At 46.1% G+C, this 109978-nt stretch overlaps 1 protein-coding gene across 1 annotated transcript; it reads right to left on the bottom strand.

Annotated features, from left to right (window-relative positions):
- Window positions 1-8245: 8245 nt before the first annotated feature.
- On the bottom strand, window positions 8246-92628 carry strc1 (stereocilin 1). Its single transcript, XM_059952455.1, has 25 exons — window positions 91024-92628; window positions 83724-83783; window positions 82191-82301; window positions 78630-78784; window positions 77288-77474; window positions 73201-73316; window positions 70581-70713; window positions 67696-67878; window positions 62628-62666; window positions 62353-62520; window positions 59128-59265; window positions 56321-56385; window positions 52942-53065; window positions 47915-48003; window positions 45656-45791; window positions 42943-43139; window positions 41785-41875; window positions 37946-38138; window positions 35318-35487; window positions 32881-33036; window positions 27748-27890; window positions 24540-24688; window positions 14256-14353; window positions 11307-11457; window positions 8246-8556 (listed from the first exon to the last, which is right to left on the bottom strand). The coding sequence occupies exons 1-25, from the start codon at window positions 92626-92628 to the stop codon at window positions 8462-8464; spliced, it is 4752 nt and encodes a 1583-aa protein (XP_059808438.1). The 3' UTR covers window positions 8246-8461.
- Between the last annotated feature and the right edge of the window lie 17350 nt (window positions 92629-109978).

Here is a 109978-nt window from a genome sequence, read left to right on the forward strand (position 1 = left end):
GTAAATGAATATGAATCGGACATGAAATGCGAGTCACTCCAGCATTTGTGTGGGTGTTGCTTTGAATTTCCAACATCTGCAGACTTTCTCGTGTTGTTTTGCTTCTGCAGTATAATACAAGGCATAAATTATATTACTATTAATTGCAAAATTAAATAATCAATGTACACGGAAAGGAATAGTGAGGTGTTTATAGGTTCCCTGACTGTTCAGGATCGAAATGGTTGTAGACTGCCGGCCCCACAACCTTCCCCATCATGGAGGGCCATCTTCCAGAGGAAATGCCTCAGGAAGGAGGCATTCTTCATGAAGGACCCCCACCACCCGGGCCAGGCCCCCTTCTCATTCCTACCATCAGGGAGGAGGTACAGAGGCCTGAAGATTCACATTCAATGATTCAGAAACAAATTCTTCCACTCCCCCACCCCGCCATCAGATCTCTGAAGGGTCCGTGAACACTCTGACTATTCAACTTTTGCACAGTTTACTGCGTAGTTTATGGAAATGTTATGTATGTACTGCTGCTGCAAAACAACAAACGTCATCACATATACAGCAGGCACAACAAATCTGATGGTGGAGGGGAAGAGGCTGTGTCCACTCCTCAGGCTCCTGTGCCTTTTCCCAATGGCGGCAGTGTGAGGGGGGCATGTCCCGGCTGGAGAGAGTGCTTAATGATGGACACTGCCAGCTCCAAGCGCCGCCTCTGGAAGATGTCCTTGTTGATGGGGAGGCCTGTTCCCCTGATGCAGCTGGTTGAGTCAGGGGCCTTCTGCAGTTCTTACCATTCTGTGCTACAGGACTATAAGGTATCGATCCAGAATTAGTCCATCCAGTCTGATCTGCCTTTCAATTATGCATGATTTTTAACCCCATTTTCCCGCCTTTTCTTTGTAACCCTTAAAGTTCAAAATAAATCTATTATCAAAGTACCACTATATACAACCCTGAGATTCATTTTATGGGCTTACTCAATAAATCCATAATAGAATTATCAAAACTGCGCCAATCTGAATGTTCAACCAGTGTGCAAAAGACAACAAACTGTGCAAATACAAAACAAATAATAATAATAAATATCATGAGATAAAGAGTTCTTGAAAGTGAGTCCATAGGTTGTGGGAACATTTCAATGACGGGGCGAGTGAAGTTATCCCCTTTGGTTCAAGAGCCTGATGGTTGAGGGGTGGCTGTTTCTGAGCCGGGCAGTGTGTGAATTCCAAGGCTCCTGTATCTTCTTCCTGATGGCAGCAGCAAGAAGCAAGCATGTCATGGATGGTGGGGGTCCCTGATGGTAGATGCTGCTTTCCTGTGCTCAGTGGTGGGGAGGGCTTTACCCGGGATGGACTGGGCTGTGTCCATTTCTTTTTGTAGGATTTTCCATTCAAGGGCATCGGTGTTTCCACACCAGGCTGTGACGCAGCCAATCGATACACTCTCCACTACACAGCTACAGAGTTTTAGGTGTCATGCCAAACCTACACAAACTCCTAAGGAAGTTGATTCACTGCTGTGCTTTCTTCATAATTACACTTGTGTGCTGGGCCCAGGGCAGGTCTTCTGAAATAGTAACAGCAATGAATTTAAAGTTGTTGACCCTCTCCCTCTCTAAAACCCCACTGAGGACTGGCTCATGGACACTGGTGTCCTCCTCCTGAAGTCTATAATAAACTCCCTGACTAGATAATGAGGTTATCAATCAAGTACCTATCAATTTCTGCCTTAAATACACCCAGTGACTTGGCCTTGACAACCTTCTGTGGCAATGAATTCCACAGATTCATCACTCCCTGCCTGAAGAAATTCCTCACCTCAGTTTCAAAGGGATTTAAAATTTTTCCTGCGGCAATGCCCACAGTACGGTACGGTAGCCTCACGTAGCCACGGTAGCATCACGGTCAGTGTGATGCAATTACAGCTCGTGGGATTCCAGAGTTTGGAGTTCAATTCCGTCACCACGTGTAAGGAGTCTGTACATTCTCCCCATGACCGCGTGGTGATCCGCTTCCCCCCCACAGTCCAAAGTCATACCAGTAGAAAGTCATACAGTAAAATATTTACTAATTCTGTTTATTGAGGTATAGTGCAGAATCGGCCCCTCAAGCCACACTGCACAGCAACCTCTGATTTAACCCTAGCCTAATCACGGGACTATTTACAATGACCAATTAACCTCCCAGCCAGTGTGTCTTTGGAGTGTGGGAGGTAACTGGAGCACCTGTGGGAAACCCATGCGGTCACAAGGAGAACGTACAAACTCCTTACAGGCAGCGACAGGAATAAATATTGAGTGTTTTATGATACATTTGCTGGCTCCTGAAGCCACCTAGAGCAGAGCTCTCCACATTCTGTCTCCTGTGTGGATGCCGTTCCTTTCTCCGAGATTCCCATCTCCACTGCGTCTGCTGTCAAGGTGAAGCTTTCTAGTCCAGGACATCGGAAGTGTCCTTCCTCAGGAAGCCTGGCTTCCCTTCTGCTCAAGTTGATGGAGCCTGTTTCTCGTACTTCTGCTGTCACCCCACCTCCTTCCAGACACAACATATTTGAGCTCTGGTTCCAGCCTCCTGATCAGAACTCAGTTGGGGGGGGTCCCAACATTTTTTATGCCATGGACCCCGACCATTAACTGAGGGGTCAGTGGACCCCAGGTTGGGAACCCCTGAACTAGAAGATGCCCTTCCACTTCTAAGGGTCTAACTTCTTAAAAACTCCCTTGACATCTCTCATCTTCCATTCTTGCTTCACCTGACCTATCGTCATTTAATAATCACTCCCATAAATCTCCTTGGGACAAGTTGTTACACTGAAGACTTTATATAAATCAAAGCTGTAAACGTTGTCATGTTCTCAGTATTATGCTTACTTGCACATTTTGTCTTCTTGCACACTGCACATCAGTGTTTGTCAGTCTTTGTGTCTTCTTGTGCAGTCTCCAACAGAATCCATTGTTTCTTTTTTTCCATGTAAATACCTGCAAGAAAATGAATTCCAACGTGGCATTTATGTACTTTGATAATAGGGCTGAAACGGTTGCCACAAGAGGACACGGGTTTAAGGTGCTGGGGAGTAGGTACAGAGGAGATGTCAAGTGTAGGTTTTTTACTCAGAGAGTGGTGAGTGCATGGAATGGGCTGCCGGCAACGGTGGTGGAGGTGGATACGATAGGGTCTTTTAAGAGACTTTTGGATAGGTACATGGAGCTTAGAAAAATAGAGGGCTATGGGGAAGTCTAGTAATTTCCAAGGTATGGGCATGTTTGGTACAACTTTGTGGGCCAAAGGGCCTGTATTGTGCTGTAGGTTTTCTATGTTTCTATAAATTTACTTTGAACTTTGATGTGATGCAGCAGTAATAGTTATTGTGGGTATGCTATGGTGGTACAGAATGTGTGGTGACACTTGCAGGATGCCCCAGCGCCTTAGCTTGTTAACACAAAAGATGCATTTCACTGTAGATTTCCTGCATGCCCCAGTGTCAGCTGTTGCAGCCGCCCAGGGAAGGAGCCGGTGTGGGAGAGAGCTGAACTCTGCACTGCGTTGAAAGCTGGTCCCTCCCATTGGTGCTGCCCTCCAGAGTGCTGTGGTACTGTGTTTTGCACCTTGGCCCTGCAGGAACACTTGTTTCATTTGGCTGTATTCATGTACATGGCTGAATGACAATTAAACTTAAACTGTACTTGCTGTAGATGTTTGAATTTTGAATCTTGACTAGTCACAGTAGCCAGTCAACAACAGATGGTGTTTTAGGCAATTAAATTCCTCAGTGAGAAAACCATTGATCTATTCATCTTTCCTGTAAAGCATGTGACATTTCAATTCTCTTTTATATATTTATTTACTCAACTTGTCAATGTGGAACAGCCCCTTCTGGCCCGATGAGCCATGCCACCAGCAACTCACCTATTCAACCCTAACCTAATTACAGGACAATTAACTATGACCAATTAATCCACTAACCAGTACAACTTTGGAATGTGGGAGGAAACCCGAACACCCGGCGGAGAGAACATACAAATCCCTTACAGGCAGCAACAGAATTGAACTTTCAACTCCACCACTCCAAGCTTTAATAGCATCGCACTAACTGCTATGCTACCCTGGCATCCGCAATGTGGTTCATGAACTGTTATTTTCTGAAAGAAATCTAATCTCAGTTTGATTTAGTCAACTGCCTGCCCTCTAAAGACTCCGTTCCATCTATGAAATACTATTTCCACAGGTTAGATTTTAATTTACCTTTATTTAGTTTAGGAATCAATTGTGAATTCTATGTCAAAGTGAAGTATCTTGTCAGAGTACTGTACTACAGCACAGAAACAGGCCCTTCAGCCCATCTAGTCCATGTCAAATTGTTATTGTCGAATCCCATTGACCGTGCCCCACCCATCCATTTACTTATTCAAGCTTTTCTTAAAAGTTGAAATCAAACCCACATCCACCATTTCCGCTAGCAACTCTCACCACCACCCCCTGAGCAAAGAGATTCTGCCTCAAATTCCCTTCAACCGTCTCACTTTTCACTCTTAATCCATGCCCTCTAAGTCTAGTCTCACCCAACCACAGTAGAAAAAGCCTACTTGCATTTACTCTATTTATACCCCTCACAACCTTGTATGCCTCTATCAAATCTCCCCACATTCTCCTACACTCCAGGAAATGAAGTCCTTGCCTATTCAATCTTTCCCGGAAACTCAGGTTCTCAAGTCCCAACAACATCCTTGTAGATTTTCACTGCACTCTTTAAATCTTATTGAATCTTTCCTGTGGGTAGGTGACCAGAACTGCAACATCTTGGACTTCAACATAACTGAAATGCCCTTTAGCAGTGTTCTGACTATGTGGTATGTGAGACCACTTGTAGTTTGGACCTCTCAGGCATTCAGCCTGGCTTTGTTCAAATGAACATCAGAACATCAGGGAAAAAAAAACAGAAGGCCATTCGGCTCCTCAAACCTGTACCAATTGTGCCCCAAATCCATTTCCTCACCCAATCAGATTTAGGCCCCGAGCTCCTGACTCGCTGATGACAGAAACCTGAACACTGGGCCTTGGACTCTGGCCTCACCGATTCGCACCCCTAGAGGATCACTGTCACTTGTGCTTCCTGCCCACATAGAACTCTGACCCCACAACTTACCAATGACTCATTGTATGCGACATCCGATTTATCACACCTATCCATGTCGCTAGCACAGAACAGAGGCCTGGACTCTGACCTGCCTTCTAACTCCCCCACATCCCTGTCTCTAAATCCTAACTCCCTGCTCTGTCCACAAAACCATCCCTAGAAATTAATGAACAATCAAAGAGCAACCAAGCCTGAGCCATGACAATGACTACAGCTCGGTGCAGTCTTGACTAGTAGACAATCCACACATCCTTTAAAAACATCATCTTTGAGCTGATGACAACTACAGACTGAGTATCCACAGTCCTCTGAAAGGTGAAAGTTCTTCACATCTCAGTTTTAAATGGTGTTCCCTTATCCTTAAACCCTGCCATTACTAACCACCTCCATTTATTTATCTTTAGGAGTGCATTAAATGGGTCAATATTTAATATAATTTTCATGTATTCAGGAGGCTCTCCATACTGCTCAGTAAAGTAGCCAGCACCCACCCCCCAGACATTCTCTGTTCCCCACACCCCCATTGGACAGAAGATACGAAAGCCTGAAAGCATGTAGCACCGGTCTCGAGGACAGCTTCGACCCTGCTGTTGTCAAACTCTTGAACAGATAAGATGGACTCTTCTCCCTTCAATTTACCTTGTTGTGATCTGGCACTTTAATATTTATCTGCACTCCACTTTTTCAGCAGCTTTCATTCTCCATTATTATTGTCTTACCTTATTCAAAGTACAAAGTTCCACATTCAAAATGAAATTTATTATCAAACTACATATATGTGACCCTGAAATTCATTTTCCTGTGGGCATTCAAAAACTGTGCAAAAATCTTAAGCAGATATATATAGCTCGGGTGCCAAAGACTTTTGCACAGCCCTGTAGTAATTTTATGTATTACACTGTACTGCTACCACCAAAAAAATTCATGACGCATGTGAGTGATGATAAACCTGATTCTGATGTGGGTCTCTATTGTGAACTGAGAGTGGGAAGGGGACAGGGCGAGGGGAATCATGGATGGGAAAAGGGGAAGGGAGAGGGGAGGGAGTGGGAAGAACCAGAGAGATATTCTGTAATGATCAATAAACCAATTGTTTGGAATCAAATAACCTTGCCTAGTGTTTCAGGGCTGGTTGTGTCTGCACCCGCTCACCACCTCCCCACTCTTCTCTGCCACCTGTCCCACACCCCTCCTACAGCACTCCACCCTCACCATTCCCAACATCCTTTGCTCCCGCCAGACTTACAAACTCACTCTCCACTCACGTTGACAAATACAGTACCGTGCAAAAGTCTTAGGCACCCTGGCTATATCTAAGTGCCTAAGACTTTTTCAGTACTGTACTCGATGAATCCAATAACCATAATAAAACCAATGCACTGTGTAATGATCTGATGTGTACGAACAGTATGCAAGTCAAGCTTTTCACTGTATCTTTGGGTATTTAACAATAATAAATGAATACCAGTATCAAATCTCCAGGCCAGCGCAGGAACAAAAGCAAACAGGACAAAAGTGTTGCCAAGCCTGCTGTAGGTGGAGGGATGTCCAAACATTTCCATGGATGGCTTCCGACTGCATGGAAACTTCCCACTGCAGCTGTGCCGTTGTTTAAGAGCTGCTGTACTGTGGGGAAAGCACTGACAGGAGACACATGGAGCTGGTGATGCACGAAAGCGAATTGTTCGATCAGAGGGAACACAAGCACCAATTGAAATCTACACTTAGTGGTACCTTCTTTAACTAATAAAGTGGCCATTGAGTGTATTCATGGCCATCTGCTGCTGTAGCCCGTCCACTTCAGGGTTCGATGTGTTGTGCATTCAGAGATGCTCTTCTGCACACCACTGTTCTAACACATTATTTGAGTTACTGTGGCCTTCCTGTCAGCTTGAACCAGTCTGGCCATCCTCCTCTCACCCCTCTCATTAACACCACTCACTGGATTTTTTTTGTTAACTTTCACACCATTCTCTGTGAACTCTAGATGTTGTTGTGTATGAAAATCCCAGTTTCTGAGACACTCAAACCACCCCACCTGGCACCAACAATTATTCCATGGTCAAAGTCTCTTAAATCACATTTCATCCCTATTCTGATTTTTGGTCTGAACAAACTTGACCGTGCCTGCATGCTTTTATGCATTGACTTCCTGCACATGATTGGCTGATTATGCATTTGCATTAATGAGCAAGTGTAAAAATGTCACTAATAGTGACAACTTACTGTACCCGTGGCACAAAATCCAACAAAGCTGTGCCTTAAATTCCAGCGGGCCGAAAGTGAGTGAGAGACACCACTTTCACCCAGAGGCTGATTGCCATTCGGAGCGACTGGTCGAGGCTGGTATGTTAACAACATCTAAAAAGCACTTGGACAGGTACAGGGATAGGAAAGGTTTAGAGGGATACAGGCCAAATGCAGGCAAGTGGGTCTAACATAGATGGAATCTTGTTCAGGCATGGGCCATCGATGTGTTTTACTGTATCTGTCAATGTAAACATGATAAATAAACTTAAATCATGAATCTTTGGTTTGAAGGGCCTGTTTCCATGCTGTATAACTCTATCCAGGGTCAGCGTTCATACCGAGCCTTGATGTCCACCTTTACTGTTCCTCCAGCAGACCTTCATGCTCCACCATGGGCACTAGCCTCTCCAGCATCCAGTACATCTCAAAAAGGCGTTGTCCATCATTAAATACCCCCATCACCCAGGACATACCCTCCTCTCATTGCTACCATCTATATACATATTGCACTGTACTGCTGCTGCAAAATTAACAAATTTCACAACATATGCTGGTGATATTAAATGGATTTGGGTTCCTACCAATCCCTTCACTTAGAGTGAAGGTGGAGGGGTGGGAAAGAGAGATTCTGGAAAGAGATTCCAGAGCTCGTGACAGAAAGATTAAAATCAGGAATGCTGAGAGCTAGAGCTAAGATCTCAAATACACGATTCAAGGCAATCAATCGGCTGTTTGAAAATTGAAATAAGACCAGAAAGTGTTAGAAACACTCAGCAGGTCAGGTAGCATCTATGGAGGCAGAAGTAGAGTTAATGTTTTAGATCCAAGACCCTTCAACAGAAAATCAATAGATTGTTAGATGTCGAGTTTAATCAAAGCAAAAAAAAATTCTTTATTCAACCACACAATTTCAAAAACAAAACAGAGTCAATCCCAACAAACTAAAATGCAAAGTCTGCAACTCACAGGTCCAAAATCTCCTCAACGTATGTAAATTCCACTTAGAACCACTACTCAGGTAGATAAAGGTAGCAAGCTCTCAAACAAATAGGTGACAACACAAGGTTAAAGTACGTTTTGTTAGTTACAGGTGAGCTTCTCTTGTGTGTAAAAGGTTACAAAAGAGACACAACAATATTCCATTCAAGCTCGCAAAAAGATTTCTTCCAGACGATCTCCCTGAAAACAGAGCAGAGTTCATTAATAACTACCCACATTAAATAGGAGATGACTTCATTATCAATTGTTCGCAAGGGAGGAGCGAGTTATCGTGAGTGGGTTTTGAGGGACCTATTAAATAAGGAGAGATGAGGTTAGATATGTGGGGCTTTAGAGAGCAGGGGCTCCCAATCTTTATATGCCATGAACCCCCATCATTAACCAAGGGGTCTGTGAACCCCAGGATGGGAACCCCTGGTTTAGATGATATTACAAGTCCATAAGACCACAAGATTAGGAGCAGAATTTGGCTATTCAGACCATCAGGTCTGCTACGCTATCCCATCGTATCTGATTTATTATCCCTCTCAACCCCATTCTTCAGCCTTCTCCCTGTAAGCTTTGACACCCTTACTAATCAAGAACCTATCAACTGCTTTAAATATACCCAATGACCTCGCCTCCACAGCTGTCTGTGTCAATGATTTCTACAGACTCCCCACCCTCTGGCTAAAGAAGTTCCTCCTCATCTTTGTTTAAAGGGATGTCCTTCTGTTCTGAGGCTGTGCTCTCTGGTCCTAGACTCCCCCACTATGGGAAACATCCTCACTAGGCCTTTTAACATGTGATAGGTTTCGATGAGACCGCCCCCCCCCCATCCCCCCATTCTTCTAAACTCCAGTGAATACAGTCCCAGGGCAATCAAATGCTTCTCATGTGTTAACCCTTTCTTTTCCAGAATCGGTCTCATGAACCATCTTTGAATCCTTGCTAATGACAGCACAACACATGTACAAACAATTTTTATATGAATAAATTGTTCATTATGCTTAAATTTTTTTTAATTGATACACCACAGAAAACATCCCATCTGGATCTATCATATCTTGGTACAGCAACAGTTTAAAAAAATCAACTCAAACTAGTTGTATTCCACTCAACTACACACATTTCAACTGTGGAAATCCTTTGCCAGGGGACGTGTTCATTGGGATTTGCAGATGATGATACAACCACACTCAGGAATCTCATTTTGGCTGTACTACCACCCTGGTGTTACAACTCCCCACATTTCAGAAAAAAACCCCTAGCATTAACTATGTGTCATTAGACACCATCAAATTACACAGAGTCCCAGTCTCTATCAGTTTTTACCGATGCATCACAGAATGCATTCGTCTGGATGCATTATAGCTTGGTACGGCAACAGCCCTGCACGTTGTGGACACAGCTCAGCACAAACTAGGCTGAGTCTATGAACTCTGTCTACACCTCACTGTCTCAGTAAAGCAGCCGGCATAATCATAGACCCCATTGCCCTGGACAGTCTCCCTTCTCCTCTCTCCCATCAGGCAGAAGATACAAAATCCAGAAGCAGGTTCAAGGACAGCTTCTACCCATTGTTATCAGACAATTGAATTGTTCCCTGATACAATAAAATGGACTCTTGACCTCATAATCTAACATTTGTGATCTGGCACCTCAGTGTCTACCCTCCCTGCACTTTCACATTACTTTGCACTGTGTTATTGATTTACCTTGTTCTACCTCTATTCACTGTCTAATGATCTGATCCGTATAAACAGTTTGCATGACAAGCTTTTCACTCGATCTCAGTACATGTTACAATAATAAATCAATTCCAATTCCAAAAAAGGCCACAAGGTTTGTTGGATGCTGCAGGGTTGGACAGATAAGATATGGGAGGTGCAAACAGGTCCTTGTGGAGGTGTGCGGACATGTGAGTGTCAGAGGAACGGAGCAGGCCGGGCAGCATCTACGGAGGGGAAATGGACACTCAATGTTACGGGTCAAGACCCTTCATCAGGACTCAACGTGTTCGCAACTCAGAACCTGTGGGTGACTGTTTTCAATGACGCTGTTGATGTGTACCAGCAAGTGTTTCATCTGTTTGTTGGCACAGTTTTCATTAATCATGGGCAGCCCATCAGATACTGGCTGCATGATTGGTGGTCTGACAATACCCTTCAATATTCTACTGCAGGCTAACTGTAAACAGTCTCTCTCTCCCAGCCAGCTTTATCCAAAGGTTCTTTATCAGTGACAGCTGATCAGGACACATCATTCAACTTTACCCACAGGGTAACTAGCCAGTGGTAGAATGGCAGGTAAGAGGAACAGCATGAAAGTCAGAAACACAAGAGATACTGAAGATGCTGGAGTAACACCTCCAACCCAAGAACATCACCCACGAACCCATGACATGAACACCAATTTCGCCAACTTCTGGTAATTTCTTCCCATTCTTCCTTCTTTCCTTTTTCCATTCCTCATTCTGGTTCCCCTTCCACCCTTCCTCCTGGACTTCAACTCACTCTAGTTCCCTCTTCCTTCATTTTCTCCCATGGCCCACTGTCTTCTCCTATCAGATTTCTTCTTCTTCAGCTTTTACCACTTCCACCTATCACCATTAAGCTTCTTGCTTCATCTCACCTTCCCCCTCACCTGGTCTCCCCTATCACCTGCCAGCTTGCCCTCTTCCCCCCACCCCCACCACCTTCTTATTCTGTCTCTTCCCCCTTCCTTTCCAATCCTGAAACACCAATTGTTTATTCCTCTCCATAGATGCTGAATTCCTTCAGCATTTTGTGTGCATTGCTCTGGATTTCCAGCATCTGCAGAACCTCCCATCTTTGTGTTGCTGCAAATAACTTCTTTATTGCCCCTGTGTGTATGTGCACTTGTGCAAATAACGTCGACTTTGGATCTTTAACGGCCTGTTTCTGCATTGTAAATTCTATATGATTTACCTCTTGTGTCGATGGCCATTTTGTGCCACGAAGTGAGGACCATATCCAGAGCCTTCTTCTGTACATCACCCAGTTCCTTCAGCTGGGCAGGTGTCACTGCCACCGCCTGCTGGTAATTAAACATGCGAATCTGGGCCGGACTAAATACCACCTGCCACACGAAGGAATGAGGGAGATCAGCAAAATACATCTGAACTTGCATAACTTATTCCAGCCTGTACTAGCTGGAGTTTAGAAGAATGAGGGGGAATTGGAGGCAGCACAGTGGTTAATGTAACCCTATTACAGCGCCAGTGACCCGGGTTCAATTCTCATCACCGTCTGTGGGGAGTTTGTACTGTACGTTCTCCCCGTGATCGTGTGGGTTTCCTCCAGGTGCTCCGGTTTCCTCCCACTGTCCAAGGATGTACAGGCCAGTAGGCTAATTGGTCATGTGGGGGTAATTAGGTAGCATGGGCTCATTGGGCCGGAAGGGCCTGTGACCGTGCAGGATCTCTAAATAAAATAAAAATAAAAATAATTGGGAGCATTCATTGGATGAGATTGTCTGGAAGCAGCTGAGGAAATGTTGCACTCTTGGAGATGAAGACCAGAAGACCATACGTAAGACATGGGAGCAGATTTAGCCCATTTGCCCTATCAAGTCTTTACAATTTGATTTTAAGAGTGTTATTAATGTGAATGTTAAAAGTGTCTGAATGATACTGACTTACAGACAATAAAAATCAGCAGTGGGAATTCACCTGGGTCACCCGTACTGTAAAGCATCGTGTTAACCACTATGCTATCATGCTGTCCCAATAACCAATTAACCTGCCCGGTCTGACTTTAGACTGTGGGAGGAAACCAGGGGATTGGGAGAAAGCCCATGAGTTCCTCAGAGATTCCTTACAGAGGATGCCAGGATTGAACTTCGAATTCTGGAACACCCTGAGCAGTAAGAGAATCACGCTGACAGCTATGCTACCAGAACAAAGGTCAGAGAGTGGAAATGGAAATCTCTCTCTGTAATATTACTTCAACAAAAGCTCCAGGAACAGCACTCGGGAGCTACAAGCCTATGACGATGGTGTCGGGAATGGGTTAAGAAATATTGGAATATTCCATCAATTGGAATAGCAGATACAAGAACACTTTAAAAAAAGAAAATTGTGATTTTTTTTAACAAGCTCTCACTAAGTTATATTTGAGTTGCAAGTGTTGTAATGTGGGAAACATGACTACAGGTGTCCTACTAACAGCAGAAACCAGATGAATGGTACTGTTTAAGGAACAAATACTAATTAACCCTTGCATTTCAAAATAGAGTCACATGCTCTCATTTACATGCAGAGTAAAGAGAAGCTTCAGCTCGATGTCTCACATCAAGGATTAACTGTATTCACCATATGCATTTACATGTGTTAGGAATTCGCTGTGATCTGTTGGCAAGGGTGTGACATGCAACAAAAAACAACATTCAGCAATTATAAGGAATGAACAACTATTTTAAAAAATAAAGTTAGAGGTTAAGGTATGGATATGGAATAAAATGTGCATAAATACCTACATGTAAACAGCATTATAAATAGTTTACAGTGCTTACAGTGCAGTGCAGTGCAACAACAGGGGCATTATATAGAGGAGTGTGAGGTGGGGCTTACACAAAAATCCCACATCCAGTTATGGAGCTCTCCCTCAGTCCTGCACTGAAGTGATAAGCCAGAAGTTTTGTGCACAGGGCCCGAGAATGGGATTTCAACTCAGAAGCATCTGACTCAGAGGGAGAGCTTGCTCCAAACCACTGGTGAAATGACAGAAAATAAAGATGCCGTATTGGAAACTTCCAAGAACCCTGGAGATAGGCAAAGTAAGATAGGCTGAATGGTCTCTGTCATCCAGATATATTTCTTATTATAACTTATGATAAGTTCTTTATATATTACACTGTGCTGCTACCGCAAAACAACAAATTTCACAACATACGATCAACTTAAACCTGATCCTGATTCTTATTATTTTTTTTTGCCCACAATTAATACCTTCAAAACCGAATGGGAGGGATACATTCAGCAACCCCCGATTTAACCCCAGCCAAATCACAGGACATTTTACAATGACCAATTAACCTGCTAATCTGTCCACCTTCGGACTGTGGAGGAAAGCTGAGCACCCAGTGGAAACCCACGCAGTCATGGGGAGGACGTACAAACTCCTTACAGGCAGAGGCGGGAAATGGACCTGGGTCACTGTTACTGCAATGTGTTGCGCTAACCACAATAAATGGGAGGAAGAAAAATGATACTATCTTTGAGAAACACACGAGGTGCTGGAGGAGCTCAGCAGGCAAGGCAGCATCTGTGGAGGGAAATGAACAGTCAATGTTTTGGGTTAAGACATTTCATCTGGACTGGGAAGAAAGGAGGCTGAAGAATAAAAAGCCAGAATAAAGAGGTGGAGGGAAAGAATGGAGCAAGAGCGGGAAGGTGATAGGTGGATTGAGGCAAGGGGCGGGGTGAGGGATGGCGCAGAGTGAGAACGATGTAAGAAGCTGGGAGCTGATAGGTGGATGTGACAAAGGGTTGAAGAAGGTGGGATCTGATAGGAGAGAGCACGGGACCACGGAATAAAGGGGAGGTGGGGAGAGGAACCAGAGGGATGAATATATGGGTGTGGGCAGATGGAGAGGGTGGGCAAGGGGAAAGGGATGGGTGATGGGGACAGAGGTGAGTGGCTACCTGTAGGTAGGTCAATCAATGTCCATGCCATCAAATCAGAATACAATCTAATCTGTGTTTACCCTTAATCTGGCAGTCGAGGAGGCCGAGGACAGACATTACAATGTGGGATCGAGAAGTGGGTTTAAAATGGCTGGATGCTAGACTAACGTCTGAGCTCTTCTTTGAAAGGGTTGAGCTGCTAAGCGGGACACATCTGGCAGGAAGTGCTGTGATCACGTTGTACACTTACTGAGAGTTTCTTTGGCGGCAGAGCTGCAATGGCGTTCGGCGTGAGGCCTTCAACCTGCTCTTTAACCAGCGAGGAGAGAACCATGTCTGGAAGACCAGCTATTCAGATTACAAAGAAAGAATGAAAACTAAATACTAAGTAAACTTCTATATGTACATTAGTTATAAAACAATAAAATATACATCGTCCCCTTCAATAGCTCCTACCTGGTTCTGAACTCTCTTAAACTCTGGCAAAGTCAAAGTAATTTATTATAAAAGTAAACATACAGCACTGTGCAAAAGTTTTATATAGATATGAGAGAGAGACAACCTAAGACTTTTGCACTACTGTAGTAATTCTGCTTATTGCACTGTACTGCTACCTATAAAAAAATCCAATACATATGTGAGTGACGACAAACCTGATTCTGATTTGGGTCTCTATTGTGGACTGAGAGTGGTAACGGTGCAGGGAGAGGGGAATCATTGTTGGGAAAAGGGGAAGGGAGAGGGGAGGGAGCAGGGAGACATTCTGAAATAAGACCATAAGATATAGGGGCAGAGTTAAAGCTCATCAGGTCTGCTCTACCATTTCATCATGGCTGATCCATTTTTTCTCTCAGCCCCAATCTCCTGTTTTCTCCCTGTATCTCTTCATGCCCTGACTAATCAAAAATCTATTAACCTCTGCTTTAAATATACATTAAAAACTTGGCCCCCAAAGCTGCCTGTGGGAACGAATTCCACAGATTCACCACCCTCTGGCTAAAGAAATTCCTCCTCATTTCCATTCTAAAAGGACACCCCTCTATTCTGAGGCTGTGCCCACCACAGGAAATCCTCTCCACATCCACTCTATCAAGGTCTTTCACCATTTGATAGGTTTCAATGAGGTCACCTCTCATTCTTCTGAATTCTAGTGAATGCAGACCCAGAGCCATCAAATGCTCTCCAAATGGCAAGTCAATCAATCCTGGAATAATTTTCGTGAACCACCTTTGAACCCTCTCCCCCAGTTTCAGCACATCCTTTCTAAGATAAGGGGCCCAAAACTGCTCACAATACTCCAAGTGAGGCCTCATCAGTGCTTTATAAATTCTCAACATCACATCCTTGCTTTTATATTCTGGTCCTCTTGAAATGAATGCTAACATTGCATTTGCCTTTCTCACCACTGACTCAACCTTTAGGGAATCCTGCAAGAGGACTCCCAAGTCCTTTTGCACCTCAGTTTTTTGTATTTTCTCTCCATTTAGAAAATTCTTTCTTTTACTTCTGCCAAAGTGCATGACCATACACTTCCCAACACTGTATCCCACCTGCCATTTCTTTGCCCATATTCAGAATCTGTCTAAGCCCTTCTGTAGCCTCTCTACTCCCTCAAAACTACCTGCCCCTCCATCTATTTTCATATCGTCTACACAGTTTGCAACAAAGCTATCAATTCCATCGTCCAAATCATTGACATATGACGTAAAAAGATTTGGTCCCAACACAGAACTCCACTAGTCACCGGCATCTAACCAGAAAAGGCTCCCTGTAGAAAAATTTGCCAAGAACAATCATGGTGATCATGATCGCCCATACATTACATGACACGGCATATATGTACTGCCACTGAGAAACAACTAACTTCCTGACATAAGGCAGCAGCAAATAAACCTGACTTTGATTCTTGATCAACTGACACGCTTGAGGTTTATGTTGTAATTGTGTCAGAGTGAGATGGACAAACCCAGTAACGGAATTAAATTGCAGATCAGCCTAGATCAAGTGAACTTGCAGAATAGATACAACTAATGGATTGAGGTAAGCTGCAGCCAGGAGGGTACACACCCTATAATGGAGAGAACTTGTAGTGATATCACCTTTCACCATCTCATTTACTCATGTGATCTTCCCATGATTAACAGCCAAGTTTCACGCAACACGGTGCCAGGCAGAGAGCAACAGGAAACCAACCCATAATCTGGAGGTCAAAGTTCAGGGATTGCTGAGTCTGGACATTGAAGTCCAAAGATCAAAGGCTGAGGTCTGAAGGACAAAGCCCTGGTTCAGTGTGTCCAAAGGTCGGAGGTCGTGAGACTGCAAGTCCAGGCCAGGGACTGGAGGATGAAGGCCTGGTCTGTGAGTCTGAGAGTCTGGGGATCCAGAGGCAGTCTACCCTGGGGTTTGAGACCTGTCTCTGAGTGGGTGGGAAAGGGGCTCACTTTGCTATTATTGTTGCTGTTGCTTGTGTTGTTCTGCTGAACTCTGCAGGCACACTACACTGGCACCACAACACCTGCGGGCTGGCCCCAGGACATCCTTAGGCTGTGTTGGTTGTTAACATAAACAAAGCATTTCATTGTATTGTGGCGACCCACTTTCTGCGCAGGCTCACAAATAGCTGGGAGAAACTTTGGTAATGCACCTCTGACATCACTTCTGCCCGGAGAGGGTGGGCGCTAGGGATTAAATGCCAGCACCGCAAAGTTTAAATAAACTAGTCTCGAAATGACTTACCGACTGCGTGTCATTGTCTCTAGCTCTGTATGTAGTACATCGCTATATTGGTGACCCTGACGGTCCAAACGGGATTTGGACCAAAGATGACCAATTCTTCATCTGTTCACGCAGTTTTGCTAAAACTGCCGACTTTCTGGACGCTGCGACCACGCGTGTGGTTTAGCCAAGCAGAAGCCCAGTTCCAGATTCGGCAGATATCCTCTGATTCCACACGTTACTACCACGTGGTGAGCGCCCTTGACCAGGAGACGGCCGCCCAGGTTGCAGATTTCATATAGTCGCCCCCAGAAGAAGGCAAATATGAAGCATTCAAAGTGCTGCTCATTAGGACCTTTGGCCTCTCACGGCGTGAACGGGGTGTCCGCCTGCTTCACCTGGACGGTTTGGGAGACAGATTGTTGTCAGCACTGATGAATGAGATGCTGTCCCTGGCTGACGGACACAAGCCCTGCCTCACATTCGAGCAAGCGTTCCTAGAGCAACTGTCCAAGGATATACATCTGCTGCTGGCCAACGCAGATTTCAGCAACCCCCGGAAGGTGGCGGCCCAGGCAGACGTGCTGTGGAAAGCCAAGAAGGAGGGCGTGGCGTCCGTCGGTCAGATTACCAGGCCACGCGCCCAACAGCAGACCAGTCCCAGCAGGGGGGCGCACACAACACAGAGGCAGGAGTGAGGAGGACAGTGAACAGTGGTGTTTCTACCACCAGTGGTGGGGCACAGAAGCCCGCTGTTGTCGCCCGCCCTGCAAGGGCCAGGGCCAGCTGCCACTAATGACTATGGCGGCTGGCCACCAGGACAGCCTCTTGTACATCTGGGACAAATAATCGGGACGCCACTTCTTGGTCGACACCGGAGCGGAAATCAGCATCTTGCCGCGGATGGGGTACAACACCAGGAAGGCCGGAAGGCACGTATCACCAGGCTCAAGGACACCTTCTACCCCACTTTTATAAGACTATGGAATGGTCCCTGGTTTGATAAGATGGTCCCTTGGCCTCAAAACGACCTCACCTACGCTGCACTTTCTCTGTAGCTGTTACACACTACTCTGCATTCTGTTACTGCTTTCCTTTGTACGGGGTGGCATGGCAGCGTAGGAGTTAGCGCCCTCGCTTTACAGCTGTAAGATCGGGGTTTGATTTCCACCACTGTCTGTAAAGAGTGTATGTTCCCCCGGTGACTGCTTCCTTTGGGCACTCATGTTTCCTCATACATTCCAAAAGGTGTACGGCAATGGTTAGGCTCCAAGGTTCATAGAAACATAGAAAATAGGTGCAGGAGTAGGCCATTCAGCCCTTCGAGCCTGCACCACCATTCAGTATGATCATGGCTGATCATCCAACTCAGAACCCTGTACCTGCTTTCTCTCCGTACCCCCTGATCCCTTTAGCCACAAGGGCCATATCTAACTTCCTCTTAAATATAGCCAATGAACTGGCCTCCACTGTCTCCTGTGGCAGAGAATTCCACAGATTCACCACTCTCTGTGTGAAGAAGTTTTTCCTCATCTCGGTCCTAAAAGGCTTCCTCTTTATCCTTAAACTGTGACCCCTCGTTCTGGACTTCCCCAACATTGGAAACAATCTTCCTGCATCTAGTCTGTCCATTCCCTTCAGAATTTTATACGTTTCAATAAGATCCCCCCTCAATCTTCTAAATTCCAGTGAGTATAAGCCTAGTTGATTCAGTCTTTCTTCATATGAAAGTCCTGCCATCTCAGGAATCAATCTGGTGAACCTTCTCTGTACTCCCTCTATGGCAAGAATGTCTTTCCTCAGATTAGGGGACCAAAACTGCACACAATATTCTAGGTGCGGTCTCACCAAGGCCTTGTACAACTGCAGTAGAACCTCCCTGCTCCTGTACTCAAATCCTTTTGCTATGAATGCCAACAAACCATTTGCCTTTTTCACCACCTGCTGTACCTGCATGCCCACCTTCAATGACTGGTGTACAATGACACCCAGGTCTCATTGCATCTCCCCTTTTCCTAATCGGCCACCGTTCAGATAATAATCTGTTTTCCTGTTCTTGCAACCAAAGTGGATAACTTCACATTTATCCACATTAAATTGCCATCTGCCAGCTTCGTGTCATCCACAAACTTGGAGATGCTACATTTAATTCCCTCATCTAAATCATTAATATATATTGTAAACAACTGGGGTCCCAGCACTGAGCCTTGCGGTACCCCACTAGTCACTGCCTGCCATTCTGAAAAGGTCCCGTTTACTTCCACTCTTTGCTTCCTGTCTGCCAACCAATTCTCTATCCACATCAATACCATACCCCCAATACCGTGTGCTTTAAGTTTGCACACTAATCTCCTGTGTGGGACCTTGTCAAAAGCCTTTTGAAAATCTAAATATACCATATCCACTGGCTCTCCCCTATCCACTCTACTAGTTACATCTTCAAAAAATTCTATAAGATTCATCAGGCATGATTTCCCTTTCACAAATCCATGCTGACTTTGTCCAATGATTTCACCTCTTTCCAAATGTGCTGTTATCACATCTTTGATAACCAACTCTAGCATTTTCCCCACCACCGATGTCAGACTAACTGGTTTATAGTTCCCTGGTTTCTCTCTCCCTCCTTTTTTAAAAAGTGGGGTTACATTAGCCACCCTCCAATCCTGAGGAACTAATCCAGAATCTAAGGAGTTTTGAAAAATTATCACTAATGCATCCACTATTTCTTGGGCTACTTCCTTAAGCACTCTGGGATGCAGACCATCTGGCCCTGGGGATTTATCTGCCTTTAATCCCTTCAATTTACCTATCACCACTTCCCTACTAACATGTATCTCCCTCAGTTCCTCCATCTCACTAGACCCTCGGTCCCTTACTATTTCTGGAAGATTATTTATGTCCTCCCTAGTGAAGACAGAACCAAAGTAGTTATTCAATTGGTCTGCCATGTCTTTGTTCCCTATGATCAATTCACCTGTTTCTGACTGTAAAGGACCTACGTTTGTCTTGACCAATCTTTTTCTTTTCATGTATCTATAAAAGCTTTTACAGTCAGTTTTTATGTTCCCTGCCAGCTTTCTCTCATAATCTTTTTTCCCTTTCCTAATTAAGCCCTTTGTCCTCCTCTCCTGGTCTCTGAATTTCTCTCAGTCCTCAGGTGTGCCGCTTTTTGCTGCTAATTTATATGTTTCTTCTTTGGACTTGATACTATCTCTAATTTCCCTTGTCATCCACAGGTGCACTACCTTCCCTGGTTTATTCTTTTGCCAAACTGGGATGAACAATCGTTGTAGTTCATCCATGCGAGCTTTAAATGCTTACCATTGCATATCCACCATCAACCCTTTAAGTATCATTTGCAGGTCTATCTTAGCTAATTCACATCTCATACCTTCAAAGTTACCCTTCTTTAAGTTCAGAACCTTTGTTTCTGAATTAACTATGTCACTCTCCATCTTAATGAAGAATTCCACCATATTATGGTCACTCTTACCCAAGGGGCCTCGCACGACAAGCTTGCTAACTAACCCTTCCTCATTGCTCAATACCCAATCTAGAATGGCCTGCTCTCTAGTTGGTTCAGAAAAACATCCCGCATACATTCCAAGAAATCCTCTTCCTCAGCACCCTTACCAATTTGGTTCACCCAATCTATATGTAGATTGAAGTCACCCATTATAACTACTGTTCCTTTATTGCATGCATTTCTAATTTCCTGTTTACTGCCATCCCCAACCTCACTACTACTGTTAGGTGGCCTGTACACAACTCCCATCAGCGTTTTCTGCCCCTTAGTGTTACGCAGCTCTACCCATATCAATTCCACATCCTCCAGGCTAATGTCCTTCCTCTCTATTGCGTTAATCTCCTCTCTAACCAGCAATGCTACCCCACCTCCTTTTCTTTCCTGTCTATCCCTCCTGAATATTGAATATCCCTGGATGTTGAGCTCCCATCCTTGGTCACCCTGGAGCCATGTCTCTGTGATCCCAATTATATCATATTCATTAATAACTATCTGCACATTCAATTCATCCACCTTGTTATGAATGCTCCTTGCATTGACACACAAAGCCTTCAGGCTTGTTTTTTCAACACTCTTAGCCCTTACACAATTATGTTGAAAAGTGGCTCTTTTTGCTTTTTTTGCCCTGGATTTGCCTGCCTGCCACTTTTACTTTTCACCTTACTACTTTTTGCTTCTACCCTCATTTTACACTCCTCTGTCTCTCTGCACTTGTTCCCATCCCCCTGCCACATTAGTTTAAAGCCTCCTGAACAGCAGTAGCAAATTCTTCCCCTAGGACATTGGTTCCAGTCCAGCCCAGGTGCAGACCGTCCTGTTTATACCGGTCCCACCTCCCCCAGAACTGGTTCCAATGCCACAGAAATTAGAATCCCTCCCCTTTGCACCATTTTTCAAGCCACGTATTCATCTGAAATATCCTCCTATTTCTACTCTGACTAGCACGTGGCACTGGTAGTAATCCAGAGATTATTACCTTTATGGTCCTACTTCTTAGTTTATCTCCTAACTCCCTAAATTCACCTTGTAGGACCTCATCCCGTTTTTTACCTATATCGTTGGTACCTATGTGAACCATGACCACTGGTTGTTCACCTTCCCATTCCAGAATGTCCTGCAGCCGCTCAGAGACATCCTTGACTTACCTCACTTGGAGTGAAGCTCGTCCTCAGCCTCTTCTCATCGAAGCCTCTCGAGTCAAAGCTCCAAATCTCCACTCCTTCGCTGGCCCGCAACAAGAAGCCAGGACCCACCCTGAGGGCCGCAAACAGCAGCACGATACGGACCTACGGCACCCGCACAGTGCAGCTGCAGTTTGGCGCCAGCCGGTTCACGTGGGACTTCACACTGGCCGCGATGGCCCAACCACTCCTGGGGGCGGACTTCTTGCGAGCTCACAGCCTAGTGGTCGACTTGCTAGGGAAAAAACTGGTACATGCCGAGATTTTCCAGACATTCTCCCTGTGTGTGAAGCCAAGTTGCCAGCCCCACACCTGGACACCATCACGCTGTCGGACAACGATTTCACCAGAATCCTGGTGGACTTTCCATCGATTCTGGCACCACAGTTCACGGTAGCCATGCCCAGACATGGAGTACAGCACCACATTCCGACCCAGGGACCACCCCTCCACGCCCGCACACGAAGGCTCCCCCCGGAAAAGCTCCGCCTGGCAAAGGAGGAGTTCAAGAGGATGGAGGAATTGAGGATTGTACGGAGGTCCGTCAGCCCATGGGCCTCCCCCCCGCACATGGTGCCCAAAGCAGCCGGGGGTTGGAGACCATGCAGCGACTACCGCAGACTGAACGAGGCTACAACTCCAGACCGCTACCCCGTGCCGCACATACAGGACTTTGCAGCATACCTGCACGGGGCAAGAATATTTTCCAAAGTAGATCTTGTCCGGGGATACCATCAAATCCCGGTGCACCCTGAAGACATCCCCAAAACAGCACTCATCACTCCGTTTGGCCTGTTCGAGTTCCTCTGCATGCCGTTCGACCTGAAGAATGCCGCACAGACGTTTCAGCGGCTAATGGATGCAGTGGGACGCGACCTGGACTTTGTGTTCATCTATTTTGATGACATCCTTATAGCCAACAGTAGTCGTCAGGAGCATCTGTCCCACTTCCGCCAGCTCTACTCCCGCCTGAGTGATTTTAGCCTCACGATCAACCCGGCCAAATGCCAGTTCGGTCTCGATACCATCGACTTCCTGGGCCACAGGATTACCAAAGATGAGGCAACACCTCTGCCCGCCAAGGTAGACGCAATCCGCCACTTTGCCTGGCGCAACACGGTCAAAGGCCTACAGGAGTTCGTTGGTATGGTGAACTTCTACCACTGTTTCCTCCCCTCAGCAGCCTGTATCATGCACCCTTTGTACACCCTGATGCTGTATCTGGCAATCCAACATTTCAGTTACTTCTTAGAAGGCTGGCCGTTCACCGCGTTCACGGACCACAAACCGTTGACCTTCGCGTTCACGAAGGTGTCCGATCCCTGGTTGGCTCGCCAGCAGCGACATCTGTCCTACATCTCCGAGTACACGACGGACATCCAGCATGTCTCGGGAAAGGACAACGTCATGGCGGATGCACTCTCCAGACCAGCTGTCCAGGCCCTGTTCCTGGGGGTGGACTATGCAGCACTGGCGGAGGCGCAGCAGGTAGACGATGAGATGCCCAGCTACAGGACCACAGTCTCGGGTTTGCAGCTGCAAGACTTTCTCGTAGGCCCAGGTGATAGGACCCTCCTGTGCGACGTGGCTACTGGCCAACCTCGCCCCATCGTCCCAGCAACCTGGAGGCGGTGAGTTTTCGACTCCATACACGGTTTAGCGCACCCATCTATCAGGACAACCGTCCGGCTGGTCTCCAGCAAGTTCGCGTGGCACAAACTTCGCAAGGTCAGTGAATGGGCTAGAACGTGCGCGCAGTGCCAAACAGCCAAGGTGCAGCGGCACACTAAAGCCCTGCCTTAGCAGTTCGAACCCACCCACTGGAGGTTCGACCACATTCATGTGGATATCGTGGGCCCCCTACCAGTATCCCGAGGAGCGCGGTACCTCCTAACTATGGTAGACTGGTTCACGAGGTGGCCAGAGGCGGTCCCGCTCACTGACACATCTGTCAATTCCTGCACCCAAGCACTGATTACAACCTGGGTAGCACACTTCGGGGTACCTGCCCACATTACCTCCGACAGAGGCGCCCAGTTCACCTCCTGCCTGTGGTCAGCTGTGGCCAGCCTGTTGGGAACGCAGCTACACCACACAACTGCCTACCACCCACAGTCGAACGGACTAGTGGAACGCTTCCACCGCCACTTGAAGTCGGCTCTCATGACCCGCCTGAGGACCTAACTGGGTGGACGAGCTTCCCTGGGCCCTGCTTGGAATTCGACGAGGATCTGCACGCCTCATCGGCTGAGTTGGTGTACGGCGCACCCCTGGCTGTCCCAGGAGAGTTCATACCAGCCCCAAGGGAGCAAGAGGAAGAACCCGCAGCAGTCCTGGACAAACTACGCAAAAGGCTCGGCAATGTGGCCCCCGTACCAACTTCAAAGCACGGACGGACCCCGACTCATGTACCCAAAGACCTGCAGAACTGTAAGTTTGTGTTTGAACGGAGGGGCGGTCACCGGGCACCGCTACAGTGGCCATACGAGGGGCTGTTCAAGGTGATCAACAACAACGGGTCCACGTATGTTCTGCACATTGGGGGGAAAGAGGAGGTTTTCACGGCGGACTGACTCAAACCAGCCCATGTAGACTTGGCGCAGCCGGTCGAGGTTCAGGCACCGCGGCGCAGAGGCAGACCTCCCAAACAGAGGCTGATCCACTGTGGACATTGGGGGGTGTATCGCTGGTTCTGGGGGGGGGGGGTTATGTGGCAATCCACTTTCTGCGCAGGTGAACCAGCTCACAAATAGCCAGTGCGCAGGGGGAGACTTTGGTAATGCACCTCTGACGTCATTTCCTCCTGGAGAGGGCGGGCAATAGGGATTAAATGCCAGCGCCGTGAAGTTTGAATAAACTAGTCTCGAAACGACTTACCCACTGCGTGTCGTCGTCTCCAGCTCTGTATGTAGTACATCGCTACAGTATGTCCACGTGGTAACTGAAGGAATAATTCTGAATCTGAAAATGGCCATCTCACAGACCCCACTCGATACAGAATTCCTCTAGCAGTTTGCTTCTTTTTTCACAAGATAGTCTGTTCCCCAAGTAGAATAAAAACCCCTCAAATGACAACGAGCCACTCTTACACACTGATGTGGAAGCTGCTTACCTGCGATGGAACCGACTTCAATGAATTCTTCAGCTCGCCACAGGCTGACGTCTCCGAGTGTCTGCGGGTGAGTAACGAGGCCGGCTAGGCTGTGTAACTGGGACTCATCGCACAACAGACTCAGACTCCCGATCCACAGAACGGCCATGCTGAGATTTTACAGTGCACCACATGAAAGGACAGCCAAAAACCATATTCAAGAAGATAAAAAGCAACAAATTAAACTGTGGAACAGGGAGGATATATAATTCCAGATACACACGAGTATAATGTCTCATTACCAATGCTCAACAGCGGTTATACAGAAGATACTGACTATTCAGCTGGTGTTCCCACGTGAGCTGCATCTCACCATATCAACGTTTACGGCAATGGTGTTCAGGTCCAGGGACTGAAAACTTCAACATCATCTGTCTGGCTGTTTCACTGTGTGGTACGCAAGCTGCAAGGCACTGGACCACAAGACCCTACAGCGGACCCCCCGTTTGTGACAGTGTAGTGGATGAAGGGCCCGATGCATTATTGAGGATCCCTAACACCCAGCCCGCAATCTCTTTGACCCACTACCATCAGAGAGGAGGTGCAGAGGCGCCAGAACTCGGACTGTCAGACTGGCTGTGAGACTAATGAATACCCTGCCACCACCGAGGTTTCCTCACTGGGACAGCGAGCGCACTATATGCACTCTAAGTTATATTTTATTGACTTAATTGTAGAAATACTTTGGTTTATGTACCGTGTGAGACATACGTTTTGTGATTGCACCTTGGCCTGGAGGAATGTTGTTGCATTTGATTGTATTTATAGTAAATGTTCTGCCTCTGATCGCAAGAAACTGCAGAGAGTTATGGACACAGCTCAGCACATCGCAGAAACCAGCCTCCCCTCCACGGCCTCGGCCAGTGCCACCCCTCCACGGCCTCGGCCAGTGCCACCCCTCCACGGCCTCGGCCAGTGCCTCCCCTCCACGCCTCGGCCAGTGCCTCCCCTCCACGGCCTCGGCCAGTGCCTCCCCTCCACGGCCTCGGCCAGTGCCTCCCCTCCACGGCCTCGGCCAGTGCCTCCCCTCCACGGCCTCGGCCAGTGCCTCCCCTCCACGCCTCGGCCAGTGCCTCCCCTCCACGGCCTCAGCCAGTGCCTCCCCTCCACGCCTCGGCCAGTGCCACCCCTCCACGGCCTCGGCCTCATGGACTCAATAAAAGAAGCCAACGCAGTCGAACACCATCCACCCCAGTCATTCTCACTTCTCCTCCATCGACTCTGAAGAAGATACAAAAGTCTGAAAGCACGTAAACCAGACTCAGTAAACAGCTCTGTCCTGCTGTTTTAAGACTATCAAATGATTCCGTGGGACGATAAAATGGGCTATTGTGCTCAGTCTACTTCATTCTGGCCTTACACCTTACTCCCTACCTGCACTGCACTTCCCCTGTTACGCTTTATCCTGCATCCTACCGTTGTTTTTCCTTCTACCATCTGAACGCACCATTGTAATGAAATGATCTGCTTGCCTCAAGAGGATGGCATCATCACCCGGGTCAGACCCTCTTCTCACTGCTACTGTCAGGAAGGGCCCCCACCCCCCGGGTCAGACCCTCTTCTCACTGTCAGGAAGGGCCCCCACCCCCCAGGTCAGACCCTCTTCTCACTGTCAGGGAGGGCCCCCACCCCCCGGGTCAGACCCTCTTCTCACTGCTACCGTCAGGAAGGGCCCCCACCACCCGGGTCAGACCCTCTTCTCACTGCTACCGTCAGGAAGGGCCCCCACCCCCCGGGTCAGACCCTCTTCTCACTGCTACCGTCAGGAAGGGCCCCCACCCCCCAGGTCAGACCCTCTTCTCACTGTCAGGGAGGGCCCCCACCCCCCGGGTCACACCCTCTTCTCACTGCTACCGTCATGAAGGGCCCCTACCACCCGGGTCACACCCTCTTCTCACTGCTACCATCAGGGAGGGCCCCCACCACCCGGGTCACACCCCCTTCTCACTGCCACCAATGAGGTACAGGAGCCTGAAGACACACACTCAGTGTTTTAGGAACAGCTTCTTCCCCCCTGCTATCAGATTTCTGAACAGACCATTAACACTAACTCACAACTTTTGCTTTCTTTTTTGTCCTACTTATTTAACTTAAAAGTATATATATATTTATTATTTGTAATTTATAGTATTTTTACATATTGCACTGCACTACTGCCAGAAAACAACAAATTCCACGATACACATCGGTAACAAGAAACCTGACGCTGATCTCTCTGGTCCATTTCAGATCAGCAATTGAGATTATTTTATAAGATACAGTGCAAGAAAAGTTTTTCATTGTACATGTGACAATACTAAACCCAGTCTGTTTAATCATTGTGCATACAAATGTGACTGTACATCATGTGGTGCGTCAGTGTGATGTGTTAGCTGAGGAGTTTCTGCTCAGATCAGACACTCTCCACCCCTGAATTCTGTCCATCCACCATAACATAAGCTTTCAAGAACTTTAAAACCACTTTAAAAGAACCACAAAAGTTTAGTTTCATTTTTTTAGCCCTGCTTCAACTGATCTATCCCATAAGATTATAAAGCATTGGATAGGATGAGGCTATTTGGCCCATCGAGTCTGCTCCGTCATGCAATCAAGACTTAGTTATTATCACTCTCAATCCCATTCTCCTGCCTTCTACCCATAACCTTTGACACCCTGACTAATCAAAAATTAACCTTTGCTTTAGAGATACCCAATGACTTGACATCCACAGCCATTTGTGGCAATGAATTCCTGGCTAAAGAAGTTCCTCCTCACCTCTGTTCAAAAGGGATGTCCTTCTGTCCTGAAGCTGTGCCCTCCAGTCCTTGACTCCCCCCGTTATAAGAAACATCCTCTACACATCCAGTCTATCTAGTCTTTCCAATATTCGGTAGGTTTCAATGAGAGCTCTCCTCTTTCTTCTAAATTCTGGAGAGTACAGGCCCAGAACCATCAAAAGCCCCTCATATGTTAACCCTTTCAATCCTAGAATCATTGTCGTGAACCTTCTCTGAACCCTCTCCAATGCCAACACATCCTTTCTTAGAAAATGGGCACAAAACTGCTCACAACACTATTCAAGAGATTCCCTCAAATGAACTCATGCCATTCATAGACCAGGACAATCCTGGACCTCTTAGCTAAAAGACTGGCCTTTTATGACAATCCAGGTAAGTCTGACATTGCCTACCTGAACTGCATTGGGTTTATCGCAGACATGTCAGCTGGTTTGATGCCACAAATGATGTGTCCCAGAGCAACCAGACTGGCCGAATCCAGCTCATCCACTCTGAGCCTGTTCACATGCAGGAACGTTGTAAACAACACAGTGAGCTGGAACAAAGATTAAACTGTCCTTTAGTGCAAACTCAAGATTAAATAATGCAGAAGGGCAAAACTCTCCCCATTTGCTACGATGACAAATTCAAGGTTTGCAGTTGTTTTTCTACCCATACTCTTTCTGTGATTTAAACCTCATCCTGAAGAAGTTAAAAGCAAATAAGTACGACAATTGTTATTTCAGAGATACAGCACGGTAACATGCTTTTTTGGCCCAATGAGCCTGCAGCGCCCAATTCCACCCTTGTGGGTGTAATGCTGAGATAGATTCCTCTACAGTGCTGTCCTATAATGCTGATATACAATGCAAATATGTCCTAGTATACAAAATACTGTGCTAATATATCCTAATATGCTAATATACAGTGCTAATGTCATAATATATCCTAATATGCAAATATACAGGGCTAATGTCCTAGTATATCCTAAAACCCTCTTATACAGTGCTATTATGTCTTAATATAGTGTAATATGTCCTAATATGTACTAATAAACAGTCATGTCCTAATGTGATGATATAAGTTCCTAATATACAACACTATCCTAATAACCTCATCTGCCTCATGATGCTGAAAATCTCACCATAACTTTATCCAACTTTCTTTTAAAAACCTCCTTTAAGGTACTGCATTCCAGAACAAAGAGTATTTTAATCAAGGAGGGTGGAATGAGGGTTGTGGAGGCATATCAAGATCCAGATATTAATTCTGGATGTAGCTCTTCAGCTTGGCAAGGATCTTTCATGATTTCAACGAACATCCAAGTCCAGGGTCACCGTCAATTCTCCACCGATTCTGATTCAGTTCAGTAACTCATTGATATAACCTGGTGTGGGATTATACTGTATAATCATCATTATCCTTGTAGCTTAACTTTAATGCCTGTTTGTATTTTATCTAACTACATACATACATGTAACTGTTTAGTATGTTTCCTAGTGGTCACAGAATGTATATGCAGTTGTTCAGCGTGTCCCTAGAGGTTACAGTTTTGTATGATTCTGGAAAGTTCCTTGGTATCACATTATATGAATAGGGGCTGTCTGATTGGTTAACTCTTATCTACAAATTTGAATGGAACATCTCTCACCTATTGGGTATGAGGAGGACAAAACACATTGCCACAACACCTTTAGTCTGTATTCCTGTTCTTCGTTTTTAGCTACTAGGCTTTTGCAACTCTGCCTTTCCAATTCTCTTTGATTTTTCAAATGCTTAATGAAATGATCATGAAGCGACAGGTTTTATGCCTCTTTCCTGGCTTACGAAAGAACCTTTGATCGAAAACATCAGATTCCAACACAGGTAAGGTACCAAGTAAATTGTGGTTGAAGCGAAGGAGCCTGATCCAGCCCAGACGTGCACACACATCTTGATCCAGCACAGACGTGCACACACATCCTGATCCAGCCCAGACCTGCAGACATCCTGATCCAGCCCAGACGTGCACACAGATCCTGATCCAGCCCAGACGTGCACACAGATCCTGATCCAGCTCAGACATGCACACACATCTTGATCCAGCCCAGACGTGCACACACATCCTGATCCAGCCCAGACGTGCACACTTCCTGATCCAGCCCAGACGTGCACACACGTCCTGATCCAGCCCAGACGTGCAGACACGTCCAGATCCAGCCCAGATGTGCAGACACGTCCTGATCCAGCCCAGATGAGCACACACGTCCTGATCCAGTCCAGATGTGCACACCCATCCTGATCCAGCCCAGACGTGCACACACATCCTGATCCAGCCCAGACGTGCACACCCATCCTGATCCAGCCCAGACGTGCACACACGTCCTGATCCAGCCCAGATGTGCAGACACGTCCTGATCCAGCCCAGATGTGCAGACACGTCCTGATCCAGCCCAGACGTGCACACCCGTCCTGATCCAGCCCAGACGTGCACACCCGTCCTGATCCAGCCCAGACGTGCACACACGTCCTGATCCAGCCCAGACGTGCAGACACGTCCTGATCCAGCCCAGACGTGCACACACGTCTTGATCCAGCCCAGATGTGCACACATCCTGATCCAGCCCAGACGTGCACACACGTCCTGATCCAGCCCAGACGTGCACACACGTCCTGATCCAGCCCAGACGTGCAGACATCCTGATTCAGACCAGACGTGCAGACATCCTGATTCAGACCAGACGTGCAGACATCCTGATCCAGCCCAGACGTGCACACACATCCTGATCCAGCCCAGACGTGCACACACATCCTGATCCAGCCCAGACGTGCACACACATCCTGATCCAGCCCAGACGTGCAGACACATCTTGATCCAGCCCAGACGTGCACACATGTCCTGATCCAGCCCAGACGTGCACACACGTCCTGATCCAGCCCAGACGTGCACACACGTCCTGATCCAGCCCAGACGTGCAGACATCCTGATTCAGACCAGACGTGCAGACATCCTGATCCAGCCCAGACGTGCACACACATCCTGATCCAGCCCAGACGTGCACACACATCCTGATCCAGCCCAGACGTGCAGACACATCTTGATCCAGCCCAGACGTGCACACACGTCCTGATCCAGCCCAGACGTGCACACACGTCCTGATCCAGCCCAGACGTGCACACACGTCCTGATCCAGCCCAGACGTGCACACACGTCCTGATCCAGCCCAGACGTGCACACACGTCCTGATCCAGCCCAGACGTGCACACACGTCCTGATCCAGCCCAGACGTGCACACACGTCCTGATCCAGCCCAGACGTGCACACACGTCCTGATCCAGCCCAGACGTGCACACACGTCCTGATCCAGCCCAGACGTGCACACACATCGTGATCCAGCCCAGACGTGCACACACGTCCTGATCCAGCCCAGACGTGCACACACGTCCTGATCCAGCCCAGACGTGCACACACGTCCTGATCCAGCCCAGACGTGCACACTCGTCCTGATCCAGCCCAGACGTGCAGACACATCTTGATCCAGCCCAGACGTGCACACACGTCCTGATCCAGCCCAGACGTGCACACACGTCCTGATCCAGCCCAGACGTGCACACACGTCCTGATCCAGCCCAGACGTGCACACACATACTGATCCAGCCCAGACGTGCACACACATCTTGATCCAGCCCAGACGTGCACACACGTCCTGATCCATCCCAGACGTGCACACACGTCCTGATCCATCCCAGACGTGCAGACACGTCCTGATCCAGCCCAGACGTGCACACACGTCCTGATCCAGCCCAGACGTGCACACACGTCCTGATCCAGCCCAGACGTGCACACACGTCCTGATCCAGCCCAGACGTGCACACACGTCCTGATCCATCCCAGACTTGCACACACGTCCTGATCCATCCCAGACGTGCACACACTTCCTGATCCAGCCCAGACTTGCACACACGTCCTGATCCAGCCCAGACGTGCAGACACGTCCTGATCCAGCCCAGACGTGCAGACACGTCCTGATCCAGCCCAGACGTGCAGACACGTCCTGATCCAGCCCAGACGTGCACACATCCTGATCCAGCCCAGACGTGCAGACATTCTGATCCAGACCAGACGTGCACACACATCCTGATCCAGCCTAGACGTGCACACACATCTTGATCCAGCCCAGACGTGCACACACATCTTGATCAGCCCAGACGTGCACACACGTCCTGATCCAGCCCAGATGTGCACACACGTCCTGATCCAGACCAGACGTGCAGACATCCTGATCCAGCCCAGACGTGCAGACATCCTGATCCAGCCCAGACGTGCAGACATCCTGATCCAGCCCAGACGTGCAGACATCCTGATCCAGCCCAGACGTGCACACACATCTTGATCCAGCCCAGACGTGCACACACATCCTGATCCAGCCCAGACGTGCAGACATCCTGATCCAGCCCAGACGTGCAGACATCCTGATCCAGCCCAGACGTGCACACACTTCCTGATCCATCCCAGACGTGCACACACGTCCTGATCCAGCCCAGACGTGCACACACGTCCTGATCCAGCCCAGACGTGCACACACGTCCTGATCCAGCCCAGACGTGCAGACACATCTTGATCCAGCCCAGACGTGCAGACACATCTTGATCCAGCCCAGACGTGCACACACGTCCTGATCCAGCCCAGACGTGCACACACGTCCTGATCCAGCCCAGACGTGCACACACGTCCTGATCCAGCCCAGACGTGCACACACGTCCTGATCCAGCCCAGACGTGCACACACGTCCTGATCCAGCCCAGACGTGCACACACGTCCTGATCCAGCCCAGACGTGCACACACGTCCTGATCCAGCCCAGACGTGCACACACGTCCTGATCCAGCCCAGACGTGCACACACGTCCTGATCCAGTCCAGACATGCAGACACGTCCTGATCCAGCCCAGACTTGCACACACGTCTTGATCCAGCCCAGACGTGCACACACGTCCTGATCCAGCCCAGACGTGCAGACATCCTGATCCAGCCCAGACGTGCAGACACATCTTGATCCAGCCCAGACGTGCACACACTTCCTGATCCAGCCCAGACGTGCACACACGTCCTGATCCAGCCCAGACGTGCACACACATCTTGATCCAGCCCAGACGTGCAAACACATCTTGATCCAGACCAGACGTGCACACGTCCTGATCCAGCCCAGACGTGCACACACTTCCTGATCCAGCCCAGACGTGCACAGACATCCTGATCCAGCCCAGATGTGCACAGACATCCTGATCCAGCCCAGACGTGCACACTCCTCCTGATCCAGCCCAGACGTGCACACTCGTCCTGATCCAGCCCAGACGTGCACACACGTCCTGATCCAGCCCAGACGTGCACACACGTCCTGATCCAGCCCAGACGTGCACACACATTGTGATTCAGCCCAGACGTGCAGACATCCTGATCCAGCCCAGACGTGCACACGCATCCTAATCTATTCCAACACATGCAAATGCACACTTAGCTTCCCACTATAGAGACTCACGGTGGTATCAATCAGTCTGAGAAAGGCACCTTTTTGTTGGTCCACTCTGCAGTTTTACCCAGGGCTGCCACAGCACCCAGATCAGACAGGTCCAGCCTCATCAAATCCTTCTCTGGGAACTGGGTGGCTATCCGTCCTAGCTGTTCGATCACCTGAGGCGGCATCGCTGATACAGGTCTGTAGATCTGACAGAGCAGATTTATCGTGTGATGGTTGTGTAAAAAAAGCTGCAGGCTACAAAGAACGTACACTTCACCAGGGATGTATTCAAGAGCTACAAGCTCCACTTTCTTATCAGATTCCTTCTTCATCAGCCTTGTATCTCTTCCACCTATCACCTCCCAGCTTCTTACTTCAATCCCTGCCCCCACCCAGCCACCTCCTCCCTCAACTGGTCTCACCTATCACCTTCTAGCTTGTACTCCTTCCCTCTTCCCCCACCTCGTATTCTGGCTTCTTCCTCTTTCCTTTCCAATGCCGATGAAGGTCTTGGCCCAAAATATCGACTAGTCATTCCCCTTCATAGACGCTGCCTGACCAGCTGAGTTCCTCCAGCATTTTGTGTGTGTTGCTTGGATTTCCAGCAACTACAGAATCTCTTGTGTACATGTTACCAAGTTTGTATTCAAGGACCAACACTTAAGATTCCTGTTTGACTGCTGCCATTGAGAACTCTACCCGTTTAGCAACATTGAATTAAACAGGAAGGATACAGGCCCTGTGGCCCAACCAGTCCATACTAACCAGATTCCCATCTAAGCTGGTCCCATTTGCCTGTGTTTTGCCCTTATACTTTAAACTATTCCTGTCCAGTTACCTGTCTTTTAAATATTTATATATATATATGTACCTCAAACATTTCTTACAATAGCTCATTCCATATACTGACCTCCAGGTGAAAAAGTTGCCCCTCCTCAAGTTCCTATAAATTTCTCCCCCCCCCCAACCTAAACCATTGCCTGCTAGTTCTTGGTTCCCCCAACCCTGAGAAAAATCACAATATCGATGTCCTTGTGGTTTAATACACTCCTATAAAATCACACCTCTTCCTTCTGCACTCCAATGAATAAAGTCCTAGCCTGCTCAAACTCTGTAACTCAGTCCCTCAAGTCCTGGCAACTTCTTCCTAGTTCTTTTCCACAATATATTTTCATTTGATTCCTTCAATATGTATAAACAATCAGTAAGACACAATGAAACAGATTATATACAGTTATGTAGGTTACGGTCAATTGGGGCAGCCACTTAGTCAGTATAACTCTTCAAGAACAAAAACTGATTAATAAAATTGGGGGATTCCCTTTATTTATTTCAGACACCTTGCCACTTAATTGGGACAGGAGACTAAGTTTCTAACTAGTGTCAGCTGTGAGCACCTGTGCCACTGTTAGACATCACACTGGACTTTGACTGAACTGTTTTTGAATAGCATCAGTTGCATGTGTTTGTGTTTAACAAGCAGTGATTTTTGTCACTGATAGGTGGTGACAAATAAATAGTAAAACAATTCAGAACCGTTTTGCTCACTGTGGTTTCAAGCTTGGAGATACCAGAAACAGCCGGGAATGAAAATGAAATGATTTCACTACCTCAATAAGTTAGGAATATGATGAATTTAAAGGTATCAACAATCATCTTAAATGTTACAATGAAAATGAAGATTTGGAGGATGCAATCATCGACAGCATTGTATGAATGCAGTCTATTATCTGCACTAGGTGTCTGAGCTGATTTTCATTGTGTACACTGGGTGAACTCCTCTGTCAACTAGTAGAAATTAATGCACAGTTTTCTAGTACTGTAATATTATTGGAAATGTTCTAATTTGGTCTACATTTCATTTAAATATATAATTTGTTACTTAATCTGTCTTTTTAAAAAAAATACCTTTTTAACTATTTCCATGAAACTTTGGCGAATTGGGGCAGCCGCTTAATTGAGCCAACGTGTACTGGTTCCGTGTACTGTGTCCCAATTAACTGGAATCCGTATATAAGAGTGAGAAGCATTCAGTACGTATCAGCTCAGTAAAATGGGCTGAGTTCCTCTCATTAAGGATTTATCATTGTAACTTATTTGAGGAGGCCATTCTACCATTGTATCCATGCTTGGCTAAATGCAGAGCCACTTGGGTTACCCTACTCCCCAGTTCTGGCTCACAATGGAAGAAATGGGACACAGGATAAGCAGGACAGAAACAGGTTATTCAGCCCATCTATTTCATGCTGGCATTCATGTTGCACACTCATCTCATCCCACCCAATCTCACCTCATTCAGCTATTCCAGGGGTTCACAAATTGGGGTCTATGGACCCCTTGTTTAATGGGATTGGTCCATGGCACAGAAAGGGTTGGGAGTCTCAGGTATATTTGCTTCTCCCTCACACACTTGTCAAGCATCCTTGTAGATGCAACAACTCGTACTCCCCATGGCCCTACCTTCTCAGGGCTGTGAAACATCGGTACCTGTTTAACTCTCTCCAGCAGCCAAAGAAGTTCGAATGGCTGAAAATGAGGGTCTTGGCCAATCATCTCCAAGCAGTTGATGAAGTCGTCGTCGGCCATGCCAATCAACAAATCGACAGGCCACGCGGAGGGGAGGGTAGTGCGGATGATGTTGCAGGTCAGGATGGGACCTAACACAAAACAAGTGGAATCAGTATGTTCCTTCTGTCAGGTGCCTTTACCTGAACGTCTCTGTGTTTCTGTCACTCAAGAAAGATCTCCAGGTCAAGAAGCTCAGCTTCCATTCCCTTACCCTGCATTCAGACAGACAGACAGACATACTTTATTGATCCCGAGGGGAAATTGGGTTTCATTATAGCTGCACCAACCTCATTATAGCTGCACCAACCAAGAATAGAGAAGAAATATAGCAATATAAAACTATAAATAATTAAATAATAATAAGTTAATCATGCCAAGTGGAAGTAAGTCCAGGACCAGACTATTGGCTCAGGATGTCTGAAACTCTGAGGGACGAGTTGTAAAATTTGATGGCCACAGGCAGGAATGACTTCCTGCGACGCTCAGTGTTGCATCTTGGTGGAATGAGTCTCTGGCTGAATGTACTCCTGTGCCTAACCAGTACATTATGGAATGGATGGGAGACATTGTCCAAGATGGCACGCAACTTGGACAGCATCCTCTTTTCAGACACCACCGTCAGAGAGTCCAGTTCCACACCCACAACATCACTGGCCTTACGAATGAGTTTGTTGATTCTGTTGGTGTCTGCTACCCTCAACCTACTGCCCCAGCACACAACAGCAAACATGATAGCACTGGCCACCACAGACTTGTAGAACATCCTCAGCATCTTCCAGCAGATGTTAAAGGACCTCAGTCTCCTCAGGAAATAGAGACGGCTCTGACCCTTCTTGTAGACAGCCTCAGTGTTCTTTGACCAGTCCAGTCTATCGCCAATTCGTATCCCCGGGTATTTGTAATCCTCCACCATGTCCACACTGACCCCTTGGATGGAAACAGGGGTCACCGGTGCCTTAGCCCTCCTCAGGTCCACCACCAGCTCCTTAGTCTTTTTCACATTAAGCTGCAGATAATTCTGCTCACATCATGTGACAAAGTTTCCCACTGTAGCCCTGTACTCCACCTCGTTTCCCTTGCTGATGCATCCAACTATGGCTGAGTCATCAGAAAACTTCTGAAGATGGCAAGACTCTGTGCAGTAGTTGAAGTCCGAGGTGTAGATGGTGAAGAGAAAGGGAGACAGGACAGTCCCCTGTGGAGCCCCAGTGCTGCTGACCACTCTGTCTGACACACAGTGTTGCAAGCGCACGTACTGTGGTCTGCCAGTCAGGTAATCAATAATCCACGGCACCTAGGAGCAGGCCTAGGAGCAGACCCTGTAATGGGTAAGTGTGAACTGGTAGTGTAGTGGCTAGCATAGCACTTTACAGCAGGTTCAATTCCCAACGATTATCCCCATGACCTCGTGTGTGAGTTTGTTCCCAATGCTCCGGCTTCTCCTCACGGGCTGGTTGTTTCGATGTACATGTGACAAATAAAGCTAATCTCTAATCTCTTTAAACATCGTCCAGCAGACAGAACACAGGTAAACACTGTGCATTAGGGTTAAATCCCAATACAAACATATAACAGACATGTTAACACAGTATAAAGGCTTTCCATACAATGTATCTCCAGTAAAATGCACACAAAGCCACAAAAAAAGGAAGATTAGGCTGTGATCAAACCAGAGATACCAGAGCAACAAACAAAAAATGCTGGAGGAACTCAGCAGGTCAGTTAGCACCTATGGAGAGGAATAAAAAGTCAGTGTTTCAGGCCAAAGCCCTTCTTCGGGACCGGAAAGGAAGGAAGAAGAAAGATGGCAGAATAAAGAGGTGAGGAGCAGAAGGAAGTTAGAAGGTGATAGGTGAAGCCAGGAGGGTGGGAAAGGTAAAAGGCAGGAGAGGAAGGAATCTGATAGGAGAGGAGAGTGGACCATAGGAAGAAAGGAAGGAGGGGGGACACCAGGGAGAGGTGGTAGGAAGGTGAGAAGAGGTAAGAGGCCATTGTGGGGAAATAGAAGAAGAGGGGAGGCAAAGGAAATTTTTTTTAATCAGAAGGAAAAATAAGTATTCATTCCATCAGGTTTGGGGCTACCCAGATGGAATACAAGGTGTTACTTTTCCAGCCAGAGAGTGGCTTCATCTTGGCACAAGATGGGGCCATGGACTGACATATCGGAAGAGGAAGAGGAATTGGAATTAAAATGTTTGGCCACCAGGAAGTTTTTGTTTTGTGCTAGATGACGCGGTCCCCCAATTTACGATGGCTCTCACCGATGTAGAGGAGGAGATTCACAGATGAAGGGTTGCCTCACCTGGAAGGACTGTTTGGGGTTTTGAATGGAGGTGAGGGAGGAGGTGAATGGGCAGGTGTAGCACTTGGGCTACTTGAAGGGACAGGTGCCAGGAGGGACAACTGTGCAGAGAGAAGTGCCAGGAGGTATTAAAGGCGGCTTTTAAGGAAGTAGGAGTGGAAGAGATTTTACAGACCCGGCTGCAGAGTCTCTGCATCCTTTGGCTGAAGGTGCAAGTGGCCTGTGGCACAGTCACCTGTCCTCACCGTTTGTCGTCTGCCGCTGCTGCCGAGTATTGAGCAGTCCAACTGCAGTCTGTAACAATATTTGCTGTTTTCTAAAAAGGTCCTCGTGGTCAGAAGGTTCCATTGCTTGCTGGCAGGTCGAACCGAAAGCACTTCCCTCCCACTGCTTCTGGCTGTGAAACAACATCTCAATCCTCTCCAAGACCAAAACATCCTGAAAGAACAGACAGATTGGGATTTTTGTAATTTTTCATCAGTTTGATTGGGAATGTTTGCTGGGATCAATTAATCTTTGCTCTGGATACTTCAAAGTTCTAAATAAATTTATTATCAAAGTACGTATCTGTCACCGTATATACAGCTCTGAGATCGATTTCCTTGTGGGCATTCACAGTAACTACAAAGAAACACAATAAAATCAATGCAAGGCCATAGCCAACAGGATGGACAAACAACCAATGTGCCAAAGACAGCACACCCTGCCAATACAAAGAAAAAAATAGAAATAATAATAAATAAATAATCAATGAGTATCAAGAACTTGAGATGAAGAGTCCTTGAAAGTGAATCCATAGGTTGTGGGAACAGTTCAGTGTTGGGTTGAGTGAAGTTATCCCCTCTGGTTCAAGCACCTGATGGTTGAGGGGTAATACCTTCTGGACTACATATATTCCTCACATTTCCCAAGGATTGTCCCCTCGGAACATCTCTGAGTTCTTCAGCTCCACATGGAACACAGAGCAGTACAGCATAGGACCAGGCCCTTCAGCCATCCACTATGTCAAACCCATCTACCTGCACGTGTTTGATACCACTCCGTTCTCTGCCTCTTTTCTCTTCTTTTGCCTGTTACACCTCTGCTGTTTCGGGCAGCAACGAAGGTCCTCCATTTCTGGTGGTGCTCAAGGTTTCCTTCATCATGTCAGTAGCTTCCTCTTGGTTTTCACTACTAACGGTCATGCATGTCCCGGAACACCGTCACACTCAGATGTGGAAGGATTCTTCATTGCTGTTCCCGTAACAATTTTGTTTTAACGTTCAGGGTTTGTTGGCCCTGAGCTGAACCCCTGAACCTGGAGGACCGGTGGACCATTCTTAGTCTGGCCTCTACCCTTTGACCTGTCTGACATGGGTGACCCTACCAAGAGCCAAAGCATAAAGCCCTGACTCCAGCCAGCATGGCTCTCCGGGTCATTGAGACACACAAGCCTCCAAACCCTATGACAAGGTTGTGGTCCTCCTGGAGGATTAGCTGCCTAAAAGTCTCTTAAGCCACTATTGCACCACCTCCGGAAGCCCGTTCCAGACATCTGCCCCTCGCTGTGTAAAAATACTCACTGCACACATCTCCTTCAAATGTTCCCCCTCTCTTTAAAGATATGTCTTCTAGTATCTGATGTTTCTCCCATGAGAAAAAGACTCTGATTGCTTACTCCATCTATCCCTCTTTATAAACATCTATCAGGTCTCCCCTCGGCCTCTGGTGCTCCAGAGAAAAACCACGTTTGTCCAAACTCTCCTTACAGCTAATACTCTCCAATCCATCCACACTACATCCAGCTGATGAACATGAGCGATTCTGCAGAACCTGGAAATCGGGTAGCAACTACGAAGGAGTTCTATAGTTGTACCGTGGAGAGCATTCTGACAGGCTGCATCGCTCTGTGGTATGGAGGGGCTACTGCACAGGACCGATAGAAGCTGCAGAAGGTTGTAAACCTAGTCAGCTCCATCTTGGGTACTAGCCTACAAAGTACCTGGGACATCCTCAGGGAGCGGTGTCTCAGAAAGGCAGCGTCCATTATTAAGGACCTCCAGCACCCTTTTCTCACTGTTACCATCAGGGAGGAGGTTCAGAAGCCTGAAGGCACACACTGAGTGATTCAGGAACAGTTTCTTCCCCTCTGCCATCCAATTTCTAAATGGACATTGAATCTTTGGACACTACCTCATGTAAAAAAAATACAGTATTTCTGTTTTTGCACATGTAAAGGGGGTTTCTTTTTTTTCTTTGTTACTGTTGGGAAAGGGTTTCTTTGTTTTGTTAACTAGCAGGAATGCTAATTTACTGATAACGAGAATGGTATTCCTTTGTAAACCAAATGGGGACTAATGTTCTTTCTTCTGAGTCTGTAAGCTTTTGTTGACGGGCTTTTGGGCAGATCGGCGCGAGGGGGTCGAGAGAGAGGACGCAATGCTCTAAGCTGGGCGAGGATCGGACCCCAAAGGGGGGTCCGAGGCCGGGAGGTACTCCGAGGAGGGGGGGGGGGATGAAGCTAGATGTGCTTGGTTGACCACTCGGAGGGTCCTGAGCTGTTTGGAGAGTCGAGGAGTTCGGAGGGTCCTGAGCTGCGAGTCGAGGAGTTCGGAGGGGATCGAATGGTGGCCAGAAGACTTCAGTAATTGAGCTCCAACGGTTGTGCACAAAGTGGTTTGGACTTTGATAAGTTTGGCGCCTTTTCTTTAATGTTCTCTTCATATATACTGTATCGTTATTAATCACTTAGTTATAGTAACCTTTATAAATTGTACTCATTTAATCGCATATGGTGTACTGTCTGTTTTTGGGCGAGGCGGGGACATCACACAGCATCCACACCAGCTGATTACCCAGTTTGGCGGGGCCGAAGGCTGCTCCCCCTAGACGAAACGAGCTGAGCCAGCCTGAGGCGACCCAGGGGGTTACACACATTTTAAAAAATCTATTCAATATACGTAATCGATTTATTTGTTTATTTATTATTTACTTATTTTTCTCTCTGCTAGATTATATATTGCATAGAACTGCTGCTGCTACGATAACAAATTTCACGTCACCTGATTCAGAGAAAAATCAGCATTTCAGTCCAAGCCCTGATGAAGGATCTCAGCCTGAAACATCAACTGTTTATTCCCCTCCATAGGCGCTGAGTGACTTGCGGAATTCCTCCAGTATTTAGTGTGTGTAATACCCACCTCAGCACCCTCTCCGGACCATCATATACACCTGAATTAATTCTCCAAGCTCAGTGAAGGACAAGTCCCATCTGTGCACCAGTCTTCATTGCACAACACTCCAAGCCTATACCATCCTCAGAACCCCTTTTTGAAAATGCCAGCCAGCACAATCAAAGACCCCACCCACCCCAGACATTCTCTCTCCTCCCCTCTCCCATCAGGCAGAAGACGCAAAAGCCTGAAAGCACGGACCACTGAAAGAGTGGCACGCTAGCACAGTGGTTAGCATAATGCTTTACAGTGCCAGCGACTGGAAGATGGGGGTTCAAATCCTGCCGCTGTCTGTAAGGAGTTGGTATGCTCTTCCCGTGACTGCCTGGGTTTCCTCCCACATTCCAAAGCCGTGGAATGAGAGAGTGAGTAAAGCGAGGGCGTGTGATGCTGGTGCTGGAAGCATGGTGACACTTGACATCCTCAGACTCTGCTGGCCATTGACGCAAACATCACATCTCACTGCAGGTTTCAAAGTACGTGTGACAAATAAGGCTAAACTCAATCTCACCAGGCTCAAGCACAGCTTTTATCTCCCTGTTATAAAACTATAGCATGTTTCTTTCAGATCAATAGTCTCTTGACCTTACAATCTATCCCAGCACCGCTTTGCACCTTACTCTCTCTGTAACTGTGACACTTCACTCTGCACCCTGTCGTTGTTCTACTGTGCACCATCTCAATGCACTACTGTAATGAACTGACCCGCATGCAAGACAAGATTTTCATCACACCTCCATACCTGTGACAACAATGAACCAGTTTACCAATCCAGGTCTTTATCTCCCTCCTGAGATTTGGGGCCCAAAGCCCACAGATGTGGCCTGGCACAGACTTTACACCAGGGGTTGACAGTAATTAGGGAAGAGTACCTTTGGAAGTTTTTGTATATCCTCAATGGACAGAAAGAGAAGGAGCCGATCGACCTTTTCCAAGGTCAGCGAGGTCCAGTTGGTGGGGTCACTATGGAAAAAGAAAGAACTGTTTCAATTGATATAACTGGAGAGTAGGAAATAACTCCAAATTTAAAGCAATTCTCTCATTTGCATGAAGGTCAAATTAAACCATGATTTCTGCAAAGGTGTTTGTTGTCTCCTAAACTGCTGTGTGACAATCAGAGGATGCAAATGATATTGGAATTGAGTTATTAGTGTCACATGTACCGGGATACAGTGAAAAGCTGGTCTTGCATCCTGTTCACACAGATCAGATCATTACACAGTGCATTGTGGTAAACAAGGGAAAACAATAACAATGCAGAATAAAGCGCAACAGCTACAGAGAAAGTGCAGGAAGACAGTAAGATGAAAGGTCATAACAAGAGCCCATCTTATCGTACTAGGGAATTATTCAATGGTCCGATAACAGTGGGACAGAATCTGAACTTGAGCCTGGTGGAACGTGCTTTCAGACTTCTGTATCTTCTGCCCGATGAGAGAGGGGAGAAGAGAGAACGCCTGCACTGCAGTTCCTCTATAACAGTTTATTCTGCATTTCTATCACCCTGTTCTACCACGGTGATGTGATACTGATGTGATGAAATTATCTCTGGTTTGTTTATCTGCATGGATGACATGCAAAACCGAGTGTTTCATTGTACCTCTGAATCTGAGATAATCAAAAACCAATTTACCACCAGCAGCAGCCTACTGGGACAAGACTGTCTGGCACGCAAAGTCAGACCCAGCAGACTGGGGGCATGAGATCTCCTGTGAGACCCAACAGCCAGGAAGACGGTTCAGCAACGCTCCATGGAGAGTGAAGGACATGACAAGTGAGGTCATGGTCATCCACTGTAACCAAGGAAGACCCCAGTTAGAGACACTTGTTCGTAGCACTGGACCTGGACTACTGAGTGGAACTGCCCCAGTGATATGGCAATTCCACTTTAAAACTCTCCCACAAGAAGTTTCCTGTCACCATTGGGCACGATGGACAATTACCTTTTACTCCGGCAAATGAAAATCCAATTAACAGACTAAACCTAGCTCAGTGAGACAGATTTCTCCGTGGACAGTGCTGTAACTTACCCGAACATGGTCTCTTTTGTTAATATGTCTCCCAGAAGCAACTTCTTTTGTCTGTCAAAACAGTAATCTTTCAATTTAAACAAGTTTGCTTTCACCAATTCCCTAGGGATCTCCATGAATATTTCATCGGCAATAAAAGCCACTGCAAATCCCAGCAAGTCAAACTCTGCTTTGGAAAATCTTCTGCCATGTAAATTCTGAAAAAAAAAGGCGAATATTGGGAAATAAGCCGCACTAGGTTAAGCTCTAAATTTATGCAATGATTAGTGTCTCATGAAGTTAATTCAGTTCAACTGATGCTCGATAGCTGGAGCCCTGAATCTAGAAATCTCTGAGAGTCCGCTGGAGAAGCTGTGAGTACAGTTCTGCAAATCCATGAGTTGCTGAAGGCTGGAGGCCAAAGACAGCCTTCCCTAGGGTTAGAGGACTGTGTATCTGGGTGGGTGGGTAGGAGGGAGGAAAGGGACTTGTTTTGCTGTTGTTGTTTTGTTGCTTGTTGTGACCTGGTGAACATTGTGGGCATGCTATGTTGGCACCGTAATGTGAGGCAACACTTGCGGGCTGTCCCCAGAGCATCCTGAAGTTGTGCTGGTAGTTAACACAAACAACACATTTCACCGTATGTTTCGATGTACATGTGAAAAATAAATCTAAATCCAAATCTAAATTTGAGCCTATCAGTGAGAAATACTTGTAATTTAAATCTGTTTCAAATTCTAAACATCATTTCAGGAAAGCTGAAGGGATGGACTTGCTAACATGCTAAGAGATTCCTCCATCTTGACTGTGATCATATACAGTACCACGTTTCCACCTCAAATGCATGTCAAAATTTACTTTGGAATTCTGAGCTTGTCCAGGAAACTCATCATGAAACATAAAATATAGAAAATGACAGTGCTGTACAGGCCCCCAGCCCATGCCGGTCTGCAACCTGTAAGACCAATTTAGCTCTTCTCAGTCCTCTAGCCCACTACTTTTCTATCATCTACATGCGTATCTGAGTTTCTTAAATACCTGTAGCGTATCTGCCTCTACCACCACCCCTGTCAGTGCATTCCACACCTATCACTCTGTCTAAAAGAATTACTTCTAATAAACCCCCCCCCCCCCCCCGCCCTGTACTTTCCTCCAATCACCTTAAAATGATGCCCTCTCATACTGGCCATTTCCGCCCTGGGAAAAAAAATCTCTGGTGGTCCACTCTCATCATCTTGTAAACTTCTATCAAGTCACCTCTCATCCTCCTTCACTCCAAAGTGAAAAGACCGAGCTTGCTCAGCCTTTCTTTGTAAGACAAGCTCTCTAACCCTGGTAAACCTCCACTGCACCCTTTCTAAAACTTTCACATCTGTCCTATAGTGAGGAGACCAGAACTGAACACAATATTCCGAGTGTGGTCTAACCAGAGTTGTACAGCTGCAACATCACCTCACCGCTCTGCTGACAAATGAAGGCCGACACACCATACACTTCCTTAACTACCCTATCAACTGGGACAGCAAGGTATCGTAGTGATTACACAACGCTTCACAGTACCCTATCAACTGGGGTGGCATGGTAGTGACATGGTTAGCACTATGCTTTACAGTACCACTGGTCCTTGTTCATTTCCCACTGCTGTCTGTAAGGAGTTTGTAGGTTCTCCCCGCGACCACCTGAGTTTTCTCCAGGTGCTCTGGTTTCTTCCCACAGTCCAAAGATGTACAGACTAGTAGGTTAATTAGTCATTGTAAATTATCCTGTGATGAGGCTGGGGTTAAATCGGGGGTTGCTGGGCTCGAAGGGCCAGCTCCGCGTTGTATCTCAATCAATAAAAAAATACTCACGGGGCAACTCTGGGGATGTATTACTTTGGGCTTTATCTTGTCTGTTCATTTCCCTCCATAGATGCTGCCTGACCTGCTGAGCTCCCCCAGCATTGTGTGTGTGTGTTACTCAAGATTTCCAGCGTCTGCAGAATCTCTTGTGGCTTATTTGGTGTGCGGCGTAATGCTGCTTGTGGTTGCTTGTTATGAAAAAACTGGCTGCTGTTGTTCTATAATAAGGGACCATAAAAACATAGGAGCTGAATTGGGCCATTCGGTCTATCGAGTCAGCCCTATCATTGCATCATGACTGACTTGCTATCCCTCTCGACCCCACTGTCCTGCCTTATCCCCATAACCTTTGATGCCCTGACTAATCTAAAACCCATCAACCTCTGCCTTCAATATAACCACTGACTTACTTATTCAATGATGCAGATGGACTGGGCACTTTCAGCCCTTTGAGCCACGTTGCCACAGCAACCCCACAACCCCAACTGACCCACACCTAATCACGGGACGATTTACCAGGACTAATTAACCTATCTGGTATGTCTTTGGACTGTGGGAGCACGCAGGGGAAAATCTACAGGGAGGATGTGCAAGAGCTCCTTACAGAACCGAACTCCAAACTCCAGAATGCCTCGAGCTGTAACCACGTCGCACTAACCACTCCGCTACAGTGATGAGGCCTCCACAGCCGTCTGTGGCAATTAATTCCGTAGATCCAACACTCTGTGGCTGAAAGAGGCCTCCCTGCTCAAAGCGCTTTTCAGAGGTTGAGAAAGTGTGATCAAAGTGCTGAATAAATGGTGATTATTGCTGTAAATTAAATGCCTAGAGAAAAGATGAGCAGCATGTTACCTCCACTCTGAGATTTCACTTAAAGGCAGTCAGAGCCCTACCAGAACTTGTACAATCCAATCAACCATCAGGCTCTGCTTTGAGCTCGGCAGCTTTATGAATGGAATCGGATTTTTCACAATGACTTGAAGCAACTGCTGTGTCATGTTAATGGAAAATCTTCTAATTTTCACAAGTCTGCAAAAAAAAATTAAAGATTGAACAGAAAGATTTTATTTTTTTTTTAATTTAGTGATACAGCACAGTAACAGACTTTTCCAGCCCGAGTTAACACCGTCCAATTATACCCATGGGAAAGATTAACCTACTGACCCTCTTGTCTTTGGACTGTGGGAGGAAACCCATGTTTCACGGGGTGAACGTACACACCCCTTACAGACAGCTTCGGGAACTGAACCAAGGTCGCTGGCACTGAAAAGCATTATGTTAACCACTAAGTCACTGTGGAGAACATTTCTCTCTAGAATGGAGAGAGCTTAGGGATGACAGATAATAATCTTCATTATAATCAGGGACAGAAGGGTGGAGGAAAAGAGGAATGCTAATACATTGGTGAGGCAAATAAGAGTTGTTGTCTCACAGCTCCAGAAACCCGGGTTCAGTCCTGCCCTCCCATGCTGCTTGCCCGGAGCCTGAATGTTCTCTCTGTGACCGTGTCAGTTCCCCCCAGAGACTCTAGTTTCCTCCAAAGATGTTGGCTATCACTGTGTGTGTGGACAGGTGGTAGAATAATCCAGGGAGAGATAATAGGTATGTAGAAGAACAAAGTTCAAAGTAACTTTGTTATCCAAGTGCATTTTCTTGTGGGCATTCACAGTAGAATAAAGAACCACATGGAATCAATGAAAAACTCCAAAGACTGACAAGACAAATGTGCAAATGAAGACAAATTGTGCAAATACAAAAAAAATTAATAAATAATATTGAGAACACGAGTTTCAGAGTCAATGAAAGGGAGTCAGTATGTTGTGGAATCAGTTCAGTGCTGAGGTGAGTGAAGCTATCCACTCTGGTTCAGGAGCCTGATGGTTGTTCCTGAACCTGGTGGAGTGGCTCCTGTACCTCCTTCCTAATAGCAGCAGGAAAGCAGGTCAGGCAGCATCTATGGGTTGTGGGGAGGGGGAACAAACAGTCAACGTTTTGGGCCAAAACCTTTCATCAGGACTGATGAGATGCTCCATTATTTTGTGTGTGGTGCAGTGTCTGGTCATGCATTTTGGTAGAAAGAATAAAGGCATAGACTTTTAAATGGGAGCGAATTTGGAAATTGGAGGGGCAAAGGGACTTGGGAGTCCTAGTGCAGGATTCCCTAAAGATTAACTTGTAGGTTGAGTCAGTAAAAAAAAGCGCTAGCTCGCTCAACCCATCCTCATAAGACATGCTGTCTAATTCGGGCAGCATCCTGATAAATCTCCTCTGCACTCTCTCTAAAGCTTCCACATCCTTCTGGTAATCAGGTGACTAGAAATGAACACAAATCTCCAAGTGTGGTCCAGCCAGAGTTTTATAGAACGGCCACATTATCTCACTGCAAAGATAGTAAATGTAATGTTGGCAATAATTTCAAGAGAACTTGAATATAAAAGCAAGGATGTAAAACTGAGGCTTCATAAGGGCATTGGTCAGACCACATTTGGAGCATTGTGAGCAGTTGTGGGTCTCTGACCTAAGAACGGATGTGGTGGCATTGGAGAGAGTCCAGAGGAGGTTCTCGAGAATGGAAGGTTAACATAGGAGGAGCATTTGATGACTCTTGGTCTGTCCTCGCTGGAGTTTAGAAGAGATCTCATTGAAACCTATCGAATATTGAAAGAACTAGATGGAGTGGATGTAGAGAGAATGTTTCCAATACAGGGAGAGTCTAGGACTAAGAGGACACAAACTCAGAATATGAAGATACCCCTTTAGAATACAGATGAGGAGGAATTTCTTTAGCCAGAGTACAGGAATTAATTGCCACAGACGGCTGTGGAGCCACGCCATTGGGTATATTTAAAGTGGATATTGATAGGTTCTTGATTGGTAAGGGCAACAGAAGTTACGGGGAGAAGGCAGGAGAATGGGGTTGAGAGGAATAATAAATCAGGCAGGATTGAATGGTTGAGCAGACTTTTTGGGCCAAATGGCCTCTCTCTTATGGTCTAAAGATTTCCAGCATCTGCAGGATCTCTTCTGTCTCTGGAAAAGGTCAAATGGTGCCTTTCTCTCTCCACGACTGCTATCTGACCTGCTAATTGTTTCATCAGTGTAAGCAAATCTCCATCCTTTCCAGCCCAAGTTGACCGTGGGATGTTACTTACTGGAGATCAAAGAGCAGTTGTGGCCGCATACTTCGCACAGTCCCCACGGTGAGCACAAAGCTGTTCAATGTTTCCAGAACGCAACCCCTCTGCGAAAATAAGAGCACATCACTTCAAATGTTTGGCCATTTCCGTTGATGGGCCTGAATTTTAATAAAAGATGTCTGCACTCTTGAGTTTAATCTAATTTCATATTGAATGCTTTGTTAAAGGAGTCCGTTTGCTCCACTGCTGTGATTGTACAATGGGGTGAACTGTCCAACAGAGCATCGGAAGCGGGCCACGGTAGCATAGCAGATAGTGCGACGCTAAAAACAAAAGAGCTGATTGTGGATTACAGATGGAACGGAGACAGGCTCGGCCCGGTCAACATCAATGCGTCTGCAGTTGAGAGGGTGAGTAGTTTCAAGTTCCTCGGTATCGATGATCTCACCTCTCACGCCGGCTGTCTGGCAAAAAAAAAAGCACAACACATCCCTTCCACCTCAGGTGACTGAAGAAGTTTGGCACGGGCCCCCAAATCCTCAACACCTTTTACGGGGGCACCATTGAGAGCATCCTGACTAGCTGTATCACCGCCTGGTACAGGAACTGCACCAACTTTGATCATTGAGCACTGCAGAGAGTGGTACGGATAGCCCAGTGGAGGGATGTGAACTTCCCTCCACTGAGGGCATTTATAGCGGTGTGCAGAAAGGGGGCCTGCAAGATCATCAGGGACACCAGTCACCACAAACATAAACTACTTCAGCTGCTTCCGTCTGGCAAACTCTACCGCAGCATTAAAGCCAGGACCAACAGGCTATGGGACAGCTTCTTTCTACAACCCATTAGACTTTGAACTTCATATGACTGTACATTGCAACAGAGTCAAAATGCAAAGATTTTTACTCACTCACGTTGTGGGACAGATGTGAGATTTAAATAAATTCTAAATTTTAGTACAGCTCGGAGCAGAGTTCAGAGTTCAATCCCAGTGTCCTCTGTAAGGAGTCTCTGTACAGCTTCCCCATCACTGCCTGGGTTTCCACCGGGTGCTCTGGTTTCCTCCCACATTCCAAAGACTAATTAATTCAGTAAATTAATTGGTCATTGTAAATTGTCCCACGATTAAGTTAGGGTTAAATCAGTGGATTGCTGGCGGTGTGACTTGAAGGGCTAGGAAGTCCTATTCCAGGATGTATCTCTAAGTAAGTAATAATAAACAAACAAACGATTGAATTGAATTATCTTGTACTGTTTCAAGTACAAGATACAGTGAAACATTTGCCTTACATACCGTTCATATAGATCAAATCATTAAAATATAAAAAGATTAGCTTTGTCACATGTACTGTACATTGAAACATACAGTGAAATGAGTTGTTTGCATCAAATTAAATCTACGAGGAATGTGCTGAGCAGCTTGCAAGGGTCACCACATTTCCGGTGCCAACACAGCGTGCCCATAAATTCCAGTCTAGATGGCGATAGCATACAATGCTCCCTTAGTTGGCATCTTCTAGATAGCAAACGAAAATATCACTTTTATTTCTTTTACGTCTGTTTTTCACATGAAATGCGTTTTCTGGAATTGTTACAGCTTGGAGGCGGTTTGAGTGATCCAGCACTTTGTTGTCTCCGAGATGATTCCAGGAAGCGAGTGCACGCTCAGATGACCTCAGTGCAAAGAAACTTCGCGAGGTGACATTCAGCCCCCATTTAACCAGGTAGAGCATCCATTTATCACCAATTAAAGCATGGAGGTACATGGATGACAAGCAAGAGTTCAGCGCCGACCGTCTTCCTTACAATCGCTGCTGGAGAAGGAATCTGTGTGCAGAATATCGCTGTGTGGCTCGCTGTGGCAGGTGGGTAGGCCTCTCTGCCTCATGTGGTGTCCCTCTCTTTCAATGAATGTCGGTGATATTGTAGGATGGTACTGCAGATCTGCGTCTATGGATTGGACTGTGGACTTTCTCACAGTCATGGTTTTTATATTCTGTGTTTATTTTTATATTGCCAGTTCCTTTTCCATTTTGTTGTGCTTGGGCGGTGACATCCTGTTAGATTTTTTTTGTGCTGGGGGGTTGTTTTTTGGGCGTCGATGTTCCTGTTCCATTTTGTGTGGGGTTTTGGGGGGTGGGGTTGATGATTGGGATGCCGTCTTTTTGTGTGGGGGGTGGGTTTGATGTTCTCTCTGAACAGCTTTCATGTTCTTTGTTTTGTGGCTATCTGGAGAAGACAAATTTCAGAGTTGTATAGGGATATGTGCTTTGATAATAAATGTTATCACAGATGTGATAACAGCACATTTGGAAAGAGGTGAAATCATTGGACAAAGTCAGCATGGATTTGTGAAAGGGAAATCATGCCTGATGAATCTTATAGAATTTTTTGAAGATGTAACTAGTAGAGTGGATAGGGGAGAGCCAGTGGATGTGGTATATTTAGATTTTCAAAAGGCTTTTGACAAGGTCCCACACAGGAGATTAGTGTGCAAACTTAAAGCACACGGTATTGCGGGTATGGTATTGATGTGGATAGAGAATTGGTTGGCAGACAGGAAGCAAAGAGTGGGAGTAAACGGGACCTTTTCAGAGTGGCAGGCAGTGACTAGTGGGGTACCGCAAGGCTCAGTGCTGGGACCCCAGTTGTTTACAATATATGTTAATGATTTAGATGAGGGAATTAAATGCAGCATCTCCAAGTTTGTGGATGACACAAAGCTGGGCGATGGTGATAGCTGTGAGGAGGATGCTAAGAGGATGCAGGGTGACTTGGATAGGTTAGGTGAGTGGGCAAATTCATGGCAGATGGCAATTTAATGTGGATAAATGTGAGGTTATCCACTTTGGTTGCAAGAACAGGAAAACAGATTATTATCTGAACAGAGGCCAATTTGGAAAAGGGGAGATGCAACGAGACCTGGGTGTCACTGTACACCAGTCATTGAAGGTGGGCATGCAGGTACAGCAGGCGGTGAAAAAGGCAAATGGTATGTTGGCATTCATAGCAAAAGGATTTGAGTACAGGAGCAGGGAGGTTCTACTGCAGTTGCACAAGGCCTTGGTGAGACCGCACCTAGAATATTGTGCGGTTTTGGTCCCCTAATCTGAGGAAAGACATTCTTGCCATAGAGGGAGTACAGAGGTTCACCAGATTGATTCCTGGGATGGCAGGACTTTCATATGAAGAAAGACTGGATCGACTAGGCTTATACTCACTGGAATTTAGAAGATTGAGGGGGGGATCTTATTGAAACGTATAAAATTCTGAAGGGAATGGACAGACTAGATGCAGGAAGATTGTTTCCGATGTTGGGAAAGTCCAGAACGAGGGGTCACAGTTTAAGGATAAAGAGGAAGCCTTTTAGGACCGAGATGAGGAAAAACTTCTTCACACAGAGAGTGGTGAATCTGTGGAATTCTCTGCCACAGGAAACAGTTGAGGCCAGTTCATTGGCTATATTTAAGAGGGAGTTAGATATGGCCCTTGTGGCTAAAGGGATCAGGGGGTACGGAGAGAAAGCAGGTACAGGGGTTCTGAGTTGGATGATCAGCCATGATCATACTGAATGGTGGTGCAGGCTCGAAGGGCTGAATGGCCTACTCCTGCACCTATTTTCTATGTTTCTATGAACCCTAGAGCCTAACCGTTGCCGTACACCTTTTGGAATGTATGAGGAAACCTGAGTGCCCAAAGGAAGCAGTCACCGGGGGAACATACAAACTCTTTACAGACAGTGGTGGAAATCAAACCCCGATCTTACAGCTGTAAAGCGAGGGCGCTAACTCCTACGCTGCCATGCCACCCTGTACAAAGGAAAGCAGTAACAGAATGCAGAGTAGTGTGTAACAGCTACAGAGAAAGTGCAGCGTAGGCAGACCATAAGGTGAGGTCATTTTGAGGCCAAGGGACCATCTTATCAAACCAGGGACCATTCCATAGTCTTATAAAAGTGGGGTAGAAGGTGTCCTTGAGCCTGGTGATACGTACATTCCGGCTTTTGTATCTTCTGCCCGATGGGACTGGGCAGAGTCAAGTCAAGTCAAGTTTATTGTAATTTCAACCATAACTGCTGGTGCAGTACACAGTAAAAACGAAACAACTTTCCTCCAGGACCATGGTGCTACATGAAACAACACAAAACTACAGACCTACACGGGACTACATAAAGTGCACAAAACAGTGCAAGACAGTGCAATAATTAATAAACAAGACAATAGGTTGAAAGTGAGTCAGTAGGATGTGGAATCAGTCCAATGTTGAGGTGGGTGAAGTTATCCAAGCTGGTTCAGGAGTCTGATGGTGAAAGGGGAATAACTGTTCCTGAGCCTGCTGGTATTGTACCTAGGGCTCTTGTACCTCCTTCTCAATGGTAATAACAAGTCGAGACCAGGGCTTTAATGTCAGGGGTCCTTGATGATGGACACTGCTTTTGAGTGGGAGTGCTCCTTGTTGGTGGCCAGCACAGGAACAGATCTGTTGGCCCATAAGTCTATACCGAGCATGATGCCAAATTTAACTAATCCCATCTGCCTGCGTCCATATTGGCCCCCACCCCCCACCCTCATTCTTTGCACGTTCAGTGCTGAGATCATTTCATTTTTTTGGATATTAGAGGATTCTAGGACCATTAAGAATAAACAAGAAATTGAGCAGCCTAAGGTCAGCTGTTAGCAGTGAGCTTGTCTTATTTCTGTCACGTGCACATTGAAACATTAGAACATACAGTGAAATGCATCCTTGGCGCTAATGACCTTTAGTCTGACTATGTGCTGGTGGCGGCCATGCTTCTGGCACCAAACAAAGCATGCCCACAACTTACTAACCCTAACTCATACATCGTTGGAATGTGGGAGGAAACTGGAGCACTCAGGGAAAGCCTAGGTAGTCACAGGGAGAACAGACAAACTCCTTACAGAGAGTGGCAGGAACTGAACCCCAACCTTCCATTGTAATTTGTGATGCTAACGCTGCACCACCCTGCCAGGTTGTTGCGGGGGCTATTGCTGATACCTGGTTGTATGTTCTTATCAACTTACCAGGGACACCGGCATTTCAGTTGGCAAGTCTCTGAAGAACTGCAGCAGTTTCAGGAATGTCTTGGGTGTCGTCAGATGCTGCAGGGTCGCGCAGTCTACTCCCCGTGCTACGAAACCAAGAGAGCTAAAGAAGGGACAAGATGTTTAACATCACAGATCACAAATTCTCTAAGTAAGGAACAGCTCATGTGTGAAACTAGCAAGGGCAGCTTATCATCCGTGTTCAATTGACCTTTAACTGAGGAAACAATTAAGAACCAACTGCATTTATGGAGACACAGGAGGGTGGATATGCTGGAATATGGAAAGAGAGAAAAAAAACAAGCTGCTGGAGGAACTCAGGTAGTCAGACAGCATCAATGAGGCAAATTGTCCAAGAGTTGAGGCCCAAGGTCAACCAGAGGTTTGGACATCAGGGCCCTAAAGGCTGGGAACCTCCACGAGTCCAATCCATGAGTCCACTGGGGAAGTCGAGGCCCAGTGTCTGTGAATCCATGAGTCCACTGGGGAAGTCGAGGCCCAGTGTCTGTGAATCCATGAGTCCACTGGGGAAGTCGAGGCCCAGTGTCTGTGAATCCACGAGTCCAATCCATGAGTCCACTGGGGAAGTCGAGGCCCAGTGTCTGTGAATCCACGAGTCCACTGGGGAAGTCGAGGCCCAGTGTCTGTGAATCCACGAGTCCACTGGGGAAGTCGAGGCCCAGTGTCTGTGAATCCACGAGTCCACTGGGGAAGTCGAGGCCCAGTGTCTGTGAATCCACGAGTCCACTGGGGAAGTCGAGGCCCAGTGTCTGTGAATCCACGAGTCCACTGGGGAAGTCGAGGCCCAGTGTCTGTGAATCCACGAGTCCACTGGGGAAGTCGAGGCCCAGTGTCTGTGAATCCACGAGTCCACTGGGGAAGTCGAGGCCCAGTGTCTGTGAATCCACGAGTCCACTGGGGAAGTCGAGGCCCAGTGTCTGTGAATCCACGAGTCCACTGGGGAAGTCGAGGCCCAGTGTCTGTGAATCCACGAGTCCACTGGGGAAGTCGAGGCCCAGTGTCTGTGAATCAACGAGTCCACTGGGGAAGTCGAGGCCCAGTGTCTGTGAATCCACGAGTCCACTGGGGAAGTCGAGGCCCAGTGTCTGTGAATCCACGAGTCCACTGGGGAAGTCGAGGCCCAGTGTCTGTGAATCCACGAGTCCACTGGGGAAGTCGAGGCCCAGTGTCTGTGAATCCACGAGTCCACTGGGGAAGTCGAGGCCCAGTGTCTGTGAATCCACGAGTCCACTGGGGAAGTCGAGGCCCAGTGTCTGTGAATCCACGAGTCCACTGGGGAAGTCGAGGCCCAGTGTCTGTGAATCAACGAGTCCACTGGGGAAGTCGAGGCCCAGTGTCTGTGAATCCACGAGTCCACTGGGGAAGTCGAGGCCCAGTGTCTGTGAATCCACGAGTCCACTGGGGAAGTCGAGGCCCAGTGTCTGTGAATCCACAAGTCCATTGGGGAAGTCGAGACCCAGTGTCTGTGAATCCACGAGTCCACTGGGGAAGTCGAGGCCCAGTGTCTGTGAATCCACGTCCACTGGGGAAGTCGAGGCCCAGTGTCTGTGAATCAACAAGTCCACTGGGGAAGTCGAGGCCCAGTGTCTGTGAATCAACAAGTCCACTGGGGAAGTCGAGGCCCAGTGTCTGTGAATCCACGAGTCCACTGGGGAAGTCGAGGCCCAGTGTCTGTGAATCCACGAGTCCACTGGGGAAGTCGAGGCCCAGTGTCTGTGAATCCACGAGTCCACTGGGGAAGTCGAGGCCCAGTGTCTGTGAATCCACGAGTCCACTGGGGAAGTCGAGGCCCAGTGTCTGTGAATCCACGAGTCCACTGGGGAAGTCGAGGTCCAGTGTCTGTGAATCCACGAGTCCACTGGAGGCTGGCAGCCAAAGATGGCCTGTTCTGGGGTTAGAGGACTGTCTGAGTGGGAATGAGCAATGGGTCTTGTTTCACTGTTATCGCTCTGTCGCTTGGTGTGTCCTGTGTTGTTCTACTGAGGATAGTGAGTATGCCATGTTGGTGTCAGGATGCGTGACGATTACAGGTATGTATCACACGTACATTGAAACATACAGTGAAATGTGTCATTTGTGTGAACAGCCAAACACACCCAGAGATGTGCTGAGGACCCCCTGCACATGTCATTACACATTCTGACGCCAACACAGCATGCCCACCATCTCTGAAATATCTTTTAAGTAGAGTCACAGAACACTACAGCACAGAAACAGGCCATTCAGCCCTTCTAGTCTATGCCAAACTATTAATTTGCCCAGTGCCATCAACCTGCACCAGGACCATAGCCCTCCATACCCCTCCCAAACATAAACAAAGAGCATATTTTAAAGCTTTTCAGATTCTCCCCATCAAAATGGATAATTTCACATCTTCCCGCATTCTACGCAGTTTCCCAGATCACTGCCCACTCACTTACCCTAACTATATCCTTTTGTGTCTTTATTGCACCCTCTTGCTAACTGGCCACAAGCTCACTATCTTCTCATACATAATAAAGAATAAGCAATAAATACCCTGAATCACCAACATGCATAAAAGTGTCATGTTCAAGGTCTGGTCTGGTCTCTGTAGAGTGTAATGAAGAGAGGTTTGCTCCAGTATCTTTGTGCAGAGAGACACACACAGCTAATACTTCCAAGCAGTGGAAAGAGTGGACAACAGGATTGGACATTCAGGCCAACCCTCCAATGATCAGCACCACAACTGTCACGTGGGGAGGTCAGTTAACTTGTCGGTCAAAAGTCGCTTCTACCATCGATAGGCCCCTTTGAAGGATGCAGCAGCTCTTTCCTATTGGCGGGCTTGTGTGCCACGGTGCTGGTGTCCAGGTTCAGACTCCTCGGAGGTATAAGAATAGCATGTGTGGGACGCTTGGCCTCTTTCCTTTCATCCCCCAGGGCCCGATTAAGGCCGAGGTCATGACCACTGCTGAAGAACCATTGGGAAAGTGTGCTGCAGATATAGCAGGGCCCATGTGCACGTTTAACTAAGTCTCTGTTTGTCACATGTTTAGCCTTGTAGTCGTGTAACTTAAGGAGACTTAATGAAGTACTTGTGGAGTTTGAAGTGTTACTGAATGTTTAGTCTTGTAGTTGTTAAACTTAGTTTAACTTAGATGTTTGGTCAAATGTTTTACTGCTTGTCTGTAAATAGTTAATGTGCTTATTCATAATCAATATCTTCTGTCTGACCAAACCCATGAGCCTGCTTCCTCGTAACATCATCTCCAGGTACTGACATGGTTACATGGCAATGCTACATATTCAGCCAGCTCTGTGCCTCAGTGTCTTCTGTACAGTTTCTCTCCCACAAAACTAACCCAGAGTAACTCACCTAAAGGTGTCTTCAGTCATATTATGGTCATTTGCTTGTAGAATCTTCCCAAAGAGCATCTGAGCCTGTAACAGGAGATCACGCATTAGGTGTAATGTAACATTCTGTTTCCAAGTACACCTCTCTATAAAAACCTACAAGCACTTTTCCACAAACCATTGTTCTTCATAAGTGAGCTCAGAGCACATCACTCAGTCACAAGAGACATGGCTGCCAAACCCAGTCTTCTCTGCAGCCATAATGCAGCCAGGAGTAAGTGTTTCCAGATATCAATCAGGAATGGAATCCCAGTTCCTAAACACAGATAGTCCCTACCTTTTGATGGCAATGTGTAAGAGGCATTTTGTCAAGTATGCACATAGGCAGGTGTTTGTTTAGGGTGTCAAATTGCTATTTTCATTGTAGTTTAACTTTCCTATGCTTCCTTGTTTAGGTGAGTGAAGTGGAGATATGTCTGTCCCAAAGGAGGTGTAAGGCACTCCTTCCCTCCACTAGCCCGCAGGGCACCCTTGGGCAAGGCGTAGCATCTGCTTAGCCCCCCCGATCAGGGTCTTGTGAAGCCATGGGAGCAGGTGGTGGGTGGTCGTACGAGCAGCTGGTGCATATCACAAGTCCTGGTTATGCGACCACTGACACCAGGCAGACAATCTCTGAAGAGTATTGATAATGGCTGGGGTCACCCGTCTTGAAAAGACTCTGCCCAGAAGAAGGCAATGGCAAACCACTTCTGTAAAAGTTATTGCCAAGAACAATCATGGTCAAGTAGACCATGATCACCCACAGCATGACACAGCACATAATGATGATGTCATATGACATGGCACATAATGATGATGTCATATGACACAGCACATAATGATGATGATGTTTGCTTGTATTTTTACATATTCATCTATATACACCTAATTATTCAGTGATTTTTCCAGCAATTACAGTGCAGATTTTGTATTTTCTAGAAGCTTGTAAGTTTTCTGTAGTAGGTGCCACTCCTCAGAATCTGGCTATTTGATAGGTTCATTGCTATCACTGGCATTTTTGTTAGCTCTAGTCTAAGGCAACCACAACTTTTTCCTTCATCTTTTCTTTGCCCTGTCAGATCTTTCTTCTTTGTTCTTGTAAAACATAATAAAATGGCTGTTAGCAACAGGTTTAGTGCCTCATTCTTCACTTCCATAAAACCATAAGACAGGAGCAGAATTAGGCCACTCTGCCATCGTCTGCTCCACCACTCCTTCACGGCTGATTTATTATCCCTTTTAACCCACCGCTTCTGCTTTCTCCCCACAACCTTTGACCCATACTAATGAAGAACTTATTAATATCCGTTTTAAATATGCCCATGTTTTGGCCTCCACAGACATCTGTGGTAATTAGTTCCACAAATTCACCAATCTCCTCATCTCTGTTCTACACAGACACCCCTTTATTCTGAAGCTGTGCCCTCTGGTCCTCCTAGACTGCCCTGCCAAAGGAAACATCCTCTCCATTTCCACACTATCTATATTTCAATATTGGATAGGTTTCAATGAGATCCCCTCCTCATTCTTTTAAACTCCAGTGAGCACAGATCCAGAGACATCAAACACTCCTCATACATTATTCCTTTTCCTCCTGGGATCATTCCTGTAAACTTCCTCTGAACTCCCTCCAACGTCAGCACATCCTTTCTTAGATATGGGGCCCCAAACTGTTCACAATACTCAGGGTGAGGCCTCACCAGTGCCTTATAAAGCCTCAGCATCACATCCCTGTTCTTATACTCTAGAAATGAATGCTAACATTGCATTTGCCTTCCTTACCACCAACTCACCCTGAAAGTTAACCTTTAGGGCATCCTGTATGTGGACTCCCAAGTCTCTTTGCACCTCTGAATTTTGAATTTTTCTCCCATTTATAAAATAGTCTATGCCTTTACTCCTCCTACCAAAGTGCATGACCATACATTTCCCTACACTGTATTCCATCTGCCACGTCTTTGCCCATTCTCCCAGTCCAAGCCCTTCTGGAGTCTCCCTGTTTCCTCAACACTACCTGCCCCTCCATCTACCTTTGTATCGACTTCTGAAGAACTGTTAGTTCACAGAAGTATTATGGGGATGGAGGGATTTGGGCCATGTGCAGGCAAATGGGATTAGTTAATTTGGCATCATGGTTTGTGTCCTCTGGGGTCATAGTTCTTTCTGTTCAAAAGCCGTTTCCAATGTGGTAATTGGTCTGTTTCAAGTTTGCAATCTTCTTTTCCCATTGGTTGGCTTATGAGCAATGGAGTCCATCTCCAGTTCCAGGCACCCTGGGGGCATAAAAGATGGCATGTGCAGAGGGTTCTCCCTCTTTCTTTTCTGCCACCCACGGGGCCCAACATCAGGCCGAATTTGGACCACCGAGAAAGAACATTGCAGACGCAGACACAGACGACCACCCCGCAGTTTGTTTAGTTATGTGCCCACTTACTTCTTGAGTTGTATAAATTGGGGAGGTTTAGCAGAGTATCCACTCACTTAAAGGGTAACTGAGTGTACGGTATAATGGTTTTGGGTAGCCTAGACAAGTACTTGCTTAGCTAGACGCCTGATTTAGTGTATCACCACTCACTTCTTAAATCAATACCTCACATGCCTATCTTTAAATCTGTGTTCCCTGTTACACTCATTGGATCCTTAAACCTGCTCTCCCATGTTACAGTTGGTATGGCATTGAGGGCCAAAAGCTGTACCGTTCTACATTCCTCCCCCAAACCTCACATTGTGATAACCTTCTTATTATTATATTTGATACGTAGAGTTTGCAAAAAGAATATAAAATATTACCTGCTGCACCGACCACTTCACTTGTGTTAGGGCACTGGCATTGGACATTAACACGTTGACCTTTGATCTCAAGGATATTAAGGGAATGTCCTTTGCAAGGGAACCCAGATTCTTGAGGAAATTTATATCGTCCGATTCCTAGCAATGAAACCAAAGAATGATTTAACACAATGGAGAGACACCAGTTTAAGAATTGGTTGTAGAAATTAGAATTTGGATGATAATAGGTGTGGGAGCTTTGCACTTATACAGGGACAGTGCTGTAGTGTGAAGGAACTCTTTAAGAGCCGATTATAGAAAGCTTCCTTTATGCCAACAGACAAGAGCCAAATATCTGGAGGGGAGATGAACTGGTGAGGAGGAAGGAGCGATGTGATCACAGAAATGGAGATAAAAGTTTTAAACTCACGAAGTTGCTTAGCAGAGAGTGTTGCTCACCCAGCACTCAAATCTCTTACACAAACCAGCTGAAGTTCAATCTCGTAAAGTGTGAAGTGGCTTCCTCAGGAAGGCTGAACTTGAAGGCGGAACAAAGGGTTAATGACAGGATTCTGAACCACATGGAGGACAGAGGGATCTTGGGGTTCATGTCCATAGATTCCTCAAAGTTGCTGTACAAGGTGATAGGGTGGTTAAGAAGGTGTATGGTGCATTGGCCTTTATTACTGGCCTCGTTCGTAAGGCCAGTGATGTTGTGGGGGTGGAACTGGACTCTCTGACGGTGGTGTCTGAAAAGAGGATGCTCTCCAAGTTGCATGCCATCTTGGACAATGTCTCCCATCCACTCCATAACGTACTGGTTAGGCACAAGAGTACATTCAGCCAGAGACTCATTCCACCGAGATGTAACACTGAGCGTCATAGCAAGTCATTCCTGCCTGTGGCCATCAAACTTTACAACTCCTCCCTCGGAGTGTCAGACACCCTGAGCCAATAGGCTGGTCCTGGACTTATTTCCACTTGGCATGATTAACTTATTATTATTTATGGTTTTATATTGCCATATTTCTTCACTATTCTTGGTTGGTGCGGCTGTAACGAAACCCAATTTCCCTTGGGATCAATATAGTATGTCTGTCTGTCTGTCTGAGTTAGTCAGGAGATTGAGTTCAAGAGTAGCAAGGCCATGTTGCAGCTTTATAAAACTCTGGTTAGACCACACTCAGAGTATTGTGTTGAGTTCTGGTCATCCCATTGTAAGAAGGATGTGGAAGCTTCTGAGAGGGTGCAGAGAAGATTTACCAGGATGCTGTCTGGATTAGAGAGCATGCCTTATAAGCAAAGGCTGAGTGAGCTCAACCTGCAAGTTAAGGATGAGAGGTGCACAAGATGATAAAAGGCATACATAGAATGCATAGCCAGAGACTTTTTTCCAAAGGCAGAAATAGCTAATATAAGAGGGCATAACCTAAAAGTGTTTGGAGGAAAGCATTGGGGGGAATATCAGAGGTAATTTTTTTTTTATTTTTTTTTACACACAGAGAGTAGTGGGTGTGTGGAAAGTGCTGCCAGGGGTGATGGTAGAGGGAGATACATTATGGACATTTAAGAGACTCTTAGGAACATGGATGATTGAGAAATGGAGAGTTAGGTAGGAGAGAAGAGTTAGATTGATCTTAGAGTAGGTTAAACATCAGCACAACATCTTGGGCTGAAGGGCCTGTATTGTGCTATAATGTTCTATGTTCAAACTGGATATAATTAAGAAGGAATAACATTAAAATATTTCACAAAGTATTGAACAGTCTGATTTCGGAGACTGATTTCCGTGTTCTGGTTACTGTAAACTCACACATGTTCTTCATCTGCGTGAGGTGTCAGAATACTTTAACCAATCACTTACTCCTATCAGGTTCAAATATCATTCATTAATGAAACTTCACGCTGCCAAAATCCCTTCACAAACTAAAGATTTATCAATTATTCAGGATCTATCCAGCCGCGGAGTCGTTTGCTCTGCTATATCTTTCTCAACCACCACTACCTGATAATGTAATCAAATATTTAAATCATTTTTAAATGTTAATTCCCTGATGTGATTGATGCACAGTCAAAATCATTGTCTTTTGACATACGGAAAGTTAAAAACGAGATGGAGCATGCCTGAATTCTCGAGGGAAAAACGTGAATGCTCAGTGTTCTGTGCTATCGGGTTGGTCACTGGAAAAAGCAGGACCTGTTCTGTAAGAGTTGAGCAAGAGACCTCCTGGAGATGTGAAAATTCATGAACAAGTCTGCTGGAGTAGACAGACACAGGAGAACATAAAACATTACAGAACGGCACAGGCTCGTCGGCCCGCAATATTGTGCCGACTTTTTAACCTACTCTAGTATCAATCTAACCCTTCCCTCCTACATAGCCCTCCATTCTCTCTCTCAACCATTTGTCCATCTAAGTGTCTCTTAAATGCCCCTAGTTTATCAGCCTCTACCTCCAGCACCACCACCACTGGCAGTGAGCTCCATCCCCCCAACACTCTCTGTGTAAAAAACTTAACTTGGACACACACCCTCCCCATACTTTCCTCCAAAATTATGTCCCCTTCTTCGTATTAGTCAAAAACGAGATCCTCTGAGGAATAAGAGGTGATCAGCATTATTTGTGACAAGTACACTGAAACATGGAACCACACAGTGGAATGTGTTATTTGTGTCTTAAGACCAACCCAGTCCGAGATGTGCCAGGGCAGCCCGTAAGCATCGCCATGCCCACACATGCTGTCCCATTAGAAGCTGGAGAGCACGGACTGAGAATGAGTGGCAAAAACAAAGGGACGAGATTTCTCCTCCCACATTCCACAGACATACGGATTAGAGTTAGTGAGTTGTGGACATGCTCTGCGTTGGCACCAGATGTGTAGCATCACTTGCAGGCTCCTGCTCCCCGCCCCCAGCACAGCCTCAGTCTGTGTTGGTCATCGACACAAAAACAACACATTTCACTGTGTCTTTCGAGATACATGTGATAAAAAAAAAACTAATCTGAATCTGTTTTTAAAACTTGGGGCAAAGCATGAGATTTTTCGCTCTGCTCTCTGCTGTGGGACGCAAACCACCTGATGCAGAATAGAAAGTGCCACAAAGCACACGCACTCATGGGGAGAACGTACCAACTCCTTACAGACAGCGGTGGGAATTGAACCCCGCCCTCCGATTGTTGGCGCTGTGAAGTTTTACACTACCATGACAGGCTTAGAAGATACGGGTGAGGAATCGATTACCCACCCAGAATTTATTCACAGCCATCAGCTTCTGTACGGGACTCAGCCGCCTCTCGTAAGCCACCACGCTGGGCAGGACATTCACAAACAGAGCGGATGGAATGACTCGCAGGATCGATGGGCTAAGACCGACCACAGTCGACCCCAGACTGCTCAGCAACTCCTCCGTGATCTGCAGGTTAACAGAGAGAGGGGAACAGTGAAGACACGCTTCAAACCGCATGCTCCGCAAGCGGCGGCAACAGATCGCAAACACATCACAGCTCAGGAAATACTCACAGACACGTTTTGCAGCACTTTCTCGATGATTACCCTTGCCTGAAATGGAAACAATAGCTATGTTACATGTACAGATACATAAGGGGTGGCATGATGGCATGATAGAGACACACTATTACAGCCCCAGTGAAAGGGGTTCAATTCCTGCCACTGTCTGTAAGGAATTTGTATGCTCTCTTCGTGACCACGTGGATTTCCTCTGAATTCTCCAGTTTCCTCCCAAAGTTCAAAGGAAATTTATTATTAGAGTACATATATGTCACCATATACAATCCAGAGATTAATTTTCCTGCGGGCATACTCAGCAAATCTATAGAACAGTAACAATAACAGGATCAGTGAAAGATCAGAAGACAACAAAGTGTGCAAACGCAAATATAAATAAATAGCAATAAATAACAAGAACATAAGGTAATAAGATTAAGAGTCCTTAAAGTGAGATCATTGGTTGTAGGAACATCTCAATGGATGGGCAAGTGAGTGGTTGATGCACCATCAATAACTCTCCGAGACGTGAGGCGAGATATAGGCTTTTATTGACTGGAAGAAAGAACAAGCAGCAATTGACCACCACACTGCATCCTGGAGACTGAGGCTGGGGCTGTGTCTCCAAACACCTTTATACCGGGGCCTGTGGGAGGAGCCACAGGAGCAGTCAGCAGGGGGCATGTCCAGATGGGTATATGTAGTTCACCACAGTGGTTATCCCCTTTTGTTCAAGAGCCTGATGGTTGTGGGGTAGTAACTATTTCTGAACTTGCCAGTGCAAGTCCTGAGGCTCTAGAACCCCCTACCTAATGGCTGCAATGAGAAGACAGCAGGCCTGGGTGGTAGGGACCTCTGATGATAAATGCTGCTTTCCTACGACAGCGTTTTGTGTAGATGTGCTCAATGGTTGGGCGGGCTTTACCCGTACACAGACGTACGGGGTAGGATTAGTGAGTTGTGGGCATGCTACGTTGGTGCCGAAACACTTGCAGATGGCGCCAGCACAGTCCTTCTTGATTTGATTAGACGCAAACGATGCTTTTCACAAACACAAGAAAGTCTGCAGTTGCCAGAAATCCAAAGTGGCACACACAAAATGCTGTAGGAACTCAGCAGGTCAGGCAGCATCTATGGAGAGGAATAAACAGCTGACATTTTGGGCCAAGACTCTTCATCAGGACTGGAAAAGAAAGCTGAGGAGTCAGAGTATGAAAGTGGAGGAAGGGGAGGAGGAAGGTGGTAGGTGATAGGCGAAATCAGGAGTGGGAGAGGTGGTGAAGTAAAGAGCTGGGAAGTTGGTGATACATTTCACTGTATGTTTCATTGTACATGTAACAAATAAAGCTAATATTTACATCTTAAAATAAACTGGAGACATTTTGGATGTTGCGCTGAGTTCTGGAGAGAGTTTGAGCTGGTTTGGACTGTTTTCATTGGAACAGAGGAGAATGAGAGGCTGATCATATCGAGGTTTGCAAATCATGAGGGGCATAGATAGGGTGAAGGTGCACTTACGATTGGGAACAGAAGGGGGCAGATTGAAGGTGAGAGGGGAGGGAAACAACTTCTTCACCTATAGAGTGGTCGGTATGTGGAATGAGCTGCCCAGAGGAGGTGGTTAAGGTGGGTACATTTACAATCTTTATGAGGAACTTGGAAAGGAAAGGTTTAGAAGGTTATTGAATATTGGATTTAGAAGGATATTGGCTCAGTCGTAGTGAGGATTGGGCCTCAAGCCCGGGTGTTGCCTGTTCACAGCTGCCAGAGTTGGTGTGCTCCACCAGAGGTAGCATGGTGGATCATCCAAGCTGAAGTTGGTGCAGTGCCCCTGCCCAGTGTTCACTTGGCAGAACACCAGCTGTACTGTGCTTGACTGCAGACTGCTGCAACATTCACAGACTCAGGGTCTTGGACTATTTTTTTTGCGTGACTACATTTTACTGATTGCCTGTGGTAGAACAAAGGTCCCTACCAAAACTCCTGGCAATTCTGGACAATGCTTCTCACCTCCTGCATGCCTCCTTGGCTGAACAGAGAAACACTTTTAGTAATAGACTGAGACAACTGTGCTGCTCCAAAGAGAGCTACATGAGGTCATTCTTACCCTCCGCCGTTCGGCTCTATGTGTCAGCCTATAGCTGGGGAAGTGATGGTTCCCTCCGGTTAAACTGTTTGAGGTAACTTACTTTTTAATTCTTTCTTACTTCTCTTTTAATATCTGTATATCTGTGCGCTTGTAATGCTACTATGACACTGTAATTTCCTAAAGCATCTACCTTACATGTGCTTGATATCTTATACGTGCTATATGTGCCTTGAACTGTGTGTGACTGTTGGTACTGTGTTTGGCCCCGGAGGAACGCTGCTTCATTTGGATCTATTCATGGGTGTTGATTATGGTTGAATGACAATTAAACATGAACTTGATAATGTGGGCAAAAGGGACTAGCTGACTTGGGAATCTTGGTCAGCCTGGCCAAGATGGGCTGAAGGGCTGTTTCCGTGCTGTGTGGCTCGATGACTCTATGACTGGTTGGAGTCTGGTTCCATTGGGTCTCGCAGCCAAGGAAGAGACGGGATGTTTACATCACCACCATTGTATACAACTACAATGAAACGCGCTTCAAGAAAACGGGACAGCAAGGCAGCAGAGCAATTAGCATGATGTGAATACAGCACCAGCAACCCGGGTTCAATTCCCGCTACTGCCTGTAAGGGGTTTGGGAAATTTGTTGTCTTCATGGCAGCAGTACAATGCAATACATAACAATAGGAAAAATGAGAATCACAGTAAAAATAAATAAATAAATAAATAAATAAATAGATAGATAGATATACATATATACACATATACATACACATATAGTTAAATTAAATAAGTAGTGCAAAAATAGAAGTAAAAAAGAAATGTGTAGTGTTCATGGGTTCAATGTCTATTCAGAAATCGGATGGCAGAATGGAAAAAGCTGTTCCTGAATCACTGAGTGTGTGTCTTCAGGCTTCTGTATCTCTTTCCTGATGGTAGCAATGAGAACAGGTTTGATCTGGGTGATGGGGGTCCTTGGTGATGGATGCTGTCATAGAACCATAGAACATTGCAGCACAGAAACAGGCCTTTTGGCCCATCTTGGCTGTGCCGAACCATTTTTTTGCCTAGTCCCACTGACCTACACCTAGGCCACATCCCTCCAAACCCCTCTCATCCATACACCTGTCCAAGTTTTTCTTAAATATCAAAAGTGAGCCCGCATTCACCACTTCATCTGGCAGCTCATTCCACACTCCCACCACTCTCTGTGTGAAGAAGCCCCCCCTAATGTTCCCTTTAAACTTTTCCCCCTTCACCCTTAACCCATGACCTCTGGTTTTTTTCTCCCCTGGCCTCAGTGGAAAAAGCCTGCTTGCATTCACTCTACCTATACCCATCATAATTTTATACAGCTCTATCAAATCACCCCTCGTTCTCCTACGCTCCAGGGAATAAAGTCCTAACCTATTCAACCTTTCTCTGTAACTCAGTTTCTCAAGTCCCAGCAACATCCTTGTAAACCTTCTCTGCACTCTTTCAACCTTATTAATATCCTTCCTGTAATTAGGTGACCAAAACTGCACACAATACTCCAAATCCAGTCTCACAATTGTCTTATACAACCTCACCATAACATTCCAACTCTTATACTCAATACTTTGATTTATAAAGTATTTATAAATATTTATATTTATTTATGCCGTTTTGAGGCATCGTTCCTTAAAGATGTAAGAAGTCCTAGATACTATGGAGGTTAGTGCCCGTAATGGAGATGTCTAACCTTACAACTCTCTGCAGCTCATTTTGATCCTATATGATGACCCCACCACCATACCAGACAGTGACGCAGTTCTCCCTGTGAACGTATGGGTTTCCTCCACATTCCAAAGACTGAATTGCCCAAGTTATCATGGGTAAATAGGACACGGCACATAATGATGATGACGATCGTGGTTAAAATGGCTGCCGAGTATTGCATACTGAAGTTAAAAAGCTGTCCAGTCTTTCAGTTCATTGAGATTACAATATTTTCTCATGAATCAATCACCAGAACAGTACAGTGCTGGAACACCCCCTTCAGCCCATGATACTGTGCCTAACTAATTAAGCTAACAACACCTAATCCCTTCTGCCTACAAACAATCTATATCCTCCATTCCTGCTTGGAGAGCCTCTACCATCACCGCAGGCAGCCTGTTCCGGGCACTCACCACTCTCTGCCTAAAAAACATGTACTGCACTCTTCTTTGGAGAGGAATAAACAGTCAATGTTTCAGACCCTGATGAAGGGTCTCGCCCCAAAACATTGATTGTTTAAATGCTACCTGACCTGTTGATTTCCTCCAGCATTTTGTGTGTGTTTCTCTGGATTTCCAGCATCTGCAGAATCTCTTGTGTTTTAATCTCTTATGTTCATGGTGTAGAGAGTTTTCTTTAGCGGAATATAGATTTTTTCTATAGATGCTGCCTGACCTGCTGGGTTCCCCCAGCATCTTGTGTGTGTTACTCTGGATTTCCAGCATTTGCAGAATCTCGTGTTTATGATCTGATACACATTTCTTTTGAACTTTCCCTCTCTCACCTTAAACGCATGCCCTCTTAATTAGACACTTTGACCATGGGAAAGAGATATCAGCTGTCTACTCTATCAATGTCCCTCATAATGGATGCATCTATGATGTTATTCCTGATATCAGACCTGATAAAGGGTCTCAGCCTGGAACTTTGACTGTTTATTCTACTCCCTACATGCTGCCTGACCTCCAGCATTTAATGTATGTTGCTCTGGATTTCCAGCATCTACAGAATCTTTTCTGTCCATAACTTGTTGCTGATTAGTGCTGCAACTCCTCGCCCTCTTTCACCCTTCTCTCTATCTATCATAACACACTGAAACCATGGAACATTAAGCATTGTAGCTCCACAGACTGTTATTTCCCCATTTCAGGAGATCCTCCAGTGCCCTGATGCTTTCTTCTGTCCTCATCACAAATTCAGCAGAACAGGACAGTAAGGAGGCGGCAGAGTTAAAGTGCAACTTGAGAATTATACCTGGACAGAAGTAAAGTTCACTGTACCGAGCTCCGGGAGTATTGCTTGAATCTGTGCTGGGTGAAGTTGTTTTAAAAAGGGCAATCCGAGGATTGGGAGAAGGCTAACCAGACTTGTCAATTCATCCGTCACCACGAGTCCGTTGTGGATTATACTGGTTGATTTGACCAGAAAATCTGTAAGCTGTACGCAAAGAGAAAAGGGGCAGTAATGACATCAGTAACAATATCACCTCAAAAACTATCCAACAATCTCTGCCTCTAATGTAAAAATCTTCAGCAAACCTATTAAAGGAAGTAGAGATAGGGTAAATGCAAGCACGCTTTTTCTACTGAGGATGGGTGAGACTAGAACTGTGTAGTCAGCCTCCATTAGTCTCGATAGACCATGGATTTACGCTTTGGAAAGTTTCCAGGGCTCAAGCCTGGGCAGGGTTTATTTTTTAATGGAAGACTGGCAGTTGCCCAAGCTGCAAGTCTCCCCCCTCTACACCACCGATGTTGTCCAAGGGAAGGGCATTAGAACCCATACAGCTTGGCACCGGTGTCGTCACAGAGTAATGTGTGGTTAAATGCCTTGCTGAAGGACACACACACAGCCTCAGCCAAGACTCGAACTAGCGACCTTCAGATCACTAGACGAACACCTTAACCATTTGGCCACGTGCCAACAGAACTAGAGGTCATGGGTTAAGGGTAAAAGTTGAAAGGTGAAAGGAGATCCTGAGGGAAACTTCTTCACTCATTAGGTGGTGTGAGTGTGGATGAGTTGCCAGTGGGGAAGTGGTGAGTGGGTTTGGTTGCAATATTTTAGATTAGTTTAGATAGATACATAATGGGAGGGGGTTGTTGGAGTTCCATGGTCCAGCTGCAGATCGATAGGACTAGGCAGAATTACAGTTTGAACAGACTAGATGGGCTGAAGGGCCTGTTCTTTGCTGTAGTGCTCTATGTCTCTACCTGGTTCTGTATGAAATCAAAAGATGATGGAAAGTGTAAAGCTGGGAGTGAATTCACTTGGAGTGTGCTGGGAGAGCAGAGTGAGTCGCCAGTGGAAGTGGGTTTGATTTCAACATTTAAGAGAAGTTTGCATAGGTACATGGATGGGAGGGGTATGGAAGGCTATGGACCGGGTGCAGTTCAATGGGAGTAAGCAGATTAAGAGTTCAGCAGGGACTAGTTGGGCTGAAGGGCCTGTTTCATGACTGCAGTATTATAAGTTAAGTGTAATGCTTCCAGGGACTGATAACTATACCACATGACATTGTGATTCTGAGTGATTATAGATAGATCACCAATGGTAGTCCCACTGCATTATCCCAACTGAGGTGATTGCTGAAATTAAACACTCTTCAATACAATGTGGTATAAATAAGGCATTTATTTCAGCTAACAACACACAGCGAAGTTCCAGGCATGTTAGCAATTATTCTCATAAAACAGTGTGGAACCAACCCTAAAGGTCATGGAGCTTTAGAGAGGAGATTTACAGGATGCTGTGTGGCTTAGGGAGCATGTCTTATGGAGAGAAGTTGAGTGAGTTAGGCTTTTCTCCTTGGAGTGAAGAAAGATGAGAGGTGACTTGACAGGGATGTACAAAATGATAAGAGGCATAAATCATGTAGATAGAGACTTTTTCTCAGGATGGAAATGGCTAAAACAAGGAGGCAGAGTTTTAAGGTGATTAGAGGAAAGTATAGGGGAGATGTCAGAGTTAAGTTCTTCACACAGAGAGTGGTGGGTGTGTGGGACGCTCTACTGCAGTGGTGGTAGAGATATTATGGGCATTTAAGAGTTCTTAGATATGCAAATGAACAATAGAAACTGGAGGGCTATGTAGGAGGGGAGGGTTAGATTGATTCTAGAGTAGGTTAAAAGGTCGGCACAACATTGTGGGCCGAAGGGCCTGTATTGCTCTGTATTGTTAGAATTGTTTACGAGTTTTCTCATCTCCAGGAGGTCTCTTGTTCACCTTCTCAACTCTTACAGAACAGCTTCTACTTTTTCCAGTGACCAAACCAATCCCATGGAACTCTGAGCATTAACACTTTTCCTCAAGAATTCAGAAAGGCTCCTTCTCAATTCTAACCTCTGTACGTCAAAAGACAATGATTTTGACCACACATCAATCACATGAGGGAATTAAGATTTTAAAATAATTTAAATATTTGATTACATTATCAGGCAGTGATGGTTGACAAAGGCATAGAAGAGCAAATGACTCTGCGGCTGGATAAATCCTGCATAATTGATAAATCTTCAGTTTGTAAAGGGATTTTGATAGCTTGAAGTTTCATTAATGAGACTCTCAGACAGGTATGTGGATGAGAGAAAAAATGGAGGGCTCCATTGGAGGGAAGAGTTAGATTGATCTTGGAGTAGGTTAACAGATCAGCACAACATTGTGGGCCTAAGGGCCTGTAAGGTGCTGTAATGTTCTGTGTTTAACATGTTGTTGTGAGATTGTGGTCAGATACAGCCCAGGTTGGACAAATAATGACCATAATCATATAACAATTACAGCACGGAAACAGGCCACCTTGGCCCTTCTAGTCCGTGCCAAACGCTTACTCTCACCTAGTCCCACTGACCCGCACCCAGCCCATAACCCTCCATTCCTTTCCTGTCTATACACCTATCCAATTTTGCTTTAAATGACAATACCGAACCAGCCTCTATACCACCTACTGGAAGCTCGTTCCACACAGCTACCACTCTCTGTAATGACAAGGTGGACTTTTACAGAGAGCCAGTAAGCTCAGGATCACCGATACGGATACTGGTTTTATTCTTGATTTACTCAATTAGCTCATGTTCCCGAAGGTCAAATGGCTACCTCAAGGCTTTCAAATTAACCTCTGGGATATTAGCCTTCTAATGCCTTACCAGCTCATTTGGAACAAAAATCTGATCACTGATGCAGTCCAGGAGTTGCTCCTTGATGACAGCAAACATTTGAAGGTTCTGTTTGTAGGGCTGCAGATCTTGGGAGGTTGCAGAACAAATCAATCTGCCCAGCCTAGGAACAGGAGAGACTCCGTGAGAGAGGTCCACGTACATTCTGTTGAACCAGGAATGGGGAAAGATGTCTAATAACAAGCAATAATCCCCATCCTCTCAAAATCTGGGAGAAAGACTGAATGGAAATCAAAAGCTGCAAAAGGTCACAGTTGTCTGAACCCTGATTCTCCCAACCCAGTCCATTGAAACCTACAGCAAAGAGGCGTTCACCCTGTTGTATCAATGGCAATTCTTTGAAAGAACACTGAAGTTGGTCTCTGCACTCTCCCTTTGATCACAAGGAAGCTGAAAAAGGAAACAATCAGCTTTACTTGTTACGTGCATAAATGCGCTGTGGCGTCAACAACCAATGCAGTCCGAGGATGTGCTGGGGGCAGCCCATATACGTTGCCATGTTTCTGGTGCCAACATAGAATGCCTGCAACTTACTAACCTGTACATGTTTGGAATGCGGGAGGAAATCAGAGCACCCAGAGGAAACCCACGTAGTCATGGAGAGAATGTACAAACTCTTAATGGGAATTGAACCCAGTCACTGGTGCCTTAAAGTGTTACACTACCTTGCTTGGTCTCTCCACCCTGTCCTTCTCTTAATGACCTGTAAAGCTTGTATTCTTTTATTGACGTTCTCATATTTCTTTACAATGTAAGAGGCCATTTGGCCCTTTGAGTCCATGATAACTCCCACAGCAATTCCAATCCCCAAACATTTCCCAATAACCAAAGCTCTTTCACCTGCCCAGTAAATGCCCCTGATACCCCTCCACACTAGAGGTAGTTTATAACATATAATTAACAGAGTTTTCTAACACCCCTTTGGAAGGGCAGTCTCATTTTGCTGTAAACTTCTAGCAAGTAGTTCATGTTACGGCATGTTTCTGGTCTCTCCTTTTGTTTGTTGCTATTTGGGGTGATCTTGAATCGGGGTGGCCCACAGATAACAACCCGAGCTGAGCTGAATATGCCTGGACTCTTGATTTTGTGTTTTGTAGTCTGTATTTTTTGCTCATTTTTTGTTGCTGTTTGCATGATTTGTTTGCGCTGGGGGGGGGGTGGTGGAGGTTGATGTTTTTCTTTTAACGGGTTCCATGGTGTTTCTGTGTTTCCTGGTTGACTGTGGGGAACACTAACATCAGGGTTGTTTTCTGCATACTTACTTTGAATCTTTGATATTCTGTCTCCATTCCACCGAGGTGTAACACTGAGCGTCATTCCTACCTGTGGCCATCAAACGTTACAACTCCTCCCTCGGAGTGTCAGACACCCTGAGCCAATAAGCTGGTCCTGGACTTATTTCCACCGCATGATTAACTTATTATTATTTAAATATTTATGGTTTTATATTGCCATATTTCTTCATTGTTCTTGGTTGGTGTGGCTGTAACGAAACCCAATTTCCCTCGGGATCAATAAATATGTCTGTCTGTCTGTCTCCAGACCTCACAACCTTTCAAATTTATCCTGGCGAGCCTAGCCTTCAACATTCATTTGCCAATAATTTATTTTTCACAACTCCCAGCTCTAATATCCTACGTTATTTTAATGCAACACAGGATTATCTCATCTTTACCACTGAATATTTTACACAATACATCTAGCTTTCCTTGGCTGTTCTCACTTGTCTGGGTTGCATGAAGTCTCCAACCTTCCCTCACAGGTCTCTCCCCCATTCGTGGAACTGTTCCTGTTTCTCTTCCCAATCTGGCTTAGTACGGGAACTGCTCTGCCTATGGCCGCAAGGAAGTTCAAAGAGTTATTGTCACAGCTCTGAACATCGCTGAAACCTGCCTCCCCTCCAAAGGGCTCTGTCTGATCTTCTTGCAGTCTTGGTAAACCAGCCAAAATATCAAAGATCGCACCCACCCGGGCATTCTCTCTTCACCCCATCTCTCCTATCTGGCAGGAAATACAAAAGCTTGAAAGCACATACCACCAGGCTCAGGGACATATTCCATCCTGTTGCTACCAGACTACTGAATGGATCTCTGGAACAATAAGATGCACTCTTGGCCTCACAATCTACCTCATTATGACCTTGCACTTTATCGTTTACCTGCAATGCAACGTTTTCAGCAGCTGTTACACTTTACTCTGCATTGTTGTTGTTGGCTTACCTTGTTCTGTGCACTGTGTAATGACCTGATCTGTATGACTGGCTTTTCACTGTATCTCGGTACATGTGACAATAATAAACCAATTCCTATCCTCATGCTCGCAGCCTAGCCAGCTTTGGATCGAGTTTGCTGACTTCCATCATCCCATGGCCCTCACTTTTTTTTTAAGACAATCTCCTCTGTGGGTGGACATGGACACTCTCACAACTTTTAACAAGCTTGAATTATCGAGACAGAGAGAGCGCTAGCAAACAGGATTAGTGCGGATGGATACCCTGATGGTCTGCACGGAGACAGTGGGCCGAAGGGCCTGTTTCTGTGCCGTCCGACTCCATGACTCAGAGGGCCTGGGAGCAGGCTGCAATACCCACCTCTCGAAGTCAGATTTTCCAATTGTTTTGCCCCCTTTTAGGACAGTGTGGATGAGAAACCTTTCCTGGATTGTGGTCAGTTTACTGGCCAGCAGGGCATCCAATGCAATGAGTATCTGGTGAAAGAAAGGAGGAAAAAAATCAGGGGTTCTCATCTAGTAAATACACTTCGGAGATTTCCATCCGAACAAAAATGAAATTCAAAAGCTGGCCGATTTCAGAATCAGAATCAGGTTTAGTAACACAGGGATATATCATTAAATTTGTTGTTTTGCTGCAGCAGCACATTGCAAAATATTTTAAAAATATATAAATTACAATAAGAAATATATATACAATGGATTCCAGTTAATTGGAACACATTTGGACTAATATATTTTCACTCAATTAAATGGCTGCCCCAGCTAGCCAAAGTTTCATGGAAATAGTTTTTTAAAAGTATGAAAAAAACAAACTACCATTTAACTGAGTAACAAATTATGTATTTAAATGAAATACAGAACAAATCAGAACACTACCAATAAAAGTGTGTATTAGTTCCTCATAATTTTCAATGAAGGAATTCAATCAGTGTATACTGCCGTGTTCTTTTGATCGGTTGTAAATGAACAAAATCAGTGCAAACACCAACTGTAGATAACGGACTGCCTTTAGACAATGTTTTTGACAATTACACCCTCCAAATCTTCATTTTCATTGTAACATTCAAGGTAATTGTCAATACCTTCAAATTCTTCATAGTTCCTATCTTGTTGAAGTCATGAAAGCACTCCTGGCCATTTCCAGCATCTCCAAGCCTGAGTGCTTGAGACTGCAGTGTGCAAAACAGTTCTGAATTGTCTTAATTCTCGCTATCGGTGACAAAAATCACAGCTTTTTGAACACAAACACACACAACTGTTGCTAGTTAGAAACTGTTCAGAAAGGTAATTAAACAGCAGTGTCCCAAATAAATAAAGGGAATCTCAACTATTTTCTTGATTAGTTTTTGTTCTTTAAGAGTTAAATTAAAGTTTAAGAGTTATCCCAAATAAGCAGCTGCGTTGATTAACTGACTGGCCAGTTAACCAGAATCCTCGGTTATATAAAAAATTAAATAGTTCAAAATGAAAGCAAAAATGTGACGTGCAAGAGAAAATCACTGACAGACACTGCACAACAAATGCTTTCATTCAGAGGATGGTGCAACTATGGAACAAACTGCCATTGAAGAGACAGATTTAAGTTTGTATGTACAAAGTTTGTAATATTTAAGAGAAGTTTACTTAGGAACATGGAAGAGGGACAAGGAGGACTGGTCCAGATGCCTGTAGGTTAAAGGCTAGGTTGGCACAGATTAGATGGGCTGAAGGGCATGATTCTGTACTGTAGTGTTCTACAGGGTCTTCTCCAAGGAGCATCACCTTGACGTGGAGGAGAGGTTTGTGAGTTCCTCACATCCCAAGACCAACGCCATCTAGAGTTTAGCTCCCAGCAGGGTCACTCATGGTGGTAAGATCAAGGAGGGTTCCAGATAAAGAATGATCCAACCAAGACCATAATGGTGGAGCTGGCAGAAGATGATGACACATCACAACAGCAGTGAAGGTGGAGGAAGAAAGCAGCAATGAAGGGTCCCCAGACATCAGTCACTCCATGCCACTGGACCCTGATCCCTTAGCATCTCTGAACTGTGGGAGGAAACCAGAGCACTTGGAGGAAACCCACATGGTCACAGGGAAAACATACAAATTCCTTACAGGCAGCAGTGAGAATTGAACCTGGGTCACTGGTACTGTAAACTGTTGTGCTAACCACTAAACAACTGTGCCAACCCCACTGTAATTTAACAACTCTGATATGAAAATATCAGCGACTTCTGAAGGTGACAAAGTCACAGGCTCTCCTGTGATTTGTTGCCTACATTCATAACACTGGACAACAATTATTTTCAAAAGTGTTGCTTCCTCATTTTTTTTTGTTTATGATAGACTGCTTGAAGATGAACACGAATATAATTTCAGACTAATTGTATCACTTAGGAATTTGGAGAAACAACAAATTAACTTTTATTGAATGTAATGTGTTTAATTGCATAATGGTGTTGATGCTTTGCAATAGCTCAACTAAGTTAAAAATATTTTGTTGATGATTTTCATTTGTACTCGGTGTCTGAGGCTTCTCGCTTAAGTGTCCAACAATAATTTGCCAGCGTTGATGGATTCCAGTTGCCCTGGTATCTTTTCTCCATGACCGCAATGTCCTGGTGAAACCTTTCACCGTGCTCGTCACTAACAGCACCAAGATTTGCAGGGAAGAAGTCTAAATGGGAATGCAGAAAATGAATCTTTAGTGACTTGTTGCATTTCATGGTTTTATATGCTTGAAGCATGGTTTCAACCAGCTGCATGTAGTTTGGTGCTCTGTAGATGCCGAGAAAAATTTCAACAACTTCCTTAAATGCCTTCCATGTGATTTTCTGGTCCCACTAGAAATTCTTCAAATTGCCTGTCACTGATGACCTGTTTGATTTGTGGACCAACAAAAATGCTTTCCTTAATCTTGGCATCAGTTATTCTCGGAAGCATCGGTCTCAAATATCAAAATCCTTCATAGAAATCTTTGTGCCTGGTGATAGCAAATTCCATCCTTACAGTCCTGAACCCAGTAATTATTACCAAAACCTGTCCTGCCATGCAGCAGCCGTGCCACCTAAGCATGCCCAAGCATGCCTGGACAAGATAGGAAACTTTCCAGCTTACATTGTAGGCAACACTTTAATTGACTTGAATTATGAATTGAAATAATAAACATAATTAAAAGGTGCGCAATAGGGAAATTTTGTGGTGATTTTCATGATCAGTAGCCCAAAATACATAAGATACACCTATATAACATAACCATATAACAACTGCAGCACGGAAACAGGCCATCTTGGCCCTTCTAGTCCGTGCCGAACGCTTACTCTCACCGAGTCCCACCTACCTGCACTCAGCTCATAACCCTCCATTCCTTTCCTGTCCATATACCTAACCAATTTCTTTTAAATGACAAAATCGAACCTGCCTCTACCACTTCTACTGGAAGCTCGTTCCACACAGCTACCACTCTGAGTAAAGAAAGGTATTCAGGAAGCATAATCTTTGTTGTCCAGTGGACAAACTAAATTTCAGTTAGAGTTTAGAGAATTTTTTTCCCCATCCAAGTTTGTGGACCCCCTAGAATCTATCCCTGGACCTCAGGTTACGAATGCCTGCCCTACATGGCAATAAACAGTAAATACACCAGTGACCACAAGGTAACAGAGCGGTGAAAGTAAGCACTGGTCACAGTCTTGTTTGTGGAATCTTACTGTGCATTCCCACGTTACATCAGAAAAACTGCCCTACTGAAACACAAAGATGGCAGCCAGCTTAGTCACAGCAACTTCTCTGGATTCAACAGAAGGTGCCAATGTTTGTCCTAGATGTCTTTTGTTGTGATTGTGAGACCCTGTTGGGTATTGCTGATGTAAAATACTGCAAGTTCGGTTTCTGGGTTGCTTGGCAACATTGACGGCAGGGAGCCTGCGTCGCTTCGGTTGTCGCGCAGACCGAGCCCCTGTGCTGCGGTGTTGCCACCTAGGGGCGGAGGCACTGGAGGTGGAGCAGGAGAGAACAGAGGAGTGGGGAGTGCACCAGAGTCCGTGCTGAGCTGGAATCTGGCCCCCCCTTTTCGGGGCTGCTCCCCAGAGTTCGCTCTCTCGAAGGTAAGCTGGGTTTCCCTTGGCGGACACAGTGCCAGTCAAGCTGATTTGCCTTCGTCCGCTAAACCAGCACAAGATGAGGAACTGCTGTGTACTGTTCTTGCAGAAACGTGGCTCCAGGACAACATCCCATGTACCATCAATCTTCAGGCCATGCCACTCAGGGGCTTGTGCTAGTATTATTTTATGTGTGGCCGTATGTGCTATTGTTACTGTATGTGGTGTGTTTTGCACTTTGGACCAGGAAGAACACTGTTTTGTTTTGATGAACACCTGTATGGTTGAATGACAATTAAACTTGAGCTTGAACTTGTTTGGGGTTATCCCGAGACTAAGAGCTGTAGTCCTTTCTCTTTACAGTACCTGACTACGGGACAGATGCTGAAACCTCTCGAATGGCAGGAACACCAGCAGTTTACTCATGTGCTGCAGGAAAGTCAGAGACCACGTGGTCACAGAGCTAAACCTCCCAGAGCTCACGACCCACTGGACGAAGGCTGCCCTCTGGTCATCAGACAGCTCCCCGAAGATCTGGTTAACCACTGCTAACCTGAAGTGGGAAACACAACAGTCAGTGAAGTGGATCATAAACACAGCAGATTCTACAGATTCTGGAAATCTTGAGCAACACGCACAAAATGGTGGATGAACTCAGCATGTCAGGCAGCATCAATGGAGGGGATTGAAGGGTCTCAGCCCGAAACATCAATCATTTATGCCTGACTTGTTAAATTCCTCCAGCATTATGTGTGTGTTGTTCAGAAAACGGACCGTCAACGTTTTAGGTTGGTCAAGGCCTTTCATCTGGGCTGGAAAGGTGGAGGGGAGATAATTGGCACCCAAAGGGGTGGGGGTGGGGTGAAGCAGGAGTTGGGAGGTGATAGGTAGAAATGACAAGGGGCTGAAGAACACACTTAAAATGCTGGTGGAACTCAGCAGGTCAGTCAGCGACCATAGAGAGGGGTACCACTGTACCGTTAACACTACACTATTACAACTCGGGGCATCAAAGTTCGGAGGTCAATTTTGGCGCCGTCTATAAGGAGTCTGCATGTTCTCCCTGTGACCACGTGGGTTTCCTCCGGGTGCTCTGTTTTTCTCCCACAGTCCAAAGATGTACTGGTTAGCAGGCTAGTCATTGGTAATTGTGATTAGGCTAATGTTAAAAAGGTGAGTTGTTGGGCCGGAAGGGCCTGCTCCACACTGTATCTCCAAATAAATAAAGAGTCGTTGTTTCAGGCCGAGACCTTTCATCAGGACTCAGGGCTGAAGAAGATGGAATCTGATTGGAGAGGAAAGTGTACCACAGAATCAAGGGAAGGGGGTGACGAGGGAACCAGAGGGAGGGATGTACTAGTGATGGCCAGGGGAGGGGTAAAAGATGGACCAGAATCCAGAACTCTTCAACATCTCATTCACTATGATCCAGACAAAGAGTCTCAACAATGACAAATTCAGGTGTCTGCTGATAATCTATTGCACTTAAATTAGGATCATTATCTGAATGAAATGATTTAGCCAACTACAAACTCACTGGTTATAAAACTGACTGTACGAGGTTACTTGAATTTGGAAAAATTGGAACTTTGTTGTAAGAGGGAGTGAAGGTGACAGTACATACAAACGAATTTTGTGTGAAAGGGCAGGGAAGTGAAACAAAGGCAGTATTTAAAGATCTTTAGTGTTGAAGGGACTTGCGACGCACACTTCCTCCATGTCCAAGGTCACTGGTAGTGCTCGGATTTCAGATGCTGATAGGTGAGGTAGTAAATAAACCAACTCTGGAAACATATTTGGGTCGGCGAGCAGTATTCTTTTGAAAAAGACTGATGCCAGAACCGTCCTCACATCATCCCAAATCTGAAATTAAAACCAGATTTGTAAAACTAGAAATCAGAAAACAAAATCGTATTTATCCCAAAATAAAAACTCTTTTGGTTAAAATTTAGCATCTAAATATTTAATAATTCATCATTTTGATAGGCTTCTTTCACTAGCAGAAGATAACTTTCCTTATAAATCACACCTTCTCAAACAAGAGAAAATCTGCAACACACACAAAATGCCGGAGGAACTCAGCAGGCCAGGTAGCATCTATGGAAAAAAGTACAGTCGATGTATCAGGCCGAGATCCTTTAGCAGGACTGGAGAAACACTCTCCCATCTTGCTATTTTTTTTACTTAGAGGTACTGAGTACTAACAGGCCATTCTGGCCCAATTACACCCTAACCTACTACCCGGTACGCCTTTGGAATGGGGGAGGTAACAGGAGCACCCGGAGGAAACTCACACGATCATGGGGGAGAACGTACAAACTCCTTACAAACAGTGGCAGGGATCAAACCCCAATCTTACTGTTGGCGCTGTAAAGCCATTGTGCTAACCGCTACACTCACATGCTGCCCTTCAACAGAACAACGTCAACCCCAATGTAGTCAAATCCCAAAAACTGCAAGGCCATGACACATCACGATGTTGAAGATCAGGAGGATCAAAGCAAAACTCAAAGTAAATTTATTATTGGAGTATGTACATTACACCATAAGACTGTAAGATATAGGAACAGAATTAGGCTATTTTGCCCATCGAGTCTGATTCACCGTATCATCATGGCTGATCCATTTTCCCTCTCGGCACCAATCTCCTGCCTTCTCTCCATATCCCTTCTTGCCTTGACCAATCAAGAATCTATCAACCTCTGCTTTAAATATACATAAAGACTTGGCCTAAACAGCCGTCTGCGGCAACGAACTCCACAGATTCACCACTGTCTAGCTAAACAAATTCCTCCTCTCCTCCGTTCTAAATAGACATCCCTCCTTTCAGAGGCACTGTCCTCTGGTCCTGGGCTCTCTCACCATAGGAAACATCCTCTCCACATCCATTCTATTGAGGCCTTTTAACATTTGATGGCTTTCCATTAGGTCACCCCTCTGAATTCTAGTGAATACAGGCTCAGAGCCATCAAACGCTCTTCATACGACAAGCCTCTCAATCCCACAATCATTTTCATGAACTTCCTTTGAACCTTCTCCAGTGTCAGCATATCCCTTCTAAGGCCCAAACCTGCTCACAATACTCCGAGTGAGGCCTTACCTGTGCTTTATAAAGTCTCAACATTGCATCCTTGCTTCTATATTCTAGTCCTCTTGAAATGAATGCTAACACCGCAGTTGACTTCTTCACCACAAACTCAAATTGCAAATTAATTTTCAGGAAATCCTGCACAAGATCTCCCAGTCCCTTTGCACCTCAGATTATTTTAACGTTCTCTCTACTTAGAAAATAGTGTATCCTTTTATTTCTTTTGCCAAGGTGCATGACCACGCACCTCCTGACACTGTATTTCATCTGCCACTTCTTTGCCCATGCTCCCAATCCGGTGTTCATGGACCATTCAGAAATCTGATGGCAGAGGGGAAGAAGCTATTCCTGAATTGTTGAGTGTGTGTCTTCAGGCTCCTGGACCTCCTCCTTCATGCTAGCAATGAGAAGAGGGCATGACCCGGGTGAAGGGGGTCTTTAATGATGGATGCCACTTTTTTCAAGGAAGGGCAGGAGACATCTCCACAATGTCTAATGTTTGTTTAAATAGTTTTTTTCCCCAAAAAACTGTACACTTCAGAATGGTTTGGCACACTTCAAAGTGCTGAGAGGGGAGAAGCATTGGAATTGGCTTATGACTGCCACAGGCATCAAGAGATGGTGCCGTTGTAGCTTAGCAGTTAGTACGATGTTACTACGACATGTGACGTCGAATTTCAATTCTGATGTCATCTGTAAGGAGTCTGTGTGTCCTCCCTGTGGAATGCGTGGGTTTTCTCCAAGTTCTCTGGTTTCTTCTGACAGTCCAAAGACGTACTAGTTTGTAGATTAATTGTTCATTGTAAATTGTTCCTTGAATAGGCTAGGGTTAAACTGGGGGTTGCTGGCCAGCGTGGCTTGAAGGACCAGAGGAGTCTATTTGCACTGTATCTTACTGATAACAATAACAGTAGAAAAACAGTGAAAAGCTTGTCTGGCATACTGCTCATACAGATCAGATCGTTACACAGTGCACTGGGGTAGAACAAGGTAAAACAGCAACAATGCAGAATGAAGTGTAAAAGCTACAGAGAAACTGTGGTGCAGGTAAACGACTTGGTACGAATATTGCTCAGCTCAAGAATGCAAGAATCTGCAGAGAGTTGTGGACACAGCTCTCCCTTCTTCTCTCTTCCATCCGGTCACCTAGTATGATAGGATGGACTCTTGACCTCGTTATGGCTTTCAACCTTATTGTCTGCCTACACTGCACTTTCTCTGTAACACTTTATTCTGCATCCTGTTACTGTTTTCCCTTGTACGCATACAATGTACTGTTGTGACAAGGTGATCTGTATGGATGGATGCCATTCAAAACCAAGTTTTTCAGTGTACCTTCACACATGTGACAACAATAAACCATGTTAACAATTTTTAAACATTAAATCTCACCACCTACTCTTTATAAGACACCCTTATTATGTATCATGTTGTATGACGTGGGTGATCATGATCTCCTGACATGTTTGTTCTTGGCAAATTTTTCTACAGACATGGTTTGCCATTGCCTTTTTCTGAGCAGCATCTTTACAAGATGGGTGACCAGCCATTATCAATAATCTTCAGAGATTGTCTGCCTGGTGTGTGCCTACGTAACCAGGACTTGTGATGTGCACCAGCTGCTCGTACGACCATCCACCACCTACTCCCATGGCTTCATGTGAGCCTGATCGGGGGCTAAGCAGGTGCTACACCTCGCCCAAGAGTGACCTGCAGGCTAGAGGAGGGAAGGAGTGCCTTACATCTCCTTTGGTAGGAACGTATCTCCACCCTGACACCCAAATATGTAACAATAATAAACAAATTTACCAATTATTTTTTTCATTAAAGCTCAGCTTCCACTCCTTATATGACATAGGAGTGGAATTGGGCCATTCAGCCCATCTAATCTGATCGCCCATTCGTTCATGGTTGACCTATTTTCCTTAAGCCCATTCTCCTGCCGTTTCCCCTTGCACTTACCACATCTTTCCTTTCTTCCTCTCTTTAGCTGCCTCAAAACATGCTCAAAAACCACATTGCTAACTTTTTAGATGTAGAATCATTGACCTGAAACAAGCCTGTTTCTTCCTCCATAGGCACTGACTGTCCTGGAGAATACTCCAGCAGTTTCTACGTTAAATGGAAGGGGTAAGCTCTCTAGTTTATGGACTGCTGAGCTGTGGAGGCAACAGTGTTTACCTGCAGACTGCTCCAGTTCATGTTTAAGATGTGCAGCAGTTGCTTTGTTTTCTGAACATCAATTGCATGCAGCACCGCCTGAAGATCAGCTGCAGAAACCTTCATGTATTCCTGTCCATTAAAAGAGAGTTAAAGAGAAATCATCAGAACAGATCTCAGCACCCAGCCATCAGCAGTGCAAAGGGACATGGGAGTCTTTGCGTGGGATTCCCTAAAGGTTAAATCATAGATTGAGTCAGTGGTAAGAAAGGTTAACTCAGTGTTAACATTCGTTCTCAGAGAATTCGAATAAAAAAGCAAGGTTGTAAAGCTGAGGCCAGACAACACTTGGAGTATTGTCGGTAGTTTTGGCCCCTTATCTAAGAAAGAGTGTGTTGTCATTGGAGAGGGTCCAGAGGAGGTTCATGAGATGAAAGGGTTAACTTATCTGGGCCTGTGCTCACTTGAGTTTAGAAGAACAAGAGGGGGATCTCATTGAAACCTATTAAATATTGAAAGGCCTGGACAGAGTGGACATGGAAAGGATGTTTTCAATAGTGGGAGAGTCTAGAACCAGAGGGCACAGCCTCAGAATAGAGGGGCGTCCTTTTAGAACAAAAATGAGGAGGAATTTCAGAGAGTAGTGAATCTGTGGAATTCATTGTCACAGATGGCTGTGGACTATTGGATATACTTAACATGGAGGCTGATAGATTCTTGATTAGTAAGGACATCAAACGTGACAGAGAGAAGGCAGAAGAACAGGGCCCCATTTTAACCAATTTTTACTCTAGAGTGAACTGACCAGCCACGTCACCATCTGGTATGGGGATCACAAGGCAACTGACCACAAGACCCTACAAAGGATAGTAAGGACTTCAGAGAGGATCATTCCCCTCCTTCACCTTTCTGAGATATTTGTCAGGAGGGCTGCTAATACAGGGCCCTTAGCATCATCAAGGAACCCTCCCCGCCATCCCACAATCTCTTTTACACTGAACCCTCTACCATCAGAAAGGAGTTACCACAGCATTGGGACAAGGGGTGTTAGGATGGGGAAGAACTTCATCTTCCAGGCCATGACCCCACTGAACTCACTGTCACCACCCAGGTCTGACCACATATAAGTGGCCAGAGGATGATGCTGGCTACTTTTTTCATTTGTGTCATAAATGTACCTTATGCTAAATGTCAATCTTTTATTATTTGTGGTAATATTACTTTACATGTTGTGTGTGGGTTATGTGTACTGTGTTGTGCATCTTGGCAGGAGGAACGCTGTTTCATTTGGCGGCATACGGTTGAATGACTATAAACTTTTTATTTTTCCTCTCAACCCAAGTTAAAATACATCGGCCATGATGGAATGGCAGGGCAGACCAAATGGCCTAAATCTACTGCTGTGTTTTATAGTCTTTCCCCATCCTTTTCTCTCCTTTCTGTTTATCTTTTCCTCTTCCATGTTTACTGTTACCTCTAACTGCAAGACCCCTTGTTAGTGCGTACAGAGGCGTTACCCATGTATAAAGGGTCTGTTTATGATTGGTACAATACCTCCACCAGGTCCACAGCTGACGATCCTCCTTCCTTCTGCACCAAGTCCCACAGGACAGACTGAGGTGAAAAAAAGTGAACTCAGTTAAAAAAACATGATCAAAGTGTAGATATCAGACTGCCAGTTGATGCCATTAACGTTCGGAGGGATAGCCTCACTAAATAACAGACTACAGAGGCAACCTACAAAGTCAAAGGAAATTTATTAACAAACTACATATATGTCAACACATACTACCTCGAGATTTGTCTTCTTGTGGGTATTTACAGGGAATAAAGAAATGCAATAAAATCTATGGAAAACTATAAACAAAGACTGACAAAAAGCCGATGAGCAAAAGAAGACAAACAGCGCAAATAACACTCAGAACACGAGTTGCAGAGTTCATGAAAGTGAGTCTGTAGGTTGTGGAATCAGTTCAGTGTTGAGGTGAATGAAGTTTAGGAGTCTGATGGTTGTAGGGTGAAACTGTTTCTCCTGAATCTGGTGGTGTGGGACCCAAGGTTCCTGTACTTCCTGCCTGCTGATAATGGCAAGGGAGAACATGGCCAGGATGGTGAAGGCCTTTAATGATGGATGCTGCTTTGTTGTGGTAGTGCTCCGTGTAAATGTCCTCAGTGCTGGGCAGGGCTTTGTCTGTGATGAACTAAGCTGTATTGTCACTTTCTATAGAGTTTTCCGGTTCCTGGACACTGGTGTTTCCATACCAGGCCATGATACAACCAGTTAGGGTACCAACTGATGAAGTTAATGTTAGGGACAATACCCTCACTAAGCAAACAGTCTACAGAGTCTACTTAAAAAGGCTGTTGGCAACAGCCACAGGAACTTGACTCAAACTACAGCAATGCCTCCCAGTGAATGCAGGCTTATTTCTCCAGTGATACACTTTGAGAGGATAAAACATTGCCCGAGAGATCAATGCCAGTTGCTCACGGCAATGTGGTCTCCAGGTAGGCCAATCCTCTCCATTCTGGACAAAAACACCAACCATTCATTATCAGCTCAGGCATTGGGAAGAACTATCCTCCCTGTTGGTGGTAATGAGAAGAGGGCATGTCCCCAATGGTGCAGGTCGTTCACGATGGATGGTGTTCTCTTGAGGAAGAAGATAGAAAAGTCTGAAAACAATTACTGTACCAGCAGATTTAATGACAGCTCCTATCCTGCTGGTATTAGACCATTGAATAGTCCCCTGGTAGGATCAGGTGGACTCCACCTTACAAGTTTTTTGTTATTGTCCACCTCCACTGCACTTTCCTGTAACTGTTACACTTTATTCCACACTTTGAGTTCTCTTGTACTACCTCGATGGACTGTGTAATGAATTGATCTGTGTGCAAGGCAGGTTTTTCACTCTAACACTGTAACTTTGACAATTATAAACCATATTAACAATTGTGAGGAAGGGGGCTCAGATTCTGGTCAGTGAAGGCAGTGACATACAAGGACATACAAGATTCTGCAGATGCTAGAAATCTACAGCAACATGCACAAAATGCTGGAGGAACTCAGCAGGTCAGATAGCATCTACGGAGGGGAATAAATAGTTGACATTTTTGGCCAAGACCCTTCATCAGGACTGGAAAGGAAGGGGGAAGAAGTCACAATTTAAAAAGGTGCAGGGGAAGGAGTACAAGCTGACAGGTGATAGGTGAGACCATGTGAGGGGGAAGGTGGGGGAGAGGGGATGAAATATGAAGCTGGAGGTGTCATGGTCCAGTCCATTAACTATTCATTTCAGTTAATTTCCTTTCTCCCGTGTTCTACTGGACTCCTTGATTAGGGCACCTCATCCTCATTCGAACTGGTAGCATAAAAACTCCGGCTTACATCTATTGACTGCTGGTTTATCACCTCAGTAGTGCAGCTCCGAGCTGCCAAGAATAAGGGACCGTCGTCTGAGCCGCCAAGAATAAGGGACCGTCTTCATGAGCTTCTCCATGTCAAGATCGCTCCTGTTTGTTTTTGTTGTCTTGTGTTCGGCTGAGAATTGCTGGCTGTTTTGTCACTGCTCCAAGCCGGGATGCGAGTGGTCTGTCGCTGTTTTGTTTTGTCGAGTCCAAGTCCAGGCTTCGTGTTCCAAGCCAAGTCCAAGTCCAGGCTCCATGTTCCAAGCCAAGTCCAAGTCCATCTCCGTGTTCCAAGCCAAGTCCAAGTCCAGGCTCCATGTTCCAAGCCAAGTCCAAGTCATCTCCGTGTTCCAAGCCAAGTCCAAGTCCATCTTCGTGTTCCAAGCCAAGTCCAAGTCCAACTCCGTGTTCCAAGCCAAGTCCATCTTCGTGTTCCAAGCCAAGTCCAAGTCCATCTCCGTGTTCCAAGCCAAGTCCAAGTCCAGGCTCCGTGTTCCAAGCCAAGTCCAAGTCCAGGCTCCGTGTTCCAAGCCAAGTCCAAGTCCAGGCTCCGTGTTCCAAGTCAAGTCCAAGCCCAGGCTCCGTGTTCCAAGCCAAGTCCAAGTCCATCTCCGTGTTCCAAGTCCAAGTCCAAGTCCAGGCTCCATGTTCCAAGCCAAGTCCAAATCCATCTCTGTGTTCCAAGCCAAGTCCAAGTCCAACTCCGTGTTCCAAGCCAAGTCCAAGTCCAACTCCGTGTTCCAAGCCAAGTCCAAGTCCATCTTCGTGTTCCAAGCCAAGTCCAAGTCCATCTCCGTGTTCCAAGCCAAGTCCAAGTCCAACTCCGTGTTCCAAGTCAAATCCAAGTCCAGGCTCCGTGTTCCAAGCCAAATCCAAGTCCAGGCTCCGTGTTCCAAGCCAAGTCCAAGTCCACCTCCATGTTCCAAGCCAAGTCCAGGCTCCTGGTTCCAAGCCAAGTCCAAGTCCAGGCTCTGTGTCAAGTCTCATGCCTGTGTCCTGCACTTGGGTCCACTCCAGCCGCTCATTGCAACAGGAGGAGATAAAGGGCTGAAGAAGAAGGAATCTGATAGGAGAGGACAGTGGACCATAGAAGGAAGGGGAAAGAGGAGGGGAACCAGAATGGGGAACTGGAAAAGACAGAAGAAGGGAGTAGACAGAACTTACAGGAAGTTAAAGAAATTGATGTTCATGCCATCAGGTTGGAAGTTACCCAGACGGAATATGAGATGTTGCTTTTCCAACCTGAGTATGGCCTCATCATGGCAGTAGACAAGGCCATGGACAGACATGTCAGAATGGGAATGGGAAGTCACATTGAAATGGGTCACCACTGGGAAATCGAAGGTGCTCAACAAAATAGTTTCCCCATCCTACATCAGATCTCACTGATACAGAGCGGGCTGCACTGGACACAGCGGATAACCCCGACCGGTGAATTGCTGCCTCACCTGGAAGGACCGTTTGGGGCTCTGAATGGTAGTGAGGGAGGGGGTTAGGGGGCAGGTGCGGCACTTGTCTCGGTTGCAGGGTAAGTGGCGGGAGGGACGAGCGGGCAAGGGAGCCAAGAAGAGAGTGATCCTGGCGGAAGGTGGGGAGGGGTGGGGTGGGGTGGGAAAGGTATGCTTCGTGGTAGCATGGCAGAAGTTGGTGAGAATGATGTGAGAAAGAGGCTTTTGGGATGGTAGGTAAGGTCAAGGTAACCTTATCCCTCTAATGATAACTGAAGTAATAATAATAATATTAATAACATTTATAGAACATATTTCATACAGACCATGTAGTTCAAAGCACTTTACAATGAGATAAAGCACAACCGTGAAAATAAAAGACAAAAGGTATTAGTTAAAAGCAAGGCTAAATAAATAGGTTTTGAGGTGGGGTTTAATAGTGTCAACTGACTCTACCTCCCTTGTAGCTTTAGGTATTGAATTCAACACTTTTAGGAGCGTAATTCAAAAAAGCTGACCTGACAATTACTTTTGGAGGGAGTTTGGTTACATGTAAGAGACCAGCAGAAGAAGACCCGAGAGCTGGAGCAGGTTTAATACCAGACAACATGCACTGAAGGTGAGAGGGGGGTGTCATAAGGAAAACAGGTTATTATCTGAATGGTGGCCGATTAGGAAAAGGGGGGATGCAACGAGACCTGGGTGTCATTGTACACCAGTCATTGAAGGTGGGCATGCAGGTACACCAGGCGGTGAAAAAGGCAAATGGTATGTTGGCATTCATAGCAAAAGGATTTGAGTACAGGAGCAGGGAGGTTCTACTGCAGTTGTACAAGGCCTTGGTGAGACCACACCTAGAATATTGTGTGCAGTTTTGGTCCCCTAATCTGAGGAAAGACATTCTTGCCATAGAGGGAGTACAGAGAAGGTTCACCAGATTGATTCCTGGGATGGCAGGACTTTCATATGAAGAAAGACTGGATTGACTAGGCTTATACTCACTGGAATTTAGAAGATTGAGGGGGGATCTTATTGAAACGTATAAAATTCTAAAGGGATTGGACAGGCTAGATGCAGGAAGATTGTTTCCGATGTTGGGGAAGTCCAGAGCGAGGGGTCACAGATTAAGGATAAAGGGGAAGCCGTTTAGGACCGAGATGAGGAAAAACATCTTCACACAGAGAGTGGTGAATCTGTGGAATTCTCTGCCACAGGAAACAGTTGAGGCCGGTTCATTGGCTGTACTTAAGAGGAAGTTAGATATGGCCCTTGTGGCTAAAGGGATCGTGTGTATGGAGAGAAAGCAGGTACAGGGTTTTGAGTTGGATGATCAGCCATGATCATACTGAATGGCAGTGCAGGCTCGAAGGGCCGAATGGCCTACGCCTGCACCTATTTTCTATGTTTCTATAAGGGGGGGCATAGGGAGTGGACCCAAATGCAAGATACAGGCACTGCACTACCAGGACCAGGATGAGGCGTGAGAAAGAAGCAAGGGAAGTGGGGAAGAAAGGACGCTGGACATGACACAGGCCCTGGACGAGACAAGGATTCCAGGGCTGGGTAGGACTCGACTAGGATAACAGAACCAGGACATGGAACTAGGAACCTGGACAAGGACTCCAAGCCAGGGACTGGGCAAGGACCCAGAACCTGGGTCTTGACTCAGGCTCGGAGTCCAAAACCAGGCAAGAACAAGACATGGCTACAGGACAAGAAGAAACAACAGCACTGGACGTGAGACTCCTGGACAGGACAAGGGAATCCCAGCACCGGGCTGGGCAAGGTACTCCTGGGCTGGGCGAGACACATCAACAAGATGAGAACACAAAGCCATGGCTTGGACAGGACAAGGTTTTTGGACGTGGCTAGGACTGGACAAGACCCCGAAGCCTTGGTCAAGGAAGAGACAGGAACACAGAACCCAGAGCCGGGACCCCTCCTTGGGTACAGGACGTAGGGCCGGGACTCATTACACCGAACACAGAGCCGGGACCCCTCCTTGGGTACAGGGCATAGGGCCGGGACTCATTACACCGAACACAGAGCCGGGACTCCTCCTTAGGTACAGGGCATAGGGCTGGGAGTCATTACAGAGAACACAGAGCCGGGACCCCTTCTCAGGTACAGGACGTAGGGCTGGAACTCATTACACAGAACACAGAGCTGGGACCCCTCCTTGGGTACAGGACACAGGGCCGGGACTCATTACACAGAACACAGAGCCGGGACCCCTCCTTGGGAAACAGGACGTAGGGCTGGAACTCATTACACAGAACACAGAGCCGGGACTCCTCCTTGGGTACAGGACACAGGGCCAGGACACATTACACAGAACACCGAGCCGGGACCCCTCCTCGGGTACAGGATGTAGGACCAGGACTCATTACACCGAACAAAGAGCAGGGACCCCTCCTTGGGTACAGGACATAGTGCTGGGACTCATTACACAGAACACAGAGCTAGGACCCCTCCTTGGGAACAGGACGTGGGGCCGGGACTCATTACACCGAACAAAGAGCTGGGACCCCTCCTTGGGTACAGGACGTAGGGCCGGGACTCATTACACCGAACAAAGAGCTGGGACCCCTCCTTGGGTACAGGACGTAGGGCTGGAACTCATTACACTGAACACAGCGCCAGGTCCCCTCCTTGGGTACAGGATGTAGGACCAGGACTCATTACACAGAACACAGAGCTGGGACCCCTCCTTGGGTACAGGGCATAGGGCTGGGACTCATTACAGAGAATGCAGAATACAACGGGACGGTTCCCAATACAAGGTAGCAGCAGACAGCCGGACCTACTTAGCAAAGGCATGGACACAGACAGTTCCCAATACAAGGTAGTGGCAAATGGCCAGACCTACTTAGCGAAGGTGTGGACACAAAGACGGTTCCCAACACTAGGTAGCGGCAGACAGCCGGACTTACCTAGTGAAGGCGTGAACACAGAGACAGTTCAAATCAACGAAAGACAGTTCCTTATCTTGCTCCAGTGGTCAAACTTGACAGCAGTGAAGGCAAGGGTTACAGGCGAGGCATGGCTTGGCTCCAGGAGGAAGGTGAAGGGAAGGGATACAGACAGGGGGCTTGGACAGGAACAATTCAGCAGCCAGAGGCTGAATATTGAAGCTATTTATAAAGCCAGCCCAAATGAGAATCAGCTGCCTCAACAGAATCTGGGGAAAACCAGAAAATCTGGAATAAGGAGCATGGACCGGACCGTGAACTGGAATGCAGATTTCACGGACTGGACCATGACAGGAGTAGGCTCAAGGGGCAAGTTTTTTTACTCAGAGTGTCCTGGATGCCTGGAATGTACTGCCTGGTGTGGAGGTAGAGGCAAACATGTAACAGACTTTTGGGTAGGCACATGGATGTGAGGAAGATGGAGGGATATGGGCTTGGTGTAGGTAGGAGAGATTTTGGGGGTTTCTGATTTGATTTTTTGCTGGTTCCCTGGGTCAGTTCCTTTGCTGTACTGTTCTACTGTGTGTTGGTATGTTTATAAACAACAGCCATTCCATGATATACTCTTGATCCAGACCATTGAGAGCTTTAAAAACAACTTTAAAATCAATTCTAAAAGATACAGGAAGCCAATACTGAGTAGCTAGGACTGGAGTGATGTGATCACGGAGGATGTGTGGGGAGTGGAGGAGATGTAGGTGAGGATAGCTTCAATGGTGGTGGAACTGAAACCCTGTCATTTCCCCTCCATAGATACTGCCTGCTCTGCTGAGTTCCTCCAGCACTTTGTGTGGGTGCCTGTGCATGTCTGTCCATGCGTCTGTGCACGTATGTGTCCGTGTGTGTGTCTGCACCTGTGTGTGCGTGCGTGTGTCTGCACCTGTGTGTGCGTGCGTGTGTATCGGTGTATGCATCTATCTGTATATGCGTGTGTGAGAGTGTGGTGTGGTGTCTGTGTGTTAAGGTGTAAGGAAGCAGCCCCCGTTACCCACAGATTTCAGTTACAATTAAGTCTGCATATCTTACCCCAAAACACTGGAGCACCTCTTTTCTGTCTCGGTGGCTGCCCCGTCCTCGCAGGTAATCCACCACCGTGTGCAGGACCTGATTCCTGGCATTGTGAAGGAGCCGAAGGAAGGGGATTCGATCAACCTCCAATGCCACCAGCCCCAGGACGGCCCCATTGATCGCCTCCGTGAGCCCAGTCGTTAGTTCCTCAGCGGATTCGCTGTCTAACATCAGCCCAATGTGCTCCAGGCCGCACAGAACCAGAGTGGGGACATCTCGCAGTCGGAAGTGCGGGTGCGGGCATGGCCCGGGTGGGCCCTGACTACACGTCCATTGGAGACGGGAGATGAGATCGTGCAGCGGGCACTCTCTAGTCTCGGGGGTACTGATTGAAATGCAGTCTTCCACGACCCAGGCCGTGAGCGGGTCGCTGCTCAGCGACTGAAGCAGCCCAGCGTCCTGGCAGACGAACTCATTGAAATTGGACTGGTCGTGGTCGAAGCACTGAGCCACAATGGTGGGGTCCACTTGCTGCGCCAACCACGAGTCATACCTGCACAGGGTGCCGGGATTCACTCCATCTTCCTGTGCATACCAACACAGGGCAGTGAGCCTGGTGCTGTCTGCACCTCCCAGTAACTCCCACAGGAGGGTCGAGTTGTCACACACAGACTGTACGAAGTTGTCCGGGTCATATTGACTGCAAAACTCGACCTCGGCAGGGTCTATGGAGGCGGCGGCCACCCACTCTTCGTAGCGGCAGCTGACGTCGGCGCCTACTGGCACGTTACACTGGGACTGCAGCCACCCGTTCTCGGGAGACCTCAGAAGCCGGGAGACCAGCGGCCCGTCCTGACAGACAAACTGCGTGAAGTTAGCCGGGTCCGAGGTCCAGCAGAAATGCAACAAGTCGGGGTCCACCGTGCCCTGGGACCACCGGGCGTAGCGGCAGACAAGCGCCTGCTCAGCGCCGATCGCCTCCCAGGACGGGGGGATGTCGCAGAAGTCGGAGAGCCAGAAGTTGAGGTGGTCTTCAAGCAGCTGTTGGAGGACAGGTGGGTCCAGGCACACCCCGAGGTAGAAGTTCTCGCCGTCGTGGTTGAAGCACAAGGCCACCACGGCGGTGTCGGCGGCTCCCGGGTGCGTCCACGCCTCGTACTGGCAGCGGTCGGCCACGGCGCCGTCGAGGTTCCAGGGAGTGGCGGTGGAGGAGATCGGGACGGCGCACTCTGCGCGCAGCCACGAGTTGCCCGGGTCTCTCAGCAGCTGCGCCAGGAGCGCAGTGGAGGTGCAGAGCAGCAGCTCAAAGCCGGCGGGGTCGAGGTCCCTGCAGTACGTGACCAAAGCCGGCGCGATGCCCGGGGCGCCCAGCCACTCGGCGTAACCGCACCTGTTCTCTGCGCCGCAGACGGCGGCCAGCCAGCCGTTGCCGGCCTCCTGACTCAGGGCACGGAGGAGGCTGCCGCTGAGGCATACAGACGCGGTGAAATTGGTCGGATCGCTATTCCAGCACAAGGCGACGATGGAAGGGTCTGGCGTCACCTCCGCCCACCTCCCGTACTGACAGAAGGCACTGGAGATATGCCGGCCACAGAATTCCAAGAGCCACGGGCTCCCCTGCATAAGTTGCTCCAGCGTCGGTCCATCGAGGCAGAGGGCGGCGGCGAAGCGCTCGGGGTCCTGGCCGGCGCAGAAGGCGATCTGCGGCAGGTGTTGGGGACGGACGCTGGCGGCCCACTCCTTGTAGCGGCAGTGGACCTCCACACTGTAGAGCGGAGGGTCGGTGCGGGGCGGCGCCGGGCTGGAAGGAAACCGGGCAGTTTCAGTCGGAGGAGTGGCAGTAAACTGAGGCTCGGGGGAGGTGGCGCAGAAACCTTCCAGCCAGCGGTGGGCTGGGTTTCCCATCAAGAACGCCACCAGGGAGGCATTGCCACAGATGACCTCTCTAAAACCGGCTTCGTCCACAAACGAACAGTAGCCCAGACTGGTGGAGTTGTACAGGTTGGAGTCATAGTGACAGAATTGAGCCTCCAAGAGGCGGCTTTGATTAGCCGGCACACTGTCCTTCACTCTGGGCCTGGTAGTCGTGCAGTGGCGGATGAAGAGATCGACTCCGTGGGAAAGGTGTGTGGACACTAGGGCCACGCCCCTGCAGACCTGGTCCAGCAGTGGAGCCGACCCGCTCTGGGTCAGCGCCCCCAGGAGCCCACAGAATAGGGCTGGGAGGGGCTGCTGCCACAACCCGTCCCCACAGACGGTTCTGTTTGCCCAGAGCAGAAGGTCTGGGCTGCAGTCGGCGGGCGTCTCGGGGAGTTTGGAGAGCAGCCGAAGGACCGAAGCAGTCCCGCGGAGGTTGTCTGGGGAGCGGGTCCTCAGCATGTCCACGTGGTCCAGGGTGACGGCTTCAAAACGCCACGTCAGGTTGTGAAGGCGGCCCCTGGGTAGAACGGAGAGCATTGTTAATAACCTGCTGAAGCACCCAAACCCTCTCCTCACCTGACAAACGGTAACCAAATCACCATCCCATTGCAGGAAGGAATTCTTCAAACTGGAAAGAATTTACCAGGGTGTTGTTGTAACAAGTGATCGAGTAGACAGGGACTTTATTCCCTGACTGAGGGGTGACCTGATAGAGGTATATAAGATCACGAGGGGCGTAGGCAGGGTGAGAGGGGTCTTTTTCACCGGGAGGGGGTACTAAACATAAGAATGTAGGTTTATGATCAAAAAGGGAACGTCAGAGACAGTTTCTTCATGCAGGTGGTGTTGCTTGTTTCGAATGAGCTGCCAGAAGGATTGGTTTAGGTGCACACGTGAACAATAATGAATAATATTGCAAAACTGGAGAAAACCCAGATGTCCCACTATGAAGGAATGGACTGAGGAAATGATTAGGATTTCATCATACGAACACATATTGGGAAGAATTAACAGTGCAAGACGCATGGGATCAATTTTGGTTGTATGTTAACTTAAACTTAAATAAGAACTTTTTTCTGTTTCTTACTTGTTTTATTTGTTTTCCTGTCATGCGATGGCTGTGTAAATATGCTGTACTGTATCTGCTCTATGATATGCTGTGCTGCTTTGTAAAATAAGAATAAATAATAATAATAATGTGAATTTTAAAAAAGCCATTCAGATCAGCCCGTGGATAAGAGAGGTTTAAAGCAGGAATTCCCAACCCGGGACTCCCCTTCCTTAATGACGTTGGTCCAGGGCATATAAAGGTTTGGAACCACTGGTTTAGAGGGATATGGGCCAACCACCGCTGTCTGTAAGGAGTTTGTATGTTCTCCCCGTGTCTGTGTGGGCTTCCTCCGGGTGCTCTGGTTTCCTCCCAAAGGCTTTCTGGTTGGTCATTGTAAATCAGGGCCTGCTGGAGGGGGCAGCTCAAAGAGCCTGCCGGGCCTGTTCCACGCTGTTTCTCAGTAAACAGGCAGCTGGGACTGCTCACTGGTAACTGCCTCCACACTACATGACTCTGAGAGGAAGCTTGGCATTTCTACACCGATAGGTGTCTGTGCAGGAAATGGGTGTTACATTTTTATATTCTCATAAGGACGTTGTAACTTGCTACACACACACACACACACACACACACACACACACACACACACACACACACACACACACACACACACACACACACACACACACACACACACACACACACACACACACACACACACACACACACACACACACACACACACTCCTTCCTCCTGCCTCCTGCTCCTGCCCATCACTCGGATAGTAGAGGGAGAAAAGGTGTTGAGATTGAAAGCATTCTGGAGCAACTTAAAATCAGAAACGTATCACATTGGATGTGGGGTTTCTTGTGTACTAAAGGAAAAGGTGGGAGTGATTGTAGTAGAGACTTCAAAAACACACAGAGTTAGGAAATGCATTCACCTTTTACAGAGTTATCAAACAGGGCAGCACAGAAACAGGTCCTTGAGCCCATCTAGTTCTTGCCAATCAATCTGGACCTGGAACATAGCTCTCCTTACCCTTCCCATCCACGTACCTCTTCAATTTTCTCGTTAAATATTACAAGCTAACCTGCATCCACCACTCCTGCTGGCAGCTTGTTCCACACCCTCTGAGTGAAGAAGTTCCCCCTCATGTTCCCCTTAAATACTTCACCCTTCACCCTTAACCCATGACCTCTAGTTGTACTCTCTCCCAACATCAGTGGGGAAAGCCTGATATTTGCATTTGCTAACACCACTCAAAGGTCAATAAAAGCATTAAAGATCATGATGTGCAAGCCTTAAGTGTGTTCTTAGTGTGCTCCTGCAGAAGTGAAGGCACTGAAATCTCTGTTCACACCCCAGCTTCTTGCACGTCAGGTGTGGATTGCTTTGCAACTTACCAGTTGAGAAGTTGGTTCAGATTCCCTGTGAAGACAGTGAAGGAAGAATTAAACAGAACTCTATAAATATCAATCAATATTAATTCCTGCCCACATCGCAGCTTCAGACACAGGAGTCCCTGCAGGGTGGGACTGGAACACCTGAATGGAATACAAGGAGGTGGGAGGGAGGATCCTGAGGTGAAGGTGTGCTCACCTTAGAGATGGCACTGGCTTGTCCTGCGGTGGATACAGGTCACAGGCCAGAGCTCAGGCTTGCCAAATTGCTTTGCCATAATTCATTTCAAGAGTGGTCACCATCTCAATGCAGAAAACATGGCAGACAATTCCCACAAACAGCACTGTGGGTGGCCCGGTAGCAGAATTTTACTGCGCCCAGGTTCAATTACGCCACTCTCCCGTGAAGGTAAGACTCTATTGGTGCAGATTAACGGGAGTAGGCAGCTTAAATGGTTTCGGCATAGACTAGATGGGCCCATTTCTGTGCTGTACTTTTCTATGACTGTGAGAATGTGTGGGTTTCCTCCAGATGCTCCAGTTTCCTCCCACATTCCAACAGACGTGGTGGGTTAATTAGCCACATGGGTGTAATTGGGCAACGAGGGAAGGGCCTGTTACCTTGCTGGATTGATAAATAAATAATAATTCAATGTCTTTATTACTGATGCTGTTTTAGAGGTCAGTGTTACCCAGGACACAAATGAGAACCTTGCTGCTGTTATTCAGATAACAACCATAGGATCGCAGAGATCCACCCGAGAAGGTAGCACAGCCTTTGGTGTAGCAGACCAACTGAAAGTTCCTGTGGGAATACTGCATTCCCTACAGTACGCCAAGGGAGGGGAGCCAACCTGGACTTCTGTGCTCTGTTCTCTGGGAGGACCACTGACTCAAGAGACACCTTGCACCCACTGTTGGGATCAAATACTCCTGTAAGAGACCACTTGGATTCACTTAACAGTAGGTGAGATTTCTGCTGGAACCCATAATGAGTTTCATCTATTTGCAATAACCAATTTACCCTGAAACTGCCGTGAGTTATGACAACTCGGTAATGATGATGAATGAACGTACAACTGAGATGGTCGTGGAGACAATCCCAAAGTGCAATTCAGTCCCACCTTCACCTAATTGATCACAGCCAGACGGTCACATCCAGCAACCCTGTGCAGAATACTGGGATTTGGACAATATGGCCCAACGTCAAGACACGTGCAATTCCAAACAACTAACAGAGAGGAAACAGCAACATCCACTGTTCCCCAACTGGATTTTTAATGGACTCAACATCCATCAAAGATCCCCTTTATCTGGGCCATACCATCTCCTTCCAGCTACCATCAAACAGGAGGTACACGATCCTGATGTCCCACACCACCAGGCTCAAGAACAGCTAATTACCTTCAACCACTCGAAGCAATGAGCAGAACCCTAAACACAATAGTTTCCCAGCACTATGACCTCTTTGCACTAAAATGGACTATTTTTTTTTGCTAATTGTGTTCTATTCTGTAAAATTGTATATAATTTATGTTTCATTTATCTTATTGTTGTGAATGGCTTTTATCTGATGCTGTGAGCCTGTGGTGCTGCTGCAAGGAAGTTTTTCAATGCACCTGTGCAAACATAGATTTGTGCGGATGACAATGAATTTGACTTTACCTGGTCCAATAAATGGTCTCATCCTGAGATAGGAGAACAGCAGCAAAGCACTGTGTGTGTGTGTGTGTGTGTGTGTGTATGTATGGTGTGTGTGTTAGTGTGGGTTTGATTGTGTGTGTGTGTGTGTGTCTGATTGTGTATGGTGTGTGTGTGTGTATGGTGTGTGTGTTAGTGTGGGTTTGATTGTGTGTGTCTGATTGTGTATGGTGTGTGTGTGTGTGTGTATGTATGGTGTGTGTGTTAGTGTGGGTTTGATTGTGTGTGTGGGTCTGATTGTGTGTGGGTCTGATTGTGTGTGTGGGACTGATTGTGTGTGTGGTGTGCCTGTGGGTCTGATTGTGTGTGTGTTAGTGTGGGTTTGATTGTGTGTGTGGGTCTGATTGTGTGTGTGGTGTGTGTGTGTGTATGTATGGTGTGTGTTAGTGTGGGTTTGATTGCGTGTGTGGGTCTGATTGTGTGCGTGGTGTGTGTATTTGTGTGGGTTTGGTTTTGTGTGTGTTTGATAAGGAGAGTGAATCATAAATTCAAGAGGTTCTGCGGATGCTGGGAATCCAGAGCAACACACACAAAGTGCTGCAGGAACTCAGCTGGCCACTCCTGACTCCTCTGGCATTTTGTGCAGGATAAGGAGAGTATGTATGTTTTGTGTACAAACACGAGTGTGTTTGCATGCATGCATATCCACCTGGCTTCTCACATGAATGGAATCAATGCGTTTAGAGGACTGTGGGTGGGGGGGGGGGGGGGAGAGGTGACAAGGAATGGTACAGTGGCTCCTTACCTTGTGGGCATTGCTCGTTTTTATCCAATTTAACTATGTTGCTTGAAAAGAAGACTCCCTCCAAGAAAATGTCTGTTGTCTTCAACAAGATGTATTTTACCATTTGACAAAAGTAAGAGTCAATAAATGGGAACACATTCTGACCAAAGAATTGCCAAACAGTCTTTAGCCCAAAGGCAAGAATCTGCTTCACCTTCCCGATGAAACTCCACAGCAGTGTTTGAGCTTCTGAGCCATCATTCCACATCCTGGAGCTATCTTCATGGACTTTGGATGCCAGGAACATGCGGGCAAAGTTACCCAAAGATCTTCTGTTCATCATTGAAGCAAAGTAACAAGCTTCCTCCTGCATGGACGTCAGTAGATCTTTCCAACTGATTCCCAGTGGACTCAACTTATCAACGAGCAAAATGAGAGGTTTGAAGTCTTCAGTTTCCTGGAAAATGTTCAGAAGTAGTTGAGGCAGCAGCAGTCCAAGGTCTCCAAGCTGAGTATGGGACAGGGCTTGTAACATCAAATAATAAAGTTCAAACTTGCTCTTTAGAACAACATTGGACAGTGTCATCTGGATTAGATCGAGGAGAGCAGAATCTCCCTGGACTGTCTGAGCACGGAGCTCTGAGCGCAAAGGCTCCTGCACAGATCTGGAGAGATTTAGTTCAGGAGATAGCTGGGGACTCTCATTTGAGATCTTCACCCGTGCTTCTCTCTGTAGATCCCTTGTTGAGGTCCATATCCTGGTGAGTTCCTGGAGTACAGAATTCACAGATCGCTGCTGGCTGTCAGAATTTTGTGGGTTTTTAGTGTAAGAGCCTGAAAGGGAAAAATAATAACCGAATATAAAAAATCATGTTAATTTCTGAAAAGGTAGATCATTGACTTTTGTTATGTTTTCAATCCAATGCCAAATTTAATCAATATTCATGATAAATCAGTAATACATAAAATATAATATATAAATATTAGATATACAGTAATTCTATTCTGAGGCTGTGCCCTTGATCCTATATTCCCCCACTATAGGAAACATCCTCTCCACATTCACTCTACAAGGCCTTACAATATTGAATAGGTTTCAGTGAGATCCGCCTCCCTTCTCATCCCAGAGCCATCAAATACTCCTCATATGTTAATCCTTTCATTCCTAGGATATATAAAACTCTTGTTATGGAATATTGCTCCACTTTTTTGGCATGTTTTAAAAAGCTTGGAGATGGGTAGAGAAGGGAATGTTTGTTCTGGCAGGAGAGGACGGAGAGTTAAAGCCAAGATGTCCATGGCATGGCGTCAGGAAGCTCTTCTGCTCACAGAAAGGGTCCCCACTTGGCTGCGTCACTGAGACTCGTGAAATGCCAGAAACACTCGGCAGGTCAGGCAGCATCTGTTAAGGTCTATTCTGGAGTTAAGGTAGGTAGCAAATATTAATTTCACCAGCAACCAGTCTTCTGATTTGAATGTGGGTTACAGAGTGGATTTAAAAGATAGCTCAGAACCATTAGACCGTAGGTGCCTGCATACGTGTGAATGCACCTGTGGAAATTAACATTCATTTTGGAGCGTGGTTGCGAAGATGGATGTGTATGAAAATTATATGTAATTCAAAGGAAGCACTGTAGATACATTGTAACTATAGAATTGTCCTGCTGTTACCTTTGATCTTTAGCATATTAAAATGTTATGTAATATTAGGTCAGGAAACCTCATCTTACAAGACTGCCTCAAATTATGATGTCTGCCACTCATTTTTGCTGAATAAACCACTTCTATATCCACTCGCTTCAGTGTCTCTTTGGTGACTTTGTTCACATCACAACAGCATCTGTTGAGGGGAAGTGGGACAGGGAGGAAATATTACGGGTCTTAGACCTGAAATATTAAAACCATTTCTCCTTCGACACATGCTGTCTGACCCAGGGTGTATTCCCAGCATTCTCTACTGAATCTCTTTTACAGCTGGTTCAGGGGAGGGCTTGTCAGCTATCGGCTAGACACCAGTTTATCTATGCATCCCACTCCAGGTACGATGAGCATAGCAGACAGACTGCCAATATCCTTGGGCAGCTCACCACTCACCAGAAGCCTTAGCTCAGTAGCTTTCCCAATGTCCATGGGAGCACAGGTTTGGGCTCTGCTTAACCGAAATTCCAAAATCCAAACTTTTTTGAGAGCTGATGTGATGTGGAGATTTCCATTTGTGACAAGGCACTGGGAAGTCTCTGCACACCACAGATGAGCTCTGAGAAGTGACCTCACATATGTAATGAATTGAAGTTAATGAGAAGTAGAGAAACACACATAAAGTGAAAAATGAAGATCTCAATTGTGTCAAACAACACACACAAAATGCTGGTGGAACACAGCAGGCCAGGCAGCATCTATAAGGAGAAGCACTGTCGACGTTTCAGGCCTAGACCCTTCGTCAGGACTTCAACAGTGCTTCTCCTTATAGATGCTGCCTGACCTGCTGTGTTCCACCAGCATTTTGTGTGTTGTTGTTTGAATTTCCAGCATCTGCAGATTTCCTCGTGTTTGCTCTCTCAATTGTGTATTGAAAGAATGGATTCGTCAGTGTCGGAGAGAACATATTCCACTTAATAGTATGGTGATCATGAAACAAGTAAAAATCTATACATTGAACTGAAAATTGAATGGCTGGTTGCAGAAATTTAAGAAAAGGCATAGCATTAAATTTCTAAAGATTTGTGGAGACAGAGGCATCTGCTGATCATGAAGCAGAAGCGAGTTTGTCAAGATCATCGTTGATGAAAATCTAACCTGCTGAACAGTTGTATCAGTACATGCAGAATGTGTGATGAACAAGTGTAAGACGAAGACTGATTACTGGTAGCCAGGAATGATGGCGATGCCGGACAGCCACTGACTGTCCAGCTGGGTGGCTGAGGCAGTGATAACTTACCTTTCAATAGACAATAGACAGTAGGTGCAGGAGTAGGCCATTCAGCCCTTCTAGCCAGCACTGCCATTCACTGTGATCATGGCTGATCATTCACAATCAGTACCCCGTTCCTGCCCTCTCCCCATATCCCTTGACCCCGCTATCTGTAAGAGCTCTATCTAACTCTTTCTTGAATGCATCCAGAGACTTGGCCTCCACTGCCTTCTGGGGCAGAGCATTCCACATATCCACCACTTTCTGGGTGAAAAACTTTTTCCGCATCTGTTCTAAATGGCCTACCCCTTGTTCTTAAACTGTGGCCTCTGGTTCTGGACTCACCCGTCAGCGGGAACATGCTTCCTGCCTCCAGCGTGTCCAATCCCTTAATAATCTTATATGTTTCAATCAGATCCCCTCTCATTCTTCCAAATTCCAATGTATACAAGCCCAGTCGCTCCAATCTTTCAACGTATGACAGTCCCGCCATTCCGGGAATTAACCTTGTGAATCTACGCTGCACTCCCTCAATAGCAAGAATGTCCTTCCTCAAATTTGGAGACCAAAACTGCACACAATACTCCAGGTGGGGTCTCACCAGGGCCCTGTACAGCTGCAGAAGGACCTCTTTACTCCTATACTCAATTCCTCTTGTTATAAAAGCCAGCATGCCATTAGCCTTCTTCACTGCCTACTGTACCTGCATGCTTGCTTTCATTGACTGATGTATAAGAACACCTAGATCTCGTTGTTTCTGATGGTTCATTGTACACATTATTGTTTCATGCACAAAATTATTAAAATATTATCCAAAACTACATTCAGGATATATGTATAAGCTGTATAGAGTATTTAAGTGCAGATTTGACATGCATCATACACATGGACACAGGCTGTTTGGCTCATCATGCCTATGGGCATCCATCAGTACTAATCCCATTCTCCAGCCCTTGGCCTGTAGCTTTCTATACCTGAGCCCTTTGAGTCATTGTACACTCAGTGGCCACTTTAACAGGTACACCTGTACACCTGCCTGTTAATGCAAATATCTAATCAGCCAATCATGTGGCAGCAACTCAATGCATAAAAGCATGCAGACATGGTCAAGAGGTTCAGTTGTTGTTCAGACCAATCATCAGAATGGGGAAGAAATGTGATCGAAGTGTCTTTGACCGTGGAATGATTGTTGGTGCCAGATGGGGTGGTTCGAGTATCTCAGAAACTGCTGTTCTCCTGGGTTTTTCCATGCTCTATAGTCTCTAGAGTTTACAGAGAATGGTATGAAACAAAAAAAGAATGGCGACATGTATGTACTATGATGGTAAACTTACTTTGAACTTTGATGGCTGATAAAAACAGGTAACCCGATAACCTGACTATTTGGAGTCTTGCTGTGCCTTTACTCCACAAATTGCTTCATTGCCTGTGAAGCGCGCTGCAATGAACCGAGGTTGGGGAAGGTGGCAAAAGAATGGGACTCCAGTTTATTTTACCTGATGCCACAGACCACAGGAGGAGCACCAGAACAGTAGCCTTGACCACTCTGTTCATTGTTACCACTAGGCCCCGACAAGCGACCACCTCCTGCTGTTCCTCTCATAGGAAACGGGACGGGGCTGCAGTTCTTGGGCTGGAGATAAGAAACAATGAGATATACTCTATCAAACAATTGCATAACACATTGCAGCCAATATATCTCATCATATAGAACTCTGGAACACTTCCATCCCCTAGCATTTTGGATAAGGGGTGCTCAGAAAACACGCAAGGATTTAGCATAGCATAACGGTTATTCTCATGTGTTACAGTCCCAGAGATCTGGGTTCAGTTCTCTCTCACTGTGACAGTGAGTGTTTCCTCCAGGTGTTCCAGTGTCCTGACACATTCCAAAAATGGGTCAGGGTTGGTAAATTTTGGGCATTCCATTCCGGCACAGGGGATCACAACGACACTTGCAAACTGCCCTCAGCACATCGTCAGACTATGGTGGTCATTAACAGAAACAACACGTTTCATTGTATGTTTTTTTTTCCTTATTTCAATGCACACCTGAGAGCTAAAGCTAACCTTTCTTTATACGTAGATAATTATTGTCGAGTCATCTTCGAAGATCTGTGCAGAAAATCGCTGAGGTCTCGCTGTTCTGATTTTAGACTTCAAGAATCCTTTTCTCATTCACAACTAGGTCATCTCTGTGAGCTGAAGCTCAGAAGTTTACTAGGTACGTTTATACATCATAACTTAACCCTTCCAGCCCTGGTGGAATTGTGGTAAATCAGTGCTGAAGGCTCCACACCAAGCCTTCAACCATCACGCTCCTAAACCAGTGAGGATAACTTCACTCACCCCAACGCTGAATTGATTGCACAACCCTACAGACTTACTTTCAGGGACTCTACAACTCATGTCCTCAGTACTACTTATTTATTTATCGTACTTGCACAGTTTGCTTTCTTTTGCGTGTCGGTTGCTTGTAGTCTTTGTCTGCAGTTTTTCATTGTTTCTGTCATATTTCTTTCTTCTACTGTGAACGTCTACTGGAAAATGAATCTCAGGAGAGTGTTCAGTGACGTACACAGTACGTGCTTTGAAGATAAATTTACTTTGGACTTCGAACACCATTAAGAGTTCTGTCACTTCTTTTAAACATAAATCTGTGAATTTTATGTGGATAAAAGGCAAGGGAAAATATAAAACATATTTCATAGAATTGCATTTCCTCCTACTTCCCAATAACTTAAAATAAATATATTTTTTGTCTTAAATGGGTATATTAAAATAAGTTAACTCACCCAAGAAATACTGCTTCTGAGGCACTCAGAGTTGAAGTAGCAATTATTCCCTGAAGGAAGGGTCTTCCCTTGTGTTTAATCTTGCACCGGTCTGGCTGGGAGAGTACATTCCCCCTTATTTCACACTAGTTCAGCTCAACTCACAGCCTTTCCCCAAATGCTGTTGCCTGAGAGTTCTCCTCGTCTTCGTGTGAGGAAGCAGTGAGATCGAGCACCGCCTATTCAACTTGGGTGTAAGGTGGAAATTGGAAAAAATTAAGGAACGATTAATGACCGTACATAAAGTAATTTTATACAGGGCTGTAATACTACCCTGAGCTAATTAAACCCAGAGGTGAGCTGTAACGATGCTCTGAATGAACAGAGGCCGTTACAAAATGCAATGTGTGAATAATACATTGCCTTACCGCTCACCTTCTTCTCAAAAGCCTCTCTTCCAGGGCCAGTGGGAAGGATATCGTATTAAAATGTAACCTAGCCAGTTTGCAGGATCATCAAAACACAAAAGGAGCCAAATGTCTGGCTCGAGCCAAAGGAGGGCACCCTTATGTTGGTTGGCTGCACTATGAAGCGCTTAGCATCAGCTTGTGGCATTTTGAAGGATGATTAAGACACAATATCCTACACATTCTATCTTAATGATATTTCAAGCATCATTATCCCCCCTTGCAGGGCCTAGTTTCAATCACTATTCATTGCGTGTGAACGTGAACACACACCAGCAATTTTACCACCACTGTGACCAACTGCTCTCTATGAGTAAAACGGGGGACAAAGCTGGGGGTAGGAAAGATTTCTGATGAAATAAAGAAAACAATTTAATCCAAGAGACAAGGGACCAATTCTTTTGCCGTGAAACTGCACTCAGTGTCCATTTTATTAGGTACACCTGTACTCTTGCAAATATCTGATCAGCCAATCAAATGGCAGCAACTGAATACATAAAAGCATGTAGACATGGTCAAGAGGTTCAGTTGTTGTTCACGTTCTTTGTGTGTAGTTTTTCATTGTTTTATTGTATTTCTTTGTTCTACTGTGAATGCCTGTAAGAAAATTAATTTCAAGGCGGTAAGTATCCATACTTTAATAATAAATAAACTTTGACAAGTCTTTGGGATTGTTTATGCCAGAGTGGGCTTTTGAGCTTTTGTTGGCTTTTTGGCTGGATTTTTCTCTGGGAGAGACCGATGTTCAGTCTGTTGGTGATTACCAGGGTTAAAGCTGAAGAATGGAGCTGAGGCCAAGTTCAGGTCAGTTAGCACAATGCTATTACAGCTCAGGGCATTCGAGTTCAGAGTTCAACTCTGGTGCCCTCTGTAAGGGTATTTGTACATGGATTTCCTTCCTTAGGCCAAAGAGTTTTACATTAGTAGGTTAACTGGTCATTGTAAATTGTCCTGTGATTAAGCTAGGGTTGAATAGGTGGGTTGCTGGGCAGCACAGTTTGGTGGTCTGGAAGTGCCTTTCCTGTGATGTATCCCTGAATAAATAAATTAATTAATGGGAGCGCATACTAGGGGCTGAATGGCTTATTTCTGCACCTATTTATTTTCTCGTGCATCGCTGACCTTTTCTTCAGGAGTTACTCATCATTTAGAATGCATAGAAAATTTATGAGGCTGTTGCTTGGACTTGAGTTATAGGGAAAGACTGATTAAGTTTGGACTTCATTCCCTGGAGAGCAGGAGAATGAGGGGAGATTTTGACAGAGGTATACAAAGCTATGAGGGATACAGAGAGGGAAAATGTGAGAGGCTTTTTCCAGTGAGGTTGGGTGAGACTACAACTTGAGGGTGAAATCAAGATTCAAGTTTGAAAGTATATTTATCACCAAAGCATGTATGCAGTACACAACTCTGAGATTCGCCTTCTCTAGACAGCCACAAAACAAAGAAAAACATGGAAGCTGTTTAAGGGGAATCTGAGGTAATCTTAGGGTTGTATATTGCATACATACTTTAATAATAAATGCACTTTAACTTCACTGCGAAGGTAGTGAGAGTGCAGAATGAGCTAACAGTGGAAGTGGATTCAATCGCAACATTTAGGAGAAGTTTGAACAGGTACATAGATGGGAGGGGAATGGAGGTCTATGTTCCAGTTGCGGATTGATGGCACTAGGCAAATTAATAGATTGGCATGGATTAGATGGGCCAAAGGGCGTGTTTCTCTGCTGTAGTGTCTATACAGATTAAAGGAGATGATGCATTTCAATTGCATAGTTAGATATGTGACAAATAGTCCAGGTGGAAGCTGATGGGACTACATGGAATAATAGTTTGGCACAGACCAGATGGGCCAAAGGGCCTCTGTGCTCTGTGATATTTTCCAAATATGAGTTCTTTATTCCCCTCAGCAATTAAGATTCCAGGTCCAAAATAAGGATTAATCAGTAAACTGTAGAGTTCAAAATTAAGTTCTTCCACTACAGTATTTGTACTTTATATCAATGTGTCCTTATTACTATTCTTAAAGTTACAACAAAATAATTTTGAAGCTGAGTGTCTTTGGATTTTGTTTCCCTTCATGCCAGGAAGCTTCACCAAGAAAAAAACCAACTGGTTATCAGCAAACTGAAAGGGAACTGCTTAAAATATTAAACAGTGATTTGTCATATTTGACATGTAATTCAATGTGCTGGCAGGCCCACTGAGTCACTGTAATTAAAATACGGCAATAGATCAAGTGGACAGCCTGACTATTCCCCAGGGCAGGAATGGCTAATACGAGGAACATTATTTAAAGGTGATTGGAGGGAAGTATAGGGGGAGTGTCAGAGGTGGGTTTTGTTTTACAGAGAGTGAGGGGTGCGTAGAACTCCTTGACAGGGGTGGTGGTGGAGGCAGATACGTTAGAGGCGTGCAAGAGACTGTTAGACAGGCACATGACAGAAAAATGGAGGGCTATGTGGGAGAGAAGGGTTAGATTGATCTTAGAATAGGTTAAAAGGTTTGCATAACATCATCGGCTGAAAGGCCTGTACTGTGCTATAGTGCATTTATTTTATTGAGAATAAGCATGGAATAGATCCTTCTGGCTCTTTGCACTGAGCCGCCCAGCAAACCCTGGTATAATCCCAGCCTAATCACTGGGACAGTTTACAATGACATAGGAACAGAATTAGGCCATTTGACCCATCCAATCTGCTCTGCCATTTTCCCTCTCAGCCCCAGTCTCCTTGCCTTCTCCCCATTACCCTTCACACCCTGACTAATCACGAATCTATCAACTTCTGCCCTAAATATACATAAAGATGGTTGCCACAGCCATCTGTGGCAACAAATTCCACAGATTTAAAGCATTGTGCTAACCACTACACTACCATGCTGCCCTAGATACAACGTTCTATGTTCTATTTTGGCTAGTAGGTTTTCCAAGACGCTTCACCTCACAACGAACTGTATTGCAACTCCTTAGCTCACTTCTCAAACTGATTAACAGCAAGCTTCTTCACTATCAACACTGGCCAATTCTGTGTCGGCTGCAAAGTGACCAATTAAGCCTCATGCATTCACCTCCAAGCCATTTATATAAATAATAATAATGAATTTCTAAACACAACACTAGACACGGGCTTCCATTTTGAGAAAGAGGCTTCAACCACCACTCTTTGCACTGTAAAGGTGGAAAAGGTTTAGCTAACCTTAAGCTACCCACCAACCTGCCCTGTCAGGGGCATAACTTTAGAAATTAGGCCATTCAGTCCATTAAGCCTGAACTACAATTTAGATTCAGGTCTGAATGTTGGGCCAGCAAGGAAGGTGTACAAAGGCCTGTGAGGGCGAGGGCTGGGAGCCCCGTCCAGGTGAGCGGGTCCTGGGATTGGGTAGGTGGCATGATGGCTCGTGACCAGCTAGGTTGGTGAACCTGGAGTTCAAGTCCTGCATTTCAGGGTTGATGTATACAACCGAAGCCCAGAGGTAGAAGACCGAAGTGGACAAGTGCAGAAGTTGAGGTCCAATGGCTGAAACCTTGGATCTGTGAGCCTGCGAATCAGAGATACTGTAATACTAACATCCAAACTGAAAACTATTTGTTTTCTCCTCACACATTTTCACTATGTCTAATTCCTTCTATTTAATGATTTGTCTTCCACTGACCTTGCCCCCTCCACCATGAACACTATCTTAATTTTTTGCACCAGTTTTCTTACATATTTCTTATTGTAACTTCCAATAAACTTTTTATGTATTGCACTGTACTGTTGCCACAAAACCACAAATTTCTTGATAGATTCTTGATTAGTCAGGACATCAAAGGTTACAGGGAGAAGGCAGGAGAATGGAATTGAGAGGGATAATAAACCAGCCATGATGGAGCGGCAGAAGTCACAATGGGCTGCAAGGACTAATCCTGTGTCTTATGGTCCAAATTTCATGACATATGTCAGGGGTCACTAACCATTTTTGCACCGCGGACCGGTTTAATATTGACGGGGGGGGAGGGGGTAATCACGACCGGAATACAGCAATACTCAAAGGAGGTTCCTTATGTCCAGTCTATTCCGCAGTTTAGTTCACGTGGCTTATTCAGCACTTGCTTCTGTCCCGCTCGCTCACGTTGTTTCCTCTCAGAAAACTCAACGGGTTTGTCTTTAAGTGGGGGCTGCTTGGACTTCGGGTGCCGAAGCAGCTTTGAGGGCTTCATTGCCTCGTTAGACAGCCTCCCGCCCGCCGCTAGACGCCTTGTCCAGGTGCGGCTGGTCGTGGGTGGGGTGAAAAGACAAGGTCAAGGGCCGGAGGTTCCCGTACCGGGGTCGTGGCGGTCGCAGTCCGGAGAGAGCGGCAGGGTGCAGGCACACCCCCCTTGTAGGACCTATCGGCCGACAAAAATTTGTTTCAGTCGATCGCAGCGCGGTAGCTGCTCGGCTACTTACGGAACCCTGAGCCCGAATTAGGTAGTCGGCGAATATTTTAGCACTGGGTTCCCCACAAACATTTGGTGTGGTGAACAGGTTTCGAGGCGGCGCCCAGGCCGGTTACCCGAGGGCAACCACTGACCCTGACGCGAGGGTATCACTGCGGTTAGGTGACCGATGACCTCGCGTGCGTTCGACACGGGGCGTGACAGGGAATGAGGAAAGGTGCAACGGGCTCCTAGCGTTTCCTCGCGGCCCGGTGGTTGGGGAACCACTGACGTATGTTAATGATAATAAACCTGATTCTGGTTTCTGTGGTACAGAATTCTAGCTTCTTCATCCTTTTAGATAAATAAATTTATCCTAATCTTTGTCCTAATGTATCTATCCCGTGCCATTTGGTTGTGCAGTCTGTGGGTCCAACATGGGTTCATCAGTCACCTTAGAATCCATTGTGCGGAGTGAAACAAGTCACCTTCAGTCTTCAGGGAGTCCCAGAGTTTGATGATGATCAGTTTATTCCTCTGAACAGCTCAGCTCCTTCAATGAAAGGAAACAGCGAACAGAACATTACAACCACAGGAAACCCAGATGTAAAACGTGGGATTACTTTATTATCACCAAGGATATATCTTAATTTAATTTTATTCTTCCCACCATCAAGGCCATCTTCAAAAGGTAATGCCTCAAGAAGGCAGCATCCATCATGAAGGATCATCACATCCAGGACTTACCCGCTTCTCATTGCTACCTACCATCAAAGAGGGATAGGAGCCTGTAGACACACACTCAATGTTTTCGGTAGTTTTTCCTCCTCCACCATCAGATGTCTGAATGGACCATGAATGCCCGTACACCACTTTTTGCCCTACTTAATTATTTTTAATTGTAATGTATAATAGTTTTTTATGCATTGCATTGTACTGCTGTCACTAAAAGCAAATTCCATAACCTATATCAGTGATAAACCCGATTCAGTTAACAGTAAAGGACTTACATATATCACTTGCCTTCGACAATGTCAGGACATTTCAAATCATTTTAATGTCAATGAGATATTTCAAGACATAGTCCAAGTAATTGGCAAAATTTGTGCACTGCAACCTCTTTCAAAGAGGCAAGTAAGATTAAAGATCAGCTTTATTCGTGACGTGAGGCAAAACATAAAGGGATTGTTTTGCGTCCAACGACCGACTCAGTCCGGGGATTGTACTGGAATCAGTTTGTAAGTGACGCCATGCTTCCAGTGCCAACATAGCATGCCTAAAACTGACTAACCCTGACCAGTATGTCTTTAGCATGTGGGAGGAAACACACTCAGCCACAGGGAGAACATACAAACTCCTTACAGACAGCGGCAGCACCAATGAAGCCTCATTGGTGATCGCTGGCACTGTAAAGTGTTGTGCTAACTGCTACGCTTGTTCACTTGAGGCCTGATGGCCAGAGCCCAAATCTGAATCTGCACGTCTGCTGGGGAAGTCAGAGCCCAGCGCCTGCGAATCCACAGGTCTTCTGGAGGCTGAAGACAGTCCAGCCAGTCCTGGGATTAGAGGACGGTGTGAGGGAGGAAAACAGCCTGTTTTGCTTTGTCACTTGGTGTTTGTTT

The sequence above is a fragment of the Hypanus sabinus genome, chromosome 28 (genome assembly GCF_030144855.1).
Source record: "Hypanus sabinus isolate sHypSab1 chromosome 28, sHypSab1.hap1, whole genome shotgun sequence".
In the NCBI taxonomy this organism is placed as follows: Eukaryota; Metazoa; Chordata; class Chondrichthyes; order Myliobatiformes; family Dasyatidae; genus Hypanus; species Hypanus sabinus.

Coding starts and splice junctions, on each gene's coding strand:
- strc1 (XM_059952455.1), bottom strand. CDS start 92,628: ATGCAGGGGAGCCCGTGGCTCTTGGAATTCTGTGGCCGGCATATCTCC. Junction 82,302..83,723: donor CAGCTGTGGACCTGGTGGAG/GTATTGTACCAA, acceptor TTTAATGGACAG/GAATACATGAAGGTTTCTGC. Junction 43,140..45,655: donor ATTGGATTGTACAAGTTCTG/GTAGGGCTCTGA, acceptor TTTTTTTTTCAG/AATTTACATGGCAGAAGATT.